At 52.2% G+C, this 121,896-nt stretch overlaps 3 protein-coding genes across 11 annotated transcripts; 2 read left to right on the top strand and 1 right to left on the bottom strand.

Moving 5' to 3' along the window:
• Positions 1-986: 986 nt before the first annotated feature.
• RPS14 (ribosomal protein S14) lies at positions 987-6,886 on the top strand. Of its 2 annotated transcripts, XM_057312262.1 has the most exons (6): positions 987-1,097; positions 3,434-3,584; positions 4,201-4,362; positions 5,231-5,305; positions 5,723-5,799; positions 6,765-6,886. In XM_057312262.1, the coding sequence occupies exons 2-6, from the start codon at positions 3,436-3,438 to the stop codon at positions 6,830-6,832; spliced, it is 531 nt and encodes a 176-aa protein (XP_057168245.1). In that variant the 5' UTR covers positions 987-1,097; positions 3,434-3,435; the 3' UTR covers positions 6,833-6,886. The 2 variants fall into 2 exon arrangements, with proteins under 2 accessions (XP_057168245.1, XP_026366556.1); XM_026510771.3 differs by lacking the exon at positions 5,231-5,305.
• A 20,416-nt stretch (positions 6,887-27,302) lies between these two features.
• Positions 27,303-36,137, top strand: CD74 (CD74 molecule). Its single transcript, XM_026510769.3, is given in 10 exon segments — positions 27,303-27,659; positions 27,662-27,741; positions 31,363-31,535; positions 31,744-31,823; positions 32,356-32,418; positions 33,096-33,191; positions 33,479-33,563; positions 34,568-34,759; positions 35,226-35,288; positions 35,547-36,137. Coding segments are annotated over 10 exon segments (1,185 nt in total). The 5' UTR covers positions 27,303-27,317; the 3' UTR covers positions 35,558-36,137.
• A 1,138-nt stretch (positions 36,138-37,275) lies between these two features.
• Positions 37,276-75,373, bottom strand: TCOF1 (treacle ribosome biogenesis factor 1). 8 transcript variants are annotated; one of them, XM_026510764.4, is made up of 28 exons: positions 75,164-75,352; positions 72,705-72,760; positions 69,704-69,849; positions 67,386-67,459; positions 66,471-66,654; positions 65,788-65,861; positions 63,754-63,984; positions 62,268-62,480; positions 61,832-62,047; positions 61,503-61,667; positions 61,128-61,310; positions 60,713-60,964; positions 60,422-60,622; positions 54,960-55,097; positions 54,589-54,774; positions 54,320-54,511; positions 54,017-54,157; positions 51,742-51,852; positions 47,386-47,572; positions 45,801-45,934; positions 44,195-44,308; positions 43,582-43,828; positions 43,012-43,094; positions 42,337-42,517; positions 39,961-40,509; positions 39,116-39,213; positions 38,330-38,373; positions 37,276-37,695 (listed from the first exon to the last, which is right to left on the bottom strand). In XM_026510764.4, exons 1-27 carry the CDS (start codon positions 75,269-75,271, stop codon positions 38,347-38,349), a joined length of 4,491 nt encoding a protein of 1,496 aa, XP_026366549.2. In that variant the 5' UTR covers positions 75,272-75,352; the 3' UTR covers positions 37,276-37,695; positions 38,330-38,346. The 8 variants fall into 8 exon arrangements, with proteins under 8 accessions (XP_026366549.2, XP_057168241.1, XP_026366550.2 ...); XM_057312258.1 differs by having other exon boundaries at positions 51,742-51,849; positions 75,164-75,330; XM_026510765.4 differs by lacking the exon at positions 44,195-44,308.
• Between the last annotated feature and the right edge of the window lie 46,523 nt (positions 75,374-121,896).

Here is a 121,896-nt window from a genome sequence, read left to right as displayed (position 1 = left end):
CCATCAAGGAAAGATATTGCAAGGTTATTCTCTTTTCTTAAAAAAAGGAAGTGCCTCTTCTGTATGTATTTGCATAGATCATGTTTGGAAAGGACATATACTAAGGTGTTAATTGTTGTGGGTAAGACTGTCATTTCTTCTCTTTTGTTCTCCTTTCTGATCCTTCCATTTTATGGGTTTTCTGTAATTAATCACTTTTGTAAAGGGGAAAAGAAGCACTGCTTTTTAAAAAGTTCTTCCCTAAATTGAGCTAAAGCTATTCAGTGGCACCAATTCTAGAGAAGAAAGGGCTCTATGTTACTCTGTATAATCGCTCATTTTGTTCAAAAACTTTCATATATATATGCAATATATACAGTCCATTACATGGGTTTTATATATAAATGTATGTATGTATATATACACTTATATATATACATACGTACACACAAACACACACGACCTACTTCTCGGCCCTTCCCCATATAGGGTTTATACATAGGCTTTGAAATCAGAATTCCAAATCAGCCACAAATGTGATTTCAGTTAACATCCCATATCTGTAAAAGGTAAATCGAAACAGTTATCTATTTGATAATTTTGTGAGGATTAAACGAAACAATCCATATAAATTGCTCAGCCCAAGCTAGTATATAAATATTGAATAATGTATTCTTATTTTGCCCAGTACATAGTAGACCACAGTCTGTGATGATCGCCGTTGTTGTTGTTATTGCCCTCCGCGCCACGAGGAGCGCTGCAGCCTCCGAGCTGACCAGGCCCGGGGTCAGGATACAGGAAGTCCATCTAGCCGCGGTCCCGTCCCCTTTGCACACTGGCTCGCCTCACTTAGTAGGTGTAGCTCCTTCGTGCAGTCTCAGAGGCAGACCCGCTTGCAGCGACACCCTGCCCCTTGCGTCCTCTGGTGCTCTCTTAAGCAAACCGGCTTTACCGAGGGCGAGTCTTCAACTCCTTGGAAACGCTAAAGCCGGCATCTTCCGGGAGTCGCTTTCGCTCCGTGACCTCAGGCGTACACTTCCGGGGACGCGGACGTGACCCGTCGCCCCGCCCACTTCCACTCTCTCTTTCCGGTAGCGGAGTCTGGAGAAGACGCGCAGGTAGGAGGCCTGGGCGAGGATAATCCAGTGGCATCCTGCGGCAGGGGGCACCCATCGGGGCCGGGGTCGCGGGACTGGGGTGTTCCCGTGGAAGCCGAGCCAGGTGCGGGCGAGAGGGGCGCGGCCGGCCGACCCCAGACTTAGGGGTCGCTCCTAGTCTCGGAAGGTGGCGGTCTTCCCTCGAGGAGGGGCTTGTGAAGTCGGGGTGAGTGCGGCTACAGCTCTGAAGGCCCTGGCTCCGCGCTGCCGCCCCCGCTACGTGTAAGGGGCCGCACAGCGTGGTTGATAAGTTGCGGGGACCCTAGTGTGATGTGGCCTCTCACGTCTACTCCGCCAGTCTCCTGGGCGGTCGCAGGCCCGGCCCCTAACCCCTAGTTCGTTTCCTTGTTTGGGAACTACGATTAACTGTCACCCCGATCCCATAGGGTTGTAGTGAGTATTTAAGGAGGGAATCAGAAACGGCCCTGTGTTGGGTGCTAAGTCTGGGTGATTGCTAAGGCTGGCACGTTGCAAGTACTGGGCGCTTAGGGCGCGCCGCACGATGCCAGAAGTCAGGGCTAGGGAATGTGCATCAGTGTTTGCTGAGCACCTGTTGTGCGTTTATAATTTATTCTCCAAGGACCATTGTCATCACCACTTCAGGGCGACACGGGGTGGGGAAACTGCACATGGGCATTTGTTGAGTGGCCACTGCAGGCATTCGTATTCGTGCTTCCGTAGTTCAGATCTGCGGGAGTCTTTCTGGGCTTTTCCAGGCAAAACTTAAAGCTTCTTTTCCTGGGAGCTCCCTTGGCACCTACCTTACAATTTTTACTCTGTTGGATCTAATTTGAACGTAGAAACAGTTTACTTTGTACACCCAAGGCCTACACTTGTAGTGTTACTGTGATCACGCACTAGACCTCATATAAGGAAGGCTCCGGGGAGATGCAGGAACGCAGGAGATGTGGACTTTCCCAGGTCTGGAATTGTGGTTATTCATGGAATAGAGGCATCTTGACACAGGGTAGAGAGTGCTGGACTGGGGGGTTGGGACACTGATTTTTAGGTTTGGTGTTGCCGCAGTCTTTACAAACCTAGGCAGGGCCATGTTTGTCTTCATCTGGAAGGATACAGCCTAACTCATCTAAGCCCTTCTTATTTCTAGTATCTTCTGAAAGTGTTAGGAAATTGTTGATTCGAGTCTCAGGAGGGCCAGAAGGCTTGGGGCTTTGGTCAGAAAGTAGGTCCTCTCCTAGCCTTCCGCATTATTATTCTCAGTGCTTTCCTCCTGTTAGTGTCTATCTCCCGTAGGGTCTCTAGCGTTTAATTGCACTTCCGTTACATGCTATGTCAGGTTAGAGTTAACCTGGTTTCACTAACATTGAGTTTTTGGGATGGGGCTTTTTCACTTAGCCTTCCGAGAGGATATGTTTTATTGCCTTTAATGCTTGATTCTAGTAAAAGTTTGAGAATTTGGTTTTATTCAGTTGTGGAAAGATAGCAGGAGATAAGTTGTCAGAGGATGGGAGATAGCATTTAAACTGGCTTTTGGAGGGATCTGGTAGAGCACAGGATATAGTAGGAGATGAAGCTAGAGGGATGTGTGGGTAAGGGACCCTTGAATTTTAAACCAAGGAATTGGTGCAGAGTTCAGGCAACAGGTGCCTTCCATAAAGGGTCTTCGGCGTCACCAGTTGATAGGTTATTGGCCTTGGCCTTCTACTAACCTTTTTGAATGTGGTCTTAAAGTTGTCTTTGAGCCTAACCTGTAAATGGTACTGGGGGCCAGGAAACCAGAAACACTTCTGGCATTGGAAGTATTGTGAGATGTAGACCAAGAATCTCTCAACCTGGTTTCCATCTTTGCTCTGCAAATGACTTGCTATGTCACCCTAAACAAATCATCAAAAATTTCTCAGGATATATACTGGGGGCAGTAAAGCCCAGGGATAATGGATTTGCCCAGGTTTACAGAGCTGTCAGTTGAACTTGGAGGTCTCCAGAGACCTAAGCCAGTGTGTTTCTCAGGTTTTTGAGGCCCACTTGGTAAAAATTTGAGGGATACCTAACGATCTGCTTAGAACTCTAGGCTCCTTTCCTATAAGTGCTATGAGCTGTGCTTTGGTAGATTGAAGAGAAAGACTATCTCAAGGTACTTTGCTTTTTTAGCCATCAGTCGAAAGCCTCTAAATGCAGGGAGAAATGAGTTTTAGGCAGAGATGAGATTTCACAGACGAGGGTCGAGGGAAACAGGACACAGGAGCAAAACTTGGGAGATTTCCTTTAATAGCCAGGAAGAAGGGGCTGTGGAAACCTTGTCCATTGCTAATGTTGGATTCTTTTTCTTCTTTCAGAAATGGCACCTCGCAAGGGGAAGGAAAAGAAGGAAGAACAGGTCATCAGCCTTGGACCTCAGGTAGCTGAAGGAGAAAATGTGTTTGGTGTCTGCCACATCTTTGCATCCTTCAATGACACTTTTGTCCATGTCACCGATCTTTCTGGCAAGTGAGTACTTAGGTGAAGAGGCACACACCAAACTGGCAAGGGTCTGGGGGAAGAAATGCCCCTGGAACTGGGTGGCAGTTTAAGGGATTCTCTTGAAAGAATTAAAAGAATGTTCAGATAAGGAAATGTATTTGGTTGTTTGGCCACAAATACTGTGATTTCCCAGGCACTTGATTTACGAGAGAGAAAGAGACACATTCTGTGCCCTTAGTGACCTTAAAGTGTAATCCTTGAATTCTCAATCTCTTGGTACTTTGCAGGAGCAGGGGTGGACAGGAAGTCCGCCCTGTGTATAGGTTCTGGCTTTTTTAGCCAGTTTTTGTGACAGGCGAAGTCACTCAGATTCTAAGCTTTGGTTTTCTCATAAAAGGGGAGGTTAATTGTACCTACCTCATGGAACAATTGGGAGGATTAAATGCAAAAGTAAACTTAATATTGTTAATTCGGATCCCCATTAGGGCCAAACCCATGGCAGTCTTGTTAGAAAGGAGGGTGCATATTCAAGTTGACCTTCATCCTTTGCCATGCCTGAACTGGCACTCTTTACTTAGTAGGGATGTGATAAGCATTCAGAATCCTTGATGGATGAGAGGAATGACTGAGCTTTTGTTCCCAGGGAAACTATCTGCCGCGTGACTGGTGGAATGAAGGTGAAGGCTGACCGAGATGAGTCCTCTCCCTACGCTGCCATGTTGGCTGCCCAGGATGTAGCCCAGAGGTGCAAGGAGCTGGGCATCACTGCCCTCCACATCAAACTACGGGCCACAGGAGGAAATAGGTATATATGGCAGGGTCTGGGTGGTGAGATCCCTGCCAGAGCACCTGGATTTGATGCTTGGTTTTTGTCTTGTGACTGTGCAAGACATCATAAGTGTGTTCAGATTTAGTAGTTGGTTGCTGCACCACTGCTTCTGCGTGTCCCCCCCCCCAACTTACTGTTTATTGAGCACTCGGCTGCATACCAGGTATTGTGTTCTACGTAGTAGAGAAGAATGATGGGAAAGGGTAGCTGTAGCCTCTACCCTTTCTGTGTAGAGGTGCCTAGGCTGGTAGGAGAATCTCACTTTATAAACAGCCTGAGTAGGGCTTCGTGTGCTTTCCGTTTGTGGCAGGTGCTGGGAGGCAAGAAGTACAGTGTGAGCGATGGGAGTTAGTGATAACGTATAATTTCAACTAAGACCTAAATGTTGTGCCAAGAGCTGGTTTAGTGAAGGGAGGGCAGGGGGAGAATATTCCAGCCAGATACAACTGCAGGGAAAAGGTCTTGAGTGGGAATGAACTTGGCACATCTACGGGAAAGATTTGCGTTAAGTATGATCAGAGAGATGGGAAGGAGCAAGTTCCTGCTAGGTCTTAGAGGAAGCAGTAAGGATTTGGACTTAATCCAAAGAGGGTGGGGGGAGCATAAGAACTTTTTAATAGTAATGACCTGATGAAATTGGGGTTTTGTTTTTGTGAGAGAAGGTGTGTGAGGGCGGGGAGGGGAAAGCGGTACAGAGGGAGAGGGAGACTCTTAAGCAGACTAAAATGCTCAGCCCAACCCTGAGATTGTGGTTGACCTGAGCTGAAACTGAGTTGGACGCTTAACTGACCGAGCTACCCAGGCGCTCCAGACATTGGCGATTTTTTTCTTTTTTTTTTTTAAGGATGACTCCTGCTTCAGGACACCTGGCTGGCTCAGTTGATAAGAGCATGAAACTCTTGACCTTGAGCGTGAAGAGGTCAAGAGTTCAGGCCTCACGTTGGGCACAGAGCTTACATTTAAAAAAAAACAAAACTGCGACTGCTGTGTGGGCAGCAGACCAAACACGGTGGTCCTCTGGAGAGTGCTAGTGTCTTGGTTTTGGGTGGGGGGAGCAGCTGGAAATGGATAGATTGCCAAAAAAGAAATTACAGCCTTTGGCAAGAAGGGCAGTTCCTTAAATGGGCTGCAAGCAGAGCAGAGCACAAACTCTGATGCATGGGCCAGAAAGTATGCAACAAAAACCACACGTGGCCCACTAAGCCTTAAATATTTATTGTTTGGCCCTTTACGAAAAGTTGCAGATTCTTGAATTAGGTGGTTGTGGGATCAAGAAAGAACCAACCCCTAATGAGTTGAACAAAGCTTTTCTTAATGTAGATCCTCATTTCCCTAGAACCAAGACCCCTGGACCTGGGGCCCAGTCAGCCCTCAGAGCCCTTGCCCGCTCAGGAATGAAGATCGGGCGGATTGGTAAGTGCCTCCCTCTAGCTAGCACTTGAATTTGCTTTGAAGCCTTGACCCCAGAAAGCTTGTGTTGTACTCAGTGGGATGCAGTGCCTAGTCCGGGGACTGTTGGCAGTTAGGGTGCCACAGTTAATGGGGGTTGCAAGAGGCACCACATGACAGAATTTCTCCCTGAGCACCCCTATCGCCTTGATGTGAATGCTGACCTTCCCTTCTGCAGTGGGACAGTGCAGTTTGATTTCTGCCCCTCGGTGCTCCACACTGCCTGGTGTGCAGGGCTTGAGACTGGCTAGTGGAACTGATGGGAGATGAATTGTCTGTCCTTTTCAGTGTTTCTTAAGGGAGTTGGCATTTTGTGTGGTCTGTCGCCTGAATTGTAAGACCGTCAGCATCCTTGGTTCTTTCTTATTACGTATCAGAGCATGCCAAACATTGTAACAATGAAAAATGAATGCAGGGAGCAGCAACTCCATGGTAGAGAATCACAGCAAGTCCCCTACCTCTGTGTAGTGCCTGCCCCCTCACGCCAGTGATCTTCTGGCCCCTTACAGCTCCTGAAAAGGTGTTGGCCTTTCCCTGTTTTCTGTGCGCATGGTAGCATCATATACTGATTCCCTCGGTCTAGTTAGTGGTTCAGCCTTTTACCTTTTGAAAAGGAGGTAGTTTTCAGTTCCCCCTGTTTAGAAGAATTTTTCCACTAGATAGTCTGTGGGCTGGGTATCAGAAATCTGATATCTCACCTCCTTCTGACATTGTAAGTTGAGTGCCTTTTCTGACCCTCCGTTTTTTCCTTCGGAAAAGTGAGTTCAGACCACATCAGAAATTTTGAGGAAGCAGCAGATGGGGCAGTCTGTGTCCATGTGTTAATATACTGAGGATTCGCTGTTGGTCTGTTAGACCACAGGTCTAGGGAGGCCTGGACGCTTTCCCATCCATCTCTAGGCAATGATGTTTTCTCTTCCTCCCCACAGAGGATGTCACCCCCATCCCCTCCGATAGCACCCGCAGGAAGGGGGGTCGCCGTGGTCGCCGTCTGTGAACAGGATTCTTCAAATTACTGTTTTCTGTTAATAAATTGCCTTTGTGTAAGCTATTTCGACTCTAGTCTTCTCTCCTTCAGGGATATTTGATTTTCCTCCTAGCTACATTTGACCAGGATATGAGACTGACTTGTGGTCTCAGGTGCAGGACAAAGCAGGAGACATTTAGTAGCTATGTTACTTCAGAGGATGTAGAGAACTTGCCAGACAGGAACACAGGAGAGATTGGTTAGGCCCCTGACATGTGACAGGGTGAGCCAGTGTTCTGTGAAGTGACTTCCTGAGAGGAGTCGCCGGAGGAGAGGTGAGGGACCTGTGCTGCAGTTGGGTCTTCTCCACACTGCTTGTTGTGGCCATCATTTAAAGCAGACCAAGGCCTTAGAGACCTTGTTTTGAAAGCGGAGATGTTGGTTCCAAAAATGGACTAATTCTTAAAGAGCCGGAGCAGAGTGGAAACTGTTGAGCCAAGTGTAGTCTGAGCAGAAGAGGAGCCTTCCAGACTTGAGCCATATATAAACACATGTGGGTGTATACTCGCCCCCCACACCTTCTGTGCAAAATTGGGAGCGCACTCTCCTGCGTCTTGCTTTTTCTCACTTGGCAGATCTTGGAGATTGTTCCACATCAGTACATAAAGTACATAGAGATTCGGTCACCCCACAAATACACACCAAGCCCTATTTCCATCAGTGATTAAAAAAAGTTTTCGCTCTCCGGAAGCTTGCATCCACCTCCAAGGACCCAGTGGCACCAGATGGTACGGAGTGTTCTGCAAGAGATTAGCATAGGGCCCAGTAATGGTGACTGCTACACTGGTGGGGGGTTAAAAAGTAAGCTGGAAGAAAATGTTACTAACGTTATAAGGAAGAGAAAGAACATTTACAGTATTCTGTATTTATCCAAAAAATCCACATGTATCGAATTACCCACACACTTCAAATCTGTTGTTCAGGGGTCAACTATAGTCATTCAAGGAGATGGGAACACTTCCAACTCTATGATACTCTTTAAAAACCCATAACCCAGTTAGAAGACATTCTGCAAAATACCAGTGCTTAAGTCACCAAAAGTGATGAAAAACAAGGACAGAAGACCAGAGGAGATTATGGAGACAAAACTAAACACAGCGTTGGATTCTGAACCAGAAAGAGGGCTTTGGTGTGAAAAGTAAAATCCAAGTAAGGCCTGAAGTTCAGTTAGTAGCGTACCAACATTTGTTTCTTAGTTTTGACAAATGTTTGTGGTCGTGTTAAGATGTTAACATTAGGGAAAGCTGGATGAGTGGTATTCAGAAAAGCCATATGATCTTTGCAACTTTTTGGAAAATCTAAAATCCAAAGTAAAAATGCGAGGGGAAAAAAAACAAGAGTACTTTCTTATGGTCAGCCTGGTTCCTGAGGCAGGATGTGTACAGACCCTCAAGTGGTATACAGGCCTGGATGAAAATTACCTAGTTTCCCAGCTTCAGACTAGCTTTAGGCAAATAGCCACTCAGCCACTGAGTGAAAATTCCTGTGATAATGGCTGCTTCATAGGATATCATAAGACAAGATGAAAGTGTTCAGTACAGTGCCTGGCTCTGAAGAAGCTACTGCTATTCTTATGCCTGTTGAGTTCTTATGCCAAGGAGCATGAATGACAGCTGGCTAGAATCCTGGTGGAAAAATGCTGGCAGTTGCTAGAGCATTCTTTTTATTTCCTGTGATGGGACTTTGCAACTTGTCCTGCTGTTTCCTGGTAACCAGGGATGCAATCAGCCAGGTCTTTGAAAGCAGCTCCTTTCAGGGGTTTGTTTGCAAGGAGAGCCAATTCGCACAGCTTGGGTTCGAACGGAGCAGCAGTCTGTCGGCCACAGGCATGCAGGGCAGGACTGGATGAGCCGTTGCCCACCTGCAACATGGACCATGGGAACCCATCCTTGGCAGGTGAGCCTGATGACGTGGGCTACAGTCGCAACCCCAACCAGGCTCCTAGAAATGATTCCTACTGCCCTCCTGCCTCCTTTCTCTGACCTGAGCCCCTGCAAGTCTCCTAAACAAGCCTCGGTGTTTTCCCCTCGGGCCCCTGCGTAGCCCTGGAGCACATGTTTTGTTATCTGGTCCTGCCACACACTTCACCCTCTCTTCTGTCCAAGCCAAACGTACTTCCTTTCACTTTTCAGTTTTCTGGGCCTTCAGTCTTCTGCTCATGTCCCCTCCCAGCTTGGCTCCTTCAGCATCTTCTCTCTCCCATTTCACCTCACTATCTGATCTGTTAGAATCAGTTCTTCATCCCTCTCAAAGTCACCCTCCTGGGTGCCCTTCAAAGTGCTTCACTGAATTTCCATGGTAGCCCTACTTCCCATGTGCCACCACTGTCCCCCTGTATTCTGATGGCCTATTTTCTCTACTAATCTGTGAGCTCTGAGAGGGCAAAGTGGGTCTTGTTCACTGTCTCCCACCCCAGCACTCAGCAGTCTGCAAAGTATGGGCTCAATAATTTGTTAATGAGTAACTGAAAGAATAGGTGAATTTCCCCCTTCTGTAAACTAGATTGTATAAACTAGATGTGTTTTTTTTTTTATTTTTTTTAAGATGTTATTTATTTCAGAGTGCATGGGTGAGTGAGGGGGAGGAGCAGAGAGATTCTCGAGCAGACTCTGCACTGAGCATGGAGAGGTTGATGTGGGGCTCGATCCGATGACCGTTAGATGACCTGAGCCAAAACCAAGAGTTGGACACTTAACTGAGCCACTCAGGTGCCCCTAAGCTACAGAGTTTAAAAAGCCTTGGTAGGGGCGCCTGGGTGGCACAGCGGTTAGGCGTCTGCCTTCGGCTCAGGGTGATCCTGGCGTTATGGGATCGAGCCCCACATCAGGCTCCTCCACTATGAGCCTGCTTCTTCCTCTCCCACTCCCCCTGCTTGTGTTCCCTCTCTCGCTGGCTGTCTCTATCTCTGTCGAATAAATAAATAAAAAATCTTCAAAAAAAAAAGAAGCCTTGGTAGATCCTTAATAAATTAAAACAAACATGCGTTCCTGTGCTTCAAAAAAATAAATCTGTAAGGGCATTCAGGGAATGTGGGGGAAAAGTTAGGATGAAATGGATTAGGGAACACAGCCGTAGGCAAAGAAAGTTGGGGTAGCCCTCCTGGCAATACCAAGTCAGTGCCAGGAAGTTAAGTTTAGGCTCTGTCCTGACCTCTATCCTCAGCCTCAAGGTGAGGGAGCTGAGCTTGACCTTCACAATAAGCCAGAAATCCCCAGATTTCTGGGCTAATATGGTCCTAAGTAGGACTGTTCCAGGGCTCTTGGCAAAAGCAAATCCTCTGGAAAGAACCACAGTTGAGGCCCTCTGGCTTCCCACAGATTAGGTTCAACAAAGTAGGACCCCCTCCCCCCCCCAAATACCAATGCATGAAAATAGGCACCAAATGAGAGTCAACAAAAACAGTTTTAATGTGCCCCAAGACTCCATATTAGAGTTAACAAAATACAATCTCATGTGAAATGTTTAAAGAAACAATAGAACAAGAAAGTAAGCAAAATATGAATAAACAGATGTCTTTGAAAAGGAAGTGAAACAATATAATAGTTACTGAAATTAAATACTCAGTGGATGGGTCCAATGGCAGATTAGAGCCAACAGAAGAAAGAAAGAATGAACTGCAAAGTAAAGCTGAAGAAATTCCAAAACAGAAAAGTTCAGTGGGATTGGAACTGGCTATCTTCCTGCATTGCTCCCTTCCCATTCTGCCCGAGCAAAAGCACTAGCCTTCCAGTTAACCTTCATTCACCTGGGTGATGATGTGGCTCCCTGTCATCTAGGAGTTTACTTTCAAGGTCATTTTCAATCTCTTAATGCAAAATCAGAGAAACCTTTCCCAAGACATGGCTTCAGGGAAGCCGTTGACAGTCTAAAGAGAAGATATATAAGGGACTTAAAATCGGTCAGTTCTGTCTTGGGGAGGAAGGGGTAAGTAGTCTTGTTGCATGTAGTTCTAAGGTGGGAGCATTTGGCCATTGGATAGGAGTTGTGGAGAGGTAGACCTGAGTTATCAAAGAGTTTTCTAAAAGAGCTGCTCAAAGAGGGAATACAACTGCTTAATGATGTAGGTATCTCCCCATCACTGGAGGCATATAAGTATAAACCAGACCCTCAAAGGCTAGTTCCATCAGAATCTCTTAGTGTGGCAGAGACCATTGTTTCCCAATATGCTTTTTCTTCATTTTCTATTGTAGAAAGGAGTCTCAATTTTTAGCTGGCTGTATGGTTGATCAGAATAAAGACTCCTCAGTGGTGCCTGTGTGGCTCAGTTGGTTAAGCACCTGACTCTTGATCTTGGGGTTATGAGTTCAAATACCACCCTGAGCTCCATGCTGAGGCATGGAACCTACTTAAAAAATAAATAAATAAAAATAGACTCCTCAGGCAGGTAAGTGTGGTCCATATGTCTAAGTTGTGGCCAATGTGATATAAGCAGAATTTGTGTATGCGATTTGCAGGAACTATCTTTTGGAATTATTAACTATAGTCACCTATATCATATCCCCAAAACTTACTTAATAGGAAGTGTCTTGAAGGGGAAAAGGCATACGCTTTAACCTTTCCTCTAGATAATTGCTTTCCGATCTCTGGTGGAACCTGTCACCTTATCAGACAGGCTCTCCCTGACCATCACAGATGAATTAGCATTCCCCACCTATCCCCCCACCCAGCCATTCTCAAGATATTTAACCATTTATTTGCTATATTCATAGCACTTAACTCCACCTGATACATACATCTATGTATTTCAGTCTACTAGCCCTCAGCCTTGAGCATGCATCAGATTCAGCGGATGGAGGCCTGAAGATTTGCATTTCTTTTTTTTTTTTTTTTTAAGATTTTATTTATTCGACGGAGATAGAGACAGCCAGCGAGAGAGGGAACACAAGCAGGGGGAGTGGGAGAGGAAGAAGCAGGCTCATAGCGGAGGAGCCTGGTGTGGGGCTCGATCCCATAATGCCGGGATCACGCCCTGAGCCGAAGGCAGACGCTTAACCGCTGTGCCACCCAGGCGCCCCTGAAGATTTGCATTTCTAACAAGATGTTAGGTGCTGCTGCTGTCAGTGGCCTAAAGACCACACTTTGAGAACTACAGGACTTGTCTTTTTAGGTTCACTGCTATATCCCATAACAGTGCATAAGTGATGGTGTTTTCTAGATATCTGTTGACTCAAATTACTGACATTACCTCATTTAATCACTTTGAGGTAAGTACTGTTATTATCCACGTTGCACATATGGGGAAACCAAGGGTCAGAGATAAGAGACTTGTGCAGGGGCACAGCTAGAAAGGGGTAGAGCTGGGATTTAAACCTGCACCTGTCTGTAACCACAGGTAGTGCCCTTAATCACTGCACTGTCATACCCCTGGCAGGCTGGGGCTCCGCAGTCCGACTGGCAAGGAGGTGGAGGAGGGGGAGGAGGCGAGGAGGGGGAGGAGGAGGAGCCTCCTGTCCTCCTTTCAGCTGAGGACAGGGAAGTAGATGGCAGCAGAGTCCTGCTCCTAAGGGAGCCTAGCCTCTGCCCTTTACTTGTGGCACTCATTTATAGGTGACCATGAGGTGGCAGCATCATTCTAATAGGAAGCTGCCTACTGGGATGGGGACTGTGTCTGGGTTCTGATCTGAGTTCTGCCACCATTTGTTGTCTGGCCCTAGGCATATCCCATGGGTCTATGGGTAGGCCTCAGTTTCCCCATCTTTATAGAGAGAAGATTAGATCTCCTTAATTTCCAAAGCGCCCTTTCAGCTCGAATGCCATCTCTAAAAGACAGGTACAACCATGAAAATTCAAATACCCCAAAACTAGTTGTACTATTTTTTTTTCTCCCCCACTGGAAAAAAAAAAAAGCATTACCACCATCACCCTCTACGAAAAACTACGAAAGCCCCGCCATAACAGTACTGTCCAAAAGAAATATAATGCAAGCCACAAAATTGAGCCACATGTAATTTCAAATTTTCTAGTAGACCTATTAATAAAGTAGAAAATAATATTAATTATAATAATAATATATTTTACTTGGGGCACCTGGGTGGCACAGTGGTTGGGCGTCTGCCTTCAGCTCAGGGCGTGATCCCGGCATTGTGGGATCAAGCCCCACATCGGGCTCCTCTGCTATGAGCCTGCTTCTTCCTCTCCACTCCCCCTGCTTGTGTTCCCTCTCTCGCTGGCTGTCTCTATCTCTGTCGAATAAATAAATAAAATCTTTTAAAAAAATTTATAAAAAAATAATAATATATTTTACTTAATGCAATAATCCAAAATATTTTCATTTCAACATAATAATCAATATGAAAATTATCAAGGTATTTTACATTCCTTTCTCACACTAAGTCTTTGAAATCCAGCACATTTCAATTTAGACTAGCTATGTTTAAGGCTTCAACTGCCACATGTGGCTAGTGGCTAGTAGACAGCACAGCCCTAGAATATTCATGGCAAATGTTCATTGAGGTAGGAACTGTGCTGAATGTTTTATATGCATTATCTTAATCCTCATAGCACCCAATGAAGTAAGCAAGGTTATTATCCTCTCACTTTTGCAGATGAAGAAACTGAGGTTCAGAGACACTGAGTGTCTTGACCAAGATCACACATTGAAAGTAAGCAGAAGACTCTGGATTTGAGCTTGTCTCTGTCTGTCTCCAGAATCTGGGCTCTTCGTCTTGACATAACCTTGCCCTGATGGTAGATATACAGTCATGGGGGGCCCACTGACGGAGTTCCAAATTCAGGGAGTGCACAAGCCTGGGAGTCAACAAGAGGGCCTGCGAGGGTAGGAGGCGAGGCCTTAAGCTGTCATTCTCCCACCCTACTTATGTATTTGGCAACGTCGAGCTTGCCTGGCAAACTACCAGTGACTCTGTCAAGGAGAAATCATGGTCTTAGGAGAACCATGTTTGCATGATGAATAACTGAGCTTACAAAAAAACCCAAAAAAACAACCCCCCAAAAAAAATTGCATCAGGAGAAAATGAAAATTGAGAACTGCAGAACGATAGGATTAAACTGCAGGTGAGGGCAGAAGAGGGTAGGATTCCAAGGGCCCGATGGTGGAGGTTATAGTAAAGTAAGAGCTTTCCCTCAGGGAAAATAATGATGATTATGTTAATACCTAAAATTTATTATGTACTTACCAAGCAACTTAAATGTAGCATCTTATTATTAATCCTCATAATCACACTAGGAAGTAGGTACGACCGACTATCATTACCATGTTGCAGATGAGGAAACTGAGGCACAAGACACAGTAGGTAGCAGAGTTGAGATTCAGCCAGAACAACTCGGTCTGGAGTCCATGTTTTGGATTGCTATGCTATCCCGCTGCCTAGAATAGGCTGCTCATGGAGGTAGTGAGCTCTTTGTCTCTGGAGTCATGCAAACAGATTATCAGGGATGTGAGGACATGCTCAAGAAGTGTCATTCCTGTGTAGAAACCTGGTGAATTGATACTAAGCTTGTCTGGAGAGTAATGGTGGAAATTGCCCACATGAAACAAAGATGGGGAAAGAATCCCATCTGCCTTTCAAATCTATCCCATTGGAATTAGGGGCACAGGAGGCATGGCCTTCACTGCGACTGGCCGAAGTGAGTAAGGGGGCTGTGCAGGCAGCATGGCATGGCAGTGAAGAGAATGGAATCTGCGGACAGCTCAGACCTGTGTCCGAGTCCCAGCTCTAACACCAGCGCCCTTAGCTCGTGCTTGTACAGCTCGGTAATCTCCCTGAGGCTCCTAGGGCTGTTGTGACAATAAAGTGAGAAACCATGTTGTGGGAATGTGTTACACTCAGTCACAGAGGTGAGATACTAAGAGGGAACGAAAGCCAAGAACGAAGGCCTTGGTGTACTTCAGGAAGTTTCACTTTTTCCTCAAATCCAGTAGACAGTGCTGTTGGTGGCAGCATTTGGGGAATGAGCTGCCATGTCGAGGCAGGAGGGCTGAGTCCCGTGGAACAGAAGAACAGAGGTGTCGGGGAGCTGGTTTGGCTGCCATGGACGGGACGCACTGGGGAGGAGGCTGGGTGACAGAGTGGCCTTGCTTGGCGGGGCAGCTTCTGCAGAAACACCTCACTGTGGAGGAGCTGGGCAGGCTTCCTCAGCCCCATCCATGCCTGCCCCCTTCCCTCCTGAGTCATTCACATCCACCCACGTGCCCAAAAGCCATGACCTGAGTCCTCTTCCAGCTGCTGCCCCCAACCTCTCTGGTCCCCCTCGCATACTGGCATCATTTTTCCCAGTCACCTCCCGACCTGGTTCACTGATCTCCTGTCTCCAACTCCCATGGCCTCCATGTGGCCACGCCCAGTGGGCCTCTCCTCTACCTTGTCCTCTCAGCAGTATCTGACAGTTAATGTTCGTCCAACATTCCTTTACTGGGCTCTGTGAGAGCACCCTCTCCTGGCTTTCCCTCTCCCTGACGCCTCCTCTGCACTGGTCAGGGCTGCTCCTCCATCTAGACTTAAACGTTGAGGGTCCCTAGAGCTCAGCTCTAGTCCCGTGGTTGTAAATACCATCTGTAACTTGATCACTTACAAGTGTCTATGTTCACTCTTTTTTTAAGTTTCAGTCTGGTACCGTCAACCGTCTCCTTGATGTCTGCATGTGGGTGTCACACAGAATGCAGCCAAAACTAAACTCTGGAGTCCGCCTGTTCCAGAATGTGCTCTCCCATCTTTCCCATCTTGATGAATGCCACCGTCTATTGTGCCCAAAGGCAGGTGCTGACATCTCTCCCTTTAAAACAGCTATGGAATCCATCCACTTCTCCCTGTCTCCACCACCATTGGAAATCACCACCATTTTTCACCTAAACTACTTCTCTCCTAACTGGTCTCCAGGCTCCCACTCCTGCTCCCCTTAAATCTATATGCTACACATCATTTTAAAACATTAACCAAACCAGCCCCTTCCTGCCTCACACCCTCTGCTAGCTTCCCATCGTTTTAAAATAATAACCCACAAACACCCAAGCCTGCGTGATCGCTGGCCCTTGCTTATCCCATTGACAACACTTGAAACCACTCTCCCCCTTGCTCAAAATGCTCAGACGTATGGCATTTCTTTCTGTTCCTCAAATGTGCCAAGGGCTTCCTGTTTCTGTGAATGACATCATCTTCTCTGTCACCCAAGTAGGAATGCTAAGCAGCATCTTGGTCCCACCCCTTTCTCCAGAGAGGCCCAAGTCGAGTCTGGTCCAAGTCCTGTGGACTTTCGTCCTGACCTTTTTACTCTTCATCCCCTTTCCTCCATGCTCCCAGCCACAGGCTCCATCAGGCCTTGCCTCTCCAGCTTGACTTTTCACCACAGCCTCCTAACTGGTCTCCACCTCCAGCTACAGAATGACCCCTGACCCCCAAGCTTAACCGCAGCCACTGGTAGCCTGGTGTCTGACTGATATCTGACTCCTGCTCCACCAAAGCCTGGGGCTCAGCTCTCGTCGGGTGTCTTCAAATGCCCCTGTATCCTAGTGCCTGCCGTGGAACTGGTGCTTGGTGCATGTTTGTTGGGTGAATGAATCATAGGGGAGGACTACTCAGTCCGCCCTGCTCAGAGGCACTAACTGAGATCCAAGTCCAAAGGCTACTTACCTGCCTACCAGATGGCACCTGGCAGAAGAGTCTGGGAGTTCCAGATCCTAAATTGGTTGTAGAACATCTGACCTTGGGCAAATCAGATCCTTTCCTTGCTCAGTTGTCCCTTCAATAAGATGGGAAGAAACAGAATAGCTGGTCTCCTTTTCCCAGAAGCATTGTACTATATTCAGGGCCTTTTGTTACAAAGTGCTTTCCATCCAGGCTCTCCTTAGACCTTCACAGCAGTCCCACGAGGCAGTGGGGATTATCAGTCCCTATTGTACAGATTCTTAACGAAGCAGCCCGAGCCATTCTGTTAAAACACAATCAGATAACAGCACTCCTCTGCTCAAAAGCTTCCCATGGCTCTTGATTTCACTCAGAGTAAAAGCCAAAGTCATGAACATAGCCACAGGGTCTGGCTGCATACGTCACTGACCTCATGTCCATTCACTCTATAGCTCAGTGGCTCCACTCCAGCCACACTAGCCTCCTTGCTCTTCCTCAACCATGCCAAGCACATCCCCACCGGGGGGCCTTTGCTCTGGCTGTTCCTTCTGCCGAGGACACTTCCCCAGACTTGGGCTTGGTAAACCACCTCACCTCCTTCAGACCTGTCCTCAAATCTGGCCTTGCCAGTGAGGACCATCCCAACACCCTATAATGTGCTGCAACCTGCCCCCATCCACCTGCCCCAGCAGTACCTTCCCTCTTTCCCAGCTTGCTCATCTCTAACGGAATCGTTTACTTGTTTGCCTCCCTGTAGAATGTCAGTTCCATAAGGGCAGAGATAGTTCTCTGTTTTGTTCATTGATGTAGCCCAAGTACCCAGGACAGTGCCTGGCACAAAGTAGATGTGCAATACGTAATTGTGGAATGAATGAATGAATGAATGAATGAATGAAGTGAAGTAAGTAACTTGCCTGGGGCGGGTAAAGCAGATGCGAGACTGGAAACCAGACTTGCTGCTTCTCCCACAAAGAGCCCCTTTTCTGGCTCTGCGTTCATGGCCCAAGTGTACGAGGATCCACGGAGGTCCCACCCTGAAAGGATGGCCAGGCCATGTGGGGTGTGGACAGGGCTGGACATGCACAGCCTGCCTGCCACCTGGGGCGGCTCTTCCCTCTCAGGGACTTAGGGACTAAGGAGAACAGGATGGGCTTGAGGTCCTGGGAGACCCCACCTCCCGGCTCACCCAAGTGAACTGGCAGGAACTCACACCTCTGGAGCCTGGAGGACCCAGAGCAAAGGAGGGTAGGCGTTTCAACTGACCAGCTCGACGGGTACGGTATGAGACTCCCAGGAGGGTCCCTGGTGGGAGGATACACATGCTCGAACAAACACGCTCGCTGCTCCCTTCTGTTGAGCAGCTCCGAATCTCTACACAGGCAGGGTTCCTGATTCAGAGTTAGCCAGTTTGCAGGAAAAATCATAATGAGCTACCCCAGCTTCATTGCGCACTTAGCCTCTATGTCAGGCCTGTGTGTATGCACTCATTCAGTTCTCCCAGCGACCCAGTAAGACAGGTTCTATCGTATGCCTGCTTTATAGATGAGGAAACGGAGGCAAAGGGGAGTTAAATGATCCGCTTAAAATCACACATCTAGTAAGTGGTAGAGCTGGAATTCTTTCCTATCAAAAAACAAAGCAAAACAAAACAACTCTTGATAGTTACTGAGAAAGTCCTACACAGATTACAACACACAGTATGTGCCTGTGCTGTGAAAGAGCCCTCTGTCCCCTCAAGCATCAGTGTAAGAGTGATGGGAATGTAGTGTCTTAGGAGCCAGCACAGTTCCTGCATAGAATTTGTATACAATTGCCTTTTTTCCAGCCATTTATTATGATGAATTTCAAACATACAGAAAAGCGATCATTCCTATACCCACCATCTATAGCCAACTCTTGTTAATTTTATCTATTGTCTATCTGTATCTTTTTTCTGAACCATTTGAAAATAAGTAGGAAACATCATGTCATGTCACCTCCAAGTATTTCATTCAGCCTTCAGCCTCTAAAAAAGAAATACTCACTTAATAGCCAAAAATTCCATTATCACACCTAAGAAAAATAATAATTCCCAAATGTCCTCTAATATTCTATCCAGATTCACATTTCCTTAATTTCTCAAAAATTATCTTTTGTAGCTTTTTTTTTTTTTTTTTAAAACCAGAATCTTGTCAAGATTTGCAAACTGCAGGGACGCCTGGGTGGCTCAGTCAGTTAAGCGTCTGCCTTTGGCTCAGGTCATGATCCCAGGGTCCTGGGATTGAGTCCCACATCGGGCTCCTTTTTTTTTTTTTTTAAAGATTTTATTTATTTATTTGACAGAGAGAGAAACCGCCAGCGAGAGAGGGAACACAAGCAGGGAGAGTGGGAGAGGAAGAAGCAGGCTCCCAGCGGAGGAGCCTGATGTGGGACTCGATCCCAGAATGCCGGGACCATGCCCTGAGCTGAAGGCAGACGCTTAACGACTGAGCCACCCAGGCGCCCCCCACATTGGGCTCCTTGCTCACTGGCAAGCCTGCTTCTCCCTCTGCCTGCCACTCCCCCTGCTTGTGCTCTCTCTCTTGCTCTCTCTGTCTCTGACAAATAAATTAAATCTTTTTAAAAAGATTCACACATTGCATCTGGTTATTACATTTGTTTAATCTTGTTTTTAAGATGTTATTTTTTTGTAATCTCTACACCAAACATGGCACTCGAACTCATAACTCTGAGATCAAGAGTCGTACTTTCCACTGATTGAGCCAGCAAGGTGCCCCTACATTTCTTTCTTTCTTTTCTTTTTTTAAGATTATTTATTTATTTGAGAGAGAGCAGAATAAGCAAGAACATGAGTAGGGGGAAGAGGTAGAGGGAGATGCAGACCGCCCCCCCCCCCCCCCCCGCTGAGCAGGGAGCCCGATGTGAGGCTCGATCCCAGGACCCTGGGATCATGACCTGAGCGAAGGCAGCTGCTTAACCAACTGAGTCATTCAGGTGCCCCTCCCCTACATTTCTTTAATCTTTTAAAATATAAAACCCTCTCCACACACACATCTTTTTCATGGCATTGACCCTTTGATGGTAACAGCCACGGTCTTGCCGATTGTCCCTGGATTTGTTTCCTCATGGTGTCATTTAACTTGTTCTTCTACTCCTCTAATTACTGTAAACTGGAACTTAGGTCTAAAGGTAGATTCAGGTTAATGATTTTTTAGAAAAGATATTTCATGGCATAATGTCAGTTTGTCCCACTGTTGGTGATGCTAAAAGTTTGATCACTTGGTAGTGACAGCAATAAAGTGCCTTTCCTTCTTTGCCACCAACAGGAACTTTTGGGATGATACTGCAGCGTGTGGATAACCTGTTGCCCTCCATTCATCTCATGGTTTTGGCATCCATTGGTGGCCCTTGCCTGAACCAGCTATTATACTGGGGTTATATAAAGGCGATTTTCTTTCTGTCTTTTACGTTAGTTTTCCTGCATTCTTCTGTTTTTTTTTTTTTTTTCTTTATCAAGTGGGATTGAACAATAGTTTCTTCCAAGGAGGCAAGGTAAATTATTCTAATTGATTTTGGAATTGTCCCATATCTGGCTGGCAGGTGCCCATTCAAGTTGGATCCTGGATCCTTCTTTTTTAAAGGAGCCCCATTTAAAAGATTTTATTTATTTAGAGAGAGAGCATGAGCATCAGGGGGCGGTAGGGGGGGGGAAAGAGAGAATCTCAAGCAGATTCTGCACTGAACGTGGAACTGACTCAGGGCTTGATCTTTTTTTTTTTTTTTTAAGATTTTATTTATTTATTTGACAGAGATAGAGACAGCCAGCGAGAGAGGGAACACAAGCAGGGGGAGTGGGAGAGGAAGAAGCAGGCTCCCAGCGGAGGAGCCTGATGTGGGTCTTGATCCCAGAACGCCGGGATCGCGCCCTGAGCCAAAGGCAGATGCTTAACTACTGAGCCACCTAGGCATCCCAGGGCTTGATCTTATGACCCTGAGATCATGACCTGAGCTGAAATCAAGAGTCAGACTCTCAACTGACTGAGCCACCCAGTCACCCCAGATCCTGGATCCTTCTGACAAATCCCAGTAGTCTGAGCATTTCCTTGCTTTCTGGAAAAAAAAAAAAAGATGTCTCCAACACACCTATCTGTATTTTCTTTTCCTCTGCCCTGTGATCCAGCTATTGGAACTTGGATGTAAATACAGGAAGTCTGACCCAGAGCTCTTTTGTTTAACTTCAGGGGCCAGTCTCAGCTCTGTGTGACATTGGGCCAGTTCCTTTCCCCTTTCTGAGCCAGACTTTCTCCATCTGAATAATGGGAGAGCTGAATTCTGCCTTAACCCTGTATCCCCCTAAGGATGTGTCACATACCAAGCCTTCCTACTTTCTATCACTTTGTCTCCTTCCCCATGGAAGGAGAGGGGTGGCACAGAACTCCTACACTGGACAGTGGGGCCTATGTGACAACTGGGACCTTTTACCTTTTTAGAAAAGATGGAGGGAGCCAACCCTGGGGAAACTCAGTCTTAGGGTCCAAGTTCCTGGCTGGAATTGGTCTACAGCCTCCTCTGGGCAAGGCCAGGTTGATCTTTGGGGTCATCCTCAGCCTTTACCTAAAGTTGCTTCACAGGGGAAAGGGTTTGGGCTACCATTTTGTTTTCACAATCAGCCTAGAATCAATTGACTTTGATGCATTTTTTTCTTTATTTTTAAATTTAGTTTTACTTTGTAGCCAAGTTACAAATTTACATATTTAAAGAATCAAATACTTCTATAAGGCTTGCTGTGAAAATAGCATTTCCTCACCTTCCTCTTTATACTATTTCAAACTTTTTTTAGCCGATTCTTTTGGTATTTATCTCTATACCTCTGAATAGCTTCTGGTATTACTTCCTGGTTTTTTAATTTTAAACATTATCTGGTTGGTTTTTCACAGTGGAAGATGAAGATTTAGCCCTCTTTCCTCCTCTGTCCCTCTATGTTACTCTTTCTGTCCTCTCAAACTCCCTTATGCCTCTACATTTCTTTAATCTTTTAAAATATAAAACCCTCTCCACACACACATCTTTTTCATGGCATTGATCCTTTGATGGTAACAGTCACTGTCTTGCAAACTGTCCTTGGATTTGTTTGTTTCCTCATGGTGTCATTTAACTTGTTCTTCTACCCCTCTAATTACTGTAATATTGTATGTTTGGTTATGTATGATCAGCATTCAATGTTCACCATATTATGACAGTGTGTACACCATTCAATTTGAGCTACACAGTATACTAGGATTATTATACATTTCCTAAATAACTTTTGTTTTCCCAAGACTTAATAGTTGTCTTGGTTTTTCATTTATTTAATTTTCTTTCTTTTTTTTTAAATTAAGTTTTTTATTTTAGTTCCAGTATAGTTAACATACAGTGTTATATTAGTTCCAGTGGTACAATAGAGTGATTCAACAATTCTGTATATTACTCAGGGCTCATCATGGCAAGTGTACTCTTTAGTCCCCATTACCTTTCACCCATCCCCCACCCACTTCCCCTCTAGTAACCATCAGTTTGTTCTCTGTAGTTAAGAGTCTGTTTCTTGGTTTGTCTCTCTCTCTTTTTTCTTTTCCTTTGCTGATTTTCTTTTGTTTCTTAAATTCTACATAAGAGTGAAATCATATATTTGTCTTTCTCTGACTTAGTTGCTTAGTATTATACTCTTTAGCTTCATTCATGTTGTTGCAAATGGCAAGACTTCAATTATTATGGCTGAATAATATTCAATTGTGTTCCTTTCCATCTTATCCATCATCTTTTGATGGACACTGGGGCTGCTTCAATAGCTTGGATATTGTAAATAATGGAGCAATAAACATAGGGAAGCGTGTATCCCTTTGAGTTCGTGTTTTTGCATTTTGGGGGTAAATACCTAGTAGTGTGATTGCTGGATTGTAGGGCAGTTCCATTTTTAGCTTTTTGAGGAACCTCCATACAGTCTTCCAGAATGGCTGCACAGTTCACATTTCCACCAACAGTGCATGAGTGTCCCTTTATTTGCTTAATTTTTTATGAAATTATCATAATTTAACCTCATACTCTCCAACAATTATCTAAATTGCCTCTCGGTACCTCCAGGCCTATCAGATATCTATCAAGTTTGTCATGTTGAGGAGATGTCTTTCAGAGCTCCTGGGCCTGATCCAATGTAGATGTTTGGTTTACTCCTAGAATTTCTGTGTGCCACCCTCCTGGGGATCCCAATTCCCTCTCACAAATTGAATTTCAGTTTCCTGTGTCCCAGGGCTTCTCTTATTTTTAGTGAACTTCATTTTGATAGAGCATAACTTCCTGAAGCTTTCTGAGAAAGGAAGAATTTTGAGATGTTGAATGAGAATATCTTAACAACACCCACTATTTGATAATTTGGCTTAGTAAAGACTCTAGGGTGGAAATCATTTTCCCATAGACTTTTGAGGGCATTGCTCCAATCTTCGGGTTTCCAGGGTTGCTGTTAAGAAGTCCAAAGTCATTGTGATTCCTGGGTTTTTGTATATGTTGTTGTTGGTTTTTTTTTCCCCTTTTTGAAATTTGGAATTTGTGGAATCTTTTCTTTGTCTTTATTTTTCTGAAAACTCAACCATGATGTCCATTGGTTTGAAACTATTTTATGCCTTTTCCTTGGTACTCACTGGGCCCTTTTAATTTGGAAATGTATGCCCTTGAGTTCTGGAAATGGTACTGAGCTATTTCACTGATGATTTCTTCCCCCAGATTTTCTCTGTTCTCTATTTCTTAAGCTCTGATATTTGGCTGTTGGGCTTCCCAGATTGGTTTTAATTCTCTTTTCTTTCTTTCTTTTTTTTTTTAAAGATTTTATTTATTTATTTGACAGAGAGACAGCCAGCGAGAGAGGGAACACAAGCAGGGGGAGTGGGAGAGGAAGAAGCAGGCTCCCAGCGGAGGAGCCTAATGTGGGACTCGATCCCATAACGCCGGGATCACGCCCTGAGCCGAAGGTAGACGCTTAACAACTGCGCCACCCGGGCGCCCCTAATTCTCTTTTCTTTCTGATTTTTCTTTTTATCCTTGTGGGAAATTTATCTTTCTGAGACACTAAAAAAACTTTATTTTCTATCTACCAATTGTTTAATATCTGCCTTGTACTTTTAATCTTCAATAGCTGTGTTTTTCTTCTAATAGTACCTATATCTTTATAGCATCCTATTCTTGTTTCATGGGTACAGTATCATCTTTTATGTCCCTAAGGCTATTCATGGCCATTTGTTTTCCTCCATGGTGCTTTTTTGGGGTTTGGTTATTTGTTCATTCTCTTTTATGTTGGAGGCTTTCTTCAGATGTTCCATGATCCTTGATTGTCTAAACAACCAAATGGAAGCTGTGATCCATGAGTAGGGCTTATCTGCTGAGGGCTTCCCTGTAGCATTATCTGTTGATTGGGGAATCCCCAGTGTCAGAATATTCAGATCATTCCTCCTGGTACGGTCATGTTCCCCAAAGAAGGATCTTTCCATGTATTACCTGAGGGAGAGGCCTGCCTTCTAGTATTCTGGGAACTCTCAGCTTTAGTGCTGGGCCATGCCCTTTACTATGCCTGGGGATAAACTTCTAGCCTTCTCTCAGAGAGGGTAAGGGTACTCGGGGAGGGAGAGGAAGTGGGTATCCAGCTGTTTCATAAAAAGACTTAAACCAATCCTCTTCTTAACCCCACATTTACTCCCACCCAGCGCCTAATATCCCAATTCCCGAGCCTATTCTGCCATGTAAATAGGTAGCTTCTCAGCTTTTCTAGCTGCAGGGTTAGGATTCAGATTTCTGGGGTCTGCTACAAGATATACCACTGGTCCATATGCTCCCCAGCTTCCAAAATTCTGCTGCTGCTTTCTCTTCTGTCCTCTTTGTCCTATAGTTTACATAAAAAAAAAGAGTCATTTGAGAGAGGAAGCAAAGCTGGTATGTGTGTTCTAGCCATCCTTACCAAGAAATCTTTTTTTAAAATGGAGCTATAATTCACATACCACAATATTCAAGCTTTTAAAATTGTACAACTCAGTGGTTTTCCATATATCCACAAAGTTGTGTAACCTTCAACACTATCTAATTCCAGAATATTTTCATCACCCCAAAAGGAAACCCTGTACCCGTTAGCAATCATCCTCTATACCCCGTCCTCTGCCCCCTCCCCACCCCCAGCCTCTGGCAGCCACTAATCTACTTGCTGTCTCTACGGATTTGCCTATTCCAGACATTTCACAGAAATAGAAGCATACAATATGTAGCCTTTTATGTCTGGCTTATTTCATGTAGCATAATGTTTTCCAAATTCAAACATTTCGTGGCATGAATCAGTACTTCATTGTTTCTTAAAAACAACAGTTCTGTTGAGATTTTAACTCCTCTTTATGGCTAAATAATATTCTATTGTATGGATATGCCACATTTTATTCACTCACTCATCAGTTGATGGCTATTTGGGTTGTTTTCATTTTTGGGGTGCTAGGAATAATGGCACTCTGAATATTTGTGTACAAGTTTTGTGTGGGGGTATGCTTTCATTTCTCTTATGCAGATATCTAGGAGCAGAATTACTGGGTCACATGATAACTCTGTGTTCAATTTTTTGAGGAATTACCACATTGTTTTTCAAAGTAGCTGTACCATTTTATTTTTTTAAAGTAAGCTCTCTTCCCAAGGTGGTGCTGGAACTCACGACCCTAAGATCAAGCGTCGCATGCTCTACCGGCCGAGCCAGCCAGGCGGTCCAGCTGCACCATTTCACATTCCCACCGGCGAGAATGAGAGAATGACAGTTTTACTTTTTCCACGTCTTGGCAATATTGCTATTGTCTGTCTTTCTGATGAGAGCCCTCAGAGTGGGCGTGAGTGGCGCCTCGTTGTGCCTTTGATGTGCGTTGCCCTAAAGACTCGTGACGTGGAGCGTCTTTTCATGTGCGTATTGACCATTTGCCCAACTTTGGAGAAAAATCTACTGAAATCCTATGCCCATTTGGAATCAGGTTGTCTTGTGACTACTGAGTTCTAATACCTCTTTATATATTCTGGACATTAGATCCTTATTAGATATATCATTTGTAAATATTTTCTCCTATTTTATGGGCTGACCTCACTTTCTTAATAGTGACCTTTGAAGTACACACACTATTTTTCTTTGTCACTTGTTTTTTAAGAAATGTCTTTCAAAAGTCTTATTTTAAAAATAGCTTTATCGAGGTATAATTGACGCATAATAAACTTTACGTATTTAAAGTGCACAATTTGGCAAACTTTGACGTATGCATACATCATGAAAATAGCTCTACAATCAAGATAATGCCCCCACAGTTTCTTTGTGCCCCTTTGTCATCCTTCCTTTTTGTCCCTTCCTGCACTGCCCTCCACCCCCAACTACTCATCTCTTTTCTATCACTGTAAATTAGTTTGCATTTCCTAGAATTTTATCTAAACGGAATCATACAGTATATATTCTTTTGTTCTGGCTTCTTTCATTTAGCATAATTATTTTGAGACTCATCCAGGTGGTATGAGTATCAATAGTTCATTCCTTTTTATTCCATTGTATGGATGAACCACAGTTTGTTTTTCTAGTCACCTGTTGATGGACATTTGGGTCGTTTCCAGTTGGGGGCTGTTATGAATATTTGTGCTCAAGTTTGTACGGATACATGATCTCATTTGTCTTGATTATCCAGAAAATATCTGGTAAATATTTGAGTAACAGTTTCATTCCTTGAGCATCTCCTAAATGCCTATTTAGGACCTGTGCTAAATGCTTATTTAATCTTATATCTCTGCAAGTTTAGTATTATTGTCCTTCCTTTCCCAAGGAGAAAACCAATTCAGAAAGGTCCAGGGGCTGGCCCAGGCCATGGGGCTAGGTAGGGGCTTTCTGACTTGGGATTTGAACTCAGGTCTGGTGCATCGAAGGGCGTGTCTGCTTTTTTCCCTCCCCTCAAAATACATATACTATTCCCCTTGATTCTTGACATCTAAGACTCATTGAATCTTCAAACCACAAAGCTTTTATTTATTTTTTTAAGATTTTATTTATTCATTCATGAGAGACAGCGAGAGAGAGGCAGAGGCAGAGGGAGAAGCAGACTCCCCTTGGAGCAGGGAGCCCGGTGTAGGACTCAGTCCCAGGACCCTGAGATCACTACCTGAAGGCAGATGCCCAACCAACTGAGCCACCTAGGTGCCCAGACCACAAAGTTTTTAAATTAAAAATTTCTAAAATTACAAAAAAAAATTAATGTAAATTTTGAAATACATAAAAGACATAAAGATTGATAAAACAAATATGGTAGGTAAGCCACAAGATAGTGAGAAATAAAACCTTGCCAACATAGTTAAATCTCCCTTGGGTTACCCTTACCAGGCCCTCCGCAGAGGCCCCCACTGTCCTGAATTTGAACCACATGGTTTGGACATCAGCATGCCCAGGAGCAGAGTGGTTAAAACCACGGAGTCCCCACTTCTGGGATGCATGATCCCGAGCAAGCGCAGAGCCTCTCAAAGCCTCAGTGTCCCTACCTATAAATGGACATAATGAAATAAAACAGTACTCAAAGGGTCACTTTAAAGATTCAATGAAACAAAGCATGTAAAACAATTAGCATGGTGCCTGGCACAGAGGAAAGCTTAGTAAGTGGCAGCAAATGTTAGTACCAGAGCCTTAGAACTCTGGACTCAGGTTCATAAAATGGTCAAGTTAGAAGGGAGCCATGGGGAACACTGAGCCCATCACCGCCCCCCCCACCTTCTGCACCCACTCACCAGTGGGGGAGCAGGGAAGACAAAGACATTTTCTGTTTCAAAGTGATTTCCCATCTAGGGAGTGAATGTTTGCCTGTTTCTCGAAATATCCAAAGTGCCTTATGAATCCAAAGGTCTGCCCGGAAACAAGTGATGAGGGCCCTGAGCAGCCAATGAAAGTATGCCGGCCTTTCTACCTGTCTGGGGAGCCCCCGCCTCCCCATCCTGCCCTGTTAAAGGCAGCTTTGCCCAAGTGGGGGTATTTCCAGCTTTGTGATTTTCACTTCCACTTTTACCAGGTGGGCGGAGTGGCCTCCGGTGGACAAATCAGATTCCTCCTCAGCTCCAACTTCAGAGGTAAACCAGGGGTGCAGGGTCCCAGACACCCAGGTGGCGGCGGCAGCGGCAGTAGCAGCAGCAGCAGCAGCAGCAGCAGCAGAAAGTGTGGGGAAGACCAGAGGCCAGAACCATGGAAGACCAGCGCGACCTTATCTCCAACCATGAGCAGCTGCCCATGCTGGGCCAGCGCCCTGGTGCCCCAGAGAGGTATGTGTGAGCTGCAGAGGGAGCGCACAAATCCTGGACCACACAGACGTGCCCGGGTGCCGCGGGAGGAGCACTGGGCAGGGAGCCACAGGACAGATGGATTCAGGCCCTGACCCTGGGGGATTTTGAGCAAGTCTCTGGCCTGCTCTGGGCTTCTCCCGCCAGTAAAATGAGGGAGCTTCTCTATGGCAGGAGTTTTAAATTTCTTTGCATGATACACTTCTGTTCTCAAAATCACAAGAGAGCTCCGGATTCTCCCCCTAGACATTCACACTCTATCAGGGACTTCACAGACCCCCTGAAGCTGGACCGCGAATCCTGGGTTACAAAGCTTGGACTAGATTTGGAAAATGTTATGGATCCTAGATGGAGAAGCAGAGTTTCTCAGAGAGGATGGTAGCAGCTGCTCTTCACAGTGGAGTTTCTCCCTCGTCCCCATGGATAGGTGTATGCGTTTGTACCGGGGAGCGTGGTCACAGGTGTTTGTAGAGTGGATGGACACGTCCGCCATTGCGGGAGGGATTGAGAGATGACGGGAGGAGTCAGAAAAAGGCAAACGGGGGCTCTAGCTAAATTTTTAGAAGGGACTGAAGGTTGACGTGGGTCATGCCCTGCCTCTGTCCCTCTCCATTGCTGCAAGGGACCAGTGCAGCCATCCAGAGGACCCTGGGACCCCTTTCCCAGCCCCAGGATTGTCTCATCCAGGTGTTTCCCTGAGAAAGAAAGAAAGAAAGAAAGAAAGAAAGAAAGAAAGAAAGAAAGAAAGAAAGGGGGTTAGAATGCAGCTACCCCATGGGCCCTCTCTCCCCAATCTTCAAAAAGTAATTTGTAAATTGGGGTAATCGGCTGGCTCAGTCAGTAGAGCATGGGACTCTTGATCTCAGGGTTGTGGGTTTGAGCCCCATGTTGGACGTAGAGAAGACTTAAAAATCTTTGAAAAAAAAAAGTAATTTGCAAATTATAGGGACTCAGAGCTATGATGTCAGCTGTTGCCAGGCAGAGAGGAGTTTGGGAGAGACGCTCAGAGATGTCATGAGGAACTGCATTCTGGGGGACAGGTGTGACCAGATAGAGACCATTAGAACATTCCAGTGAAAATCCCAAGGAATCCCAGGCCTAGGAGGGCTGACTCTCCTGTGAGGGCTAGATTCTGGTCCAGGTTCTGCTGCCGTCACATGTGACTTGGACAAATGGCTACTTCTCTCTGGGTCTCAGTAATAATAAAAACAATGATGACACTAGTCATGATAATAGCTCCCTTTCACTGACTACCTGTCACCAGTCCTCAGCCAGGGTTAGTAATTCTATGATTAGTTATGTGCTAGACCCAACCCTAACTCTCACAGTAACCCTGTAAGTCCGGCACTTTTATTATCCCCATAAGAGAAAATTGAGGCTTTGTTAGTTAGCAGCTTACCGAAGTTATCATAGCTAGTGAGTATTGGAGTCAGAATTTGAATCCAGGACTAGCCTGATTTCGAAGTGTGAACTCACTCTACCACTGGCCCCCTTCTAGAGTCAGGGTTTGCAGAGAGGGGAGGGAGGGTCACCCCGTGAATCGCAGACCTCGTGCAAGTTCAGTGTACAGAGAGGGTGCCCCCTCCTCAAATCCTTGCCTGGCTCTCCGTTTAGTTCACTGACTGCTTCTGAAACTGGCCCTGGCCCTGTGCGCAGTCCATTCCAGCCTTGAGCCTGTTCCTCAGACCCCTTTGTGAACACTCTGCCTCACAACATTTGTATCACGCTTCCTGCTAATTCTGGTTAGCTCCTGACTTCAGCCAATTATTATTATTATTATTTATTCAAGAAGGAGGCAGTGGAAAGGAGGAAATGAAGAGAGTGGTGGCAAGATTTGGCAGTCATCCAGAACCAGGGGACCTGCATTCAAGAGGCAGAAAGAGGAAGGAAGCCAGACGCTAAAGTTAACTATTATCCCCTGAGAACAGTACTCAGTGCTGTGTACCTAGGTATGGGGCCAAGAGCTTTACTCTCGTGATCTTAACAACCCTTTGAGTAGCTGTTCCTAACTCAGGTTACTCAGAGGGGTTGACTTGCCTCTGCTCCCTGAACTAAGGGGGTGGCAGAGCCAGGATCCACTTCAGGTCTCATCTCCACTACGACTGTAGATTCTTGGGCTTTATGAGAAACTGAGGTTCAGAGAAGGTATAGTGGAAGGTAGAACTGGGACGAGGTGGGTGTGGGGTTGCAGAAGGGGTGAGCAGTGTAGATAACGGGCTGGAGAGCTTGAACCCAGGCATGACCCAGGCTGGGGTGGACGTTCACAGAAGCCGGGCCACCCCTGTTCCAGGAGAAGGCCAAGAAGTGGTACTTGTTTTCCCCTCCTGTCTGGTCTCCTCCTTTTCCCCACGCAGGATTTTTGCTTTCTCCTAACAGAACAACAATCTTTTGTGCTGGACCTTGGCCCAGAACATGTAGAGGACTGGCAAGCCGAGAGCCAATGAGAATGAGCTATGTGTGTGATGTCATGAGTTACTAGGCAGAAGGGTCTCCTGGAGTTTCCTAAACTGTGGTTTGGTTCCTGGAGTAAGCAGGGTGCAGTCTCATGCTGACAGTTTCCAGTGGGGTTCTGGTAGTCCCACCCCTGGGGTGAGGTGGGAGAAAACAGGCCAGGAACTCTCAGGGTCCTGGGGCAGGATCCTTATATTCCCTAAGCTGTGACACGTTCATGTGCTTCCAAAACTGTATCCAAGGCCAACAGCTCCAAGGACTGAGGTCTGACCACCCCTCCCTGTGCAGCCAACTCATTGAAAGAATGTGAGACATTCTCCCAGTCGCACAGGCTCAGGCACCATACTCCTACTGAAATCCCCCAGGTGAATAGCACCATCTGAAATACTTCTGTAGTCACAGTCAGATCTTACCTCAAAGAAGAAAACCACCAAATCCTAGAATTGCTGAGGTGAGAGGCACCCACATGACAGGCCCAGAGAATGGCAGAGACTTGCTCAAAGACACAGAGAGTGTGGAGTGAGGATGTGTCCCCAGAGGGGGTGGTGCCTGACTATGCTTGTCTGACATTTTCCACTGCCCCCAGCCTGCTCCTGAAATGTCAAGGCCTCACTTCTCGTTTTCAGGTGGGCCACACGCACTGCCGTCCAGGGCCCACTTCCTTCCCTTTTCTCTGATTTCACTGAAGGGGTTGGGTAGGTCGGGGGGTGAAAACCCCCTTCCCTTTGAGAGCAAGGGGAGGGGGCTGTGAGATCCTCGGGAGACCCCCTGGCAGAAAGAACTGGGGAGACCCTCCATGTCAAGCCCTTGTTGCACAGGTGGCACCGAGGCCCAGAAAGGACAAGGCACTTGTCCCTGGCTCTTCCCCCCTCATCCTAGGTCCAGGAGCAGCGGTAGGATTTAGGAGGACTAAAGCAGGAGGACTCCAGCTCGGGACGGCTGTAGGAGCAGCAGTGGTTGGAACCGTGGGGCGGGGGGAGGCCTCGAGCTGTGTGTCCACAGGCACTTGCTGTCTGTGCTGTGTGTTTGTAAGGGGTAGCTGAGGTGGGGGAGGGGCTGACGGAAATGGGGGGCATTCCCCCGCTCTCAGTCAGTCCTTGGGGCAGCCGCCTCTGTGGCCCCTCCTCTGACCTATCTCCTTCCCCCCAACAGCAAGTGCAGCCGAGGAGCTCTGTACACAGGCTTTTCTGTCCTGGTGGCTCTGCTCCTGGCCGGCCAGGCCACCACCGCCTACTTCCTGTACCAGCAGCAGGGCCGGCTGGACAAGCTCACGGTCACCTCACAGAACCTGCAGCTGGAGAGCCTGCGCATGAAGCTTCCCAAGCGTGCGTGCCCCACCTCCCTCCTGACGTCCCCCACCAGCCATCCTTCCCTCGAGACCCCATTCCTGCACCCAGCTGGGCCCCCTGTCTTCTCCCTTGGGTCTGGAATTCCAGTCCCTCCTCGCTGGGTTTGAGATCTTGGGCCCCAGTCTGTGTACTCTCTTCCCTGGGCACTGGGGCCACCCTCATACTGTCCCTCCTGTTCCCACAGCTTCCAAGCCTTTGAACAAGATGAGGGTCGCCACCCCCATGCTGATGCAGGCGCTGCCCATGTCAGGCCTGCTCCAGGGGGTAAGGACAACCCCAGGGCGTGGGCCGGGGGGGCCTGGGTGGAGGGCAGGGGCCGAGGGCCAGGGGAGGACAGCTGAGCCAGGAAAAGCCCAGCTGGGGAGGGTGGGGGAGCTCCTGGGGGAGGAGAGGCCTGCCTTAGGAAGAAGAGGGTTCCCGGGCTGGGGGAGGAGCGAGCCTCTCGGGCCGACCCTGGGCCGTTTACAAAATGCTTCAGGTTTCCCAGAGCACATCACGGCCCCTCCCTTCTCAAAGCCCTGATGTCCTATAGGGGTAACGTTTCTGTCATAAAACAGTCCGCTGCCCACGAAGCCCTGGGCAGGGAAGCTTATGCGGCTTTGACCACTGAGGACGTTGGCACAGTAAAGGGACGTGCCTGAGCTCCCCTTGGGCTCCTACTCCGAGGGGCCGAGGCAGGCCTGTTCCTGTGGAGCACCTGGAAGCCCGGACTCTTACCCAGACCCGGAGCTGCTGGCTCTGTCCCAGGGACCCTCCTCTGTGGGTACTGGTAACCCCCGTTTCTTTCCTTCCACAGCCCGTGCAGAACGCCACCAAGTATGGCAACATGACACAGGACCACGTGATGCACATGCTTCTGGTGAGTGGGACCCCACGAGTGGCCCTGCCTGCCCACCCAGGGTTCCTGCGACAGCGTGCGCCAAGGCCTGCACCTTTCCGGGCTCACCGGATTAGCCAAGGAACGCCGGCGTGCCCCTTACCTGTCCGATGCCGTCTAGCCCTGCCCGCCGCTTTTTTGAGTGTCTGAGGTGGAGCATGAGGCCCAAAGCCCAGAAGGGACTTGCTCAAGATGCCCGTTTTTCCTCCCCAAGTTTCTGCTGCATGTCTACTCTGCAGCCGGCACCGTGCACTGGGCTCCCACTGGGAAGCAATCAGACTCTGCTTCCAACCGCACGGGGGTCCCAGGCTAACAGGGGAGATAGACAAGGGACCAGGGGATAAGGGACATGCAGAGGAAAGCAGCAGGGGACCCAACTGAGTGGGGGGATGGGAGGGGGTGGTGAGGAGGGGAGACCTGGAGGATGAGTAGGAGTCTGCAAGTAGAAGACGGTGGGTTACGGGTAGAACCAGGCCTGGAACCTGGGTCGCCGAGCTCCCAGCCCTGGGACCCTATAGCCGTGCCGCTGGAAGGCCCTCGCTGCCTCCCCGTCCTTGGCTCCATTACGGCAGAGATCCAGGGGAACGCGGGTGGCACATTCCACCGTGCCTGCCAGAGAGCTCTTTTTAGACCTTCCTTCCTGCCTTGCTCCCCCACAGGAAGCTGACCCCCTGAAGGTGTACCCGAAGCTGAAGGGGAGCTTCCCAGAGAACCTGAAACACCTGAAGAAAACCATGGAGACCCTGGATTGGAAGGTCGGCAGCTTTCCCGCACGCTCCCTCTCCTCTGACACCTCGCACAGGGCTGGGAGGAGTGTAAGGGGTGGGCCGGGGAAGCCGGGCTCGGAAGCGAGACACAGCGCGCCAACAGAGCCGCAGACGTGAAGGCGGAACCGCCTCGACCAGACCCTACAGGTCTCTAAGAGGGAACCTGGCTGCCGCTGGACTCTGGGGTGTTGGGTCCCTGTCGGACCCTCCACGTCCGTGCCCAGGGGCGAAGTCAGACAGGGTCGGAGCCTGACCGCTTGCCTCTATCCCGTTAGGTCTTCGAGAACTGGATGTATCAGTGGCTCCTGTTTGAAATGAGCAAGAACTCCCTGGAGGATAAGCCCGAGGTTCCACTAAAAGGTATGGGGAGTCTTGGGATGCCAGGGCTTCTGGAAGCTCCCTTGGGGCTCTCTGGGAGCTGCAGAAGTTAGGACCTAGAGCCCTCCCAGATCCCAGCACTGGGACTCTCCCAGTCTCTCTCGACTCTCACTCCTGTCTCTCCTGCCTGTTCCTTCTGGGCTTGGCGGCTCCTCCTCAGACTCCCTTTAGAGGCTGCCCTCCCTCGCGGAGGGTCGCACTGCACACGTGGGCCTGGAGCAAAACGGCCTGACACATCCCAGGAGTCATCACAGTGACCTTCTCCACGCAACCCCGCGCAGGTTTTAGTGAGGGGGCCGGGCAGGGCTCGCGACCCCAGCTGCAGAGGGCCCCCCGAGCTCGCACAGCCAGTACATGCCAGACGAGAGGACTTTGGGGTTCTTGCGTCTTGGGGACATGTACGCTAGGATTTTCAGCCTGAGAGCCTCAGAGTGCCCTGTCTTCATCCTGGCGCTCATCCGTCATGCAGCTCGGGCAGGGGTCTTCCCTCTGGGCTTCGGTTTGGGACGTGGAAGATCAATGGCCCACCCCACCCGAGGCCTCCGGTTTTCTAAACGTAGATTTGTAAAAGCCACCTGCGACGCCATCGTGACCAACTCCCAGCGGTTGTCTGTATCCCTCTACAACATGCTCGAAGCCCCATTTGTACTTGGATAACTCCAGTAACAGAGGCTCAGACTTCCCAAGATGCCCATTGCTTTTCCCTAGAAATAAGAATCACAGGCACAATTCTACACTTTAATAGGCACGGAGTGTCAGAAGAAACCATCAAGCTCTGGGAGAAGTTAGTGTGGCCATGCACTTCCTCTTCGATCTCACAGCTTGTTGGTCCAGGCCTTAGTTTCCCCATCTGTGCCAGGGATAGTGAGCACAGCCACGGGGCCGAAGGCATCAGGCCCCAGCCGTGGTATGCGGATCTCTGGTTCTGCGGAGCTTCCGGCGCAGGGTCTGCTCACTCACTGTCTTCACCATGCCTGTCGCTTCAGTACTGACCAAGTGCCAGGAGGAGGTCAGCCGCGTCCCCGCCGTCCACCCTGGCACGTTCAGGCCCCAGTGCGACGAGAACGGCGACTATAAGCCGCTGCAGTGCTTTGGGAGCACTGGCTACTGCTGGTGCGTCTTCCCCAACGGCACCGAGGTCCCCCACACCAGGAGCCGCGGGCACCACAACTGCAGTGGTAAGCACTGCCTACGCGGCCAGGGAGCGCCGAAGGAGCAGGACTGCAGAGGCCCTCCCGGCACACATGGGGCCGGGCCACTCGGCTCCGAGGGGGCAGCCACTCAGCCGCCCTTGTCCATGCATGTCCTCCACCACCTGTGCACTCATCAGTTTGTCCCTCGGTCCTTTCTCTCCTTACATCCACTCACCTCCTCCCTCACCTGTCCTTCGTCCTTCCTCTGTGACGCTCGCGCAGCCGGGCGCCACCCGCGGGACAGCCGGGGCTCCTACAGGCCCTCCGCTCTCGCACAGCACTCCTCCCTCGGCCTGCCCCGAGCACGCCTTGTCGCTGCCATCCAACAAGCGTCCTGCTCCCGCGGGCACGAGGCTGGAGGCTAGGCTGGCGAGAATGACCCCGGCCCCTCGCCCGTGGGTGTGGGCGGCTGGACTGCCAAGTGACACATGGCCTTGCTGCTCCCTTGCAGAGCCGCTGGACCTGGAAGACCTGTCATCCGGACTGGGCATGACCAAGCCGGACCTGGGCCAAGGTAAGGGCCCCTGCAGGGGTCATCGGGCCCCAGCAGCTTATCCCCCGAGGGGCTGAATCCCTCATGGACAGAGGGCTGGCGTAGCGTGACCCTGGGCCATCCTCCAACGTCCCTAGAACATCCATTTCACACCCGAGGACCACGACTAGGGGCTGTGGGGGTGGGGAGTCCTCAACTGCTCTAAGATCCCAGGATGCTGGGAAGGGGCAGGGACAACAGATGACCCCAACCCTAACCTGCTGCTTCTCTTCTCCGTAGCGGGCATTTGAGAAGAGCAGATGCAGACGCCGGCACGCAGCCCGCCCCGCATGGCCACTGCCTCCTTGCTCCCCTCTACCCCCAACCCTAGCCCCCCATTTCCTTCCCTTTTACACTGCTCCCCCACTGTCTCCCACTCTGTGCCTCCTTCCACGACACCCTGGCACCTGGCTCTCCACCATCCTTAGACCCAAGTCACATCAGAGTGGTGCAGATTTAACGACGCAGGAGGGCCCTGCTGCCCCACGCCCCATCCATCTGAGGAACGAATGGCCCAAGGAGGAAGACCAGGAGCTCGGCTGATCCCCATTTCAGCCTCCAACATGGAGCCCCAAGATCCAGGCCCACAGATGAGATGGAAGGTGCAGGGAGAGGGGACAGTGCTGCCCCACCCCCAACACGTTAGCTGTTCCTGCCCTTTGGGCCTTGCCTTTCTAGCCTATTTAGCTCCCCTCTCCAGCAGCACCCACCCAGGACCAGCCTCTCCACAATGCCCTCACTTATGCCAAACCCCCTCCCCTCTGTGCAGCCAAGCTTGTCACTGGCCCTCAGGGCCGCTGCTCTGTGAGAATAAAAGGTAGTAATAGAACACATCTGGCTCCTGACTGTTGTTGGGATCTGGCTCGTGGACCCCAAGGAGTGACCGAGACCTTGAATCCAGCAGTCTGGGTGGGAGGGCACAGCCCAGGGAGCCCAACCCGATGCCGTGGGGCCCGGCTGCGCTGTGGGGAGGCACTCTTTGGACACAGCCATGCTTGGTTCCCATGGTAACGCACAGGCATACTCTACTTCCCAAAAGAAATAAACAACTATGGGCAAGAGCCTCAGTGTAAGTTCCTCTTGATTCAACTTCCACTTTCCCAGATGCCCGTTATTTCTATACTAAGAACAGCGGGAGTGTGAGGACAGGCGGCAGTGGCACAAGGCCCCAGTGTCGGGACTACCAGGAAGGGGGCACTACCAGGAAGGCCCTACGTAGACCGGACCTGTTCCAGGAGGGGAGAGAAGCCAATATGGGGCAGGGCCCTGAGTGCAGGGTGCAGCCAGATGCCAACCTGAGTCTCCAAGACCCCCAGCCCAGCACGCTCCTCTTCCACCCGGCCTCTTACTCTCACTAGCAGAAGGCTCGAGGCCTTGGCGAGAAAGCTCCACGTCCTCTAGCGCTCACGCTGCTCTGGGCAACGGCGCTGCCGCCCTCACCGCGTCCTGGAGCTACGTCCCCCTGACTTATCTCTGGAGTTCACACGTTTGTTGCCTTCATCGTCCGAGAACCTACACTGCCCGGCCACGAGGCGCCTCCGTCCTAACTGGTACTCCCGCTCCCGCTCTGCCCGCGGTACCCAGTCTCTACCAGGTTCCTCGACAGGGCCTGCCTCCGGCTCACACCCTAACTTCAAACGGTGGCTCGGACAGTCATCCCCCACCACCCCTCTTCCATTTCCTGCCTCTGGATATTTCCCTGGCCCTCCCTAACAAACCACCTGTGACGATGCACGAGGTCCCCCCGAGCGGAGATGCCATCTCCTCCAGGAAGCCTTCCCCACGCTGACTCAGCACCTGCGGCACCTTCGCAGAGTCTCGTTCTCTGGCAACCTGTCCGTTCCACTCACCACAGCGTCCCAGAGCCTTGATGTGTCGTCAAGAACAAATGCTGAGTGGTGGTCTGCTCACCTCCAGGTGTCAGCCAGACTCTCCCCTCCCAGAATAAGTCAACTGCAAAATGTTTGTCCTGGATGTGCTGGGAACTCGCACCTTTCCTTCAAGCCTTTTATTTTCTGAAGTTGTTACAAAAAACCACAAACAAAACAGGGAAAAACTGACAGAGGACAAAGCCTCAGCATCAACCAGATACCAGAGATGTGGAAGGAGCTGCAGGCTGGGCCTTGCTAGGTCTGCAGGGCCAAGAGGTGGAAAGTCCTGAGGCCTCTGGGCACGTCGGGTTTGAAGGGGGAGGGGCAAGTCACTTAAAAAAATATATATATACTGTACACATCTCTATGAAGCATTCTGTGTCAGGACAGAAGTCAGACGCGGAGTCGGTGAGTGCCAGTCACTGGAGCCGGATGCTTTTCCTCCTCCTCCTCGGACCAGCCTCTCTGCAGGGCTCACTAGCTCAGCCAGCACGGGCACTGCGGCTGGCTGGCTTCTTCTGCAGAGGGAGGGAAGTTAAAGGTTCAATTCCAACCCATGGCGGGCAGAGGCATGGGGCTGGTCACCACTTGGCTAAGAAATCCCTGGGTGAAGGAAACACATCCAGGGGAGGAGCACGGGCCACCACGGACACGTGAGCACGGACGGGTCCCAGGAACGGGGCTGAGCGTCTCAGCACTCCACTGGATCCTCGCCGCCAGCCAGGCAGGCTCTGTGCCCCCCAACTCCAGGAGGCTGGTGGCTGCTGGGGCCCCATCAGCCCCTGCACCACCACCCGGACAGCACAGCTCCATCGGAACGGCTTATCCTGCGGAAACCATCTTCCTCCCCACGAGGAACGCCCTCAAATACAGAATCACAAGGAAGAGAAAGCGGACAGTGGTGGGGAGAGACCGAGCTGTACTTGACCTCGAGCCTCATCCTCCTCTACAAAGAGGCACTGTTCTGGATTCTTCTAATTCTGCAGCTCTGACTTCTGGCATCGCCTCACTGGCCCCACTGACCTTGAACCACTTTCTCCAGCCCCCGCTCCTTCCCGCTGCCTGGCCCCCGCGACGAGGACAGATGCTAGTTACCCTCCCACCCTCACCAGAGAGGGGAGGTCAGCGGGATCCCCGGGCCAGGCATCATACCTGTCGCCGTGTGCCCCTCAGACAGTCTGCTCTGCTGTCTTCTTCTGTGAGGAGAGAAGTACGAGGCCCCTGTAACTGAAGCAGCCCTGCCGCCCACGCTGCCCACGCCCCACACCCAGGAGCGATGTGACGGTTCTCTACTGACGACTCGCAGCTCGCCCAGAACAGATATTGGGTATAAAGGGATCCCCAAGGGCAGGGATGGGACCCCATTTGTCCAGGAAGGAGCCCAGGACACGGAAGCCAACAGATGCTCAGCTTTTCTGAACACAGCTGAGGCCCCGCTGGCCACGTGAGAACTGCACCACGTAAGGTGTGGAGGCCCCCCTATTCTGGTGATCAGCCTTTGGAAGCCATAAAGCGGAGGGGTGTGTTTCTGTGGCGGGGATACCCCACCAGCTGGGGTACACACATCCCAGGGAATGTCTCCTCTCACCTCAGCCTGCCTGGCTGGCCTCCCTGCCCCCCACCTTGGGGCTCTCCTTTCTTCACCCATCCCAAGAACATCCTTCCACCTCACAGATAAAGACAGGGTCACTCCCGTGGCTTCTACACACACAGACCATGTCCTCCCCGCAGGTGGTACCTGCCTTCCACCCATCTTCTCCAGTGTGTCACAGTTCACAAGCCCCCAACCCCTGGACCCTGAGAATGGATAGGGGGCAGGGACCAGGTCTGGCCCGCCCCACCAGGACGCTGACACACACAGGACGGAGCTCATCACATTCACCCTGGGGGCTGCGTCTGGGTTCTTCTGGCTGGAGACCCCTCAGGAACTCACGCTACCTTTTTCTTTTTTTTCTTCTGGAATGGTGAGTCAGGGTCTTTGGTTGAGGCCTTTTTTACTTTCTTCTTCTTTTCCTTTTTTTCTTTGTCTTTTTTCTCTAAGGAAAGAACGTAAACCCCCTAAGTAACAGAAGCATGGTGGGGTTGGTGTTAATGTCAAGAGACAGGGCTCGTCTCGAGGGATCCTAGAACCACTCCTCCCAATGCCAGGTCCCCAGTTCTCTCCACTCTGTGGGGACCCATCAAAACACAGGCCCCAGGCCTCTGTGACCACCTGCCCTGGTCTGAGAGCCCATGGGGCTTGCCTCATGATTTCTGCCCCATCCACAGGCGACCTGGACTACTACTATTTTTCTTTAACTCACTGTTTAAAACTTACACACATTTATTTTACAAAGTTACATTCTACCTGTAAACAGGACTATCGCCTAAGGTATAGACAGGGCTGGAAGAAAGGAGGTTCAGGGCTTGTGGAGTCTAGTGCAGAGCTCAGGAAGGGCCAGCTACCGTGAGCTCCGAGGGGAACCTGCTATCTAGGGGCCTGGGCCGCAGAAGCAGGAGGCTGAAGTGCGCGTGAAACTGGCCGCCCGCTGTGGGCGAGCTCCAGTGGCCTGCGTGTAGGCCGCACCCTGCAGCCCCATGTCCCCATGTCCCCAGCAGGTCAGCCCAGGAGCTCCGGGATCCAGCTCTGGCTCCGCCACCACCATGCCCCCGCCCCAGACAAACCAGCTCGTAGTCTTTCCCTTCTATGCCCACTGAGCGTCCCCCCGCCCATGGCGTGCTGACCGGGGCTCTCGGCCTGCGCCCAGAAGCCTGCTCCAGGCTGCGGCTCGCCGGCCACTTACTCTTGTCGGATTTCTTCTTCTCCTTCTTGCTCTTTGGGTTGCCTTGGTCTCCGCCCTCAACCTTCAGTGTCCCTGGCTCCCCTTCAGGCTTTTCCTTGGCCCCTCGGGAGCCAGGAGACTCTTTCTCCTTCTTCTCCTTGATGTTACCACTTGCTCCGTCTCTCTTGGCTTTGGCCTTGGGAGTCCTGAGGGCCTTTTCTGGCGAGCCACCACCCTCCCCGCCTCCCCCGGCCACCAGCTGCTTCTTCTTCTTGCTCTTGGGGGCTCTGGCGGCCGTCTGGTCCCCAGACAGCTTCCGCTTGCGGCCCAGCCGGCCCTTCCTGCCGCTCTCCTTGGCGGCGTCCGTGGCCTTCTTCCTCTCCTGCTCCAGCAGCTCCGTCAGGACCTTCACCACGGAGGCCTGGACCTGCGCCTCGTTCAGGGGCCAGGGCTCGCTCAGGAGGCGCCGGCTGATGTCGTTTTGCAGTGCCAGCATGGAGGCCTGGGGGCTCCCGGCCTCCTTCTTGGCCTTCCGGGGCTTCTGAGGCATGGGATGAGCCTCTCTTCTGCCTGTGGAGAGAGCACATGGGGTCACGCATTGGGGAGAGAAACAGGCTCACCATGTAAGAGCCAAGGGGGGTCTAGGGACACAGCTAACCTCCTCCGACAATGGTACAGACAGGAAAAGGGTGGCCCATTAGTCACTCTGCCCCATCCGGTCTCCTGCCTCAGCTTTCTAGCAGCTTCTAACTTAGCTTTTTCCTTTAACTTAGCTCTTTCATCTCCTTGCACTAAAAACTCAAGTCAGGTTGGAGATGGAAAAGGACTCCAGAATCTTAAGGAAAAGGCATGAACTCCATCAACAAAACGAAGGTCAGACAGGAGGGAGACGGTGTTGTCCAGTCAGAAGTCCAGAGCTGGGAGGCAAGGGCCTTGAATTCCACGTTCTCCTACCAACAGCGTGCTGTGGGACCATGCTCCTCTCACAGCCTCAGTCTCTCCATTTGTTAAAATAAGGGCTTAGATGAATAGTGAGGCCTCTATTCTACGTCACAGACTATGATAAAAGCTGGTCAGGGGACAAGGCAGCCTGGGGGTGACGGGCATGGTGTATACGCACGTGGCAGCTGACTAAGCAGGTCTGCTGCCTGCCAGAGGGACTTCTGGTGCAGCCTTTGTTTAGAATTCTCCACGCCTCTGCTCTCCTTTGATAATTGTGTGCTGACTACACGTGTGAAAAAAAACGTCCACAGCCCCCTCTAAAATGTCTCCCTGTCGCACCCGCCTCTCACAGAGAACACTGGGGAAGAAAGTGAGCAATGACTCTTCTGCTGACCCAGCACCGGCGAGCTGCAGCTAAAGCCAAGGACGGGGTATGGGGGGTGCGGGGGGACATCAGCACTGTCCCGGTGCTGCCCCTAACTTCCCAGGTGACTCAGCAGGTTTCCACTCATTCTGGGCCTCACAGACACAAGATGCCTACACGCTGGCTCCAAAGGCGCCAGTGGCTCGGCCCTGCTCCCCGTCACGGGGCTGGGGTGGGCTAGGGGAGGCGCAGACGGCAGGCGGAGCGGGAGGGGTTCCCAGCATAGACCGAGGCCCAATTCAGCCCTTCGGTGCTTCTTGGCAAGGGCAGGGGTTGCTTGGAGAGGGAAGCTGAGGAGGGCAGCTTGCACTGGCAGCCTCCCTCCGCGCAGCCCACTTCTCCGCTCTTGCCTACAAACACCCCAGAACACCAAAGCTGTCTAACGCCCAAAGCTGTCCCAGACGGGCCCAATAGAGACCCCTGTCCCTCAGTGCTGGCAAAGTCAGCGCTGGCTGGCTGATGCCCCAGGCTGGGTGATCTCAGCAATTCCGGTCCGCCCTCCAAACACCACGTGACAGTTTTCTGTGTGTGCCACGCCTGGACTCTCACTGGATGGCTCTACCCTGCTCTGTGTTGTTCAGACACAGAGGGCCAGCGTGGCCAGGGTCCGGTCTGAGGCTTTACAACAAGCCAGTCCATCACCGGGGGTCTCTGCCATGTGCTAGAGACTTCTCCGAAAGTGGCTCCTGCCTTCTGGCTGAGCCCCCCTGAGCTCCTACCCCCCAGACCATGAGTCTGTTTGTTAGAAAGCAAAGTCAACGGGGTTAGTCGGAGGAGAGCCAAGGCCGCTCTGAGGCAGAGACTGCCCTACTAGGCACGCCAGCATCCCACAGAGCTGGATAACCCGACTTCCCGGCCGGCCCAGATCCTAAGAGCCAGACACGTGGGCGTGGGGCACCAGGCCTTGCCTGGAGAGGCCCTGGTGACAGACAGGACGATACTGGTTAGGACTGTGCCTGAGGGAGAGAAAGAAGGGGCCCACTGCCTTGTCCCTCCATGTCCCACTGTGTCTCCTGTGGCCCTTGACTCACTTGTTTTAGGGGATACGGTGCCTGCTACATGTCGGGGCTCCACTTCCTGCTTGCCGTTGGAGGCATCTGTGGTGATGGAAGTAGAGGAAGCCGAGGGGTTGTGGTCTGGCCTAGGAGTGGCCTTTGAAGCCTGGGAATTGGCCAGAGTCGGCCCAGGGGTCACATAACCTGAGAGGAGAGACTGAAGAAACCCAGTGTGAATGAGGCTAGAACCCTGCCCCGCCCTTGAGTGCCGGGCCTGCTGAGGAAGCTATCCCAGGAGCCCCTAAGATGGGGCCAACCCTGCTGGGCCAGGCGGGGAGCACGTCAGCCCTTTCTCTGTACCTTCTGCACTATTTTAATTGATAGAAATTCCCATCAGGCTCATCTAAGAAGACAGTCTCTTAGTACGAACGCGAATGGAAAATCACTAGCGCCTGCCATGTACAGAAGATAACCTTAAAGAAATCCCATCTGTTACAAAATTTCTTTTTTTCTGGGACTCATCTAGAATCAAGGCAAGCCTTCTCTACAGGCTCTAGGAGTCCACTACGTATGGCTTTATGCTGAAACAGAACCTCGGGGGGAGACACAGGGCCCTGTCGCGGGGGATGGCCTCGGCCTAACACTGCAGCAGGTGGCCTCGAGTGCCCGCCCCAAGGCCCCCAAGGGGCCAGTCCCCTCCCTCGCGGTTACCTGAGAGGGTGCCACCGCCTCGTCCTCGCTGGACTCTGCTGTGGTCTCCTCCACCAAGGTCTCCGTCGTGGAGGGTGCCGGACCTACCGAGGGAGCACAGGCCAGCTGTCGGGAGGCCCTGGGATGGCCTGAGCCTTCCGCTGGACCCTCACCCTCCTGCCCAAGGCTTTAACCGCTCCTATGACTCCCTCCAAGATCAATGGCTGTTTGCAGCCTTTTAAGCAAGACACCTGAACGCCAAAACTTCCGTTCTAATTCCTGAGGCCTGACTTATACTTCCCAGCTTTTCTGTGCGGGAAGCACGACCCTGGGATTCTGGGGGGTCAGTTATGGGAGCCCGACAGTAAAAAGCCAGCAGTGGTCAAACAGTAGAGCTAGAAGATCTTTGGTATCATTTGGATCAACCTCCTCATGGGATTGTACAGGTGGGGAAACTGAGGCCCAGCATGGGATGACTAGGCCCAGGCCTCTGAACAAGTGGAGACACAGAGCCGAGGCCGGAGCCTCGTGCTCCGCCAGACAGCCCCGGCCCCGCTCTGGGCCCACCTAGCCTTCTCCTGGGACCCTCACCTGGCCTGTGGGCCGAGGGAGCCATCCGGGGCCCGTCAGCATCCTCCTCACTCCCCGAAGAGCTGCCGCTGCTGTCGGCACTGTCATTGGAGGTGTCAGAGGCCTTAGCTTTGGCGTGTCCGGCAGGAGTGGCCGTGGCCCGCTGGATTGCAGGAACCTCAGGCTTTCTGAGCTTGTTGGTCCCCTTGGCCTGCACAGGGGCGCTCTGGGGACTCATCACAGGGAGTGTTCCCAGAGCACCGTCAACCTAATTTCGTTAAAAGAGAGAGAGAGAGAGAGACAGAGAGAGAGAGAGAGAACAGAAGAAAAAATGAAAGGAAATAAACTTGGACTTGGTGCCTACCGAACACCCCAGTTACCTCAGGGCTGGGCGCCTGCTTGCGGCTTCACGCCCGGGCCTCACTTGGCCCTCCCATAAACGCTCCGCCGGGCAGCACAGGCTGGGGGTGTGGGTCAGAGACACGTGCATGCTCCAGTCACAGGGCGGCTAAGTGCTGGTGCTGGGACCTGGGCCCCTGCCTGGGCCCTCCCTTCTCTGCTCTGCCATCCTCGCTCACTGTCCCCTCCAGGATGGGGCCTGGCTCCACCACCACCACCAGGCTCCCCAGCTCACCCCACTGGAAGACGGGGTCCTGGCAGCAGGAGGCTGGGCCTCACTGGCTTTCTGGGCAAGGACCTTCAGGGCAGCCTGGGTCAGCGGGAGGCGAGCAGGGCTCCTCTTTGTCACCTGTGGACAGCCACAGGCAGCCCTGAGACTCGCAGGTCCTCAGGATGCCATCTGTGCTAGGCTCTGGTCAGATCCTGGCTGGGGTAGGAGGGGACCTATATCTGCACAAGGAGTCACGGGGCTGGAGTAAGGGACTGACGGATCGTCAAGGGCGAAATGCCACCATCAGGGCAGAAAACAGGGCCAGGCTTCAGGTTATCAGCTGATCACATCGTTCTCAGAGGATCCAAAGACAGCTTCTAGCCAGGGGAGGGAAGCTGCTCGGGTCCCCTCCGAGGCCCCCCAACTCAATCTGAGCTTGCACCTGGGACGAGTCTCTAGCCTCGTAGCTACAACAGCCTCTCAAAGTCTCCCCGGCGCCACTCCTGCTCCCCACGTCCGCCACCAGTCAGGGAGACGGCACTGGAAAGGAGCTGGGCGGGGCCTCCCCGAAAACCTCCAGGCACCCCCACTGCCTCTCTGCTGCTGGGCAGCCTCGCCACGGCCTGTCCGGGCCCTCTCGCCTTCTGCTTCGTCCGGCTCTCCCGCCCAAGTGCTTCCCCAGAGGGTCCCACCCCGTGTGCCCCAGCCTGGAGTACCCCCTTGCTCGCCCTGGCCTGGCCGCTTCTCTAACCTCCGTGTCACCTCCTTGGGGAGGCCGCTCGGGCCCATCCTTCCCGAAGCAGCTCCCCCCCTTATTCTCTGGCTTATACTCAGTTTCTTTCAAAGCACCCACCAGCTGGTGAGTACTTCACTCTTCGGCTTGCTTGTTCCACAGCCCGTGAGGGAAAGCACTCTCCCTGCTGTCCTCCCGCGGCACCTCCAGGGCCTGGCGCGGACAGACGCCCAGCACCGGCTGCCGGCCGAGTGGCTGAACGGAGGCAGGCTGCTGGGCGCAGCGACCACAGCACAGCTAGCCAGCACCCATGCTCCCAGGAAGCTTCTCTTGGGCTGTAGCTCGTGACGAGCCCCTCTGGGCTAGGGGTGCCCAGCTCCCTCCTGCCCTCTTAGAAGAGAGGGGCGGGGTGCAATGGGAAGGGAAAACTAACCCACATGGCCCAGGAGCTGGGTGAGGAGTGAGGAGACCCGGGCTCTGGGCCTGCCTAATCCCGGACAGGCCTCAGCGGTCTTGCCAAGGGGCAGCGCTCGGCTCTGCCGCTCGCCGCTAACGCTACCCTGCTCAGGCTGTAGATTTAGGCAAAGACGCAACAGAAACACGCCGAAAACGGCGAAGGCCAGCAAGTCACCATTACCCACGCTAAGAAGGGCAAGGTTTGTTCACAGCATTTCCAGACCGGGGGGGAAAAAGAACACAAACCAAAAGCACAACCGCACTGGACCGGCTGCCGAGGGCGCGCGGAGCCACACGCTCCCAGACTACTGTTCCTCGCTGCTCAGAGGCATCCGGGAGCCTGGTCAGGGCCGCAGCCAAGCCAGGGAAGGCGCGGGCCGCGAGGGGGCGGCTCCTTCTGGGGGCGCCGGCCCGCACAGCCCCCCCTCGCCTGCCAGGTACCTGAGCGACGGGCACCTCCTGTTTCTTGCCTTCTGACGCCCGACCGGACGCCTCACTGCCGCTGGCCCCGACAGCGCTGGCTCGGACTGCTGGCCTTGCGTGGGCCGAGAGCACGGTCGCGCTGGGTCTACTGGCTGAAACGGAGCGGGACGGGGCGCAAGTCAGGGCACACAAGGAGCAATCTCCAATTATCAGCCCTTCCTGGGGACGCGGCGCAGTGCTCACGACATTTGTAGCAGAAGCCTTTTTAAGAGGGCGCCTGGGGGGCTCAGTCGGTGAAGCCTCTACCTTCAGCTCAGGTCATGACCCCAGGGCTCCCTGCTTGGTGGGGAGTCTGCTTCTTCCTCTGTCCCTGATTCCCCGGCTCATGCTCTCTCTCACAAAAAAAAAAAAAAAAAAAAAAAAAGCACTCCCTGAACCTCGCAGCCAGGAGTTGTCACTAGCTCCGTGTCACGAGCTCAAGGGAATCACAGGACTGCTGTGGCAGTGACCCCAGGATTTCTCCCTGGCCCCTCCCCACACTTCAGTCCGATGACGCTGCCCCTCAGCTGGCCACGCCACTACCTGGGCAATGGTGGGGGGCACTGTCACCAAATGGGACTCACTGTGCTTTTAGAGAGTCTTCGTAAGAATATCACGGTCGCTTGCAAAGGCTGTAACGTGTGTTCGCTGTAGCGCTGTGTTCGTGATATCCCCACAGCCCCCACGCAAAGCCCTTAGCTTCCTCCGGCTCGGCACTGCCCACATACACTATGCTAAGGCCACCCAGAGGACAGCTCCGGGGCCAGCAGGAATCACATGGTAAATACATCATGTCACCGTCCGTCAGGTAAAAATTACAGAGCAACATGCACAGTACGGCCTCACTAAAAACACAGACACAGCTGCAGTGTCTGGGAAGTTAACAGTTCCAGAACGTCAGTAATTATTCCAGACAGGGGGATTACAGCGACATCTTTTCTTCTGTGCTATTCTGTGTTTAATGAGCCCACCAAAACCAGGTCTTATTATTACCCTCACAGAGTGTCATAACAACAACATTAGCCATTTTTCTGATGGCACTGGCAGTATCACAGATTCTCAGAAGTCAAAGAAACCACAGAGAGGGTCGGTCTCCCACTGACAGATGGAATCCTGGCCTACGATGTCTGGTTAGGGATTACCCAGCCCTCTTTACAGGTGAGCAGGACCAGGAGGCTCACTACCTCCCCGCCCTGTCCCCATTCAGGCGGTCCGTTGTTACAAAGCTCTTCCTTAGATTCTGCGGAAACCTGCTGCCGGCAGCTTCTAGCCACTGGCGTGGGTCCTACCCCTTGGAGCTGGCAGAGAAGTCCCGACAATACTATCTCCGGAAATGGGGACCACAGGTAGCTCCTTGTCGGGATGAAACAATGAGAGCTGGCCTCAAGCCCCTCCGGAGCAACTGCGTGCTGTGTGACTCAGCCAGCAGCCTCTCCCCTTGGGGCTGCAATGGGGTGTGCATGCGTGTGTGCGCGCGCGTGCGTGCGTGCGCCGGCGGCCCCTCCCACGTGAGCCTGGCGGCTCGGGCACAACAGCCAGCCGTGCACGGCGGGCCTGTGCTCACCAGGAGTAGAGCACTGCGTAGCGGGGATCACATCCTCGTCCTCACTCTCAGAGGAGGAGCTCCTGGCTGTGCTCTCCGAGGCCCGGGCCTTCCTCGGGGTGTTTGCAGCTGGGGCTTGTGTGGCGGTAGCAGCTGGGCCAGCTGGACTACGATTAGGGTCGACAAAAATCAGAGGGGGTTTAATCACCTTGAAAAACAAAAACAAAACATAGCCCCCTAGTGATTAAAGGCTTGGCCAGGCAGAGGCCATTCCGGCCGCCCCCAGCACTCTCAGCGCGCCCCCGGCCCGTGCACCTCTAAGACCCGCACAGCACCTCAGAGCCCACAGGAGCGCCTGAGGTCAGCACTCCTAGCTCCACTGTATGGTTGGCAACACTAGAAGTCCAGAGAAGGGACTGCACAGCTTCACTGAAGTAGAGCCAGGGCCAGAAGAGCCAACTCAGCCTGCTTTCCTCTGGCAACTTCAGGGACAGACGCTGGCCGAGCCAGGTGCTCAAGCGGCATGGCCCTCAGCCGCCTGGTCGTCACCCACGGTTCTCCTGGGGAGCGGCCCCCACCCTAGAGACACTGGCGCAGCCTCCTGAGCTGTGGCCCAGGGTGCGACGACCCGGCTCCACTGACGCCGTGTCTCCAGCAAACAAACCACACAGGGGAAAGGCAAGGTGCAAGCGTAAGGGACCCAATGCAGTGTGTGGCCCTGTGTGGGCTCTTCTCCCAGCACACCGGGTACAAAGACTACCGTACATGAGACAATCTGGGAAGCGGAACGCCGAGTGTGCGGGCCAGTTTCTTAGGGGTGATACTGTATGGTGGCTGTCCTCTCAAAGAAAAGAAGCCAGGGGTGCTGGGGAAGGGGCGGAGGGTTTGCAGGAAGCAAGCCTGGGCACGAGTGAAGACCCGCTGAGGCTGGGGAGGGCACGTGGGGGTTCTTCATGCCTCGTCTATCTCTGGGGAGGCTTTACAGCTTCCAGTGAGGCAGTAGAAGAAAGAGAAAGCGGCCGCTCCCGGGATCCTGCGGACCAGGCCAGGGTCATGGCTCCGGTGGATATGCCCACCGCACGCAAGGGTATCTCGCACACACGGAGCCTGCGAGCTCGGCGAGCCTGCGCCTTCCATCCCCAGAGGTCAGACTCGGTCTGAGTGCCATGCCCTCTCTGGGCTGGGGGAAAACACAGGGCAGCAGGAGGAAGCTGCCCAAAGCCAGGGTCTGGGACCCAGTCTTGCCCATTACTCCACCCCGCCCACCTCCACGGCCCCGAGCACAGGGAGGGGGGTTGAGACATCATGAAAAGTCAAGCAGAGAGGTGCCCGCCCAAGGGTGGGAGTTCTGCTGGGCTAGGGCGCTTCCCACCCTTGCCAAACAGCCTCCCCCGCGGCTGCTCTGATCTGCCACTTCCAGAGCCTGCCTTCCCACATGATGAAAGAGAGAAGGATGGAAAGTGGGAGAAGGCTTACAGTTGAGGGAGGGGGGATCTATATATATGTGAGAAGACAGAAGAACAGATTGTCGGGGACGAAGAGAGGCACCGAACCCACCGAGGCAAACAATAGCGTCTGGGATGTTAAAAGCAGCTCAGCAGCGAAAGCCTCCCCCTCCCTGTTCCACCTGCCCACACGGCCTCGGCGCCGGGGGCGGTACAGGGGGCCTGGCGCGGGAGGGCAGGGACACGAGGGGCCCGGGGCTGAGCCCTGGACACGACGCAGTGCAGTGGTGGCAGCGCATCGTTCAGAAGGTGGGCCATGCGACCCAGGGACACGGGGAAACCCGCCTCTGATCCCACCTCCGCCAGACCTCACCATGTGGTGAGGGCCTCCGTTTCCCACCTGTTGAAAGGGCTCTTAGTAATCCCAGCCCGGGCTCGCTCACTGGAGGGGCTCTGATGCGCTCTGACAACTGCAAAGCACAGCACACGGGGTGACAAAGATTCACAGGAAGCTGGCGAGGCCTCGCCTGGACATTCGGCTGGGCCTTCCTGCAGCCACCGTGCAGCCAGGGCCCAGAGGGAATGCAGGGATCCCCTTCCAACTGCAGAACAAACCTGGGGGCCCGCTGTCACAGCTGAGCTCACCGACTGTGCCCTCGTTCCAGGCTGGGGCCGACAGGGGGCAGGGGGCTGACCGGCCCAGGCTGTTAACTCTGGGGGTAAGGGACAGAGCCGAGAAGGCACCCCAGAGCCCCTCGCAGAGCTGCCTGGGGGCTAGCGAACAGGTCCTGGGCCAGCCCCACCTGAAAGGGCTGGGAAATCCCTCTCTCCAGGGGTGGGCCTGCAGCCTCGCGGCTCACCAGCCCCCGGGGAATGTCATCCCATGGGTTGAGAAGGCTGAGGCTCAAGAGAGGGCAAGTGGCCTCCCCCAGGGTGACCAGCAAACTGTGCCAGAGAGGGACGGGAAGTCAGCTCTCTCGGCACCACACAGGAGCTCCTTCCAGGACCAACCATGCCAGGGCTCCGACTTAACACCCTAATTCAGTTCTTTCCGGGTCTTTCTCTCTAACTCTCCCTGAAATGTTGAGGGCAGGCCTTAGGTCTTTTTAATACGGTACCTACGCCAGCAGACCCTGGCCTGGGGTTGTAATGCCAGCACAACAGGGCTGCGCCACAGACCACCCCCCCCACGTGTATCTCAGAGACAGAGTCTGGGGTCCATCCTTGCAGGTGGGGAGACTGAGGCACAGAGAGGGAGCCTAGGAATGGAGCCACAGTCGCCCCTGCCTCTCAGCCTGAAGCTCTGCCCACAACTCTGGCATCGATCCCTTTTCTCCACTGATAGGCTAATAAAAACAGAGTGAAGCTCGTCCATCGAGGAGTACTTGACAGATGCGAAACAGTGACACTAATCATAATGAGGGAGCTGGGGGGGAAGGAGCTGAAACCCCTCCAGCGGTGAGCAGAGGCTGTGGCTTCCTCAGGCTGCTCTGTCTCCCCTAAATCCTCCTAGGGAAATGCACAAAATGCCAACTTTTTTCCTGTTTCTTTTTTAATAGGGACTCCAGAATCTTCAGGACTAACGTACCAATTAAATGGTTCAGTTTAAGCATGACGCTCATTTTAATTGTGTTACTCTGCCCCCGCAAGCAGGGCGAGGCAGCCCCCTCCCTCCCAGCTGTCCCGATCCTGCTCAGGGAGGGAGGCGGCCTTCTCAGGGCGCCCGGACCGCCAGAGGGCAAAGCCCAGGTCACCCTCCTCTTGCCCTGGAGAGAGGACAGCACAGGCAAGGGCCAGGCCACGGACACAGTACGGACGGCCTGTATTCAAACGCCAGGTCTGTCCGCTTGTTCCTGGCCATGAGACACCAGGGCAGGTCACTCAACTTCTCTGAGCCTCACTCCTTCCTCCTTCGAACGGGAATAAAAGAAGGACCTACCCTCAGGGCTGCTGTGGGGACCGAGCAGAAAAATGAAGTACGGGATTTGGCACACAGAAAGTGACTGATAACATTAGGTGTAGCCGGTCATCAGGACTTTTATCACCGGGGCTACGGAGCAGAGAATGGCAGCGAGCACCCCACCCCATCACTGGGGGTGGCACACAGCATCAGACGTCACCGCTGGACCGATCAGCACGCAGTACGGTAGGTACACGAGAGAGGTGGTTAAGGAGAGGGTCTGGCAATTGCAGGACTCCAGTGACCCTGAGGGGACCTGGCAGAGGCGTCCAGGTACCTGGGGCTACAGGACAAAGGGCACTGCCATCTGCCGGAAAGGCTGGGGCTCACACAGAGGCCTGGACTTAGCAAGCTGGGGAGACAAGGTGGGCCTGGTCCCAACCTTCGGGTGCAGCAGAGCACGTGAATGCACGCCACGGGCATCGGAGTGAGGTCCCGGACATGCCCCCTGGATTGGGACAAGCCCTGCGGAGAAGGCTCCCGGTCCCAAACGGCAAGCAGGGATGTACAGGGAGCCAGGGGGCCAGCATCCGCCCCTACCCTGGCTTCTTATGGGTCATGAGAATTTGGGAAATGGACTTCAACTCACTGGGCTTTGATTCCTGATGCGTCAAATGGGCCACAGTGCATGCCCTTCCGGAGAAACAAGCACTCCCCATCAGGCAGCATGTTGCGCACAGGCGCGGGGGGAGGACCGCTACCCTGCCTGCTTCCGGTGCAGATGTCCGGGCCTCAGGATGGTTAGGGTGTGCCCGGGGTCACAGAACTGGCGGCTGGGAGAGCCAGCACTGACCCTCCACGGTTTGGCTCTGTGTTCAATGATGCTCTGCTGCCTACCTCCCGGGGTAGAGGAATGATCAACTGGGAGACCGTGAAGTGCTGTTTAAATGGCAAAGGTCTGCCCTCACTCCCCCCTTCCCAGGGGCCTGCTGCCCCGTGTCCGCAGTGTCCCAAAGAGAAAGAAGGGCCTACCTGGCTGGCCGGCAGCTCCTCGTCACTGCTCTCTGAGGACCCCTCTGCGTTCTTCTCTGGGGGTGCTGGGGCCAGGGGCTTGCTTCTGGCAGCTTTGGAGTTAGCCTCCTTCTGAGGGGACAAGCACACGGGTAAGGGACAGGGGTGTTAGCTGAGGGGGAACACGACTGAGGGTCTGGGGTGGGGAAACCACAGACAGTCAGCAAGGACCCTCTCATATGCTGGCTGTCCATGGGAGGACAGCTACTGGCCCATTACTACACACACGGGAGGACAGCTACTGGTCCGGTATGCCCCACGGCCACTGGAAACACAGGCTTCCACTCTGCTAATGCTCCCTCCAGAGCTGACTCTGAACTTGAATGGGACATAGGAGTCAGACCCCACTAAAACCTGAGGGCTGCGGTGCTGTTGGCCAGGCCTCGGGATGAGAGGAGACAGCAGCCTGGGACAGGTTGCAGAGGTGAGCCAGTAGTCCCAGCGTGCTCACATCTGGCTGTAACACCCCCAGGTAAAAGCACGAGCCAGCCGGAAGTGTCCCAAGTCTGCCGCCCCCTCCTGCCAGACCAGGCCTAAATGAGGGGGGCTGGCTGGGCAGGAGCTGCGGTAGGGGCGGGGGCAGAGGAGGAGAGGCACTGGTGGTGACCAGCTCAGGGAAGCCCAGGGCAGGGGCAGAGGCCCCCCTTCACGACTCAGTCCGACCAAGCAAAGTGGCAGAGCCACCCATGTTGCCCGAGTCCAATTTCTCAAGAGCAGTGAGAAGATCCTGATTTGTGCTGTTTCCTACTTTTTAAATGGGTCAGCGACAACACACAGCGCCATAGCTGTGCCCCCGTCTCTCCCTTGCTAACAGAACCCCGACTCTGGTCTGCTAGCCCCCCACTCCTCACCACGCTCTGGGGAGGGTGGGCCCCTCTCCCAGCCAATCACAGAACCAGAGGCCCCTTATCAGTGGGCGGCCTTGGTTTTTTTCACCAGCGCAACGAGGTGAGGGGAAGGGAGGTCAGCTGGGGGACTTCCTAGCTCTTCTGGAGATGCTGCACCCCGCCATGACAATGAGCGTAAGACGGAAGAAATCTGGGTCCCCCACGATGCCAGGCCGAAGGAACTACCTTTAGAGCAGCTTTACCCCAAAGCTTCGTGCGCTACGAGGTAACCGGTCCCACTTTAAGCTCTTGGAATTAGGTTCTCTCCTGCAGAGTAGGCTGTCCTGATCCAGGAACCCACTTCAAACTTAAAAAACAAACCAAAATACTGCTATGTCTAAACATGGCTGGGAGCCCTGTGTCTTAGCCTGGCATTTAGGCCCCCATAAATGTGCCTGGTAACGAACAACTGGAAGCGACTACTGCCTACAGCGTGGCTGGCCTTTGTGGAACCCGCCTGACTTCACACTCCCTCCCCTGGCAACCCCCCGCGCCGGAGTGCCTGGCTCCACTTTTGTCTGGTGAACCCCTGGTCTTCCTTCAAGCTCTGCTCAACCGTCTCTTCTGGCCTCTTAGAGACCTGTTCTCCCAGCTCCATCAGACAGAACACTACCAGAATCTTCTCCAATAATCTGCTACTTCATCTTGCCCTACTGACTACAGGCCCTGTAAAGGCAGAGCCAACATCTTTCACCCCTTAGTCTCTACCAGTGAGAAAGAGCACCCGGGGCTGGTCTGATGTGCTGACGGCAGTGCTAGGAGCATTTAAGAGACTTCTTGGTGCTTGTTTAACTCCTGAAGAAAACAGCAATCTAAGAGGGGTTGGAGCTCGGCCTGGCACAGGGATTTCCAGCTTCCCTTAAGAAACGAAGATGTTGGCCACACACACAGGTACGGTTCCACAAGGTCACAATTGACCGCTGGAGCTGATGAGGACCGTCTCTCTAGTTGGGACCAGAGCTCTCCAGTTTGCCCTGGCTGCCACCACGACCTTCTACTGCCTCTCCTGACAGCAAGGCTCAATGTCAGCTGCCAGGCCATCACACCTGCGAACCCTCTACGTCCTGGAGTCTGTGTCCCTGAACTTCTGCAGGACAAAGCCACCCCTGCTGCTTTCTGCACACAGACAGAAGGGAAATCGTCCAGATAGAAGTCGGCTCCTCCCTCCCTTTCCCCAGGCTTCACCCAGCTGAGCTGTCCCTGGGCAGATGCACGTGCCTTCCTGGGGTCCCAGGCCCAGGTGAGGGAGGGGGCTTCCTCTAGCTCCCCAGTGCCTCCTGGTACCTGCATCACAGCCCAAGCCTCCTCGAGACTCCCTGTGACATCCTGGGACTCCTGGCCTCATTTACCTTGGCAGGAATTGCTGGTCTAGCCTTCTGTGGGGCTGGTGTGTCCGTTTGTGCTGTGGAGGCCTTGGCAGGTGCGGGAGTGCCTGGGACACCTTTCATCAGGGAGGCCTTGGTCTGGGGGTGCTTCACGGCAGGTTTCCCCTGAAGAGACACAGAGGACAGCAGCTGGGGTAAGGGTCCAGGAGTCACGGCTTTCATCTGGTCTTCTTTCCTCACCTGGCCCTGAACCCAAGTCGTGAGCGAGGAGTGGGTGGTGGCGGCTCAGAGGCCTGGTGTTGCAGCGGCTTCCTCATTAGGCCTCACCTGGGCCAGCGCCTCCTCCTCGCTGTCCGACTCCTCCTCACTGCTGCTCTCCGAGTCCTCCTCCGGCTTCCCGGCCTGGCTGGCTGTGGCTCCTGTCTTCCTGGGAGCGGCTGCTGCAGCCCCTTTCCTGGAGAACCCCTTGTCAGGGGCTGAGGCAGTTCTGACCTGGGGGGTGTGCCCTGAGGGCTTCGCCTGGCATGAGAGACACAGAATTAGGTGAGAGCGCCAAAGGGACCGAAGAGTTGTTCTCCACTCTCCCCGGGCCTCACCTGGGTGGGGGCCTCCCCGTCACTGTCCGACTCCTCCTCGCTGCTCTCTGAGTCCTCCTGTGGGCTCTTGACTGGCCCCGGCTGGGCCTGGGCTGCTGTGGCCACTGCCTTCCCCACGGCTGGCACGGACCCCTGGCCCCTCGCGGAGACGGCGTTGCTCTGGGGGGTTCTTGCTGGTGGCTTTACCTGAATTGTGAGAAGGTAACAGTATTAGGGAAGGAGGCAGACAGCATGGTTCCATTTAGGTTACGCCCTCCCACGGTGTGACTGTGCAGAAGTCTCTCCCGCCTGTGCAGGGCCCTGGCTGGGCTGAGCCAACTGCGTGGCCCTCCTCTCCACCCCACCTCTGGCGCCTCCTGGGCTTCACTTGCCTTGGCCGGGGACTGCTGCTTGGCTTGAGCAGCTGCAGGGACCACTTTTCCCGGAGCGGCTGCTGCCGCTTTGGCTGAAGCTGCTCTAGCGGGAGCTGGGTTGGTTTTGCTCTGCGGGGTTTTCACTGAGGCCTTCACCTGGAAGAAGCAGGAATTACAGAAGGGAAAAGGTGAGATGCAGCAGAGTGGTTAAGCCAAGAACATCGATTCTGGAGTCAGATGCCTGAGTCTGGATTCTTGCTCCTCCAGTTAACTGTTGTGCAAATCTGGGCAAATCACTGACCTCTCTGGGCCTCAGTTTCCTTCTCTGTAAAATGGGGCTAACAAGGCCCACCCACAGGGTTTTCACAAGGATTAAATGGGAGAGTCACAGTGTTTAGCATGGTGCCTGGCACATAAACTCGTTATCGCGAACACTTTTCTTCATGTTGGCTAAGCATGTGCCTACCCAGGGCAGAGGTATTTTCCAGGCTCCCTTTTCAGCTAGGCAGCCACGAGTTTAACTTCTGGCTAACAGAATGGAAGTCGAGGATACCATTCAAGTTTCTTACACAGGTAGAAAACATGGGTCTTCTTCCTCCCAGCTGGAAGAAATGCTGAGGTAACAGATGGAGCTCTAGCAGCCATCTTAGTCTATGAGGCAGGAGCCATGTACTCAGAATGGCAGAACAAGACAGAAAACCATGGCTTGAAGTTTTCTTCATTTTAACCTAATCTTAACTGATATCCAAGGGATTCCCCAAAACCCTCTTGGGGTATCCAAGCAAACACAGACCTAGAGAGACGAGGGCAACGAAGAGTAAAATCTTTGGCAGTGAGATCGCTGACAGTAGTGTGAAAGCAAACCAGGCTAATAGGAGGTAGAATGAGGCATCAGGCAGTGTCTCTAGGCCCCTGCCTCATTTGGAGGCCCCTGCCTCATGTCATCTGATCAGTGACACGACATCCACACGACACCAAGTGAAACTAAGAACTGTACTTCAAGAAAGAAAGCCCTCTAAAGCAACGACTATGCCTGGCTGAAGTCAGGCGCTCATCAGCACAGAAAAGTCATCCAGAGGGGAGCCATGTCTTTGACATTCACTTAAGAAAACAGAAAAGACACCAGGACTAAGTTGACCTCACAAGTCTCAATACATTTAAAAAGACTGAAATCACACCAAATATATTTTCTGGCATAGAGGGATTAAATGAGAAATCGATCACAAGGGGGCGCCTGGGTGGCTCAGACAGTTAAGCGCCTGCCTTTGGCTCAGGTCATGATCTGGGGACCCTGGGATCAAGCCCCAGGTCTGGCTTCCTACTCAGTGGGGAGTCCGCTTCTCCCTCTGTCCCTCCCATGCTTGTGCTCTCTCTCTCTCTCAATAAATAAATAAAATCTTAAAAAGAAAAAAAGAAAGCAATCTACACAGTCCCAGACATTTGGAATCTAACCCACTTCTAAATAACCCATGGTTCAAAGAATAAGAATAAAAGAAACCAACATTTCAAAATTCATGGGATGAAGCTACTGCAGTCCTTATAGGGAAATTCATTGTTTTAAATACTTACATTAGGGGAAAAAAAGAGCTACAATAAATAATTTAAGATTCCATCTTAAGAAGCTAGAAAGAGGGGCGCCTGAGTGGCTCAGTCGTTAAGCGTCTGCCCTTTGGCTCAGGGCATGATCCTGGTGTTATGGGATCGAGCCCCACATCGGGTTCCTCCACTGGGAGCCTGCTTCTTCCTCTCCCACTCCCCCTGCTTGTGTTCCCTCTCTCTCTGGCTGTCTCTCTCTCTGTCAAATAAATAAATAAAATCTTAAAAAAAAAAAAAAAAGAAGCTAGAAAGAGAAGAGCAAATCAGTCCTGAAGAAAGGAATAATGATGATCAGAGTGGACATTAACGAAATAAAAAACAGAAAATGACAGAAAAAGCAATGGGACTACAAGTTATTTCTTTGAAAAGAACAACAAAATAGGTTAAGTCTTTCGCTAGGCTGACAAAGAAACAGGACAGAAGACACAAATTATTGAAAATTAGGATGAAAGCAGGACATCACTTATAGGCCCAATGGAAATTAAGAAAGATTATAAGGGAATATTATGAACAAATTTATGCCAACAAATTAGATAATGGAGATGAAAACATACAAGTTTCTAGAGAGGCACAAATTATTATTATTTTTAAAGGTTTATTTTAGAGGGAGAGCAAGAGCACACCAGTGGGAGCGAGAGAGTCAAGCAGACCCCCTGCTGAGCGCAAAGCCCTATGTGGGGTCAGTCCCACAACCCTGAGATCATGACCTGAGCCAAAACCAAGTCGGAAGTCAGCTGACTGTGCGCCCCAAAAGGCACAAATTATTAAGTGTGCACAAAATTACCAGAAGGTATAAAATGTAACTGGCTCAAGAAGCAAAAAACCCTGAATAGACCAATAGTAATTTTCAAAACTGATTTAGTAATTAAAAATCGTCCACACACAAAAAATCCAGGCCCAAGTGTTTTTATTGGTGAATTCCATTGAGGAAGAAGAAATAATACCAATCCAACATAAACTGTCAGAAAACAAAGGAGAGAACACTACCAAATCCATTTCATGAGGCCAATATGAGCTGGATACCAAACCCAGGCCAAGACACTACACAAAAACCATAGACTAATATTCCTGATGGATATAGACACAAAAACCTTAGCAAACCAAATCCAGCAACAAAGAAAAAGGAATATACAGCATGACCAAGTGGGATTTATAGCAAGAACGAAAGGTTGATTTAACACCTGAAAATCAAGTGCAATATATTGCATTAATAGAACAGGAAAAAAACAGTAAGATCGCTTCAACAGAAAAAAGCATTTAACAAAAATTCAACTTCAATTCATAACAAAAACTCAATGAACTAAGAACAGAAAAGAACTTCTTTGGGGCGCTGACTGGCTCAGTTGGTATAGCATGTGACTCTTGATCTTGGGGTTGTGAGTTCAAGCCCTATGCTGGGTGTAGAGCTTACTTAAAAATAAAATCTTTTAAAAAAAGAACTTCTTCATCCTGATAAAGGGCATCTTTGAAATACTTAGAGCTAAAATCATACTCAACAGTGAAAGACTGAATGCTATAACCTAAATGAGAAACAAGGCAAGGGTGTCTGTTCTCACCACTGTTATTCAGCATTGTACTGGAGGATCTAGCCACTGCAGTAAGGCAAGAAAAAGAAATAAATGCAGTCTAAATTGAAGAGGAAAAGGTAGAACTGTCCTTATTCACAGACAACATGGTTTGTATATAGAAAATCCCAAGGAATCTACAAAAGCCAGGAAAACAGGTGAGCAAATGTAAAGTCGTAAGATACAAGATCAACAGGGACGCCTGGGTGGCTCAGTCGGTTAAGTGTCTGCCTTCAGCTCAAGTCATGATCCCAGGGTCCTGGGATTGAGTCCCGCATCAGGCTCCTTGCTCAGTGGGAAGTCTGCTTCTCCCTCTGCCTGCTGCTCCCCCTGCTTGTGCTCTCTGACAAATAAAATCTTAACAGAAGACGTACGATCAACATATAACACGAGGTTGGGCCCTGAAGGCACCCTACCACTCATTCAGCCAGTCATCACATGCTGACTGGCCATCTCTCCCACCCTTTTCACGCAAGGGCTCTCTTCCTATGGCATTTCAACGGAGAACATTCCTCAGTCTCTGGCACACCTGGTTTTCCAGACCAGTCCTGTCTTTGTTACTTTGTTTTGAACGTCAGCTCTCACATGGACGGTTTCCTCTGAGCTGGCCCAAAGACTATCTGACTCACCTGACCCCAGCGATACTGAGCAGTGTGGGACCGACTGAGTGTGTACAGAGGGCATTTTGAGAGGGAGGCCATATAAGGATTCTCTCATTTCATCCTCACCAGAACCCCCCAACAGAGGATTATCCTTATTCTTCAGACAAGACTCCTATCAGACCAGCCTGTCTCAGTGGAGGCAGTTCAGGCCTCCTGAAGCTAGGCGAGGCACCATCTTCTGACAAGGCATCCGGCTACAAAGCTGGGCCCCTAGAAAGAGATTAGCCGCTTTATTTTGCACCTTGGAAGAAACTAAGGCCCCAGAGCATAATCATGTCTGTGGTTGGAAAAGTTTGGGCCAAGATGAAGCAGAAGGATGTGTGCAAGCCAAAGGCTTTTGAGGCAGGCACACTGGGGCCCGGGCCCAGCTTGGACCCTCACTGGCTGGCTGGGCCGAAGCAGGTCAGCAAACAACTCTCCCAAACTCTAATTTCCTCCTCCAGAAACCAAAGCAAATGGTACTGGTGGGAGGCTCAGGTGGGAAGACAAATACTTAAGCAATGAGCACAATGAAACTTTTCAGGCATTGGTCTGGGATGTGTCTATAGCTTACGGGATAGGAGCTGTTGGGCTGGGACTCCAGCAGGGCCCACACACAGGTCAAAACCTCATTAGGGGAATCACAGGAACCTGGGTCCCACAAGGCAACAAGGGGAAGGGGACCCCTCCCCCCCAAAAAATCCATAGAAAATGTGTGCTTTGGTATAGGGGAAAAAAAAGAAATGACTAACCTCTGAGTGGTTACTGGGTGGGGGAAAGAGTGACAATTACAAATAATAAAATGGAGAGTGAGCACAGAGCATGAGTGATCTTCACTTTTCCCCACTTATCTCTTCCGGACTGGGTGAGGACTCCTGATTCTGTTCCCCATCAGCCTGGCCCACCCTCAGGGAGGCAGATAAGGGAGCCAGCAATGCGCAGGCCCGTTGCTGGGTGTGGCAGGTGAGATCTCGTTATATTCCCAATCCTGTGAAGGTTGATTTCCAATTTACAGAAGAGTAAAACAAAGGCCCTGGATGGATTCCGTCACTTGCTAGAACACGAAGCTGGGACTTGAACTCAGGTAGTCGGCCCCTGCCACACCATCTCCCTCAGTGATTCCACCAAAATGCTCGGCTTGGGGCGGTTCACTCAGGCTAGGTGCTCTACCACCCTCTGGGCCTTCACACACGCTAGTTTCTTTGCCTGGAACACTCCACTTCACCTGGCCAGCTCTTTTAGCCCACAGTTCCCAATGCCACTTTCCAGGAGGCCCTCATTCCTGGAAACCCCTAGATGCTATCAACTGCCATGCTGTTAGTCCGGGCACGTGCTCTATTCTCAACCTCAGCACACCATGCCGGAATAACCTGGGCACACGTCCACGGCCCCTGCCTAGACTGGGGACTCCCTGAGGGAGCCGGGACAGCACCTGGCAGATGGGGTGCTCTACAGAGCGTGTGGAAGGCATAAGGAATCTCAACAGGAGCTCAAAAGGCCACGGGGGAGACCCTGCTGTCTCTGACAGGTGGAGGAGACAGTGAAAAGTAGGGAAGGAGGCTGAGCTGAGGCTGCCCCTGAGGTTTCTGCACACCGGGGGCAGCCCAGAAAAGCCTCTCCTCAGCCCTGCCCCAGGCTCTGGTGTGGGTGGGATGGGCTGGCTCTTCGTCGGCCTCACCTGGGCTGGAGCTTTGGCTGCCTCCTCACTGTCGGAGTCGTCTTCACTGCTCTCTGAGGAGTCTTCTTGCACCTCAGCTTTGACCGGGGCCATTGCAGGCCCTGCCTTCCCAGGGGGTGCTGGGGCAGTCCCTTGGCCTGAGGGCCCCTTGGTGGGTGTGGAGGCAGCTTTTACGGTGACACCCTTCCCCACAGGCTTTGCCTGGAATGACAGGGAAGAGAAGCGGGTCACAGATGCCCCAGAGGCCACATGAACACTGGCCCTGAGTCCGGTGAATAAACTTGGCCTCACCTGTCCCACAGCTGGGGCCGGAGCAGGGTCCTCCTCACTCTCAGACTCCTCGCTGCTTGATGAGTCCTCCGGCCTCTGGGTGCCCCTGGCCATAGCTGGGGATGAGGTGCAGGCTGGAGAAGTTGCTGCTCCCGCCTTCCAAGGGGCTGGCGTGCCCACTCGCACCGGGGGGACCTTGGCAGGTGCTGGGGTAATGGGGGTGCCCTTCTTTGGGGAGGCCTTGGTCTGGGGTGTTCTCATAGCTGGTTTTGCCTGAGAGGAAGCAGAAGTCAGAAGCTAGAGAAGGAGACTGAATTCAGAACCCCCATCTGCTCTGGGGTGGAGCCCTGCTGCCATCCTTCCCCATGGCTCCCCAGGGAGCTGACTGGTGGGGGTGGTCAGGTCAGGCTGCAGAGCAGCCCCTCCTGGGCCCCACCTGGGCTGCAGCCATGGCTGCAGGCGCCTCTTCTTCACTGTCTGACTCCTCCTCACTGCTGTCCGAGTCATCCTTGGACACCTCGGCCTTGCCCTGGGTGGCCACAGGCCCTGCCTTCTGAGGGGGCCCCTTGGCAGGACCTGAGGCAGCTCTGACCTGAAGGACTTTCCCAGAGGACTCTGCCTGCAGTGAGACACACGGGATCAGGGGAGGGAGTGGAGAGCATGGCTGTGTGCAGAGACACAAACCGAGGGGGGGGTGGTGGTGGTGGTGGTGGGTGTGTGGGTGTGTGGGTGTGTGGGTGTGTGTGGGTGTGTGTGTGTGTGTAGGGCTGGTGCTCTAGGAGAGAAGGAGCCTTACAGTCAGGGGCCTCACCTGGGCCGGTGCCTCCCCTTCGCTGTCTGATTCCTCTTCGCTGCTGCTCTCTGAGTCCTCCTCCTGTTTCCCTACCGGGGTGGCTGCTGGTCCCACCTTTGGAGGGGGCCCCTTGACAGAACCTGAGGCAGCTCTGACCTGGGCGTTTTGCCCCAAGGGCTTTGCCTGGGAGTAACAAAAGACAGGATCAGGGCAGGGGCCCACAGCGGACTGAGCGCGAGGGGAGACAGGAGGGGAGGAAGGCAAGTGCAGGGCGCAGGGCCCCAGGTGCGGAGAGGGAGGACAAGCCCGCAGACGGGCTCTCTAGGCAGGGGCACCCGCAGCCTCACCTGAGCAGGGCTCTTGGCTGGGGGCACAGCTGCTGGGGCCTCCTCCTCGCTGCCGGACTCCTCAGTGCTACTCTCCGGGTCTTCTTCCCCCTTCCCCACCTGGGCGGCTACAGGCCCTGCCTTGCCAGGGGGCACTGGAGGGGCCCCTTTCCTAGGGGACTCCTTGACAGAAACTGAGGCAGCTTTGACTTGGGGGGTCTTCCCTGAAGGCTTCGACTGGAGGGAGACAAATGGAATCAGGGAAGGGAGCCCAGAGAGTGGACATGAGGAGGAGACACAAGAGACCGGACAGGGCAAAGGACACCACACGCACCCCAGGTGAGAAGGAGCGGGGCTCGGAGCATGTCTAGGGCTCTTGCAGAGGGCAGAACAAGTCCTCAGAAGGCCTTCAGGGGAGGGGCTCGGGCTGCACGGACTCTCCCTCCCCAGGCCTCACCTGAAGTGGCGTCTTGGCAGCTGGCGCCTCCTCTTCACTGTCGGACTCCTCCTCACTGCTGCTCTCGGAGTCCTCCTCTGGTTTCCCTGCCTTGGCCTGGGCAGCTGCAGGCCCTGCCTTCCCAGGGGGTGCTGGGGTGGCCCCTTTCCCAGGGGTCCCCTTGACAGGACCCGAGGCAGCTCTGACCTGGACTATCTTCTCTGAGCCCTTCGCCTAGTAAGAGAGGAAGGGTGGTTTGTTCCTCTCCTCCTAATCTCTGGTGCCTTCAGGACAAAGTGGAGGCCTCAGCTGGGGCTCACAAGATGCCCCTGCTTCTCTCCTCACTCTCTACCTTGACTGGTGCTCAGGCTTGGCCTATCAGCTTCACTCTCTCACTCCTGGGGCCTTCACAGCCCTGCCCATCTCACTTGGAGACCACACTGCCTCCTCTTCTGGGTCTGAGACAGGCACCAGTTCCTCTGGCAGTCCGCTCTGACGCCCCGGCACTGCTCCCAAAGTCGCCCATACACAGGGGTCAGAGCCTCCCTCGGCGGTGCTCCCCCGCCAGCGGGAGAGCTCTGTGAGCACAGGCTCCAAGTCTGGCTTGGCCCACGGCTGCACCGTGTGTGACAATTCTCACTGTCACTGCCACATCAGGGCCTTGGCACTTGGGGACTCCCCGTCGGAAGGACCTTCGTCTAAATGTCCATGTGGCACGTGCCCCCTGCTCCTTCACATCCTCAGTGTCTCTGTCAGGCCTTCCCTGAGCGCTCTACTCTAACTGCCATTCCTACAGCCCAGCCCGCCTTACCTTCCTCTTTAACACCCAGCACAGTGAACCCTATTGACTGCATCTGCCCCTGGGCATCCAGGCCTGGGCCGGTACCGGGACCTCCCCTCCCGGGCCTCACCTGGCCAGCTCAGGGCTGCGGGGCCTTTTCCCACCACAGTCTGATGCTTCCTCCCCCTGTTCTCCGACCCCAACAGCCTCCCAGCCCCCCTGCTTTCCCTTCAGGTGTCCCCAGAGGTGTGGCCACCTGCCGAGCGGGAGGGGATCCCAGCAGATGGAAGTTAACAGGATTCCTGTTAGCTAACAAACCATGATTTGGCCTGAGAAGCCAGAGGACCAGGCGATGAAAACTTAAGTCCCTTCACAACAGGACCAGCTGGCCACATCCCACTCACTAGACAAGGGAACTGAGGTAAAGGGGAGTTACCGACAGAGTGGGGTGCAGGACCACCTTGTGGGAAGCAGCCCTTCTAGGCTGCTGCTTGGGCAAGAAGGGCAATTTCCACAGGTGGCTGAAGCAAGCCCAACTGTCCTTGCCCTTCAATTTTCACACCCTCACCTCCTGCTCTCCAAACCCCAAAGTGAGTCTTATTTGGCAGAGGAAGGGCTCATCACATAGCCATTCGGCCGGCCCCTGGGGGCCACGGAAGAGTCCCTGGCTGCTGAGGGATAGGGGAGTCTGGGGATGCCAAGGGCTAGTCTGCCCCCAGGCCTCACCTGGTGGGGCGGCTCCGCAGGGGCCCCGTCCTCACTCCCAGACTCGTCTTCACTGCTCTCTGAGTCCTCTTCTGCCTCCTTGGCCTTGCTGGCTGGGGTCAGGACCCCTCCTCTGGCTTGGGGTGTCACGTCCCCTGCCTTCCCAGGGGCTGGGGCTGCCCCTTTCCCGAGAGAGTCCTTGGCAGGGGCTGGTGAGGCTTTGACCTGGGGTGGTTTTACTGACGGTTTCATCTGGAACAAGAAAATGCAATTAGGGAGAAATTAATCATCTTTGCCTCTGAGGGGTAGGAGAGGCTTCATGGCTTATAAAGTCCTCTCCTCGTACTATCCGATTCTCAAACAACTCCCTGAGACAGATGCTGTCTGTACACTCATGTTCCAGAAAAGGACAAGCAGCTCAGGGAAGTTAAGTCATTTAACCCCAATACGAAGGGCAAAGTCACCACTAGAACCCATGTCTGTGCGGCCTTGGGGGCACCCTCCAACACGGTGCTCCTCCGCCACCTGGCACGAGCCCGTCCAGCACAGAGGGGCAGTCTCACTCCACCGGGAGGCTCACCCCGTCCGCCCCTTCGATTTCAGTATCTGATCGTGGCAGCCATCCCAAGGGCCGCGAGGCCAGGATTTGAACTCCAGTCTCGCCACTGGCTTGTTTGGGCACATTCCTTTCCTCTGTGGGCTCTTTCCTAGACTTCTAAAATTCTGACATTTCCAAGGCAGGCAGCGCCCTACCTCCACCTCCATCATCAGATTCCACCTGGCCCCGGGTTCCCGGGGCAGCCATGTCCTCAATCACAAACTCCTCACTGCTGTTAGGGCCCTGTGCTGGCCTCTGGCCCACCCAAGTGTGTGTCTGACTGCTGGCTTTCCGGGGCTAGGAGTGGCCCCCTTTCCTGTGGCAGGGCTGGGAAGGGCAGGAGCCCGGGGCACCCTGAGGGCTGTATCCAGGTGGGGATGGGAGGTGGGGAGCGGCAGACAGGAGGCAGACAGGAGGAAGGTCTCCACCTTCATGTTACTGGGTGAGGCGGGAAGCAAGGTACTCTGGACACATCAACCACCCCTGAATCCTGCTGGTTCTCCCTCCACATGCCCTTTCTAGTGGGCGCCCTGGCACCTGCCACCAGCCTCACTCCGCCAGCTGCTTCAACGGTCTCGCTACTTTCCCTCTGCCCTGTCCTCCAACCGAGGCCACAACCAGCAACCTTCCTCCAACATAAATCAGGCCATCTCACCTCCATGCCTAAAACCTTGAGATGGCTTCTCACAGACCCTAGAGTACAACCCAAACTCCTCGTTGGTCCCCATGGTCTGGCAGGGGAACGCGGCCCCTGCCTACTCTGACCCCTCTTCGGTAACTTGCACCTCGACTACGGCGTCACATTCTTGTTGGTGCCCCTCGGGGCTCTCTACGTTTCCCCTAGCAACCTGCGGCACAGCAGCCGAACTTCTGAGGACCCCTCCCTGTCCCCAGGGCAGCGGGAATCATGCAGTCCTGCCTCCCACTACATTCCCAAGGCCTGGGTGCCCCATAAAGAATGACTCCCTGGTCACAGTTCAGAGAAGGGCTAAGGCCACAGACCAACACCTGACCATCCCTGACCACGCACCTAGGCCCGGCATTCACCGTCAGGCCCAGAGCCCCTCACCCGACTCACCCGACCACACCACGGGACGGCTGCCCTCCCACCCCTGGGCCTTGCCTTGTGCAGCTCTTGCTGCTTAAACACCCCTCCCCCCCACATCCCTTCCTGGTGAGTCCCCTGTGCGTCAAGGCCCCGCTCCAGTGCCACCTCTCCCAAGAAGCCTTCCCTTGTCTCACAGACAGGACAGCGTCTCTCCTCCCCGAGACCTCTCTCATGCCCAAGGTGCGACGAGCAGCACCTGGCTCTCCTCCCCAGGCCTCGGCCTTTCCAGCTCCCAGTCCCCCCAAAACACTTGCTGAACTGATTTGGCCCCATTGGTGTGCAAAGCCCCGGCCACGCCTCTGCGAGAGTTGGTTTGCAGAGGGTGGCTCCCGAGGATGGTGGCAATTACCTCCACATATGTCTCATCGCTCGAGCTCGAGGTCTCCTCGCTGGAGCTGTCGGCCTGGTTGGCTGATGTCATTCCTGAGGGAGGATGAGGGAGAGGACTGAGGGCCTGCCCTTCCAGACTCCTCTCCCCTCGCCAGCACTCTGCCACGCCAGCCAATGAGAGGCAGGTGCTCTGCGCTGGCCTCTCGCGTGAGTGCTTCGGCCCCACCTACCGTGAAGCCCCACAGCTGAGGCGTGTGCCCCTCGCATCCCCGCGTTCCCACACCTCTGTGGCCCTGGGAAGGGTCAGACTAGGTCCTAACACATACAAGCCAGTGTCTGATGGCTCAAAGATCTCTTTCCGTCCTCATCACACTGAGCAGGCAGGCAAATGCCTATTTGACATGAGAAACTGAGGCAAACCCAGGCCTCTCACTTTAGTCTCAGCCTCTACAGTAGGCCTCGGACCCACCTGAGAGCAGTAAGCCAGAAAATGCTCCGCCACCACCCAGGCTGCTCCAACCTTGGCAAAGCCTGATGTGTCCCTGCAGCAGACCCTCCCTCACTGAGGTGTGGAGCCCTTACTGCCATGGAGACAAACCTCTAATTTCCAGAATGTCCCAGAGCTTGATAAAGCAGTGCCTGGGGCCTGCCTCCCCAACACAAACTCAGGGGGCTTGGCGTCTAGAGGTCCTCGCTGCTCACCAGGCTTGGCCGTGGTTCCGAGGGCCGGGACACTGCCCTCCTCCTCAGTTTCTGAGACCAGGATGGTATTTGCCGAGGGCCCAGCTGACTTCCTGGGTGACCTCCCAGACAAAAGGTGGGCCACTGCCTTTCCAGAGGCTGGATGTGGTGTGGAGTTAGTCTTGCCGGCTTTCTTGGTCTTTGCCTACAAAGGACAGGGGTGACGGACACGCTGGGTTGGCCTGGTGAGTGACGAGCACAGGCCTCTTCCCAGCCATGCAACTTGGGCAAATTCCCTCCCTCGGTCTGTTCCTTCATCTTTAAGGTGGGGCCGACAGTGGCACCTGCCCGCAAAGGTTTGGAGAACGCCAAATCACAGTCCTGGGACACAGAGTTACTTGCTAAGCGGTAACGGGCGGCGTGCTGCGGTTCCCAGCACTACCTCGCACTGCAGCTAGCGTGCCAGGCCTCTCAGGCGCGCGTCCTCGTGTGTCTGTACTGCCGCTACAGGGACTACCAGCACATGGTCGTCCACTCTGAGTGGTTCATCTAGAAAACGAGCTTCATGCTTTCAGAACCACAGGTGTCTTATTCACTGTGGTGCCCCCACCACCTCCCACAGTGCCTGGAAAATAACGAGATTGGTCCCAAGTTGTTGGCTGAACAGGTGCATGCAGGGATGACAGGGGAAAGTGTTGCAGGTGCATCCTGTGCCCAGTGGCCCAAGCAGTGGGCATTGTTCCCACCTTACAGAAAAGGAAACTGAGGCCCAGAGAGGGGAAGGGACGCAGCAGGGTCACACGGCTGGTGATAAACGCTGACATCTGATCCAAGTCGGACCCTTAGCCACAACCCTATCCTTCTCTGACGCAGGGGACTGTCCCCCTAGGGTGCTGCACACTGATAGGCCACAGCTTGGAAGGTGGTCCTACTCACCTTGTCTTTCTCTTTTGCGCTCGATGGCAAAACCGACCCCGCCACCAAGGAGTTGGTAGATGCTAGTCTTGGGGCTGCAAGACAGAAACACCCATGGGCTGAGCCAGATGAGCTTTTTCTCACTCAGAACAGCCAACAGGTCTCAGCTCACTTGACGGTTCAATCGGTGTGGCTGCCCGGTGCTGGCATGAGGACCTGAGGCCGAGCCCAGACCTGTGGAAAAGAGCTCTGGGGCGCAGGAGCCACATCCAGAAGGAGCAAGAGAGCAGGGCAACGTGAAAGCCACGGGTCCGCGTCCCCCAGGGAGTCCCAACTCCCTGATGGCATGAGACACTGGAGCCCCCAGAGGAAAGGGCTGGCTCGCAGGCGTGCTGCACACTACCTCGATGGCACGGGCCAACTTCAGGGTGGGCCAGCCCCACAGGCTACCACCCTGCAGTCCCAGAGTCCCTCGGCAGGACAGGGCAGTGGTTAGCCAGCCCGTCCCCGGGCCACTGAGAAAGCTGCTTGGGATTTCAAGGGTTTCTAGTGGAAAGGCAGCTGAACCATGGGCCCGGGAACTGGTCAGATGTGGAGACTTACAGATTCCTGGTGCTCTTACACCAGGGGACTGTCTCCCCAGATCTCAGACAGGGCAAGATTTCTAGGGTGTGCTGTGCACTCGAGAGGACACTGTGGAGATGAACGGCTCCCTTCCTGGCATTGAACTCCATCTCCCTCTCTTTTTAATTTTAGACACATCTGTAAGTGGAGAGGAAGTACAGCGAACCACACAGTCCCAACCATTACCAACTTGTGGCCAACGTGATGTCAACCAGCCTCTCTGGCACCCTTCCCCATCAAGTATGATTCTGAAGAGAAAGCCAGACACTGTACCGCACTGCCCACAAATATTTCCATATGCTTCTCTCAACGGGGACTCAATTATGATTCTGTTATCACAGGAAAAATTCATAAACTATCACTCAATAAAATTCATTAAATAAAAATTCATTAATACCAAATAGTACGAAATTCACCCATTTTTGTGTTACACAGTGTGTTGAAATGGATGTGTGCACGTATGGACGGCCGTCTGCAGGACTAGATGCAAAGGGCACAGATGGAGAGCTCCCCGCCAGGATACATTTCGGGGGGGGCGAACCAGGAGAGAAGAATAGAAAACCTCTCATTTTTCTTCCACGTGCTTTCATATGGTTCAAAGTGAACTTGTTTTACATTTGTAATTTTAAAAGATTAAGAAAGATATAAGATATATATTCAATATGATCTTGAATATTTTTAAAAACATGCTCAGGAAAAATAAATGGAAGAATATTTGCCAACTTGTAGGTGGCAAGAATATGGGTAATTTTTTCTCCTGTCTTTTTTTTTTTTTTTTTTTAAAGATTTTATTTATTTATTCGACAGAGATAGAGACAGCCAGCGAGAGAGGGAACACAAGCAGGGGGAGTGGGAGAGGAAGAAGCAGGCTCCTAGCAGAGAAGCCTGATGTGGGGCTCGATCCCATAACGCCGGGATCACGCCCTGAGCCGAAGGCAGACGCTTAACCGCTGTACCACCCAGGCGCCCCTCTCCTGTCTTTTTAACCAGTAATTTTCAGATATCCTATAATGAACAGTCCACAGTAAATCCTAGATTTCTTTTACAATCAGAAAATATACTTAAAGTCAAGAAATTACCCTCTTGCAGAGGGAAGGGACGACTCCTCAGTGGAGGTATAGTTGTGTCGGTTAAAGCAAACTGTCCTGAGGGCTTGGGGGGAAGGGGCTGGGAAGGCCTCACAGGCTCACCCCTGCGAAAGCTCTGAAACCGGAGTGCTCAGGACAGCCCCTCTGTGCTACCTTGTACTCCTCCAGCACAGAAAACACAGCCCCTCTCCCAGCAGCCCACAGGCCGCACAGAGAGGTGCTTGCCGGCTGTGCTCTGAGATCTTTCCAGCAGTTCTTCTACATATGCGGGCTTCTTTCCACCTTTATCAGAATCACCCGGGGGCTTGTAACAACGCAGCTGTTGTACCCCAAATTAGACTGTAAGGGCCCAGCTTGGTTTTTGTTCACCACTGGATTCCCAGTACCCGGGACACAATGTCTGGCACGAGAAAGGGCTCAACTAAATACTGCAATAGGTATGTGGGACGCTTCCAGTCTTCTCTCTAAAAGGTCCTGGTCCTCCCAGGGCTCACCGGAGGAGCAGCTAGAGGTGGGCTCTCCCCCAGGACAACCCAATATCCAAAAGCCTGCTCGCCAAAGCTGCAGGGCCCTGGGCTGAGCCGCGCCCACACCGACAGAAGCTCCCCCAGAGTGCAGGACTCTTACTGGCTTTAGCGGCTTCAGCTTCTGCGTCGTCCTCGTCCTCCTCTTCCGAGCTCTCTGAGCTGCTAATGGGGTCTGACACTCGGGTCTTCTTAGCCTGCAACGCCGCATCCTCCTCCGCCTTCCTCTTCTGGCCAATCTCTGAGGTTCTGCAGGACAAGGATGACTGGCTATACCAACCAGGTGACAAGGGCACCTCCAGATTTGAAAAGACATGCCCCCCCGCCCCCCAAGGAAATGCGCATAGCGAGTTTGAGAACACTGCGTAATACACTTGTATTCTCCATTTTCACACATTTCATAAACTATTTTTACGATTATTAGTCTTCAAAAAAATCAGGAAGGGTCAAGAACAGCATGTGACAGCGGCTAACCGTCACTGAGTGGGATGAGCCAGCATCTGTAGGCCGTTCATAGAACCATCCGGGCTCCTCCTCCAGAACTTGCAGCACCGCCACTGTCCTCTCTCTGGGAGATCCCGCTCAGGTTCTGCCTGTGCTTTAGGCCCCAGCGCCAACACAGACTCCTCAAGGCCCTGCCTGACCGTGCCCCACCCCCGCCGGGCTCGGCCCTGCCATCCCGTTTCATTTTCTTCAGAGCACTTTCTCTCTCCTGTCATTCTACTTACTTCCTGCCTGACTCCCCAGCTTCGTAGTCAAACCCCGGGGCGGGGGGGGGGCTGACAGGAGCGTCTGCTAGCTCACCAAGTACCTTCCGCATGTAGCAAGCATCTCAAAAAACGAACAACTAAATGACTTGCTCAGGGTCAGAGAGGAGGAAGTTTGGAAGTTTGGGGCACGGGCAGGACAAGCACCCAGATGGCTGAGTCCCTGGAATGTGCGAGTACCATCTCCTCTGACCTCACCCTCCCACCCCGACAACGTCACCATCTATGCCCTGTGTTCTCCAGCTGGGCTAGATGTGCCCTGCCACAGTCTGTGGTCCCTTGTTCCCAGGAAGGCCACTTGTTGGGACTCCCCTGAAAAACAGGTTTCCTTTATTACGCTTATCAATTCATTCTGCTCCTCTCACCTCAACAGAATCTAAGTTTCACAAGGGCAGGGATTTTTCTCTGGTTGGTTCCAGGTACATCAAGAACTGTTCTGGCTCATAGTAGCTGCTGCTTAATAAATGTGGGCGGAGGGGGGACGCCTCCGAAGGTCAGGTTTAGCACCTTATCTACTATTACTACATTTTACAGGTGAAGACGCAGACTCAAGGAAACCAAGTTTGCCCAAGGTCATAAAGCTGGTTGTTGGGTTTGAACTTTGCTGAGAACCGTTAGACTAGGCTGCCTCTGGTGGGGGTGAGGTCCACGTTCCATTCAGTACCCCTCACCCACAGAAGGGACCAGTGACAAGGAAGGGGCTCACTGAGGCGGTTCTCTAGGGAAGGAAGTGCCAGACACCTGGGCACACTGAAGAGGGTGAGGGAGAGGAAGTGCGGGGTGTGCACTGCACTCTGACCTTACCTTACAGCAGAGGAAAGCTGAGAACTGAGAGCTGACAGGGCCTTCACAGACCTTAGCTCTCTGCTGGAAGCTGGGATCGCTTCCACACCATTCTCGCCTTTGCTTACACCCCTCCGGTGACAGGGAACTGTAGTCTACCTCATTTTTGGATAGCTCTGATGACCAAGTGCTTATATTCAGAAGCTGAAGCCTGTCTCCCCAAAGTGGTACATCTGGGTCCCACTTCAGTCTCTCAGAGCCCTAGAGAACGGCCCACTCCCTTTGTCCTCTGAGATGTGCAGACGCATCACCCGCCCCTTTGCCACCTCTTGTCCATCCTGGACAGTTCAGTGTTTTCTAATCATTCCTCATGGAACATGACTGCACGTCCTTCACTCCCCTGGATGACTGTGGTCAGGCCAGTTCAGGGAGAATGATTATCCCCTCCCTCCCTCTCAAACCATTCCTCTGTTGATATGCCCTTGGATTATCCCCCCTTTCCTTGTTTCTGCATGTTTCACAGACACTTCCCTCCATCTCTCCCTCCAAATTGGGCTTGCTTCTTGCTCCACGCTCAGGCCCACCGTCCACACAAGAGCACAAGCCAGGCACCTGGAAGTCAATGAGCCCACCCCTCCAGACCATCCACAGCTCTGGGTCTCGTCCCCTAATATTCCTGGAATTGACCATCTGACTCTCTACCTCCCCCCCCACCCCGTTATTCCTGTCTCAAGCCCCATCAGCTCTTGCCTGGATGATGGTGTCCAAAGCCCCAACCAGCCACGCCATCCTGCAGAGTGATCTCACCACTCTCTACTTCACCCTTTCACAGCTTTCATTGCTCTTAGGGCAAAGACACAACTTCTCACCATGGATGATGAGGCCTTGCATGGGGTGGACCCTGCCAGCCGGCCAGCCTCCTCTGTCCTGTGGCTGCAGCTACAGGCCTCAAGCACCAGCAGTTCCTTCTGCCAGGCCCACTCTACCTGCCTCTCCAGACCTACTGCCTAGTTCCCTCCTCTACTGCAGCCCTCACACAAAAGGTCACCACAGGGAAATCTCCCCTAAACCCCCAAATGAGGCCCAGCTAACCCGTTTATGGGGTTTTGATACCAGGTCTTTTTTCATAGTCATTACTACCATTTTAATTTAACATTTATTTGTTTCAGTCTTTGAGGCATGCCTACCTCCCTGACTCCAAGGTCAGCTCCAGGAAAGAAGGAACCATGTCTGTCTCACTCACGACAGTTATCTCCATACTTAGAACAGGAGCTGGCATTTAGCGGGTAGGTGCTAAACGTTTGTTTCAATAAACGTTTGTTGACTGAATAACAAGCTGCTGAGAAGCTATGGTCCGTGGAAGCACTGACCACAGCTCTCAATGTCCTCTCTCACTATCAGACACCCACACCTGTGACCTGGCTTCTCAGGGGCGATGCCTATGTCCACAGTGGGCTATGCAGACAGATCGCAGACCTGATTAGAATCCTAGCTTATTTCAAGCTGATGGCCTGGGGTGTCCCTACTCCACTCTTTCAGCCCCGTCAGACTTACTGTTGCCAGTGAGTATAGATGTCCATAAGGGTTACAGGCTGAGTCAGGAAACTTTTCTGCAGAGAAGTAAAGAGAAAGCAGCAATTAATCCCCCAGCACAATATGGGTTCTCCTTGGGCCTAACTCTCCATGACCTCACGGGAGACTGTTTGCTCTGGGAAATATGTCTGTTTGGCCCTGTCAGTACCACTCAAACCTTCCAGAGACAAGCAGGGCAAGTACTTCCAGCTAAAACCTTTTAAGACAACGTGTTAGTCAGAGGTACCTTTGAGAAACTGGAGTTAGAATGTTCCAGCATTTGTCTAGCAGTCCCCAACCTCCCTTGCACTCTCCACGCTTAGAGGCCACAAGACAGAGTTTTTTCCACCCCTGACCTTTCAAAAGTCTTTGAAAGGCCAGGTGGGTCAATCTCCCCAGGGCAATATGAACTACAGCTCAGATATCCAAGGCGTCCAGGTGGCATAACCGCGGTCCACTTATCCACTAGGAAGAGACTAGAACCAAATGGTGCCAGTCCCTTGGTAGAAGCAGAGGGAACCGGGTGGAATCCAGCCCTTTGGAACCAAGGCCGGATGGCCCACTCTGTACATGTCAAGAACCCAGGGTGTCAAGTGCTCCAGGGAGGTCGAGTGAGCAATGCGAGGTGAGGGCAGCATCAGGGATCTGGGCAGAATGGCCAAGAGGCTGCATCTGGAGTCAGGCAGAGCTCCTCTGTTAACTGCTGGGCTAATCTCTTCACCTCTTCAAACTTCAGGTTCCTTCTTTATAACACGGGGCTAAGAGCACCCACCTAGCAGGATGCTATCAGGCCTGAACAAGATATTCTAGTCCGTGCCCAGCACATGACTGATAACACACAGACTCCAACTGTCGACTTCACTCTGCTCTGCCCCAGCCACACTTGCTTCCTCACTGGCGCTCAAATGTGTTGCTATTCTTTCTACCTGGAATGCTCCCTCCTGCTAACTATGTAGCTCACGCCCTCACTTCCTTAAGGTCTCTGCCTTCTCAGAGGTGAAATGTCAGATGAAATGTCACCTTCTCAGTGGGGCTTCCTGATCACCCCACTTATAACTGAACCCTGATATTCCTTATCCTCCTTGCCTGCCTTATTTTTATAGCTAACACCTATGATCACCTAATACGCTACATCATTAACTTTTTTTTAAGTATTTGTCATCTGTCTGCTCCTGCTCCAATGTATGTTCCACAAGGACAGGATACTTTGGCCTAGGCAAATGCCCCCATGAAGATGGGTACTGTCTCTCACCCCACTTACCTGTTAAGTAATCTAAATGGAGTAAGAAGGCAATCAAGGTCTAGAGAGGGTTGAGAAAAGCTCGGATAATGTCTTAGGGTCCATCACCCTCTAGGGAGATCCTGGGAGCAAGCAGCAGGACCAGAGCCTACACCACAGCCAAAGGGATGACTAATCAGGTCAATATTCAGTTTAATAGCTTAAAACCTTCCCGTGGCTTACCACTGTTCTTCAGATGAAGACCAAACTAATTACAGGAAGGCTCTAGCCAGCTCCCTACCCCCTCTGTCACCCTGTACTCCACACTTCAGCCACAATGGACTTTCCAGAGGCCAGTACAAATGCAACAAGTTCCCTCCCACCACAGGACGTTTGCACTTCTGCCTGGAATATCCACCTCCCTCCTCCCAGGTCTCAAATCAACATCCACTTCGCCGGGAAAGCAGTCCTGGATATCCCTGACACACGGGCAATTTGCCATCCCTGTCTTATCACCCTGTGCCTAATGTGTTAAGCGTACAGTTACTTCTGTGATTCTTTGATTTATGTCCACCTCGCCTACTAGATTTAGAATGTAAACCCTAGGAAGCCTGAGGGACAGTGCTCAACATTCTATCACGAGCACCCTGAGCGCCGGAGTGAGTTGCTGAAGAAAATGAATGAAGTAAGCAATGACTCCACCACAAGCTCGCATTCTAAAGCTGTCTGACTCAGTAGGGAGGGACGAGGGCCTGAGCTTCACCTCAAGGACGAGGCCACAAGCCCCTTCCCGCGGCGGTCTCTTTCGCCTCCTCACCCTTCCCGGGGTCTCGTCGCAATTCACCCCTCAGGCTCTTAACAACCCTCTCGCCCTCCGGGGCCGCGCTGAGCCACGTGGCCCGAGACTTCGGAAACTCGGAAACTTTAAACCGCCACCACCAGGAAGGGGGTGGAGGTGAGGGCCGCGGGAATTACAAAGCCGTGCGCGTCCGATCTCACATCCCGGCCCGCCCACTGCACGGCTGAGGAAACTGAGGCCCAGAAGGACAGGGAGCCGCAGGGGGGCAGAGGCTGCGGCTCCTTCACTACCCCTGGCCGCCTCCCAGAGCACCGCAGGGACGGTCCGGCCCTGGGCGCCCGCCAGGCCGCTAGGGGAGGGGGCGCAGGCGGTCGGTCTCCAAATCCTGCACGCGGCCCTAGCACACGGCCCGCACACGCTTACCTGGCCACTCTGCTCCTTCACTTCCCGCGCCGCGCGCACATAGCCTGCCTGCAACAGATGCTGGTAGATCAGGGGGAGCAACTCCCGGCGTTTCCTGGCCTCGGCCATGCCGGCGAAACCCGGCCCGTCCGCTCACCTGCACGCCCCCCTCAGTCCCCGCCCGCCACTTCCCTCGTGCCCTTAGACCTCGCGCGCCCCACTTCCGGCTCCTTTTTTGCCCGCGGCGCGCAGCGCGCCGGGAAATGTAGTCTTAGTTCCTGGAGTGGCCGGCCCCGCCCCGGAGGGTGAAAGGGGCAGAGGCTTGGGGGATAACGAAGCCTCCCATTGGCGGGGGAGGGCGTGGTCAGACCTAGACCCGCCTCCTAGCCTTATGATGAACGACTCCCTCTTAAAATCTCCAGACTTGCCCACTGCAGGCGTTTGTCTTCCATGTTTGCTGTGACGTCTGCGATAGGGTTTTACTCATCACTGAACATCTTAATCTGCATCTCTCTGATCCCGAACTTCCAGTTACTCGCTCATTTATTCACTTCACAGAGTTTTTAGGACCCATGTATTTGTCATCATTCATTCATTGCATAAATCGTTTTTGAGCACCATACTTCAGGCTCATGCTCGCCTAGAATGGAGGGATAAAAAGATGGATAAGAAATGGTGGCTACCTTCAAAGCTCACAGGGAGATTCGGTAACCAAGCAACTGTGGGTCAATGCCTTGAGTGCATTATCCGGGACAGGGGCAGCCTATGGGAGCCAGGAGAAGGGGCCCTAACCCCCAAGACACATCTAATTTGAGGCTTAAAGATGGAGTAGGAATTTCTAGGTGCAGAAGAGAGGACTGGCACTCCAGGCAGAGGGCACTGCCTGTATACAGTCAGGAGAAACCACCCTGGTACAGGCTGGGAAGCCCACACACAGAACCCAGTCTGTGCTGATGGGCTGCAGTTGCGGGGAAGAGGGGATGAGTAAGGACACAGGAGGATGGAGAAGGGAACAGGCCCGACAGCAGCCTCTCCCGCTGAGCAGAGCTTGCACTTTGTTCCAAGGGTGATAGATAATCTCTGACTGGTTTTCTGTGGGAGGGTGACCTGGGTTTGTGTTTGTAAGAGATTGCTATCACCAAAATGTGGAGGATGGATTTGTAGAGAACAAAACTAGATTGTGAGGCTGTTGTACTTGTTGAGGGGAGGTTGGCAGGGAGAGGATGAGGTAGGCTGGGGAATATTTGAATCAGCTCTTTTTAACTTCATGGACCCATTGAGAAACTGAAGATAGCATGAACCACCTAGACTTTGCTGTAGAAAATGTTGAATGCGTACAGACACATGACGTTTTCAAACCGATTTTAGGACGTGCATAAGCACACAACTGAACCTCCTAAAGTTAGGAACTACTGTTCCAGGAAGAAACAGGGATACGACCAGGTGACTGAATGTAGTGAGTGAGGAAGAAGGAAGAGAGTAATCTGCATTCAGCCATTTAGTAAAATATTTATTGAGTACCTACTATTGGGATGAAGTAGTCTCCATCCCAACAGAGCCTAGATTCCAAAGGGGGAGACACATGCTTGAACACTTCGTTACAAACAGTGAGTCCATGCAGAGAGGAAAAGAATAGAGTTTTTTGGTGTTTTTTTTTTTTAATTTTTATTTTTTATTTGACAGAGAGAGAGTCAGTGAGAGAGGGAACACAAGCAGGGGGAATGGGAGAGGAAGAGGCAGGCTCCCAGCGGAGGAGCCTGATGCAGGGCTTGATCCCAGAACTCCGGGATCATGCCCTGAGCCAAAGGCTGACGCTTGACGACTGAGCCACCCAGGCGCCCCAGAATAGAGTTTTCTTAAGGAACAGTAAACACTGTGGGAGTCACACAGCTAAGGTTCAAATTCTGGCTTTGCTTCTTGTTAACTGGGGAACCTTGGGTAAGTGACATAACTTCTCTGTGCCTCAGCTTCTCCATCTGTAAAATAGAGATAATTTAATATCTACCTCATAGGGTTGTCATGAGGAGTAACTGAGTTCTAAGCAGAAATGCTCAGAAGAGCTTCTAACAATAGTGCTGTGGCTAGATGTATGTTAGCCATTATTGTGAAAGCATTTAACAGGAAGGAGGGATTTATCCTTTCTTGGGGATTAGGGAAGGATTCCCTGAGGAAGTGTTTTGGTTTTGTTTTTTTTTTTAAGATTTTATTTATTTGTCAGAGAGAGAGAGAGAGCACAAGCAGGGGGAGCAGCAGAGGCAGAGGGAGAAGCAGGCTCCCCGCTGAGCAAGGAGCCCGATGTGGGATTGGATCCCAGGACCCTGGGATCATGACCCGAGCCAAACGGAGGCAGACGCTTAAGGGACTGAGCCACCCAGGCATCCCGAGGAAGTGATATTTGTAAGGAAATCTGAACTATGTGTAGATGAGGATGGGGAGGGGGGACTCCTGGGCATAAGGAAGAACCTGTGCAAAGGGCCTGAGGCAGAAGGTGCAGCTGAGAGAAGAGGCCAGAAAAGGCCTTGGTAGCAGGGTTAAGGGGGAGAGCAGGGAGATTGGGGAATGTGGAGGGAGGGTGGGCACAGGCAGATTTCACATTAACGAATCTTTCTTTTCATCGTAAGCATGATAGGAAGCCACTGACAGTGTAGGCCCAAGAAGGACAGGATGATTTTTCATTTTAATGGGACCTATGTGAATGCCCAGTGGAGAGTGGAGTAGGGTGTGGATGCATCCATGCCAGAAAACAAGTGAGGGTTAGGAGCGCAGGCAGGCATCCAGGGAGAATATAATGGGGCAATGCTGGTGGCAGCGGAGGGGGAGAGTGGTGGAAGATTCCAGAGTTGTCAGGAAGTAAAATCGTCATAAAGATGTGTTGGAATGGAGGGCAAGGCAGAGGGAGCATCAGGATGAACTGTGAGGTTTCTCTGCAGCCTGGCAGGCAGCGACTTTCCCTGAAAAAGGGAAGCCTGGAGAGGACAGGGATGGGGGCAGATGGGGGAGGGGAGGGTGGTGAGGGGGCCATGAAAAGCCTAAGTTCCACTTTAGCCAGGTGAAGCTTGAAATGCCTTTGAGACATGGAGTGTAGGTGTTGGGTAGGCAGTTGGCGGCCTGGGTTTGGACCCACATGAAGATGGGAAGTTGTCAGAAGAGAGATGATAATTGAGGCTGTAGCTGCCGGCCGGTTGTCTAGGGAGCAGAATGCGGACAGAGGAGAGAAGGTGGCCCGGGAGGAAGCCCTGAGGCGTACCCACGGGGTCGGGCTGCGCAGAGGAGGACGTGCCTCGCAAGCCAACAGAGAGGTAGGAGAAAACCCAGGAGGGTGGGTGTAGGGAAGGAAGGCAGGGGACGAGTTTCAAGAAAGTGGGGCGAGCCCATGGGGAATGCTCTGAGAAGTCAGATGGGATGAGGACAGGACTGTGAGCTTTGGTTTAATGACAGCTGTGGCGACTGTTGTGGCTTCAGGGAGTGCTACTTCCGTGGAGTGATGGAGAAGGTCAGGTGGCAGTGGTCCGATGAGTGAAGGAGGGATGAAGGAGGCAGTGGGTCTTTGGAGAAGTTTCTGTGCAAAGGGGAGGAGAGAGACAGTGTGACAGGGTCGGTGCGTGTGCTGGGGGAGGTGTGTTATAAGGTGCAAGAGAGCTGGGTTTGTTTAAAGGCAGATCAAGGGGAGAGATCTTAATTAGGGGTGTAGGGAACAGGGGAGATAATCAGCAAGTGATGTTTGGGAGCATATGCAGGAGGGAATGGGATCAGGCATGTGGGTGGAGGGGTTGGTCTCAGAGAGGAGGAGGGATGACTTCTCTAGAACCAAAAGAAGGAACAAAGAGAGGCCGGGTGCAGATGTCGATGTAGGTTTGTAGTGGGATGTTAAGGGAGATTTCATCTCGAGCTTCTATTTTTTCTGCAAAGTGGGAGGCAAGGTCCTCTGCTGAGAGCGAGGAAGAGGTGGTGAAGAGTCTGGAGGAAGGAGGAGAATGAGCATTCCGACTTGGGAAGCAAACTTGCCCACTAAATCCCCAATTGCCTGATAGCGTCGACAACTCAGTTGAGGCTGGTGATTGTTAACGGACGCGTGTCCTGTCCCGTCCCACTGAGAGATTTCCCCCTTTGTAGCTCACCTACCCCGATGCAAGCCAGGGGGAAAGTCCTTAGTGGGGTTTATCTAGAGGCCTCGGGTTTTGCCAGAGGGGTGAGGAAAAGAGGCACAAGGGTCTAAAGAGTTGGCAAGAGAGATGCTCAGTGTCTGGGCTCTGGGATCTCACTGGGCAGGGAGGGAAGTGGAGACAGATGGAGTCAATTTTCAGGGAGAGAGTAAAGCCTCCGGGACTGGGCCACCATGAACTTGATAACCAGCAGCCTGAGCTGGAAGACAGTTGGCGACTCCAGTTGATGGCAATGCCCAGGTTCCTGATTGTGGGGCTGGATGGGCCACTGACTGAGATAGGTCTGAGGAGCATACAAATCTTTGGGTAAATCGAAGCTTTTTTCCACCCCCCCAAGAACTAATTTTCGCCCCCGTGGGGTATTATCACCCTTGTTGAGATTAACGCTTTAGTAGGATATGTTTCCCGAGGGCAGATTTGGGGTTGTCTTGTTGGCCGTGTTATCCCCAGCCCCCGTCAACAAATATTGGCAAATGCAAGGGTGGTTATAGCCTGTCTCCTGAGGAAGAAAGGAGGGCAGAGCGGGCAGGGCACACGTTGTGGGTACAAACTTGGAAGCAGACATGTGGAAGCTTCTAGAAGTTAATGGAGAGGGTACTGGGTCATGAGTCTGTGGCCGACCTTGGGAGAAAGGAAGAAGCTGATATTAAATTAAAAAACAAAACAAAACCAGGATGGTCTAATACCTTCTGTCTGGTAACAGGTTGTTTGTTTTTGTTTTGTTCTTAATAAAATTCATTTTAGGCACTTAGGCTTTGTCCTTGGCTCCTAGGAGTCTGCCTCTTCTGTGGACAATTTTTTATTTCCTTGATTTTCTAAATCATACCCTTCACTGAATTGCCTCAGGGCCCAAGCACAAAATTAAAACATTAAACTGATAAAATATAACATGGCAACAATTAAGACAGCAGCAAACAAAACAGTGCATTAAAAAAAAAATAGCCTCAGAGCTTTTTTTTTTTTTTTTTTTTTACCAGTGAGAAAAAGATGTCTTTGTTAGTGGTAGAAGCCAGAAGCTTCCAGACCACTCGACTGTGATTGCCTCTCGGGGAAGCCGCATGCCTTAGTCATCTTGAATTCTCAAGCAGGGCACAGTGAGGGCGCTCAGGAAATGAATGAAGGAGGGACTGTCAGCAGAGGGGAAAGAAGCTAAGCAGGTGGAACACCATACCCTTCTTTTCCCAGCAGGATGGCTCCTGTGCAGCGTTGGAAGGTAGCACGATACAGGGGAGAGGTTACTGAGCCAGGAGTCAGGAAGCTGCCTTTTTGGCCAGGCTCTGCTGTGTGACCTTGGGCCAGTCCCTTGACCTCTCTGATCCGCAACATTTCTACTGGTTGGAGAGGTTGGGCAAAGGCCCTTTTGGCATTGGAACTTTCAAGAGAGGGGCCCATCTGGGAAGGCTGCCTTTGCCCCCAGAACCCAAAGATGGCCCCTTCATCGACTGTAACAATGGGTTCTCCAGGGGCCAAGTCACTTGGGCCTGTAGGTTTCCCACAGCCTCCTTCTCTCTCCTGGGATGACAATTTCTCGCTGTCTTTTTTTTTTTCAATCTCAGTGGAGATTTTAAAGATTTACAGAAGGTTTAAAAGTGATTACTGAAGTCAGGAGTCAAACAATTCAGGGATGTCGAGAGATAAAGCTAGTCCTTCCCTCCAGGTCATCCACTCCCAGCTCACTTCCCCACCCTCCAGCACCACCTGCCCCCCAACCTCCACCCCCAACAATCCCTGAGGGCCTGGTGTCAGGTCCCTCCACATCCTGCCTCGGGGCTCAGACAGACACAGACACTCTGCATAAGGTTTTGTAAGGTTTTAATCCTCCTGCCCTATTTCCCGTTTTCATCTCTCTTTTCTTTTCTACAAAAGGGGATCACACAAACACACAACCCTGCAACTCACTTTTTTCACCGAGTGACAGATCTGAGCCATTTCTGCAGACACTGGGATCTGCCGCAGCCTTCTGAGTGGCAGCTCACCTGCCCTGAGCCGGCGCTGTGCTGCGACGCAAACCAGCACTTGCGGGCTTAGCCCTCCGAGCCCCCTATGGAGCATGTCACCGGGGTTCTCTGCCCCGTTCGTAGAGGAGAATTTGAGTCTCAGAGAGGTAAGGCCCCAGGCTGTAAGCTTTGAGCTACGGGGTGAGGGGCAGAGTTTGGATGGAGGCCAGCTGCAGGGGGGGGCAGGGAGGGGGGGACTCCCACTGACAGACAGAGGTGGGAGATAACATGGGACAGGTTATTTACTTTTACTTTTCCGGCTAATGCAATGTTCTCATCGCCCTGGCAAATAACATCCTTACGGACTGGAGCTTTAATTTTTGTAGAATGGAATGAAAGTGGGCCAGAGGGGATGCTCTGGTTTATTTTAATAGCTAAAGCCGGATTAACTGCCAAAAGGGTGTAGCAATTCACAACTTCATCAGCATAATTTCCTATTTACATGGTTTTTATTTCTCAGAGCTGGAAGTGTCCTTGGAGAGCATGGAGCCTGGCTCTCTCTTCTCACTGATAAGGAACCGGGCCCAGAGGAGAGGTGGGAATCGGCTTGGTGAGGTCCCAGCCGGTTTGAGGCTGAGGTAGGCCCTGCCCCGCTTCAGACCTCCCTTCCCTCCGGCTGTGTCTTGCCCCACTCTCTCCTCCCCTGTCGGTTCTCCACACTGCCTTTGGCATGACTTCTGTCCCGGGCTTATCAAACCTCCTCGGAGAGGTCAACCACCGACCAGGAGAACAAATCACAGCTTCCTACAGGCATTCATTCAAACTCAGCCCTGTCTGGTCACGCTTCAGATCCAAGTGCAAATAGCACCTCTTCAGTGGCGCCTTCCCTGACTGGCTCGGCTTCTTACCTGAGCGCGGTCGCCTCTGCTCTGCAAGGAGGCCCTCTCCTCCGGCCCGCTCCTTCCAGCAGGAGCCGCATTGCAGAAGGGCCCACCAGGAGGGGGCAGTGCACCACCAAGGAAAGGTCTCCCTAAAGGTCATGGTCACCAGGGTACCGAGGCCGGCCACAGGCCCTTTGGTGTGCCCCCCCCATCTCCAGTGTGGACGCACTGTGGGAATACAGGGTTCCACCCGGTGGCGTGGCCTGTGGCAGGCCCCCCTCGGTCTGTGCCTCAGTTTGCGTCTCTGTAAATGGAGAGGGTTGGACCAGCTCCGTGTTTCTGAAAGCGTGGTGACGCACAAAGTGACTTAAGGAGATAAATAGATGGACATTTTCAAATGGAAATCATTATGTATTTATTTTAATGTGTATTAGACAAAAAATAACTAGCACATCAAACCTGTTATTTCACAGATATTATTGCTTAGAATGGGGCTAAAGTAGGCATTCAAGTAAAAAAACCAGTGAGTCAATGTAAAAGAAAGTAGCAATTAAATAATAGTACAGGTGGTAAGACGGTGGTGAATGGCTTCCATCGAGAAAACATCGGTCTGCCTTTGATGTTCTAGAATGCTGTGATTTGTGGTGATTCCTACCCTTGGCAAGGATGGGGGCGGGGAGAAAGGTGCTGCCTCCAGGAGCTAGGGCACTGGGCCTTGGAGCAGAGGGGTAGGAATTCAGCAGATGGGCCATGTCCCCACCACCAGACCCTCCTCCACCTGTGGAGGGGTGCAAGTGCCTGCCCCTCCTCCCGCCTTCTTTCTCAGCTTCCCTGCGGTTACTAAGGAGTGGGAGGCTGAGAGGGGCCGCATTCTGGAAGCTCATCTGCTCCCTCATTCTCACCCAGCACCCTGCTTGGCATCAACTATTCAGGGTGATGATTAACAAAGATGCAGGAAGGCACTGGGGGTGGGGAGAGAAAATAAGGCGACGTGGACAGAATTTTCTGACATACGTGAATGTCCAACCTGGAATGACCGTCCGATCCCCAAACTTGCCCGCGCATTGTTGAAATCACCTGGCAATTCAATAGAAATGCAATTCCAGGGCCCCACCTCAGGCAGTTCTGATTACGGAGCCCCGGCAACAACACTTCAAAAATCTCGCCAGTCAACTCTGATGCTTCTAGGTCGGGAACCACCACATTGGACCACACAGTTTCATCAGTGTTCCTGTGTTGAGACCGAGGCTCAGAGAGGTTTGCCGGTAACCCAGAGTCACCCAGCATATCAACAGCAGATGTCCTGACACCCAGCTCGGTGCTTCTCACTGAGCACCCCTTGTTGAGCCTAGTCCGTGGTTAGCAGAGAGAACTCCACCGACAAATGTGGTGGGATTTCTTTGAGCCTCCTTTGCGTCTGGGCTTCTCAAGGACTTTCCACAGAAAAGAACATGCTGTGTGAACAGCCATCTGCTTTAAAGACTGGGGTGGCGAGGGGCGGAGGGGGTGGCGATGGAGGGGGTGGCTGGGAGAAGCAGCCTCCTCTCTGCACTTGCCAGCCTGCACAATCACACGGGATCCTCAAGGAACAGAATTAGGAGCCATGACTAGGGGATAAATTCCAGATGGAATTTTCTAACAGTGATCAGTGACCCGGGAGACCATTGACCTCGGAGCCATTGTCTGGCTCCCTTTTAAAAAAATTAAACATTCGACATATGAAAAATACAGGGACACATATATACAGCTTCTATGTCCCAGGATCCAGGTTGTGAAATAAAACATCACAAATGAAGTAGCAGCCTCTCAGCCTCTTCCCCTCCCTCCTGCCCAGAGACAGTCACCACCGTGTTCCCTGAGGTTGGCGTGGATCTTTCTGGTACATATTTTTATGTTTATGCTATATATGTATACATCCATAAAACATATAAAGTATTGCGCTGCAGATTTTTAAAGTTTTTGTCAGTGATAGAATATTGCACATAGCCTTCTGCAACTTGCTTGTTTCCTTTCAACATTTTGTTTGAAATTTATCTGCATTATGTGCTGAGCTCAGTGCAGACGTTACCACTACCCCAATCCATTTCGTTGTAACTGTGTGCTTCGATTTCTTTATCTATTCTCCCGTTGATGGGCATTCGAGCTCGTTGCAGTTTTTCACGATCTGAGCCTCACTGCCACGAAGGTCCTTGCACAAGTCTCCCGCGTGTGCCTGGGGAGGGGTCGCCGGGTGCGTGAGCTTCTTCCGGTCGGCCCACCATCGCCTGCCTGCATCTGAAGGGCTGGCCGGCTTCTGTCGCTCCCCATCCAGACTCACGCTGGCACTTGTCAGACTTTGGAATTTATGCCGCTCTGATGGGGGCCAAATGCCTCTCATTGGTGTTTTTAATTTGTATGTCTCTGATCAGTGGGGCTGAAACGTTTTCATCATTTGTCTGCTCGCTTGTGTTTCCTCTCCTGTGAATTGCCTTTGTATCTCTGGCCCATGTCTCCAGTGGGCTGTCTGTGTCGTTCTTCCTGATTTGCGGGGCCCGGTGCTGCTACAACCTGCCAGTCGGTGGCCTGTCTTCGCACTTTATTTATGGAGTCTTTTGATGCACAAGGATTTTACATTTTAATATAATTACCGTGGCAATCTCTCCCTCTACAGCCTGGGCTTCTGCAGTACGTGGTTAGCAGAGGCCATTTTGCCCGCATAGCGCCCTCCGTAGGAGGCCTGGTGCTGGACCGGGAAGAGAATGGGCTCCCGAACTGGGCCAGCTTGGACTGAAGCCTTCCTGAGAGAGTTACGAGCGAGATGAACTTGGGAGTAAGTTATTTCACCTCTGGCTGCCAGCTTCCTCCCTCGTGAAACAGGAAATAGGGACAGTCTTGAGCTGCAGGGATGCTGCGAGGCTGGAAGGAGGAGGGCCGTGGCAGAAGGCGGGGAGGACTCACTGACAAGAGTCTCCAGAGAGGCTGTCATCTGAGGCCCATCTAGCATGGAGGTCCCAATGTTATCTGGTCCAAAGGGGTAGATACATTCTCTTCAAATCTGACTACATCTCAGAACGTGGCTAGGTGTCTGGAGGAACCGAATGTGTGGAACCTGGCCTTATCACCCCTCCCTTCCTACTCGGGCCCTGGGTCCTGAGCCCATGTTAGGTGACTCCGGAGGGACGGGCATGGAGTCGCATTCCTGATCTTGCAGGAGAGGTGGGAGTATGCAGCTGACAGCCAATTATCCACGGTAGCAGGCTTGGGAGAGCATCTGATGGCTCCAAGGAAAATATTTGGGGAAAGCAAAGGGCACACATGCCGGTCACTCTCACTCATGTGACCACGTGCCAGCCCACACAAACAGGTCTCTTGAGGCCACAGCAGGGGGGTACCCCATTGCCTCCCAGCAATTCATCCTGGGCACAGCGCCCTGTTAGGGCAGGATCAAGCCTGGCGGGGAGGGAGGGATGGGCAGAGCCCTCTGGGGTGAGCAGTCATTTGGACAAGACCATGGAGCCCAGGGACAGGAAGGCCAAAAGATGCTTACTCTTCACTCTGCTGACCCTAACTCACTCCACCACCCCTCCCACCATCACAGAGAGGTCAGCCTGCTCAAGTGACCAGAGCACTGGGGTGGCGGTCAAGAGTGTTGTTTACAACTAAAACTTATTTCTGGAGTAGGCAATACGCATGCATGATGTGCAAACTAGAAAGGTACAGAAAGGACGTGGAGAAAAGTCTCCCAGCTTCCCACCCTTCTACCCAGCTTCCCAGGAGGAAGCAATGTTATTGGAGGGTCTATACATATATGCATTTATGTAACATCGAGAGTAGCACATTATACACATTTTGGTAAACTTTGCTTATTTTTTTCCCCACCCTATCTTCTCTGTCCCAAATTTAGGACCTAGAATATAACGGGCAGGAGTGAATATTTGAAGAACGGATGGGTTAGTGGATGGGGTGGTTGGATAAATGAGTGATCTTCATCCAGGTTGAAGCCTTTCGGATCCTCTATTTTGAGACCCATCCCCGACCTTGGGAGGTTCCCTCTTCCTTTGGCCTGTCACTGCAGGTGGGGAAATTCAGGCCTTCCTGACCCTGGCACAGAGCCATAATGGGGGAACTAAGTGAACCAGGCAGCTGAACAGCTTAATTGTCATTTCCACCAGCAGATGGTTACCAGGGAAACTCAAAGAATGTTAGAACTGGGAGGGGTGAATTTTCAGGCAATGTGGAGGCAGCCCAACAGAATCTCAGATTGGGGGGTGGGGTTCCCCACAAGTTCTTTTAGGCTTTAATTTTTCGGTGTTCATTCCAGTGATAATCTACAACAATTAAAGATAATATTTTTGGATCATCGGGCTGTCTGCCTGATAATGCCGCACGGCCGCGTGACCAGACCCGTGTTTGTACGTACGCTCGCCCTGGCACCGGGATCATCAGTGACCCTCCTGAACAAAGCAGGGTTTTCACAAGGATCGAAATGAGCAGGTTCTTATATTTTGTGTCTGCAAACCCCTAAGGCCCCAGGTCAGTGAGAATTTTTTAAGGTGTGTGTCTGTTTCCCAAGTTTGAGAAACCCAGAGAAGACAAGAGGATTCCAGACGGGGGCTGGGAGCCTGGACAGAGGTCCCATCTCCAGTGCTGAGGGGCTGAGTCACCTGGATTCTCCTGACTCTTTTGCCTTCATTTCTCCACCAATAAATCAGGGATCAAAGAGGCTTCCTCACAGGATATCATGACGGCAAAACGAGGTAGTGAATGTGAAGGTTTGGTCCTTATGAACATGTTCAACTCTCCCATTTCATAAAGGAGGGAAACAGGCCTGAAGAGGCCAAATGACTTTTCCAACATCAGTTCCTGGCAGAGCTGTGCTGGGGGCTCGGGATCCTAACCCAACCTGGCACTTTCCCCCTGCCCTGGGCACCGAGGCCATTGGCTGCAGTGGTGTGCTTTTCATTCCCGAAGTGTCATAATAACATCTCAGGTGCAGCCTGTCACTATTTGGGCAAACACACTATCTTTATTTTTATTTGTTAAAGAGATTAAATTAAGGAAACCAAACAAACAAATGAGCATGTTGAACTTTCCACAGCTATACCTCTCTTCCCGGAGCAAAAACAAATTCTTGCTCAGGCAGAAGGTCAGACAGGAGGCACATGGGGACAGAGCATCCAAGCAAGGGCTGCAAAGCCAGACAATTGCATTTACCACTTTGAGTGGCTGAAGGGCCCCTGAGCCAAGCACGTGGGCTTCATTTCAGCACCCACTCCTCTGGAGGAAGTGGTTTTCAGGGTTGGGGTCACCCGGGGCAGGCTGAGAGCTTCAGAAAGCAAGGACGGTGTCTGGTCAGTGCTGTTTCTCCTGAGCGGAGCTCCGTGCCTCACGTGGTAGGTGCTCAATGACTGTTTAAAGAACAAAGGAATTTGTGAGTAGAGTCACGTTCTTTGTGTTTAAAGACTTGGAGGGGCCTGTCAGAGACATGTCTAACAAGTCCAGGTTCAAAATCAGGCCATCAGGAAGCAAGGGAACTGGGGGGGAGAAATGGGCTTCTGGCCTGGATTTCGGAGACCAGGCAGGAGTAAGGCCGGCCCAGAGGCTGAGGTCAGACACAACAGGCTGATTGACGACTCTGTGGTATCAAGTCTCTGTTTCCTGAGCATCTTCCATATGCCAGATGCTGGGGATCCTGAGCAGAGAAGGTCCTGCACCCCAGAAACCCCTACTCTGTGGCAATGAGCCCATAGTGGTGAAGAAGAATTTGGGCTTGGGAATCAGACAGATGTGACCTCGAACTCCAGCTCTGCAATGGGTGACCTTGGGCAAACCACTTTACTTCTTCTCTGCGTTTCAGCTGCCTTCCCTGGGAAAGGGGATGAAGCATGGTAACGGCCTCCTTGGCTGGGAAATAAGATACCACCCTAACGAATGTAGCACCCGGCACAGAAAGGAGGGCTTAGTGCCCGCCATCCAGCATGACATCTGATGGGGCTTGGGCCCCACTGGAAGCCCGGCCTGTTTCCTTCATCTGCCCAGAGGCCTGGAGCCGCTTCTCTGACCCAACAGAAGGGGGCAGCTCGGATGGGCATCTTCCGTCCACGCACCTCCAGTTATTTATAGCTGATTTGTTATTGTGGCTGTTGCAGTTGCTCTTGGGTCTACTAAGAACACTGCTGCTATGAATAAACTTGGGCATTTCTCTCGGTGCATGAGAACGAGAGTTTCTCTAGGGTGTATATAATAATAACAAACAACCGGAAAGGTGAGGGCGCCGATGGATCAGAATGAATGTTGTGCAGCTGGAACCTGGTCCCGGGGGTATTAGGAGAGGCCAGGTGTTAACCTTAGAGTTGCTGGATCATGGGAAGGTTGTGAGGCCCCCAGGAGAGGAGCTGGAGCAGCCAGCCAGAGCGCGGGGGAGTAGCACGGTGCAGGGGCTGGGTGGAGAGAGACGTGGAGTAGCAGCTATTTACCAACTGGCCTGAAATTAACTCAACATTTTAATAACCAGTGTGGTCTAAAGGGTAAGCACTCACGTATACCTACCTGGGACTATACGTGCCCAGGAGCGGCATTGCCATGTTGTAGGGAAAGTGAATGATCAACTTTATAAGATAATACCAGATGGTTTTCTGAATCACTTATCCCCGCAGACACTCCTGTTAGCAGTATCCATATCCTTGCCAACACTTGGTATTGTCAGGCTCCTTATCTTTTTGCCAATCTTGTGGGCGTAAAATGGTATCTCACAATGGTCTTAATTTGTATTTCTCTGAATTCCCATGAGGTTGAACATCTTTTCATATGTTTTTGGGCCTGGAGCTATTTGCTTAAAGGGTCTGGTCCTCTCACAGCACGGAGAACGTTCCGCTAGCTACTTACCTTGAACGACAGCCGGGTAAGAGCTCTGGGTGGGAAGCCAAGAGACCCGGGTTCCAGCTTCAGCATGGTTATGTCCTCACTCTGTGGCCTTTTGGGTAAGACATTTGCCTTTTGTGAGCCTCAAATTCACCATCAGCCAAGTCGGGGAGAGCCTTGCTCTGCTCACAGGGAGGGCAGCTAAGAGACCAAGTTAGCTCGTGGAAGTAAATGTGCTTTGGGAACTGAAAAGTCCTGTATGAGGCAGAGATTAATACTCGCTCTTTGAAGACAATTTAAGAAGGCTTTGAAGCTCAGAGGGGCAGGAACAGCCAACCAACCTCCCGGAAGCAGAGAGCACCAGCCCCAAGGCCTGAACGAATGTCTCCTTCCTCCCCAACCCCCTCCAGGCCCCTCTCTGTCTACCCCCATCAGGCAGACAAAGAACAAAGTCCATTAACTCCTGACAAAAACATGCCTTAGGCACCCTGAGGGGTTTGGGGACCGAAAACCCAGTGCCCGGGCTGCTCCAATGTGAAGAGAGCCAGCCCCTTGATCCCGATCTTTCCCTGAGAGGCCAGCCATGCGGGCTCTAGGGCCAGCAGGTGCCATAAGCAGAGATGCAGCTACGTGGCAGGGCTAACCCTCAGGTTCATGGCTTTTTCCTCTGTTCCTTCTGGCCTTCCATGCCTTGCCTGTTCAGCATCAGGGTGGTTAGCCTAGATAGGCATTTCTCGAAGCATGTGCTGCAGAGCAACAACTATCAGGGGTGGTAGTTAATGGGGAGGCAGGGATGGGTGAGAGATTCTCTTTCAAATCAAAATGTTAGAAGTTATTTTTGCAGCTCACGTTCGCTGAATATGTCAGGCACTGGGCTAGGCATTTCATAAGCATTATCTCATTGACTTCTTAGAACCATGTTACGAGGCTATGGTTGGCTCTGTTTCACAGGTGAGGAAACTGGGATTTTGCAAGGTTAAGTGACCTACCCAAGGTCTCTCAACTCATATGTGGCAGCACCATGATTCAAACTGACATTTCCAGATCTCCTGTTCTTAACCAGTTTGAATGAACAGGACTTGGTGATTGATCAGATCGTGGAGGTCTGGGGAAGGGGAAAAAATTCATATGCCCTTTCTCGGATTTAGTTCCATGTCATATAGTGTCCTTGTGGCTAGTGGAGAAATGCAATGGGAAAAAAAAGGCGTCACTTTACCCTCCTAGAACTTCAGGCGAGGGGGTAAATTCAGCAGTGTGAAAGCACTTTGAGGTGGGTACGGGAGGCAAGGCTTCCTGGTCTCCTTTAGGTTAAGACGTAAGGGACCATTAAACATGGGAAGAGGGCAGGGTCGGGGCGGGCAAAGGAGCCCCAGGCAGAGGGAATAGTGTTTGCAAAGGCCAGGATCTCAGGGAGGGCACGTAGGCACAGACACAGTGGATCGAAGGGCTGGGGGCACAGGAGATAAGGCCTAGATGTCAGCAGGGGGCAGTCACCCAAGGATTTGACCTCGAGGATTCTAGATTGAGGCTGGGACAAAGGAAGGGGAGACCGTCAAGGAGGCAGTACTGGGGAGGAATGGGGCCATTGGTTGGTGCTGGGAACGTGGGAGGAGGAGAGAGGGAGGGGGCAGAGAGGATGGTGATCATGAGCTTAGCTTCGGCCTCCCCAGTGTTGAGGAGGGTCACCCCTAAGGTCTCTTCCTGCGCTGACCTTCTCAACTTCCCTGGAAGGAAGGAACATCTCCCTGCAGCCCCTCCGTCCCCAAATATTCCCCGGCAGGAAGGAGCGGGATCTGTTTTGTCAACGCAGCTTGCAAATAAAGCGTCTCATTCAGGGAGGCAAACAGCTGCTTGACTATTAATAGGCAGGGGCCTCAGCCGCAGCCTGCTGGGAGGGCCTCAGCAAGTAGTTTTGGAAAGGTGAATCAGTTCCTTCTGCCTGTCTGGAGTTTGCACCCTGTGGTGGGACAATTGGCCAGGTGCTTATTTCTCAGAAGGTCACTCACCCTGAGACTTCCTGGGGCAGCTCGGAAGGGGGCATGGCCCTGCCGGCATGCTGACCCTCCCCCTTCATGCTGGGCCCAGAGCTGGCCAGAGAAGCAGACATCCATGTGGATGGGGGAGTGTCTGGTTGGGGTCTCCACAGCAGCTCTCATGGACAATCAGGCACTCGCTTTTAAGGGGGTCACGGAGACATCAGAGTTGGTCAGTCCAGAAACGAGAGGACCGATGAAAGGAAATGGGGGATACAGAGGGTGGATGTTGAGTCTGGGGTCAGGGAGAACCCACGCAGGGTTATGCGCCAGACCAGGGCTTGAGGGAGACCGAGGTCCAATCCTGAGAGGGTGAGGCCTAAGGAAGGCCACAGGCTCCGGGCTGCCGCCATCTTGGCACCTGAGCTCATTTGTGGCCAGCCAAATCACCCACCCGTACAAGCCTGTGGAGAGGGTGGCTGGGATGGAGCTAATGGAAACCCGACGGGCGCCCTGGGCCACGCCGGGGCCAACTGTTACCGCGCGAGCAGCCCCATGGCGCCTGCCCAAGCGGGTGCGGGCCTCACAGGCTGGCTTTGTTCCCGCCCCCTCAGGTGGCTGCTTCAGGTGGTGGCCACTTCAAAGGAGCCCCATTTAAAGCGGGGCCTTGCCTCAAGTTTCCTAAGGGCCCTGTCCGGGCTAATGAGATCATTAAGAGGCTCCTTGTTAAATGGGTTTAAATAGAGTTTGCCTGTACGGCCTCTGGCTGAGCCTGGTGGCCGTGTGCAGCTTTTTTTTTTTTTTTTTTTTTTTTTTTAATTTTAAGGTATGTGTATCGGTGTCTGCGTACGTACTTAACAATGTGCGGAGGGTGTAGGCTCTGGCCTCAGACTGCTGCGATGGAATCCCGGCCCTGCCGCTTTCTGGTGGTGTGACCTCAGGCCGGTTACCTACTGTTCCTCAATACCTCAGTTTCCCCATCCGGAAAAGAGGACTAATCATTCATTGTACTGCTCAATTGTACCGTAGAACCCTCCAGTGCCCTCAAAAGTGCCCCCAAGTCCGTTAGAGAGGTCAGCCTTCCCTGACCTCGGCCTCGTTCCTCTCACCATGTCCATTTTTCACACTGGCCGCTCTGACCGTGCAGACCAGCCCTCTGGATTTAGCCTTCATGTGAGCTGCTTATCCATCTTGGAACATGCTTGCCCTTCCTCTTCCCTGCCTAGCCTTCCTTCCCCTGTAGGTCTCCGCTGAGGTTCTGTGTGGGGAGAAGTGCCGCTGACGTCTCACGCCGAGTTCGAGTCCGCCTGCTCCCCTGACAGTGCCCACTGTGCCATGGTGGAATGCCAGCGCATCGGCTCTCTTTGCTGGACTGTCAGCTCCGTGAGGGCAGGGGCTCAGTCCTGATCCTGTGTCCCCAAGGCCTATTGTTGCCCATGACGGTTTTGTAAGGAGCCCCTGTCAATTGCAGTTTACCTGAAGGTTGGGGCTGCCTCTGGGTCTCTAGTCATTGGCTGTTCCTTGACATGTCCCCCTGCTCCTTCTCTCTGGCCTTGACTCAGAACCCCACTGCAGCAAAGCCTGTACCAGGAAGAAGGCACAGGGAGGCCCAGACCCAGGTGTCCAGGACAACCTCACCTGGAAGCAGGCTGTCTGTCTTTCTTTCTTCCGAGAGCTCCAACCTCTGGATTAAGCCTCTCAGGGCCCAGCTAGGCCTTTGCCTGAGGATAGTGTGTGGATTTGCAGAGCAGGCCGAATCTTTGTGACTTTTTCCCTCAGAACCCGCCACGACATCATTGTTTGCTCAGTGTCTGGACTGATTGACCGGTATGGCCCTGCGTTCAGTCAGGAGGGTAGGGAGGCCCTCGGGGTGGCGCCCAGCTCAGAGCGGGAGGTCTCCAGGCTGTCTGGCTGACACTGTAGCAGGAGCAAGAACGGGATCTTCCCTAGGGTGGGGGGTGGGGGAAGGGCAATTTTCAAGTCAAAGGGGTAAGGGAAGGGTAGATAAATGAGAGGCGGGGTAAGAAAAGTAAAGTGGGGTGGGACAGTCAGGCCAGAAGCAGTGCCAGCCTAGAGCAGTGAGCCAGGCTGGTGGCCAGGACCAGGCGTGTGAACAGAGTGAACTCATGTTGACGTGTGCCCCTGGCGAGAGCCGGGTGGCTTATTGGGGCCACTCAGGCTCCACACCCATCTTTCCACTAAGACCTGGAGCTCCTCAAGGAGAGGGACTATGTACTCGTCACATCTGGGCCCCCTGGTTTGCGGAATGAATTCCAAATCCTTCTATGGAGTCAGCATTTAACAGAAGCATTCTTTCCCCTGGGTGCTTAAAATGGATGGTACTCCTCCCCTCCTAATAAAAATCGTATCATTTGTTGAGTTCTTACCAGGTACCAGGCACTGTGCTGACGACGTCACACCCATTAGCTCTAAGACTGTCAGGAACCCGGCCTGTGCTGGCTCACCACTGCTTCCCCCAGGCCTACCACAGGCCTGACACAGAGTTGAAGCTCTATACGCATTTGTTGAGTGAACAAATAATCCTGCCTCTATTTGATTTCTCCGGTAAGGAGCTGAGTCTCAAGGAGGCTAAGTGACTGAGGTTAGTTAGCTAGCGGGATGGGGAAGTCTGGATTCGAACTCAGTCTATCTGACTCCAAAGCTCATGGCCTTTGCCACGCTCTGCTGTCCTGGCCCCGAACTTGAAGCTCGCTATAAAAGTATGGTCTGAGAACCAGTGCCATCAGCATTACCTGGGAGCTTGATGGAAATGCAGATTGCCAGGTGCACCCCAGACCTATTGAATTGGAACCTGCATTGCAACAAGAAGCTTAGGAAATTCAGGTAAACAACAAAGCACGAGAAGCCTGTTTTCAGCGGCTGGAACTTCCTCCCTCCTCCCCCGCCAGTCCACCCCCACCCTCACTCAGGGGGTCTGAGCCCTTGGCTGCCAGGCAGCCTCAATCAAACTGCGCTTGGCCATTGGGTCCTTTGTCCTTTGCCACGAGACTGCTGGGTGTAATTATTAGTACTGGCGGCTGGGGCTGTGACTTTCAAAATTAGCACTGAAGGATCAAAAGCATATTTCACTTTAAAAATCTTGCTTGTCCATCAGGTTTCTAGCACCCCCAGGAACATGTTCATGAGAATGGAGGCGGAGTTTTCTAGCTGGTGGTCTTGCTTATGAGCAGGACCGGTTTGGAATGGGTCTCATCCCAACAGGGACCCTCCCGATCCTCGGCCCTCCTCCACGCAATCATAGAGGTTGTGGGTTCTCAGCCCAGGCTCTGTTTATTATGAACAGACAATGTAATCCAATAATTATATTCATAAACAATTCCCCAATGATTTAAGAGGCTCTGCTTGTTTATGTTTTGAAGCTTACGAGTTCGGTCTTTTAAAACAGCTTAAAGAATTGCTTTGTCTAGCAGAAGGAACACAGAGACTGCCTCGTGGCTTATTTTACCTAAGCTTCCCCCTCCCCCTTTTCTCCCTGATCAGCACCCCTGCCCCCAGGTTCTGGGGCCACGGACCTCGTGTGTCCCTAGCCTCTCCTAATAAGTTATGTGGTGCCCTTGTCTAAGAACTCAAGTTAGGCATTTGCTCCAGACTTGCCTGACTTCTGTTTATGGGTTTATCTAAATCAAGAGTTCTTAATCTGAGGTCTGGGAGATGAATCAGGAGACCTGTGACCGCCAGGTAATTGTACATGAAATCTGGTGCATGAAGCCATCCTGACCGGGCACAGTTAGTACTTTTCTCAGATTCTCAGTGGGGTGGGACCCTTCAAAGATCACTAGTCTTGTCTGCCTCTGAGCTTTCAGGCCCCACGTCTGTTTCTTGCCCTGAAGTCAAGTTACTTGGATTCTATCTTGTTTGCAAAACTGTAAGCTCCATGCGAGTCAGGACAGGAGCTGGTGCTATTCCCGGTAGAGGTCCTGCCTTTCAAAGTTGGAGCCCCTCTTGCGAAATGCATTAGCCGTCTCACTCCATCACATGTGAAAGGAGATGAGTGATAATTTCATGTATTTGGTTTCTAGATAATGCTCGAGGTACAGACAACTTCCCAGATCTTTAAGGAAATCTCTGCTCCTCCCCTTGCAGAGAGGTCTGCAGCTCGATCACAGGTAGTAAGGAAGGAAAGAAGCCTTAGATATTATCAAGTCCCACTCCCCCACTTTGCAGATGAGGAGACTAGGCTCCTATGAAGAAAGTGACCTGCCTAAGGTCACACAAAAAGTGCCCGTCTGAGCTGGGGTGAGGAACCAGATCCCATGCCTAGCCCCCAAGCCCTCTCTGCAGCCTCAGCAGCACATGTCCTCAAGAAATGTTTTTGAAATAAACAAATGAACATTGGGTGGGGTAAGGATGACTATAGTTGTCAAGTTTTCTCTAGTTAGTTAAAATAAGTTAATGGGGATCTTGTTCTGTCCCCCCACCCCCACCCCCCTAGATGTGAACAGACTGGGCTGATGCAGGTGTTAGAGCCTAAAGGAAAACACAAAGGGGGGGGGTCAGGGGGCCTTTCTCTTTGAAGCTTAAGGTTAAGGAGCCCTAGCTTGATTGTATCTGACTCCAACCTCAGTTCTTACTAATAATATTTACCATACTGCTTTTCAGACATACATGCAACCGTTTGCTAATTATTTATTGAGCAGCTTTGGCATTGAGCTCTGTGCTGGGCTGAGGATGTGAGGGCCAGGAAATGCAGGCCCAGCCCCGTCCTCTGATTGCCTGCAGTTTCTATGGTGATGGCTCTAAACCTTCACAGGCCATAGAGCCAGTTGTCCCCGCTCTCCTGACTGCAAGTCTGACAGGTCTTCAATGCGCCAAGGGAGGCTGAGTCGCCGGGATCACATCCTTCTTGCGGTGGGCACCACAGCATCCGCCATTCCCGATGCCAGGACTGGAAGGAACTTGGAGGACATGCAGTTCAATGCTTTATTTCCTACGGAAACTAAGGCCTGGAGCAGCCATGGGACTTACCCAAAGTAACAAGAGAACCAGGGGTCCGGCCAGGACCATCAGCTGGGTCTCAGAGGCTGGTCCTCAGGGGCGGATCAAACAAAGCAGGGAGAGGAGGGCATCCCGGTGGAGGGCAAGAGCAAGGATAGAGGCCGAGGGCTGAGAACGCACATAGGGTGAAGGGAACAGGGAGCGAGATGGCTCTGGCTTTTCATAAATTGCTCTGGAGTCAGACAGACAGAGGCTGCCTTGGATGTGGGGTCAAGGTCACTATCATGGAGAAGTTGTCATGTGGCCAGCTCCAGAAAATGACTCCAGTCTAGGGACCGATGCTGCTCTTAGGCCCCCGGCGGCCTGGCGGGAGGGAAATAGAATTGTTATCAAATTGATGAAGCACTTCTGTGACCAAAACGCTTAGATGTTTCGACCCTGTCAATGAGAAAATTACTGCCCACCCTACCCTTCCCTGAAAAATCAGGAGGCTCAAATGATAATTATTACTGTTTTAACTTTAATAGCAACAGCCATTTACTTGAGTGCAAACACATGCTTGAGATAGAGTGTGACCCAATAAGTACTCTGGTGTGAGACAGCCAAGTACCCATCCCCATCTCACAGTGAGGAAGCGCCTGCGCAGAGGAAAAGGGGTTTGCTCAGGGTCCCACACTGGGCCGGCAGTGGGAAGGGGCATTAGCACTTGGGTCTTCCTGCCCAAGGGTCAGTGCCCATCCCGATGCCACCCTAGCTCTGTAACCAGCCCCAAAGAGGGCGAGCATGGCCTTGAACCTGCAGGGGTGTGCTGGGCCACACCAGATTCTTCCCACCGCCCCCACCCTCCCTAACCCTGGGGGTGCGGCAGGCTGTGCCTGCTCTTTCGGACCTGCAGGCAAAGGCATCACCTCAGGCCCAACTGTCACCAGATGGGCACTGAGTCCTGCTGGTGGCTCTGGAGACACTGTCTCCAACACTCTCCAAGTGGGAGGCTTCCAGGGTCACTCTAGCCAGAGGGAGATGAGCAGAGGAAAGCCTCAGGCCTGAATTTCAGAGCCTGGTTTTGCAATAATGCAAAGAGGACCTGGCCCAAAGCTCAGATGAGAAGAAACCAACTGGACAAAGTGTGGACAATTGTCTCTGGACAATGTGTGTGTGGCCTGGAAGGCAAGAACTCTAGGTTCCTTTACCTACGCGTAGTAGAGCGAGGTGATTTGCATGGTGAAGGGACGTACTTGGCAATGAACGTAGGTGGTGTCCAGGGACAGCACCAAACACACCAACACTTAAGGAGAAGGAAATGAAAAGTTCAGTGATATTTTCAGCCCTTCTCACTATACTGTTTTTAATTTGATGCTAACATGTCTTTAATACCTCTCCAAGCCTTGCCAGTGTGTGTGTGTGTTTGTATGTGTGTGTGCGCATGTGTGCTAAAAAAAAGATTTTTTTTAAGAGCAGGCCTTGGGCTCTGAGCCTTTGGCAGGCAACAGTATCTAGTTAGAATTTAATAACATTGTTTTTATTGTATTTATTTTTACTTTTAGGTCCTATTTATGGCAGGTGAGACTGGTTTTCCATTTGCCGTAGTGATATAAAGTTTCCATTTTAAAGACATTTATTTAAGTTAAAAAGAGTCTATTTAAAGAAAAATCCTAAATGAATACTAATACAGGTGGTATGCAGACATAGCCTAGGTGGTAAAGGTGGTGCGGGGACGATAGAAACTTGGGCAGCACTGACATATGCCATCATGGAACAAAAAAACCATATATTCTCAGAACCAAAGGCCATTGAATTTTAGAAGCCGAAGAGTCTAGATCCCAGAATGTAGACTCTTAGCATCATAAATCCTAAAAATACAATAAAATATATCAGATACCAGAAAACATAGTCTCTCACAAAATATTAGCATGGTGGGGGGAGAATGCCTTGAAGGTCCAATCCTCTCATTTTGATGGGAGGAAACTGAGGCCCCAAGGGATACATAGAATGAAGTAACATACGTGGAAGAGCCTGTCACACGTAATGGGTTCTTCAAATATTAGGGATCTTCGAAAAAGCACCCCTCAAAGTCACACAGCTTTCTAGCAAAGAAGTGGGACTGAAATCAACTTTCTTGATTCCTGTCCCTGCATCTTTTGCTTTCCTGCCTGTGAGCCCCACCCCAGAGCTCTGATGAGGTCCTTGAGACTCCTCTGACTCAAGCCCAGCCTCTGCTGGGAGCTAAGGGGCTCTGCACGGGCATGGCCTGCTGGGCCCTCTCCAGAGATGGGAGCAGAGGAAGGGAAGGCAAGGTCATGTTCGGGGGTCCTGAGCAGAGGGAATCATGCAGCGCGGTCGTGTGGCAGGGGCCAGATGACCTCCAAAAGAAAATCCATTTTATGATTCTAATTCAGCTTTTTCTGGGGCCTCAGGTTCTTCCTTCCCTAGTCAGAAACCTAAGCAACGCTTTTCCTGACCCCCAGGGCTTCACACATAATTTCCAGGGTCTTATCTGTGTAGAGGAGGGCTCTATCCCGTGGGGGTGTTGGAGACTCTCAGTGGATCACAGGGCCTTTAGGCAGGGCAAAGTCTTAAGAGCTATCGATGTGATGAAGGGAAAAGAAATCCACCACTCTCTCGGGAAAGACCCTATCCCTCAGCTCCTACGACAGTGACCTTCATTTCTCCATGAACCTGGAATGTATAGGATCTCCATAGCCCAGGGCCAACTGCCCTGAAAACCCACGCTCCAAGGTACGGTGACAGGCTGGGCCAGTGGGGTGGTCAGGTATGCTGCTCTGCTTGGAACTTCTGCGTATTGACCTTTAGAATTGCCCACTAGCCACAGGTGCAAAGCGTGGTCCTGTCGGCACCGTGTAGGGAGAGGGGACCTCTGGCAGGGGTGCAGTGGTGCAGCACTTTCCTTCTGCCCCACAGCCGGGGTGCCCTTTCTCCCAGTGACCAGACCGAAGGGGACTCCTTCAGACTAGTCTCCAAGGCCACCGAGTTGCCCCCTTGTCGTGGATGGTACTTCATCTACCAGGCTCAAATTTTCACACCCACTTCTGAAGTGTGTTCTCTCCCGCTCCCCAGGGGAAATGTTTCATGCAGCTTGTGGGAGGGGAAATACCACGGGCTTCTCTGTAGTTGCCTGGCTGGGGGCCGCAGCAGCCCCCCCTTCCTGAGGGAGCCAGGGTTGGGGGGGTGGCTGGGTGTTCAATGATGCAGATTCCTGAGCGAGTTCCAGGAGACCCTGCCACAGACCCCACCAACACGGCTGACCCTTCCCGGCCCACCACCCTCCAGACCGGCGCCGGAGGAGGAGGGAAAAAAGGACCACTTCTCCTCACAGCCGGCCCTCCAAAGCGTCTAAGCCATTCTCTCCACATTAATCATGGAAAAGCCAGCACGCTGAGCCTGGGAGGGAGAAAGCGCCTTTCTCATCTGTCTGGCTACATGGCTCTCAACTCACGAGTTCAGCCCTGGCTAAGCTCTTGCTCTTGACAGCTGTCCTGACCCATCTCGGCCTCTTCTGCCCACACCCGCAAAGGGTAACAGGATTAAGTCAATTTCACTTTTCTGAGAAAACGCTGCAGAGCCTGTCTTATCCACTGTGCCCTGGAGGCCGGCTCATGGCTCCTTGGCGCCCATCTGCGGGCTCCCCGCCCTCCCTGGCCGTTACCCTGGGCTGGGACTGTTAAGTATTTCCTCATTAAAGCCCTGGCGGCCCAGCTCAGGTCTGTGAGCCAACACCAATAGTTACAACCGCCCCGGAATGTTTGGACAGATTTCTGCAGTTTCGAGTTTATGAAGTTGAAAGGTTTTATAGATGGGGACTATGTTGGTGTTAAGGGAGACCATTTCTCCAGGGGGCCTGAGTTTGCTATCTTAAGATCCCAGCGGCAGGAAGAGGAGGGGACGGGGCCAGGAGGAACCAGGGTGGCCAACCAAGGAGCAAGAATAATGGGCCCAGACTGCAAGGGGTCTGGGGAATTAGGGACAGGAGTAAGAGGGGGCACCGAGAGGCACCTTCGCCTCCAAATGAGGAAATGTGAAGTCCATGAAAGGGGAGTGTCAAATCCTGAGCACCCTTTGCAACCAAAGGAACAGCTCCTTGATCTCATTGTTTTCTGTTCCCAAATCTGAAAACCTCAGAGCAAGATCAGGGAGTCTGGGGTAGGCTTCAAAGGGGCTGGGGACGCCCTCTCCAAACTTGACATACAATGTTGTGTGTCTGGGGCGCCTAGGTGGCTCAGTTGTTTGAGGAGCCAACTCTTGATTTCGGCTCAGGTCATGATCTAGGGCCCGGGGATAGAGCCCTGCATCAGGCTCTGCACTCAGCGGGGAATCTCCTTGGGGATCCCCACCCCAATCAATCAATCAATCAATCTTTTAAAAAAATATTGTGTGTCTGTGCTTTCTCAGGGAGGGGATCCCTAAACTGTGTTTATTTGAAAAGGCATCTATGACCAGAGCTGAGTAACATCTACACTCCCACTGCTTTGATAGGCAAATTGAGGTCCATGCTGGCCATTCATCCACGCATTCATCAAATATGAATGTCTAAGCATTGAGGCCACAGTAGGGAACCAGGCAGAAGGTCCCTGCTGGTATGAATGCTGACTGTCACAGGGAGGGAAAGGGGAGACACACAGAGACAATAAAACACACAAACAGGAAATGTTCGGGTGATTGAGAAGACTGTGGAGATGCAGACATGAGCTCACCGGATGGTTCTGGGGCTGGGGAAACCTCTCTGAGGAGTGACATTGTTGCTGGGGCTCCAAATGCAAGAAGGAGGCAGCTATGTGAAGGTTGGGGGAAGAGAGTTCTAGGCAGCGGGAACAGCCAGTGCAAAGGTCCTGAGGGCGAATGAGCTTGGAGGGAAGGCAGGAGGCTAGCATGGCAAGAGGAGTGTGAGCAAGAGGGAGAGATGGGAGCAGATGAGGCTGGCAAGACAGGTCATGTAGGGCCATGCTAAGGAGTTTGGGGTTTATTTTGGGGGCAGTTGGAAGCCATGGAGAGTTTGGAACAGAGAAGACAGAGGTCCTAAGAGGGGCAGATAGTACCCACACTGTCCAACTTAGAATTCCTGATGGCAGCTCAGTGCTCTGCCCACTATACTATACTGCCTCTTCCCCAGGCTGCCCTGCTTCACCCCCTCTCTGCTCTTTGTGGAAAAGGAGGACACTTAGAAAGGATCTTGGTGGCTGGGGTTGCCTCCTTGACCAAGACAGTAATTGAACTCTGTATGAAAGGGCTCTACGATAACATCAGGCCCGGAGAGGGTAAGTGGCTTACCTAAGGCCACACAGTACATTTGTGGCAGAGCAGGAAGTAGACCTAGTTTCTCTCCAGGCCGTGGTCTCTCCATCGGTCCACACGCTCTGGTTTATCACAGCATACTCTGGTCCTGACAGCCAGCCATAGGCCAGGGCCAGGCTGGGATCCTGACAGGGGGTAGGTAGGGGTCTAGAGTCAGAGGGAATGACAGAGAAGAGCCAAGTGACCCTGAAAAGGAAGCTCAGAGAATGGCCAGGAAACTCCGTATTTCTTCCTGCTCTACAGGTAAAACCACTAACATGACAAGGCAAGGCACCTCTTCATTTCTATTGTAACAAAATTCATACTTGTTTTAAAAATTAGTTATATTGAAAAGTAGAAAAAATCCACCTATTGTCTTAACCCCCCACACATAGCCATGGAGGAACAATGTGGTATAGTGTCGATTTGGGTTCTGCTTAACTTAACTCTTCCATCTCATGGAAAACAGCAGCATATAAAGAGCTAGACTTCCGGGCCAGCTGGCCAGGCTCATGTCCTGGGTGTATGACCTATGCAGTCACACCGGACCCTGCACCTAGGAGGGCCCTGTGCTTGGATGAATGCCCTACAGCCACCATTTTGAAATTCTTAACAATGTTTGAACTCGCGGCCCCATGTTTTCACTGTGCGCTGGGCTTGCAAATTCCGTAGCTGGTCACGCCAGGTGGCCGAGGTGAGAACCTAGCTCCGCCTCTGCTTGGTGTGTGACGCTGCCCGTGGGTTTGTTTCCTAGTGTGTCACGGGGATAACTGGGGTAGCTTCCTTGCAGGGTTGTCGTGGGAAGTACATGAGAGCAGCTTGAGGTGACCTGTGGGCAGGTGTCCCCCTAGGGCCATCCTGCTTCTTCTCTGTGGCTTTGCCCATCTCCTTCCCTGTCCCTGGAGCTTCACCTTGGCCCCGGAGGGGGGGAGCAGGGATCCCTGCCCTTCCTGGCCTAATCTAGCATCCCCTCCTCCGAGAAGCCTTTCCCAGGATCTGCGTCTGGAGAGACCTTCCCTGACCCCTTGGGCGCTCGGGCAGAGTGTTAGGAGGCCCCTGTTTCTACTTCAGATTGTGAGAACTTGGGTCCAGCCAGCTCTTCCTCCCCAACTGTGCTCTCAGACCTGAGATTTCATAGACCAGACACATTCCAAAAAAATGAAAAATTAAAAACTGGGAAACCAAAACAGAATTGGCAACTATATTCTTTTGCTAAAGACACTTTAAGAAGGCTATCGTTGAACAGAGCCATGATTTCCTTAAAGAGAGTGCTTTTTGACATCAAGCAAACCAGGAAGGGCATAACCTCTGAGCGAAAGACAATCCTCTAAACTGAGTGAATGCGGCTTTAGGAACAACTCGGCTGTTCTTACTCTCACCCTGCTGCAATCGATGGAATCTCCCCCTCGGAGCACACTTGGGGCTGTTCCTCAGAAGTCTCTGCCTGGTTCTGCTTACGGAGGCCCTTGGCACGCCTCCCCACCCTCGCGGGCTTCTCCCCCCTAGACCCCGACAGCTGTGATTTTCAGGGGGTTATTTTTTTCACCTTGAAAAAGCAGCAGGTCGGTGGATTCCAAAACGTGTTATTAATCCTTAAAAAAAATTCCACGTTCCGACCAAAATGTGGACATGCTTTGAAATGTTTGTAGGGCCTCCCTTCCCTCTCAGCTTTCAAGAAGTGAGGACTTCAAAGGCCATTTCCTTGCCGAAATAAACACTGGGGCTGGAGGTAGGGGAGAGAAACATGGGCTTGTTGAGTGGAAAAGAAAATTGTATTTTTCTTCTAAAAGGCATCCAGACCCATCACTGTGCACATGGCCTCTGGTCTGGAGGGCAGGGGCCGGGGGAGGATGTGGGCCGTGATGACGGGTCCCTTTGTCCTTGTGTGTTCCACGTGGGGGTGGGGGTGAGCCCGGGCGAGTCCGCGTGCAAGGGCCACCCACGTCAGTCACCCTGAGATGCTTTATCAGTTGAGCTTAAGAGCTTGACTCCGGAGCCTACTGGCTTCCACCAAAACACGGTCACTCAGTAGCTGTGGGGGCGTGACTTTCCCTGCCTCGGTGTGCTCATCTGGAAAGTGGGGATAACAGTTTTTGTGAGGCTCGGGCTACGAACGCATATGTGATTGTGTATAATAGCGCCCGGCGGGGATGGTAAGCGCTTGCTAAATGGTAGCCATTGTAATTACGATCATTTATGGAAGTGCCCAGAGGGCAGATGGCCATCTGATTCCCTTCTCCAAGGTTCTGCCCAACGTTGAAAAGATCCATGATTCTGACTGCCTCCCAACCTTATCCCACCACTCATGAGGGAACACAGCTGGAGTCCCTGGAAAAGGAGCAGGCCCTTGGCTCACCCGCCGGCCCCAGCTAGCTCAGCCATGGGCGTGTGGAACGGACAGGCCCTGCTGTTCGGCAAGGCACGGAGGGCTTCGGTGTTGCAGCCCTGTCGCGATCCCCTGCTCAACCACCTACTAAGACAAGTGTCAGAGGGAGGCACTTTATGATTGTTGTCCTTCCTGCTATGATTGTTGTGGTTGTTGTTGTGGTTGTTACTATTGTTGTTGTTGTTGCTGTTAAATGGAGGCTGCCTGACACTGGCCTCCTTGGACGTCCTCCAACACCACCTGGGGTCAGCCAGGTCCTGACTCAGCGGAGAAACGTGGGGTTGCGCCCCAGCCACAGGGGAAGGAGAGTCAGAGAGCCACGGCTGCAGGGGTAAGGCGAGAGAGAGGAGGGAGGCTGCTGCAAGCTGCGGCAGGGTAGAGATCAGGGAGTACATCCAGGGCCTGCCCCCTGTCAAAGGGAGACAGCGAGGGGGTGCCCTGTGGAGAGGTCAGGCAGCTGAGCCCACCGCAAGGCAGGGATGGCTCGGAGAGCGAGCATCTGCCATCTCAGGGTGCAGAGACTGGAGGGAGGTCCCAGCTTGGTTGGGGAGGGTGTACAGCTGGGTTCTTGGAAAAGCAGGCCAGATCCTAGGGGCTGCCACGGTCCACACCAGGGAGCCAGTCTCCCCTCCCCGCCCCCGGACTGACCACTCAGGTCCCATCTCACTTCCTCGGAGAAGCCTTCCCTAACTCCTCCCCGCCCCCCAGCCTGTGACCTGTTCCAGGGTCACACAGTGTCCTGCTCTCCTTCACTGTACTGACCGCAAGCCTGGTTTACCGTTTGGGTCAAATGTTAAATTGTCTCTTCCTTGGAGGATATAAGACCCAGAGGAGATGACCTCCCTATCCCCTGGGCTCAGCTCCATGCCTGGGGCAGAACCAGCTGGCAATAAATATTGGTTGAGCAGATAAATACAAAAAGACATCACTTAGCAACAGCAGTGGTGAGAAAGAAAAGGCATTTTAGGTGATCTTGGCTAGATTCACAAATGTAGGTAATGTTTCCTCCCTTCCCTCCTTCCTCCCTTCTTCCTTCCTTCCTCCCTCCCTCCCTCCCTCCCTCCCTCCATCCCTCCCTCCCTCCCTTCCTTCCTTCCTTCCTTTTCTTCTCCTCCTCTCCCTTCCACAATATATCTCAAGCACCTACTATGTGCCCAGTCCTATCTCGGGCACCGGAGTGCTGTGTTGAACAAGACAGAGAAGCCCTCTGATTAGAGGGCTTATATTCTAGCGGGGGAGGCTAGGAAAAAGTAAGCTACAAAGAAGTGTGTAGTATGATATCAGGTAATAAATGTTTTAAGGAGAAGCTGTCCCAGGGCTGCATGTATGTGTGTGGTTTCAGGTAGGCTGGAAAGGGGAGGCTTCGCTGAAAGCTAAAGAGCGGAGTGAGGTAGAGAAGAGCACCGTGTGGACGGGGGGGGGGGGGGGGGGGGCATGGGGACGATGCTTCTGGAGGAGGGCACAGTAGACAGTAAGGCCAGGTGGTGAGGACAACTTTGACTTGTTCCAAAGGAGGGTTGGTTGTTGAACTATTGACAAGCAGACTGGAAGGGCTTTCATCCCGGCCAGCCTCTTCTGTGATGGAGAGAAGAGCCTGGAAGAGGGAAAGGAATTGCCCAGGCATGTCAGTAGCAGAGCAGGAAGGAGAACCAGGAGTCCTCGGCTTTGTCTGAGCTCCTGCCGCCTTGCTCAGCTCCTCCAGGCCTGGGGCCCAAACTGCCCTAAAGGGCCCCTGCAGGCTGGAATCATACAGCAGGAAAGCTCCTGGGGCCCGCCAGAGATTGCCTGGGCTAATACCCTCATTGTACAGAGGAGGAGACTAAGGACTCAAGAGACAGGGGCCACTCCCAAGCCACACGGAGCAGAACCGGTGGGATCTCCCAACAAACCAGGCCCATGCTTTCTGAAGCCTGGCAGGGCACGAAGGAAGGGCCGAATGTAAGGGATGAAGGCATGAATGAAGCCCACGAGCTAAGGGGAGACACAATGGCCGCAATGCATTGTGTGTCTATATGTTGTGGGGGCTATTTCCTTATGGCGATGACCAAATCAATATTAATGAATGTTTATTCAAGTTTACCGTGCGTCAGGCACGGTGCTGACTTAACTGCATTGCCTCTAAATTTAATCCTTGTAACAACCATATGTGGTGGCAACCTTGTCCCCACTCTAGAGGGAAGGAAGCAGACTTCCAGAGCCAAGTAACCGAACTAAGGAAAAGGAGAAAGGATGGGTTCATGAGAAACACTGGGACAGGAGAGGGTGGGGGGCGGAGGGCCCAGCCTCGTGCATGTCTAATTAGCAGGGCTGGTGGAAAAACTACCATTTCAGTAACGCTGCCCAGCTCAGGCGAGAGGATGAGAGGGAAGTCAAAGGCCGAGGGCTAGTCTTCTCATCTGTGTATGGGTTTCCAGGCTGCAAAGCCCCTTCCCACCCTCTGCCTTATTTGGGTCTCGTGAGAACCCAGTTGGGAGTGGGGCTTGCTTTTCCCCATCTTACCAAGAATAATAAGGCCTAGAAAAGGGGAGTATCGGAGGTCACCCTGGAAGCTGCTGGCAGAGTCCAGAGGTCCCAGTACCCGGATCAGAGCTCCTGCCCATCTTCTTCCTCCCAGTTTCTATGCCCCCTTCCACCCACCAGGGAAAACCAGAGGACCATGCCTTCTGACTCCTGGTGTTATGGTTGAATTGCGTTCCCCGCAAAAGGTATGTTGCAGTCCTAACACCAGTACCTGTGAATGTGACCTTATTTGGAAATAGAGTCTTGCAGATGAACTCATTGCAGATTGGGGGTGGGCTGCTAATCCGGTATGACCGACCCGCAAGGAGAAGACCATGCGACGAGAGAGAGGCAGAGATTGGACACCTGTGTCTTCACGCCAAGGAACATCGAGGATGGATGGCCACTACCAGAAGCTAGGAAGAGGCGAGAAAGATTCTACCCAGTATCTCAGAGGGAGCATGGCCCTGCCGACACCTGATTTTAGACATCTGACCTCCAGAATTGTGAGAGAATAAATTTCTGTTGTTTCAACCCACCCAGTTTTTGGTGCTTTGTTATGGGGCCCCTGGCAAACTAATATGCTTGGTTTCCAATCTTTCCAGCCAGTATGCAAAGTGACCCTTAGAATCAGGGGAAGGGTCCCTGGTCTTCAATGCTCAGGCCAAGAGTAAGGCCAAGGCAGGATTTCGGGAAGCAAGGATCATGCTGATAGTTTAATGCTTATAAGCTTCTTACTATATGCCAGACACTGTTCTGTTGCTTTACAGATAGTAAGCCACTGCATCTTCCAAGGACTCTGTGAATCCTGTTGCTATCTCCACTTGAGTGCATTAATACTCCTATGAGTCCATTCCAGAGAGGCGAAGTGACTAACCTTAGATCACACAGCTAGTAATAAGCAGAGCCCAGATCCAAATCCAGGCAATAGGTCTCTACACGACGTTGGTTTTGACCAATATGGAGGCGAGTACCATTCCTGCCAGAGAGAAATGCATGAGCAAAGCCCCAGGAGGGGGCGAGTCAAGGGCAACTTTGGGGAAATGGCTCGTTTTCCAAGGTAGTGAACTCAGGGAGGGAGACATGGCTTCTCCTTGTCTGGATAAGGAGTGGGCTCTGCAAAGGGGGAGAAGGCTGTGGGCTCTGCGAAGGGGGCTGTATCTTCAGCATGATTCCGGGTGGTATGCCACGTTAGTCAGAATACTGTTACATATCCACTATAGCTCCTTCTCTCTGGGACCCTCACTCAGGAAAAGAGAGTTTGGAGGGCCTCCCCCCAGCAGTGCAATGCCGCAGCTCATAATATGGTACAATTCGGAACCAGCACTGGTCATGTGGTCCCACCCCGCCACAAAGGAGCCGGGTGGCATCGTCCTTCCTCACGCCTGGGAGGCAGAAACCCAGAAATGCACGGTGGACGGCACGTGTGAGGACCACACGGCTAATTACGGGGAAACACACGGTGAAGAGCTCCTTCAATCCTTCTCCTTCAATCCCATTTAGTTTTGAGATTCCCTCAAGGAGGAACCCTCCTTCGGTACTAGCCTATCACTGACCCCTTGCTGACACGTCTTGGTCTCTCTCATGGATTGAGTGAGCCTCTCCGGTTCAGGTCTTTGAACAGCAATAGTATTTTTAGACTTTAGTTAGAATTTACTAACAGTACTTGGTTTTTGTTGCATTTATTTTTACCTTTGCCCAACATGGGTTTTTCATTATTAGTAGTAATAACAGGTTTCCTTTGAGAACAAAATTTATTTAAATAAATAAAACACAACAAAAAATATTAGAGTGAGCTTTGGAGTCACCCAGAGGGCCTGGGTTCAAATCAGGATTCTTCCTCTTAGTAGTTCCTTGACCTTGGGCCTGTAAGTGAACTTCTCTCTGAGCCTCAGTTTCCCCAAGTGGAAAATGGCAGTAACATGAGTGGCCACATCACAGGATTGCTGTGAAATGTTGGTCGAGCTCTTACCACACTCCTGACTCATGACAAGTTCTCAATGTTCAGGTATTTTCTAGCTGGGTGGCCCCTTCCCCTTCCTGGCCTCAGTTTCCCTGTCTCTGAACTGGGTTCAGGACATGATCTATGGTATGGCAGGCTGTCATCCCTGCTTAGAATAGTCAAGGAAGATGCCGGTCCTTGAATGCCAGTGTGAGTGAACTTTGGGAGATGGGGAGGCACCCAGCGAGCCTGGCAGCCCCCTCCCCTCTCCCGTCCAGATCCTTCCCTGCAGGTGTTGCGCTGGGCCTCTGGCTGACAGCTGTGTTTTCTCTGCTCAGCATAGGTCTTCACCGTGAACAGCAGAAGTCGGGTGACCCCAGGGGCCTAGGTGAGAAAAAGCTCCTTGTGTCTCGGGTAGAGGTAGACTCTGCATTCCTCAGGACCATCTATGGAGGCAGATTTGCTCCCGGAATGCAGCTGGAGGGCTCGGCCCCCCACCAGAAGTAGCCTCCAGGTGTGGTCTCCCTGCTCGAGGAGGGGTTTCCCTCCAAGGGCCCCGCGGGTGCTGGGAAGGCTGAGAGGCGCAGCAGCAGGGACAGAACACAGGCCGCCCCCTGGGGAAAATGGCCAAGCTCTTGCCAGCTTTAGTCCTGATTTAGGCATTGGGGGGGTCTTGCCCTCCAGGGAACCCCAGCCTAAGAGGCATGGAATCGCATTTCAGAGAAATTGAACATGTTTTTACATGGCTTGAAAGGCCGTGACACTCCCTGTCCTCATCTCAAGCCGCTCCCCTTCTCAGGGCAGCGCCACGCACCTCCTTGCTGTGCCTTCCCCAGCAGACTGTCTCCTGGCACCGCTCCTCACCGTTCCTCTCGCCCTGGCCCGGAGGCCCTCCTCCTGCCTCCTCACAAGGCTGGCTTCTTCTCACGGTTCTGCCCTCACGTCTCAGCAAAAACATCACCCTCCCCAGAGAGGCCGCCTGGCCACTCCATCTACGTGGGCTCCCCCGGCCACCCTCAACCACGTATGTGTAGTTTTCTTCCTTATTAGCTGTTTAACTTTGTGCGGTCTCTCTTCTCCCCACTAGAATGTAAGTTCCATGATGCAGAGACATCTGTGTTTTCTCGGCTCAGCAGAGGCCTTGGCCGTGAACATCAGCTAGCGGAAAGCCCCGTTCCCAGCTCTGTCCCCCGCTGGAGGTGCTCAGTAAATACTGGTTAAACGAATGAATGAGTGACTGGGTGAATGCATGCAAGGGGAACGCCAGAAAAGACCGTGGATTATATTTACTCCCTTAATGATAGCTCCCAATTCTTGAGCGTCCTCTCTGTGTCCTGCCCTGTGCTAAGTGCATGACATACATCCTCTCACTTTGTCCTGCTGCGGCCTTGTGGGGTTAAGAAACTGGCCATGGTCACGTGTCATAGGAGGCCAAGTTGGGGCTCCCATCCCGACCCAAGCTTGTCTCATGGCAAAGCTTATGCTCTTAACATTCCCCCACCCCACGCACACAGAAGTGGGGAGTGACTTGCCCAAATTGGGGCAGAGAGGGTATCAGAGAATCTTCTCCCTGCCTCCCCACAACCTCTCCCAGCCAGGACCCCGGCTGGTACCTCCCACCCCAGCTTCCTTCGGAGAGAGCATGTGGGGTCAGCGTCCGGCTCCCGGGCCGCACAGAGGCAGCCGGGGTTTCTCTGAGTCATCCGAATCCCCGAGGCCCCCACAGGTCAGTTCCCAGGCTGTCGGGCCATGACCCGAGGCCGCTCATCTGGCTGACTCTCTCACGTCTGGCCTCTCTGGAGAATGTGCCAGCCTCACCGAGGTACAAGGCAGGGCCCGCAGCTATGCTGCAGCGCTGTCAGCCCCCAAGAATGCTGCTGACTCACAGCAGGCAGGCTGGCCGCCTGTGACTCACGGTGGTGCAGGCACGGCCCGCAGGAGGGGAGGAGAGGGTCCCCAGGTGGAATGCAGGCCAGGCCCTAGCTCGTGGCCTGCCATGCGTCAGGGCTCTCTCCATGAGAGTGATGATTAGCCTCTAGCTGGGTGACCCAGACAGCTCTTCCCTCCGCGGGCCTCGATTTCCCGGTCACTGCATGGAGCGGAAGCACAGCGTGATCCGTGATGGGCTGTCATCTGCCATTAAGCCAATGAAAGGGAACAAGAACCAGGTGGTCCAGGCCTCAGGTGCCCATGGGGGCCTCTTGACTGGACTTTGCGGGGGCTGATGTCCTGGATGAAGGACTGGGGTCCTGGGCTCAAGTCTCACCCTTAATGCCAATTCTCATGTGAGCTTGGTAGAATTACCTCCCGCCTCTGGCCCTCAATCTCCTCATCTACCGATGGCCAGCTTGGTGGACAGAGTGGACCGTCGCTGTCTTGACTTTTGCCCACACTGCCCCCTCTGCTGAGGATGCCCTGGCCACCGTCCGCCTCCTGATCCTTCAAGGGCCTGGTCAGACGTCTCTTCACCAAGGAGCCTTGCAGAACCTTCTATTCAAAATTCAATTCTCACAGATGTTAAAATGATGACATGAATCTACATTTGATTACATTTTAAAAAATGTACAAAATATATTAAGCGAAAAAAGCAGGAGACAGAATCAAGTGTATAAAATGCATTTCGATCCATATATATGTGTCTATAATTGGAAATGCAGAGAAAAAAAAAGGCCTAGAAGGATATATATAAAAACGTTAACCATGACAATCTCTGAGTCATGAAGATTATGGTGATATTTATTTTTCCTTAATATTTTGCGAAGCTTTCTAAGTTGCATGCAATGAGCATGTTGCTTTTATAAACAGAAAGACATTAGAGTCTCTTTTCAATTAAGAACTTCATCTCCAATTCCCCTATGACCGTGTAGCCTTTCGCCAATCATCCTCTCCGCGGCTTACGCTGCTTTTCCCGCCGTGGCTGGGGGCTTGCCCCCCACAACCTCTCAAGACCATCAGTAAGCAGAATCGAAGGGGCTGCCCTGTCATTTCTTGTGGGCATGTTTCCTCTCCCATGAAACTGGAGCCCCCTGAGGAGGGACGGCACCCTACCGTGTGTGCACTGTAGGGAAAGCACATCATCTGAACAGAGGAGTCAAGAAGCCTGAGTACCGGTTCTGGTTATGGCCCTGTCATGCTGTGTGTATTTATGTAAGTTTCCTCCTCCTCCAGGTCTCATTTCCCTCACGTCCAAAATGAAGGGGTTGGGCGCTCCAATCCCTAAATTAGTGCTGTCCAATAGAACCTTCTGCAATGATGGAAAAGTTCTGTATCTCCGTTGTCCAATATGGTGGCCACTAGCTCTTGAAAGGTGCTCATGCCATTTAGAAACTGAATTAATTTAAATCTAAATGGCCATACTTGGGGCGCCTGGGTGGCTCAGTGGGTTAAGCATCTGCCTTCGACTCAGTCATGATCCCAGGGTCCTGGGATGGAGCTCCAGGACGGGCTCCTGGCTCATCTGGGAGTCTGCTTCTCCCTCTGCCTTTCCCTCTGCCTCTCTCCCTGCTCATGCTCGCTCTGTTTCAAATGAATAAATAAAATATTTTAAAAAATAAATAAATGGCCATATTTAGCTAGTAGCCACCAAACAGATGGTGTAGTTCCAGATTCTCTTTTAGCCCTGTCCTTTGGCAATTCTTTTATTTATTAAAGCTTCATTGTCTCAGAGGAGTGCCCTGTCTCTCACCTCTTCAGGAACTGTAACCTCCCCCAACTGCAACCACGTGACTCCAAGGAGAGCCGCCGTGTCTTTGTAGATCCCACCCCCAATCCCTGTGGATTGGCCGGGGTGGGCACGTGACCCGAGCTAGGCCAACCAGAGCTCTTCTCTGAGGCTTTTCCATTTTACTGTAGTGAAATGACTATAACCTAAAATTAACTTTCTAAACATGAGTGAACAATTCAATTCGATGTTGGACAACCACCACCTCTCGTTCGAAAACCTCTTCATCCCCTCCAGAGGAAACACCACACCAATTAAGCAGTTGCTCCGCATTTCCTCTTTCCGATTCCTCTGACCACCACCCATCTGCATTCTACGGATTTTCCTCTTCTAGCTCTTTCCCACAGATGGAATCATGCACCATGTGCCCTTTGGTGTCTGGGGTCTCTCGCTTAGCATGTTGGTTTTGAGGCGCACCTGCACTGCAGCACGGATCAGTACTCCATTTCTTTTTGTGGCGGAGTAATACCCCACTGCATGCGTTTACGCGCTCAGCCACTGAAAGACCTTTGGGCTATTTCCACTGTTTGGCTATTGCGAATAGCGCTGTATGAATATTTGTGTACGAGACTATGTTTGAGTCCTTGTTTTCAAGTCTTTGGGACATACTGTCAGAAGTGGAATTGCTGGGTCTTAAGGTAATTCTGTGTTGACTTTTCTTTCTCATGGTGGCTCCACCATTTTGAACATTCCCATCAGTAATGTGTGAGCCCTCTGGGACTTTTTAACTTGGGCCAAGAATGTGTCTCTGAGCGTCTTTCTGGTGAGCCTGGAAGAATGAAAGTGACACCCATAGAGGGGCAAAGGGGAAAAATGGAAGAGTGTGAGTCATTCCAGCAGCCCCGCTCTTTCCCATCCCCTTCCTCATGGCTCCACCAGTCAAAAAACTCCCCCTTCTTGCCTTAAGCTGGCAAGGGTCTATCACTCCAAGGGTCCTGATCAATCCCCTCTTCTCAGTGCTGAGCCCAGAATCTTGATGACTCAAGGTGTGTTCGAGGGCGCTCTAGATGGAACCCTATGCGTTGTGAGCCAATCCCCGCCTGGCCCCTGCAGCCGAAACACCCTGTAGTTCCCTCTGCTTCTGCCCTCATCCTTAGCCAGGAGCCTCACGCAGACGCCTAAGAAAAACCACCGTGGCTAGTCATCTGATGAGAGGAGGCTGGTAGTCAGGGTGGGTGGAAGGTGGGTTGTAGGGGCAGAGAGGGCCAGGTTCCCCTGAGGACACTACAGGGCAAGGAATATGGAAGAGAGGCCGGAGGCCAGGCCAGGCCAGGGGAAGGAGGAGGAAAAGGTGGAAAGAAAAACCCAGCAGAATCGCCAATGTTTAGACGGCCTTTCCAGGGTAATTGAGAATGCTCGCCTGGGGCCAAACACGAAGGCAACATTCCTTCAGGGTCTGAGAGGAAAGAACTCGGATTTGGTTTTCTGGGCTGGGGGAAGGAATGGAAAGTGATGAGGAAGGGTGGTTTGGGGGATAGGGTTCAGGCCACTCTACCCTTTAAATCTCTAGAATCTCAAATCTGGGATCTGGGCCCATAGGGGCAGAGCCCAGCCGGTCGTTTGCTAAATAGGACATGGGGAGCACACACAGGTAACAGGAGGAGGCCCTGGCGGGTGGAGGTAGGGAAGTCTTAGCTGCGGACAATGAGAGAAAGTTCCAGATGCTGGGAGCTGTGTAGGTCTTGGAGGATGGGGGGAGGCCACAGGTATACTCTTGGAAAGAAAATGGAAAGATAATTGACTCTCCCTTCTTGCATGGTTAACTGGATTTTTCCTTTTGATTTGTGCTAGTTGGAATGCATGAAACATGGGACTTCACACATGGGTGTACTCACTGCGTGTGGTATTGCCCCAGCTTCGTGGCCTACAGACACAGGTCTTCTGACAACTTCTATTTCCCGTGTGTATTTGTTTACGGGGACCACCATAACCAAGTGCCATGCTGGGTGGCTTAAACCACAGCAATGTATTGTCTCCCAGTTTTAGAAGCTAGAAGTCTGCAATCAAGGTGTTGGCAGTATTGGTTCCTTCTGGGGGCCATGAGAAAGAATCTGGTCCAGGCCCCTCGCATAGCTTCTGGGGGTTTGCTGGCAGTCTTTGGTGTTCTTTGCCTTGTAGAAGCATCACCCCGATTTCTGCCCTCATCTCTATCTGGGATTGCCCTGTGTGTCTGTCTCTGTGTCCAAACTTTCCTCCTTTACCAGTTATATGGGATTGGGGCCTGTTCTAAGGGCCTTGTTTTAATTTGATTACCTCCATAAAGACCCTATTTCCAACTAAGGTCACATTCTGAGGTACCGGGAATTAGGACAACAGACCTTTTCAGAAGGACACAGTTCAACCATAAGCAACAAAAAAAGAAAGGAAGGGTTATCTGCTTACAATCGTAGAGGCCTGATCATTGGAAGAACTGTCTGCAGCCTATAGCCTCCAGCTTCCCAGATTTCAAACGATCCCTCCTCTCCAGCACACACAGGTCTGTTGCCTGGTCCTGGAGGACACGTTCACGGCGCCGTGCAGCTCAGAGCCTTCATCTCTGTGTCTTTATCCCAGGTGAGTGGGCTCAAGAGACAGCAAGGGGGTCCTTCCAGATGTTTCTCTCCTGAAACAGCTGACTTAACTATATACAAAACCTAGACAGCCACCAAATGCAAACTAAAGGTATCACTAATTCCACTTCCCCTTAGCCAGATCCCCAAAATGCCACGGCCATTCTAAAGCCATCTGACATACGGAAGATCTGGCAGTAAGGAGGACAGAATGGGAAAGTGAGTGATCTCAAGTGATTACAGTTAAAATGACTTGCGCAATTTTTACAGAAGCACATGACCATGTGAACACATTGCTAGGGCCCCTCCCAGGGCTTAGAGAGCGGCCTGTGCCAGGGAAGGGTCCTGAAGCTTAAACTGTACTAGTTTCAAGGTCAGTATGCCTCAGGAGTGGCACATTCTTTCCCTCTGAAAAGCCCCCCCAAGTGAAAAAATGAACAAACAAAAACCCACAAACATTCATTTGAGAACAACTTACTCATCTACTCTATGTCAGACTCTGTGCTTTATCCGGACGAGGCAGAGACAAACAAAGCAAGCTGAGGGCAAATCCAGCTTCTAGACATCACAACCTCCCCCAGGGGCCCAACCCTGGAGAGACTGGGCTCTCCCAGGGCGTGAGTCATCAGATGCAGGAGAAAGACTCGCCTCAGCTTGGGCTGGAAAGTGGGCCTTTCCCTTTGAGAAGTGTAGTGAAAGATCTCAGGAGAAGAAGCCTCCTCCTAGGATAATCTTGATGCTGGAGAGCCTTTAATAATCAGAGTTCTAGCCCAAGAGGAGAGCCTATCCATTCAGCCAGGAGCATGGACTCAAATCCCCCCAGTCAAACCTCAGAGCCACACAGTTCCCAGGGAAATGTCCCCTGTTGGGAGTCCTAGACCTGGGGGACTACAGCCTCTCTTGCTTTGGTCCAAAACCTTCCTGCTTTGACCTGGGATGAGCAGAAACTCATGAATGCCTCAACCAGTTCTTTCTGCCAGTGACTGACCAGTCCCAGCTGCCTGCCCCAGCTCCTGCCCGGCCTCATTCTGGACCATGGCACCCTGGATCATTTGAAGGATGCGTACTTTGGGGGTGTCCCCCTCTCTGAGCCTCGGTCTCTTCCTATGTCAAGTGGGATGACAATAGACCATCAGCTCATGCAGAGGGCTGGGTGGTTTGTCTCGTCCATCCCTGCAGTCTCAGCCCGGGGAAGTAGATGGCACATAGGAAGTGCTCAGTTAAGTGTTTGCTGCGTGAGTGAATGGAATAGAGATCCTTGACCTCAGTGTGGAGGAGATAGTTTTTGCAATAGCTGGTACTTGTTCAGTTGCAGGGGGCAGACACCAACACAACCTGGCACGAGATGGAAAGACTATCCGTTCCCATTGCAAAGTCCATGGGTAGTTGTATGTTCGGGGTTCCTCGGCTCAACTGACAACATGATGAATCTGTCTTCACCTCTGCACTTGGCTTTCCTCTCTGTTAGAGTTAGCCCCTACAGTCAGCCTAGGGTTAGGCTTATGGTCCAGCAGCAAAGAGACAATCTTGTTCTCAGAAATTCAAACAAAAATCTCAGAAGTCGGTCTCATTGGATAGACTTGGGTCCCCCTGCCCGTCCCCGAACTAATCACCGTGGCCAGGGACGTCTGATGCTCTGATTAGCCAAGCCTGCCTCGGAGTGGACCCACCAGGAGGAAGGAGTAGTTCTGCACAGGGAAATGCAGCTTCCATCACCAGGAAAGGGGAGACGGCTCCACGGCTGACAACAGGTGCCCACAGTAGCACTTGACTGAGGTCTGAACATTTAGGCCAACCTTCGCCTCCCCGTGCCTCAGCCTCCTTGGTGATAAGAACGACACTGACAAAAGCCCTGCCCTTCTTCTCATCCTAGAGCTTTGGTGGGGTCCAAATGAGACCATGAGTTATAATAATGACTAACATTTCACTGAGGCATCGCGAGCATCTGGCCCTGTGCTAAGCAAACTCTTTACACGTTTATTTTAATATTTACAACAATCCATTTTACCGACGAGAAGCAAGCTGAGAGCAGTGGCAGGGCTCGTACACTGTCACAGAGCTAGCAAGGGTGGAGCTGGGGTTTAAAGCAGTGCCCTCAAGCATGAAGCTATATATAAACTGTAAATAATTTTACAAGCATAGGGATTATTAGTAATGGTCTGTACTGTTAATAATAGTAATTTTTTAAAACCCTGAAAGGGAAATTCAAATAAATTCAAACAAATGTTTGTTTAGCACCTACTATGGGCTGATCACTCACCAGGGGCTCAGCGGGAGACACGTAAATAACTGTGAAACAGGCAGACTGTGATCTAAGAGAGCCATAAACATGCCCCAGGGGAGTGTGGGGAGCAGGAGACTGACCTGGGGAAGGGGAAGGGAAAGGAATCCAGAAAGGTCTCTTAGAAGAGGTGGGATTTGAGCTGAGCTTTCAAGATAAAGGGACTTCGACAAAGGGGGGAAAGAGAAAATCAACTTTATAAGCGATCTGGAAGGATCTAAAGACCCAGCGCAGAGTTCCTGGGTAAGAGTTAAGCATGTCTATGCAAAATAACTCTCACACCAGCAGGAGCTTCAAAAAGTGATTGACTAAGTGGAGCGCAGCAGTTGCCATAGGAACGGAGGCAAGCCTCTTCCCTGTCATTAGTGAGCATCCCTGGCTTGGAGCTGTCTAGCCAGGGCCAGGAGGCAGTGGGGGCTGGGCTGCACTGTCCCTCAGAAGAAAAGCCAGCAAGACTGCTGCTGCCCTGGGAGATGGGCTCTTGTTTCACAGGGAGGCAGAACTGACAGGTGACATCTGTTTCCGAGGAGTCAGGCAGCCAGGGGAAGCCTCTGCCTCAAAGGGCTTCGGGACCTCCCCAAGCTACTGGAGCAGGCACTGGGATCTCAGGGAGGGAATGCAAAGGGCAGGGAGCAGGCCCGAGAGCCAGGGGTGGCCAAGGGGTGGAGCTCTACCCAGGCTGCCTCCCAGGACCCCCGGGGAATGCCAGGGGATTCCAATGCACTGAGAGAGTTGGCATCTAACCCCCAAGAGCACAGGGGGAACCGAAGTGAAGACCCCAGTGGCAGGCTAGGGTCTCTAACAGGGGAGTGAATAGTGGCGTGATCAATACGACAGACGTTCAATCCCAGACCTCCGTTCAAATCCTGGCTCTGATACTTTCTAGTGGTGTGAGCTTGGGCAAATTGCTTACCCTTCCTCTGCTTCTCAGTGTCTTTATCTGGAAGATGCAGATGACGGTAATAATTTTACCTGCATCCTAGGCCTGCGTGAAAATTCAGTGAGATAACGTAGTCACGCATGGCACGTGGCACATAGTGGGTGTTCACTAAACGCAAGCTATCATAGCACTATTATGACCTCCACGTTTCAATATGGTATTGAGTCAGCTTCTTCCTCCCCCAGGCAGGGCTGCCTGCTTCTATTGGTGCTAAGAGCCAGGTTCTCCAAACACAGTAGGTGAGGACAGTGACAACCGTGATGGTAGTGAGAGGACCCATGTACCTTCCACATTTCCGGTGACTGTTACCATGAAGGCAGGAGTCAAGGTTCTGTCCCCCGAGAGCCAAGCCAAAGAGCTTGAGCCCTTTACTACAGACAGTGGGTAGCTAGCCATTGAAAATTCTGGGAGAGAAAAAGGACTTGATCAGGGGAATGCAGATGTTTGTCCCTGAGGCTATGCACTTGTAGGAACGGACTCTAAGTACAAGGACAATAGAATCTAAATATAGTAACAATAATAACAACAGCTAGCATTTCACGAGAGCTTATCATGCACCAGGCTCCGTGCTAAGAGCTAAGATCGTCACATGCCTTGTCTGTTGTAATCCTTATAACAACCTTAGGAGGTAGCTACTGTAATTATTCCCGTTTTACAAACAAGAAAACCGGGGCACCGAGAGGTCGATGCAGGGAGCTAAGTCACACAGCTAGCAAACGGCAGAGCCGGGCCAGAACTCAGCCGTTGGCTCCCGGGGTCCCACGGGGCACTCTTTCCTTCCCCGAGCCTGGGAGGGGATGCTAGCGGGCAGCCTGGCAGCCTCACTTTCTGGAGTGCCTCTACTTATCTGGACCTCAGGGCCCCCCACTCTCAGTCTGACTCTCTGGGACTTCACCTCTTTCTCTGAAAGTCCCACCTGGTGTGTGTGTGTGAGAGAGAGACAGAAACCAGCTGACCAGTGAGGACGGAAACCTACGGACATCAAAGTGGGCAGAGCCCCGGATGGATGGGCTAGAGGCAGGCCTGGGTCCCGTTGGGCTAATTCCTCCCAAGGCTGGCAGAGGCCACGGCGGGAACTTCTGAGAAGGTGGAGAACAACTCCTTTCATACGGCCTCCCTTTGAGCCGGCCTCGAGGTGGGGCCGGGGTCGGGTGGGTGGAGGGTGGGGAGTGTGCGGAGAGGCGAGGCCGCAGTCGAGCTGGGCAAACAGATTGGGCAGCGGCTGTGAGCACAGAGCGCCCATTGTGGATCCAGAGCTCTGCTTTCAATAATCTCCTCGGAAGAATGTTTCATTGAGCGCCAGAGAAAGGAGCCATTGACATGCCCAGCACTGGGGCCCCGTGAAGGGTTAAAGGCAAGGGACTACGGTGCCCTAGCTCTGGCCACTCGCGGTTCAGATGTCTGATACGGGGATCCCGACACTAAAACTAGGGGGACTCGGGGAGACCACCGAGAGCGCCAGAAGCAAGGCTCACGAATGTGTCCCCCTCGGAAATGCAAAAGGAGGTGCACCAGCATCAAGGAGGAAAATGCTCTTCCTCGCAGAACCATGTTGCCCAAATAGTACCCAGTCAGGACCGGGCCTCGGATGCCCTCAGCCTGCCTGCTGGGGAGAGGAGCTCCTCTGGGCAGTCAATACCGCGTCTCTGACGCAGCTGGCGCGGCGTCCGTAAGCACCTCTGACCTTACCTGCGATCCTCCAGTCGTTGTAATTAATGATGCCAGGCGGGGGTGGGAGTGGACGTGAGGACCAACGGCCACTAAACAGGGAAACCTGTGGCACTGTCTCTCGGGGAGGCATTTTTCAGAGAGAAACTGCTCACGAGGAGGACATGGCCTCACGGCTGGAAAGGGTGCCAGGAGCAGAATTCTGTGCTCCCACTCGGCGTGCTTCCTGCCCGGGTGCCACGGGCCATACGCCACATGCCCTCTCAAGCCGCAGGGGCCCGCGGGGCTTGCAGTGCGGGCCACCTGATGCGGGCACGTGTGGGCTCCGAGGAGAGGCCCGAGGCGGCTGGCCGGGCCTGCGGCTGGGGAGCCCGGCCCCCGGCACTAGGCGGGGCGGCATCCTTCTCGCTGCATCCTTCTGAGCCTGCGTCTTCGGGGAAGATGCCCTACAGCCCAAGCCGAGCTTTCACCCCGAACCTGTCAGAGTAGCCGTTTTGGATGGAGACCTTAAAACGTCACCGATGCCTTCTCCAGCTTTCTTAAAAAGAACCTGAACAGAATTTAAACGCTGAAGGGTGACCCCTCATTCCCTTCTGTGGCTTGGTTGTGATTTGGTGGTGCCCTCGGGCCTGTCCGGGAGGACACAGCCCTTTGCTTTTGCCCCAGATGGCCCCGAACTCCCAGGCTTTTGGAATTCATCGGCCTGATTTTTATGTGTATTCTTTTGTTCCTCCCTGACATTTCCACTGTGAAACTGTATTACTGTGAAACAGGCAAGTGCCTCGAGCCACCTTCTTATCTCTTCTCTCTGAACTGCTTCCCATATTCTGGGGTTGGAAAACCAAATCGCTAGCTTTATTAAGAATGACGCAGGAAGCAGGAGTCCGTAGGCCTGAAGCAAGGAAGGCCCGGGGAGCTCTCCTCTGAGTTACGGGACTGAACTCTGTGACATGTTTGACTGGTCAGAAGCCTTTTGTGTTATGTTTCCTGTCCCTGACTTGCCCCGGTGACACAAATTGACCTCCAGAGGGCAAGGGCATGCGTGATCTGTGCAGAAGATCTTTGCCAAGGTCAGTTAAGTCAGAAGAAAAGAATATCTGTACTGAGTTAATTTTAGCTCAAAGATGGCCAAACACACACACACACACACACACACACACACACACCCCTACACCACACACACAGCAATGAAAGACAAAGCCACAAAACAGACTCCCCCACTTTTTCACTCTTATATTTCCCCAACCTAAAAAGTTCTCTATGGATAAACAATCCGAATCGTAACATTTTCAAGTTGGAAAGAACTTCCAAAGTCCTCAGTTTTGCCCCATTTTAGTTCGGAATCTCTCTCCCTCCTGGGCAGACGGGCACTTTCTGCCCCTCCCGCATTGTTCTAATAACGAGGAGCTTGGTGCTTTTTGAAGTCCTGCAGGAAGTAACGACACTATACCCCTACTGTATCTGATCTGCATTTCGTGTGCAAATGTTAGGTTTCTGGTACTGTTTTAATGCGGCTGCTCTTTGGGGGTGATGGGGGAAGCGTGCACCTGCACGAACGAGGCGACCGATCTCCCCCAGCTATTCCTGCTGTCCTTCACCTGGGAAACACGTGGGTGCTGACACAGAAACTGCAAAGGCTAGCTTAGCTCAAGAGGGAACTTCTATTTCTCTGCCACTTACTTTTTGGGCCTGAACTTGCGACATTTGAGAGTTCTTGAGTCCATCTCTGAGTGGCAGTAGGGCTGATGGACATTGTCCCAGGGAAGAAGGCAGGTAGGCATCCTGTAAGGAAACATGAAAGAAAGATGAGTGAGTCACGTCCTAACAGCCATCTGACCTGGATTCAGGCTACTCTTTGTTTATTTCCCCGTCGACATCCCTGAGCCTTGGGAAACGTCCAGCTTAAATGTCCCAGCCTGGTCCTACTGTGTAATGGCATTAAGAGTTGCGGGCCACTGTGTATTTCCCTAGAATGTGAGAGGGGAACGATGCCCCCGGGGGCCACCGTGGGTTTGGGGGAGGACTGAGGGGCCCTTAAACCTGAACACGGGGGAACACGAGTCGGGTCCAAGTTCCACCTCCCCTTCTCCATGTGGTGATTCACCCGTCACTGCCAGCCTTTTATTAAGAAAGCCGCCAGATTTCCTACAAAAGCAATCCCTTAAATTGGCCCGGAATCTGCCTCCCAGTAACATTCAACCCACAGGACTCGGTCTTTTCTCCCTGAACCACAGAGAACATTCATCATAATCGGTCCCATCCACTGAGTGCTTACTCTGTGCTGGGCACTTTACTGAACACTGTCTTGTGCCTCATTTATATTACCCCATTTTACAGAAGAAGAAATCGAGGCTGAGGGAGAACAAATAATCTGCCCAAGGCCTGACCCCACATAGGCAGCAGGATTTGAACACAAGCAGTTTGATGTCAGAGCCCACGGTCATGAACTCTCAGAAATTCTACTCGTCTTGTCGCTTTGATGCCCCCCACCCTCCCCAAGATTTGCAGCCTGTGAGCTTCCCTCCCCAGACCTCTTTTCTTCCAGGCTACATCCCCACCCCACCTCCCTTGCCATTTCTCCCCGTGCTGCTTCTCCTCGTCCTCCTGACCGAGGTCTGGGACAATGCAAGGCCTGCAAAACCCAAGCCCATCTGACCTCCTGTGACTTGTCCCACTTTGACCCCAGGACAGCCTTCAGGCCGAAGCCTCCGGAAGCACCATTTTAGCAGCAT

This window comes from Ursus arctos, unplaced genomic scaffold, assembly GCF_023065955.2.
Source record: "Ursus arctos isolate Adak ecotype North America unplaced genomic scaffold, UrsArc2.0 scaffold_15, whole genome shotgun sequence".
In the NCBI taxonomy this organism is placed as follows: Eukaryota; Metazoa; Chordata; class Mammalia; order Carnivora; family Ursidae; genus Ursus; species Ursus arctos.
The sequence above is the reverse complement of the archived record's forward strand: the minus strand, read 5'-3'. Positions and strand labels throughout refer to the sequence as shown.

Excerpts from the sequence above, each read along its gene's own strand:
- RPS14 (XM_057312262.1), top strand. The coding sequence starts at position 3,436 with ATGGCACCTCGCAAGGGGAAGGAAAAGAAGGAAGAACAGGTCATCAGC. Across the intron at positions 4,363-5,230 it reads CGGGCCACAGGAGGAAATAG|GATGACTCCTGCTTCAGGAC; the intron begins GTATATATGGCA and ends TTTTTTTTTAAG. Across the intron at positions 5,306-5,722 it reads TTGACCTTGAGCGTGAAGAG|AACCAAGACCCCTGGACCTG; the intron begins GTCAAGAGTTCA and ends TCATTTCCCTAG.
- TCOF1 (XM_026510764.4), bottom strand. The coding sequence starts at position 75,271 with ATGGCCGAGGCCAGGAAACGCCGGGAGTTGCTCCCCCTGATCTACCAG. Across the intron at positions 45,935-47,385 it reads TACGCAGTGCTCTACTCCTG|CCAGTAGACCCAGCGCGACC; the intron begins GTGAGCACAGGC and ends GCTCCGTTTCAG. Across the intron at positions 40,510-42,336 it reads CACCGTATCCCCTAAAACAA|GCAGAAGAGAGGCTCATCCC; the intron begins GTGAGTCAAGGG and ends CTCTCTCCACAG.